The following is a 116782-nucleotide window of genomic DNA, read 5'->3' as shown; positions in this document are numbered from 1 at the left end:
CTATTACATCTTAGGTATATCTATTAAGCAAACACAATTTTAAATTGTTTTTTGAACTTTGATTATAAATTAAATTACTAAGCAATTTTTTAATATCCTAAAGTAAGTAAGTTAGTTCTTCAAATAACTGCTGAAAAGAATTAGATTCTAGAATATTATAAATTGATGATGTCTGCCTTTCGGTTTAGTTTATTATGGCTAAGAGCACTAAGGGCCTAACTGGAGGGATGTCTTCGTGAACAGTTTCTAAGGGAAACTGCCTCGTATACATGTTACAAATGAAGAAAACCACGAAAACGCCCATGCAAATGCGCGTAATTCTTTTAGTTTCATAAATATATCGCTATCTATGAATGTTTTATTTTGTCCTTTGAGAATAGAAATAATTAACAGAAAAGGATTTTATTGATTTTATTTAAACTGTGCCATTTCTAAGCCCTGTAATTTGGTCTCTACAATCGAAGAATTCTTTTAATGAAGAGAGAGTTTTTGATATATTATTTTGACATTGTTTTCTTTTGATACAACTAACTTTAGTATAGTGCCATTCTGTAGTAAAATTACTACAAATCGTTTCTGGATAAGGTGACCGCATTACAACCTAACCATAATAAAGTGTTTTTTTTTTCATCGCATAAGTTATTTCTCCCGCTTCTCTAGCGAGCCTTCGTGGTGTAACGGTAGCACGCTGAGCCGGTATTCCAGAGGTTCGTGGTTCGATCCCCGGCGAAGACGGTTTGCTAATTTTTCATCTTGCCTGCTTCCAAAAAATCCTAATGTCTCTACAATCGAAGAATTTATTTTAAGTGAAACGCGTCATCATGTCGTTTTTTGCTAAAGGGCGTAAACAAGATATGTGTGTTTTAGCAAAAATGACAATAGTTAATATTAAAGATGCCATTTTAACGAGTAAGGGATATAATGAAGAGTTCACTAAAGATTTATTTTTTCGCGTTATTGAGGAACGAAAAGAAATAGAGGAACGTGAATTTAACGAAAGAAAACAGCGTGAGGAACGCGAGCAAGTTCACCTGGATTCGAACCTAGGTCGGAATGACCAATGTTCAGCGACTTTACCGCTCGATCGCTGTTGATGACGACTATTGAATTTGGTTCTAGAACTTAAAAGAAATGTAAAATTTCTCCCAGGAATTAAAAATCCGGTAAATTCTTGTTCAGAAAGTTTTCCCGACTTTGTACTTCATAAAATTATGCAAATGATTTAGTTTCGTGTATGTTTAAATAAACCTGAGTTGAAAAATCATCAAGTATGATAAAAATCACAAGAAAACTCATGCAAGTAAGCAACCCTACCTTGAAGATGGCCTTCTTAAGCTCAACTATTTAGTTTTCATTGAGGTATTTCCTCTTTGGTTCACATAGCACATATTTTACTAATGGCATAAATCACTTACGACACAAAAAAAAATTAAAGCAATAAAATTCCCTTCATTAAATGCAACCTAATACGGAAAATTTCTTTAACCCGTCAGCACACGCGCTGGGGAAAAATCCACCACCCACGTAGTCTTTTCTTAGAAAATAAGAGAAGGTCGTACGTGAACTTTCTAGTACTTTATGTACCTTTCAAGATCAAGGTTAGGAAGTGGTCGTCCAAAGGAATTTTTCCCGTGTCCATGGGATTTTTGTGTTTTCGGGTAAGGCATGTGCAACGGGATTGTAGATACCCCGCGCGTGTACTAACGTTTCACTTCCAGGGAGACATTCATTGAGATGCGTGCGTACGAACGAGAACAGCAACGACTGCGGGTTCTTCTCGCTAGTGTTGAAACTGATAGCGAAATCGAAAATTCCGATTCTGAGTGCGATAATATTTCTGAAAGTACTCACGAAACTGTTTCTGATCAGTGATATGATGATCCCCATGATCTTCTTTGACATCATATAATTTTTATGTTTGAATAGATGGAACAATTTGAAGTAAAAAATTACCCTCGAAAAACGTTCGGACACGGCTGCACAGTATAGTGTCAAGAAAAGCTTTAGAAATTTGAAACATCCAACTGAGTGTTTATTGCAAATTATTGATGAATAAATAATGGAAGATTTGGTAAAATCAACAAACATTTACATTTCATCAATAAGAAACAAATTCTCTAGAGAACGTGATGCACAAGAGACAAACGTAGATGAATTAAAGGTGTTGTTTTTCCTATTATATTACGCTGGAGTGCTGAGAGCAGCACTCCAGCGTTTGCAAAAATATGTACTTGTTTGCAAAAATATGTTATCACACTATGCGAGGATTGTTCAATGTGAGGAGATTATTTGAATAATAAACTCAGGTAAGAGGGGGTGGGCGGAAAAACTATGTGTTATTTATATTTTTTAATATTCTTATTTATAATCTATTCTTTGATATGAATAATTGTATGACATTATATTCAGTTTTAAGGAAAAAAAGCTAGTAAGAATGCAGCCTTTTCATATTCCTCTAGTACTTTATCAAACCACTCTTTATAATAAACACTTATGTTTAAAAAATATGTATATATGAAAACGGATTTTTCTAATATAAAAAATCATATATATATCTTATACTCGTATAAGTTAGTAATTTTGCATAAATTTCGATTTTTATGGCATACTTTAGGTAACCAGTATGGAAATGTTTGTATAACTTAAAGTAAGATTATCTCGAATTAAAACTGGAAAAAAGGTTTAACAGAATTCAAAAAGCTATTAGTCATTTATCCATTCATTGAAAACAAAGAAAATGCTTTTATTTACACGTTGGGGGGTGTGAACTCCGAAAAACAAACACTGGGGTAAAATTTGTTCCGCTCGGGTACTAACGTAGCGCAGTGATGCGCGTGTGCTGAAGGGTTAAGAGGTCACCGTGTATAATGTACATGTGACGTACTAGTGTACACCGTAACGTGCACTTCCCTTATCATCCACTTGTGTTGTTGTTGATTTTGTTATTTATGCTCGTTTATCTGATAATAACAACAGCTCAAGCCCATCAAATTCCTCGTGGCAAGGAGCGCAAGATAGGCTTGTCGTTGGCAACAGCCTTGAGCATCCTGCAAGTGAAATTTTGATGGAGAGCACCCCGAGGGGGGACGGATCCGAGGGTGTTCTATCCCTCTCCCCTTTCACCAAACCACACGACATGTCGTACCGACACTATATATTTACAATCATCCATGCCTTCTCCGGGATTTGAACCCGGGCCCTTCGTCACGGCAGTCAGCGACGCTAACCACTATACCGGCTGGGCCGCATCGTGTACTTTTAATAAGACCTAATAGCTATACTTGCCAGACGCCCCGGCTTGACACGGTCAGTTCTGGTTTTCAGACAAAATCCCGGTGTCCCGGTCGGTTTACTTCACGTCCCGGTAAAAATTAAATTTCATTTTAGAGATGACCAAGAAAGTCTAAAAATAATTAATTATGAAGGATTATTTAGGATAATTACTTTGCCATTTATTTCTCTACTGTATCAAAAGTGAAAAACCATAGAAGATGAATGGTCTACTAATAAATATCACTTCTATAGTGAAGACTACAGAAGAGTGATTGTCTCGTTATTATGCTCGATGCGAGAAGCTCTCCGGGCGAGTCCAATATTGGTCACTAAATCAACATTCGGCGAGTAGTCCAATACTGGGCGAGTCCAATACTGGTCACTAAGGCAACGTTGGGCGAGTCCAATACTGGGCGAGTCCAATATTGGTCACTAAGGCAACGTTGGGCGAGTCTAATATTGGGCACACCGTAGCTAAAGCGCCAGAGGAGATTTCCTTCCAAACTACAGCGCTTCGTGTGCAATAACATTGGACTCGCCCATTGGACTCACCACTAGCCGCTTGCGATAGAGACAAAGAATAAAGGGATTCCCAATTCAAATTCTTGATAGAGATCAGGTACTTCACTCAGTTGTCAGTTCCTGTCAGCGGTGCCTGTTGTGTTAGAGAACTAGCGCTGTTTTATTTACGTTTTAAGTTTATATGTTCTCTATTAAAATGCCAAAACGGTCGTGTAAATTCACTGAGGATTTACAGAATGAATTCCCTTTTTTTTGAAGAAGGTATATTGCACGGGCACTGGTAATCAAGATCAAGACCACAGAGCTAAATGTTCACATTGCAATTCTGAGTTTTCGTTTGCCCACGGTGATCGACCCGATATAAAAGACCATTTTCAGTCGAGTAAACACAAAAGAGTTAAGCATGTGCTGATAGCTCATCAAACCTGACCAGTTTTTATTTTTAAGACTGCGAGTTCTAATGACAAAAACTTAGCAGAGAAATAGGCGACCATTGCTTACCACACAGCAAACCATAGCCTAAGATTTAATTCGAATTCTTGTCCATCAAAACTAATTTCTAAGTTTTTTTAACCTAAAATATCACTCGGAAAAACTAACTGTGAGGCAATAGTTTTAAATGTCATCAAGTCTTTTAACTCAAGATACAGTACCGTGAACTCATTCAACACGGGAATACTCGGTTTCTCTCAGTGATGTCCGCTCTTGAAAGAATTTTACAGATTTTTGAAGGTTTGAAAGCGTTTTCTTAAGACCAAGAAATGTGCCCATGAGCAATAAAAAAACTTGTTTACTGCTTTAACGGGCGAGCTCTACTTGTGGTTTGTCCACGGACAGATTGCACTGTTTAACAAGGCCATCCTGTTAATGGAAAAAGATAACACTACAGCGTTTGAGATTGCTGAAGCTCTCAAAAGAAATCTGATTCAACGACCCGCCCCCAATGGCTGACCCCTCAGCCGGCTTCGGCTTGACCAGAAATAAGAGTCATTTTATTATAGAGGCAACTAATAGGTGTACCACCTTTGCCTCCTATGAAGGGACGCATAATTACAACCGTACCTTCTCCTGGATTCGAACCCGGGCCCTTTAGTATCGCAGTCAGCTCCACTAACCACTATACTGTCTGGGCGCCATAGGGCGAAATTAGAGTCAATAAAATGCGTTCTTGTGTTTTCAGCTGTGGTGTTATTGGAAGTTATTCTTTCATGATGGGGTACCCAAACGTTTTTAAAATTCAGAAAAATGTGAAGGCATTCCTTATTCTATTGTTGATGCCACTGTAAGTTTTGATGCCAGAATGGCTGCATTATCTTTTTAATATTAGTATTTTTCTTCTTACAGAATTTCTCCATATGAAACTTGTTGTTCAAAGAGGAAGCTGGCTGCAGAACTCAACGGCCTCGGACTTGCTGAAAAAGCAATTTGCCAGGAACTCATACACCCTGGGAAAAATGCATAATCCTGACTACGGAGTGTTCAGAGATCGTGCGAGCTTCGCTGTTTGGATTTGTTTTCCATTGTGTTGTGTTTATGTTATTAGTAGTTTGAGATGGTAACTACTGGTTGCGCTGTGCCATACTGAGAAGAGCTGTATGAGTATTTTTGCGAAAAGCTCTAGATCTGTAAAGTATTTCTTTTGTGAAAATAAATTTTAGCAAGCTCTCATTGTTTCTGTGTGAAGTCAATCTGTTACGAACACGTATGCACGCAGCAACATTATTTAATTAATTATTCCAGATGATCAGATGTTACAAAACCATGGAAAAAGTTAAAATTTCATGTTTGCAACGTAGGAAAAGTGATAAAATAAGTAAAAATCAACTTTTACGAGTGATACTGTTAAAAACAATTAAGCGTTAATTTCGTTTGACGTTTGAATTTAACCTTGAATGACCTTCAGTATGACCGATTTGACCTTTAAATGACTTTCAATAACCTTCAAAAGGAAATTTTTGCTAGAAACCACCAAGATTAAATTCCACTATGTGCGTTATTTCACCTATATGACCTTGACTGACCTTATATTCGATTTATTTAACCTTCAAATGACTTTTAAAAGTCTTAAAAGTACGGAAACGTGCTCAGTGACCTTGAAAATCCGTTATTCAACCTTGAAGGGCTATTCTTGAGGGTGAATTTTGTTCACCTGAGTTTAGTTTGAGCTACTTAACCTTGAATGACCTTCAAGTTGACCGATTCGACCTTCAAATGACTTTCAAAAGTTCTTCAACATACAAACTTAATAGAATCTGATGGTAAATGACCTTGAAAGGTCCGTTATTTAACCTTGAAGGGCTATTCTTGAGGGTGAATTTTGTTCACCTGAGTTTAGTTTGAGCTACTTAACCTTGAATGACCTTCACGTTGACTGATTCGACCTTCAAAAGTTCTTCAACATACAAACTTAATAGAATCTGATGGTAAATGACCTTGAAAATCCGTTATTCAACCTTCAAAATGATTTTCTGCTAAAAATCACTAAGCTTCAATTTCAATAAGGGTGTCAGTTGAGTTATTTAACCTTGAATGCCCTTCAAGTTTACCGATTCGACCTTCAAATGACTTTCAAAAGTTCTTGAACATACAAACATAATAGAATCTGATGCTAAATGACCTTGAAAATCCGTTATTCAACCTTGAAAATGATTTTCTGCTAAAAATCACTAAGCTTCAATTTCATTAAGGGTGTCAGTTGAGTTATTTAACTTTGAATGACTTTGTATTCGCTTTATTTAACCTTGAAATGACTTTGAAAATTTTCAAATTTCAAGACGTGAGGATGAGTGACCTTAGAAATCATTTCAAAAGAGCTTTTCTATTAGAAAACTAAATTTCATTAATTAAATTCATGTTATTTAAACTATTTAACCTTCAATGATTTCACATTCGAGTTATTTGACCCTGATATGACTTTCAAAAGTTTCAAGTGCGAGCGTTATGATTTCCGAAGCCCACCAGCGACTGATTAAACACTGGTAGTTCGGTCTGGGGTTCGAGTCCCGGCGAACGGGCTGGCTGCATGGTTTTTCCCATATGTAACATGAATACGAGCTAGTTTCATATGTAACATGAATACGAACTAGTTTACCTTAAAAGACCACCATGAGGCATCCCTCCTTTTCCGTGTACTGTCTTCCGTGAGATTTTCTACAAGTGATTGCTCATGTATAAAGTCATACCACTCATAGTCGTATCACTTATATACCACTCCTAGAGTTAGTAAATAATATGAGTGATAAGATTTGAAAAAGGAATTAAATATTTTAAGTGTCTTTTGTAGCCTAGCAATTGGCAAAAGGCAAGCTGCTGAACGAGGCCCGATAGCACAGTGGCTAGCGCATCGTGCAGCTCCGGAGTTCGATCCCCAGGCTGGACAAGGTTGACTCAGCCTTTCAACTTGAGGGAATCATCTCTTGAGTGAGTCAATAAAATGAATACGAAGTTCGCCTGGATACTAGCAGTTTTGCTGAACTCTAGTAGTTCAAAGCAGTATTTCTTCGTAAGTGGATGATCGTGAGCGATTTACGAAAATCCTCTTTCCCTCAGTCTAATCTCTTCTCTTTATCTGAAGGTGAATTACGTAATTTATAAATCAAATTTCCTGTAGTTGTAGGGAAGTGTGGGTGCGTGCGTGCGTCTCTTTTAAATAATCATGCCAGATGAACAGGAAGAAATTTTCAGTTTATTGAAGCTTATAATACACAGTAAATATACACAGTAAATTAATAGCTGTAAATAGCTCCTCGGATACTAAGCGATTTCTGCTGAGCACACAAAAAGTAAATTCGAAAACGCAATTAAAGTAAACTAAATTAAAGTAACGAAAAGTAAATTCTAAAAGTCTCTGAACTGCAACTCTCAGAGCTGATTAATAACAACCATTATACATAAGGTGTAGCACAGGTTAACAATTTAATGGCTGTCGGATTCAGAATTAAAAGATCTATCATTCTAAACAATAAATAAATATTTATATGCATAACATGAGACCACAAATGGATTTCCACACAAAATGAAACAACAAATATAAGTAATTAACGTGTTTTAGACCAAAAAATATACAATATTATAGCAATAAACAAAAACAACAAATTTAAATATTTAGAGGAATTTTGTTGCCACCATTATGAAACGTTTTCATACAAGCTGCTAGCGTTCTGTAGAAGTTCTGTATCGAACTTTACTCGTAATCCTCTATAGAATGATTCACAGATTTGAATTCTTTAGAGTCGAATCGAAAATCAGTTCCAAAATTTTATAAAATGGTATTCTATAGAAATTTGTAAAGTTTTCAATGACCAAATGAAATGATTTTCAAAATCAAATGATTATAATCAAAGTCAATTTTCAGTTTCGGATATACAATATAGAATATATAAAATTAAAAATAAAAACCGTTTTATTCATTAAGTGTTGAACCATTTTTTGAATGGAAATTCTTGCTCTTTCTTTCCTCTCTAGCTTACTGCTGTTTAGTCACATTTCAAGGTCACTTTAATGTGACCAAAGTGTACAGTACATTTATGTTTCACTTTGCGCAATTTTTTGTAAAGTACGTTTTGGTTCCAATGTCGAGCACAAATCATTATAGGCATCGACCACTACAAAGTCGGGAAACGCTGATCACTTTATTATGGAGGCACCTAAAAGTTGATGCACTGTGGCCTCCTGTGAAAAAACGGACAACTAATTATTCTTTGCCTTCTCCGGGATTCGAACCTGGAATCTTCGGTACGGCAGCCAGAGTCACTAACCACACTACCGTCTGGATGGCTTTTTTAAGTATTGCTTATATAATACAAAAATTAAATTTGTTAAAGCAAAAAAATCAATTTAAATCACAAGATTAAATTTATGCTCTTAATTATAAATTTTTAATCCCTGAAATTAAGGTTTCGTACACGAAGTTAAAATAATAAAAAAATGGTTTCAAACTCAAAACTTAGTTTTAATTTATTTAAAGTGTATTTTTATCTGAGTAGTTTTTGAAATGAAAACAATATAGGAAAAAAAATCACAACTGTTCGGCAAATTTCTAATCTCCCCTTCACGTCACATATCATTTTAAAATTTAGATTAGAAAATTCTATTCAAAAGCTAAAACTTAATTTATTTTTTGAAATCTCCAAAAACATATTCTCGATTTTATAATGTTTTAAATCTTCTACAGGATGTTTTATAGAAAATTAAAATAAGGATACCTATTTAGAGATATTTAAAAATATGATCAAATTTTCTATAAAGAGCATCTGATATTTCTGGTAGAAGTTAATCAACTATTAGTTGTTTTAATAAGCATTTTATAACAAGGGTGGCCGAACTTTATATTAGTAAGAGCCGCATTTGGAATTTAGGGAATTTGGACAGCCGCAATTATATATTCTGAAAAGCCACAAATCCATATTTATATAATTTTAAAAGTAGTGAAACATTTTTATTGACAATTTGCCTTCGGCATGTAATGATGTGTCGAACACAACACGAAGTTTTGTAGTGTCTTTGTTTTCTACTTTTACACCCTGATGCAGTAAAAAATATTTTTTTCAGTTCTTAAATTCCTCCAATTCTTTCACGATATCTTTTCGTAAATGTTGAACTATCACAGTTTTGTGAAGCTTGTGGGACTTCAGATTCTTCTCGAATCTGGATCACAGTGACTGAAATCATTTCCCTGCTACTTCAGAATTATGCCGTAATTCACCTGCATGCTAGTTGCATGGCAAGGAAGCCGTATATTTGTTATCTTCCAAACTGAATCGCCCAACCGGTCATACATATGGGCACAGCCCCAGCCCACCTAGCCGACGTAGTCGGCCTTATGGTTCAAAAATAGGGCTTACCCCTCCAACAAAAAACGACAGGGCCAGCGAGCCGGCCGTGCCCCATCCATAATATGCTTAAATTCTTAAAAGTTCCAAAATTATCAACATGCCAGCAAAATTAAATCTTATTCTTTATCTAATGCAGCTCTAAGATACCAAGCCCGAGCCCCGAGTAACTAAAAAGTTAGTAAAATGAAACTAAACAAACTCAAAAATACAAGTCTGAACTGGTTGTCCAGCTTAATCTTTTTCCTTTTAAAAATCGCATTCAAACCAAACTATCAGAATAAAATTATAATTATAACTGGTTATAAACCAAAAATAATAAAGACGCCACATAATCAAACACACAGCTAAAACACAAAACTAAGAATTGTGTACTATAATCACTTTTATACCATAATTCCAATTCTTTCCTTATTAACAATATTCATTATATCTCTTGCAAACTTTTCTAAAATATTATATTTAATATCCTCTATTTTTCTTACATTGTATTGGTCCCTCACGCTCCAAGTTAAGCCACAGTATTCGACGAAGTGTTCTGCGTTACCTAGAGTATTACAATAAAGGCAATTTCATCGCCCAACCGGTATAGTGGTTATCGTCGCTGACTGCCGCGCCGAAGGCCCCGGGATCAAATCCCGGAGAAGGCATGGAGGTTTGCAAACGTACAGTGTCGGCGCCGTACGGCGGCACTTCAAATTTGCGGCGAGCCAAAATTCCTCTCGTGTGCTTTGGTGGAAAGGGAGAGGGGTGGAAGACCCTCAGGCCCGTCCCGCCCGAGGTGCTCTCCATCAAAATTGGGAGCGGACTTGACCTCAATCGCATTGTCACCAGTAAGGTGCTCAAAGCTATTGCCAATGACAGGCATATCTTGCGCTCCTTACTACAAGGAAGTTCGTGGGCTTAGATTGATGTTACTGTCAGACAAGTGAGTTACAGCAATAACAACATGGATTCTTGAAATTTTCTAAAGGTAACGTTGTGTTCTAAGCTGTATAAAAACTTATAACGTTCTTAGCTGTAGTCATATTTGTTAGAAATTCCGGAAACTTCGAATTAAGATAAACTCATGAATTCAAACTCGAATCAACTTCTAAATTCCTTTTAACTGCCGCCCAGATAGAAAAATGGTTAGTGATTCTGACTGCCGTACCGAAGGGCCGGGGTTCGAATCCCGGAGAAGGCGTGCATATAAATGGTCTGTCCCTCCATAAGAGGTAATGGTGGCCACCTATAAGTTGCCTCCGTAAATAAAATGGCCACCGCTTCATGTCTCAGTAGTGGCCAAACCTAAAATGGCTAGTGCCCGAAATAAAAAAAAAATATTTAATTTCGAGCAAATTCCGTTTGATATTAAGCGTTTCTAATGCGTTAAATATATAAATTAATGATTTTATTTAAAAAATTGTTTGATGGAATCAGTATACAATATTTCCATGCATTTATTTAATTATATTTAATTATTTTTTGTTTTTGAATAGCATTAAATTTCCTATCTAATAAGAAATAAATATTTATGTTTAATTAATCATTAATTAATCTTCATTTATTTCTCAAATGTTAAAATAATTAACTTTTAATTACGAAAAAATAATTACATTTCACATTGATTAGTTTATGTTTCCTAACAAGTTCGAAAAAGAACTGAAATAAACTAATTACTTCCTTTCGGACACTGATCAGTTTTAGTTTACCGTATATCCTATACATATTTTACTCGCATAAGAGCCACCCTGTGGATATCCCTTTTATATAAGATTCTATACGTTCGACTTTTAGAAAATATATAAGGCAGCCGATCCACTGGAACAGTTAGAATATCGGCCAGATGGCCTCGCTGACGGAATTAACTCCACACCGTGAATAGTTAATGAGTTCTATAGATAATTACAATTCTGGTAAAGGTATGACTGAGTTACAGGGATATCCCTGGTATAGTCAGCTATGTAATACATTAAGTGTAACTACGAACATTTAACATAATCACTGATATAAAAATATAAAATAATACATTAATGCAGCCAATATATGCAATTATTGAAGATCAAATTAGAGTACATGACAATAATTAAAAGATAATTGATACATATGCACTTAAGAGCCAAAATATTATGACCACCTTCTTAATAACGTGTTATGCGATCTTTGACCTGCAAAACAGCTGCAACTCGTTTTGGCATGCATATTACAAGTTCTTGGTAGATGACTGGAGACACTGTGTACCAAATATCTAAGTAGCGGTCAAGAAAAGTAGAGGTATTAACCCTTAAAGGGAGAGAAAGACTTTGTATGCAAAGGTGCAGGGACAGCTTAAATGTTTTTGTGTTTTTATGTGCTGTGTTATTCTTTTTAGTTTACTAACCTAATTATCTTTTTTTTTTTTTTTTTTTTTTTTTTTTTTGTTAAGCTCTGCTAAATTGATTTTGTTTTTTGTTTTTATTTGGACACGGCCGGCTCGCCGGCTCCTGTCGTTTGTTGTTGGAAGGGTTGCGCCTGCTTTTCTTCATAAGGTTCAACAAACCAGGCGGAAGGGCTGCGCCCGTATAAAACAAAAACAAAACAAAGTAGAGGTATTCTGATATAGTAGTGTTTGATCTTTGAGCTTCCAATGCATGATATCCCAAATGTGTTCTACGGGGTTAAGTTCCGGCTTTTTAGGGAGCCAGGACATTAAGGGGGCTCATACACCTTAAACCCCTTATGATCTTCGAATATGTGACAGTTGCAAGAATTGATATATTTTACCAATTTTAAAAGCAATTACTTCCAACGTTTTACAGCTGACTACATAATATAGCTGCTTTGGAAACTAGTAACCAGAAAGTTTGTGCAGCCACAAATATTTCTGTAATTTAATCCGCTTCGTGACAAAAAAAAACTTCGTCCTGTTTCCACCTTGCGCGCATGATATTTTAAAAATGGCTAATGGTACATACTTGAAATTTAATGAGTGAGCTAATAAGTGAGCTGTAAAACGTTGGAAGTAATTGCTTTTAAAATAAATAAGTTATCCCAATTCTTGCAATAGTCATATATTCGAAGATCTTATGAGTTTTAAGGTGTATGAGTCCCTTTAATTCATCCTTAGGCTCCTGGAACAACTCCAACACAGATCGACCCTTCTGATATGAGGCGTTAGCTTGCTAGAAGATTCAATTTCCAATTGTGAAGACAGACGCCGTGTAGAGGTGAAAATCAACGTTCATATAGTCCAAAGCTTTCATGGTCTGTTCTACCACAATTAAAGGCCCCAGAGCCGCCCTTTAGAACTTCCCGCAAAGCATAATACTGCCACCACCAGCCTGTGTATAATCTACTGTGTCTAAAGGGAGGAAGCAACTGTTCGTCTGGAAGATGGCATACCCTGACTAAGACCATCGACGTTATGAATGAGAAATCGTGATTCATCCAACCATACAACTGTATTCCACTTTTCCATGATCCAATCTCTATGTTTCTGGAACAATTGTAGGCGTAATCGACAGTGACGTTTAGTCAACAGAGGAACACGATGTGGGATGTTCTCTACACAGACCCATATCCAACAGCATCCACTGAACTGTATGTTCCGAAACACTCGCCATTTGGACCCGTAGTGTATTGGCGTATTAGTTGAGTTACCGTCTGCGCCGATTTTGTTGTACCAATCAAGACAGTTTCCGACGTCCTTTCTGCTTGATGGCGCGTGGACAACTAATACCTTCGCGTCTACTGCTGGTTTCAGTCTCATTTATCCCCTTTGCATAAATACTAACAACGGCAGATCGTGAACAACTTAGCTCAGGTTCGGAGATACTCTTTCCGAGTCTCTGGGCCATTACAAAATTCAGTTTGAAATGGCCTCTATCCAATTCGCTTTGATCAGCAGCCTTTCTCATCACTCGCAAACGTAAGTGCAAAAATAATTCCTTACTTTCCCCAACATCAATTAAACACCATTCCCACTTAATCACGTCTAAACGTCATCCAGAAGATTTCAATGAAAATTGTGGGGATGGTCATAATGTTTTGCCTCGTAAGTGTATATATATAATACTAAGTAAATAATCATACATAATCATGTAACTAATAATCATACATATTAAATAAAACAAATAACTCATGAGAAAGAAATAAGACAAAAGCAAATAAAAATAAATAGTACAGAACAAAAAATGGTAATTTAAATAAGCTGCGTTAAAAAACTCAAGTACATAATACATAATTCCTTACTTTCTCCAACATCAATTAAACACCATTCCCACTTAATCACGTCTAAACGTCATCCAGAAGATTTCAATGAAAATTGTGGGGATGGTCATAATGTTTTGCGTCGTAAGTGTATATATATAATACTAAGTAAATAATCATATATAATCATGTAACTAATAATCATACATATTAAATAAAACAAATAACTCATGAGAAAGAAATAAGACAAAAGCAAATAAAAATAAATAGTACAGAACAAAAAATGGTAATTTAAATAAGCTGCGTTAAAAAACTCAAGTACATAATAGGGGTTGCCCTGGCGACGAAGATGGCAGCTGAAGTTTACTCCAACCTGTTTCAGATATTATGTGCCATACTGACGCAGCTGCGTATGCATTTCCAAGCATACAGATTTTGTGAAGTAACTTCAGCCCTAGGCACAGATATACTTCTACGCTGGTCACCTTTTGCAGTATTTCGGCAAGCAAACGGATAATGATCAAGATCTGCTACCACCCCGCATGAGCACGGGCGGTTGGAGTTATCGGCAATTCGGAAAATTTCCCTAGTCGCCGGTTGTTGTAAGTTCCTTAAAGACGCAGGCACCTTTATGCAACTCGGCGATTGTTCCCCGCCAGTACGGAACCCATCGTAACGGTGTTCTGACATAATGATGTCGCTACCTCGACGACATCCAGGTTATAAGCTGAGCTTTACGATGGGGACTCCAAATAAAGATGCTCTAATTGTAAAGTACCAGCACACTTCGACTACAAATTATGAGGCGATACAAATTATGAGGCCCACTTATATATATGTTTAAGATGGTAATCCCGCCAGGATGATAATTACGGGATGATGGATGAAAGCTGCTTTCTCCACTTTAATGAAGCTGAGAAGGGCGCCGGCACTTTTATGCAAGTCGGTGATTATTCCTAAAGTAAAGATCTTGACGAAGGTCGCATTCTTTACCATAAGTAATGAGCTCTGCAAGGGTTCCGGCAATCCTTAGGACTTGATGAAAAACGGCTAACTTCCAAAACGTGCCAGGAGCCTGTAATCAAATCGGAGAGTATAGTATTATTACATTATATACATATGATAATATTATTAAACTATATACATATTATTACATTATTACATTAATATTTTATTATTGCATTATTGTATTACATTTGGGTTACAGTACTGTTACATTATATACATTTTATTACCGTGTTATTTTATTATATTCATATTATTGTATTATTACATTATATACATATTATTAAATTATATATTCGATTTCGCACTAAGTGAATTTAAGATTATATATATATATAATGTTTTCAGTTATTCCAACACATCGTGGGTGAATGGTGAGGTTTTTCCATTTCACGTTTTCGCAGATGGTTGACGAAGTTGGAATGATTGCATCACGGAGAAAAATGGCGACTCAGGACTTTTCACTTTTAACAGCATATCTCTATTTTATTTTAGAGCAGATGATTTTTTTTTCAGATGAAGTTATTCAAATAACACAGTAATTGAATTATTAGATACGACTGACTTTAATACGTTATAACGTTCTAACAAAGAAAGAGGAGCATAGCGGAGGCGTTAGCAGAACGATGGCGAGAAGGTATCTGGGTAGGAGAACTTATGACGCAGCATTTATATGAAAGGTTATGTAACAGAGTAGCTTCTTTAAAAATGTAGAAAAACTTATGACGCAGCATTTATATGAAGAGGTTATGTAATAGGCGCGAATGTTCTAGAAGGTACTGGTCTAGGGGAAGATCCTGAATTGCAGAAAATTAATTAAAGGTTGCTGGTTCGCAAAGAGCAAAGCCATCGGTATTTTTTTATATTTTACATCTCCCCTCCCCGTCAAAAAGAGAGGCCGGGGTGAGGAAAGCATTAGTACAGGAGTAAAGCAAAAGGATGAGAAAAGACATGAAAACATCCAGGACATAGCGTAAAGAGCAAAGCCATCGTATTTTTTTTATATTTTACATATATATATATATATATATATATGTGTGTGTATTAATTCATTAATATTTTATTATAGTATTATATTCGTGTTATTGTGTTGTTACATTATATAAATTTTATTATTGTATTATTATATTATATTCATACTGTTGTATTATTACATTAGCGTGTTATTGTATTGTCATATTATATAAATTTTATTACTGTACTTTTACATACATATTATTGTATCATTACATTATGGAATTATTATATTATCACACTGCACTGTAGAGACTTTAGGTAATTTTTTGAGGCCGCAGAGATTGAAAAATTAAGAACGCCTTCGCCGGGAATCGAACCACGGACCTCTGGAATACCGGCCCAACGTGTAGAACCACTACACCACGAAGGCACGCTAGGAAAGAGGGTGAAATACCTTATAGCATATATTTTTAGAACTACCTATGTTACTTAATCAGTTATCATGACTATAACTTCTCTTTTTCGCTTCTCACCAGAATGCAAATTAGCTGTTTGTGCATTTAAGCTGAGGATTTGAAATCTTGAGAGAGAGAGTATTTCTAGCATTTGCGTGTTACGAGGTTAGTTTTTCTGAAATTTAGCAGTTCGAGCCAGCTGTCATTTCGGTACTGAAAAGTAACAACTCATTTCTGTTGAGCAGACGAACACAGTCGCGTCAGGTAGCTATCCGAAATATATGAACCATTGTACAATGAAGACTATTCTACAAGGTCCGGCTATTAATTTCCAGGACTCATGGAATAACTCAGAAGAAAAAAAAGTTAAACACATAGCCATTTAATATGACTCAAAGTAATCCCCATCAGCCGTAATGCACGTCTGGGCTCGGCTGTACAAATTTCGGAAAGAAGTTTTAAAAGTCCTCTTTCGGAATGCTCTTTAATAGTGACGTTACAGTTTTCTTGATGGCTTCGACATCCTGAAATCTTGTTCCCTTCAGCGAATTTTTCAGCCTAGGAAACAGCAAAAAGTCTGCGGGTGCTAGGTCTGGAGAGTATGGTGAATGCTGCATTTCAACGACACCATGCTGGGCTAAGAATCGCCTCACAGGCAACGCAATGTGTGGGCGGGCATTGTCACGTAGCAGCAGCCAACTCCCATTTTGTTGTAAATGAGGCCTCACTCTACGAATTCGTTTTCGAAGTCGGTCAAGAACTTCTGTGTAGAACTGTCCATTGATAGTCGTGTTAGGAGGAAGAAATTCATGATGAATGAGTTCATCGCAATCGAAGAAAACGATTTACATGACCTTCATTTGGACTTTTCAAATCGAAATTTTTTCTACCGTGGTGAACTTGGAGACCGCCATTCGGAGCTTTGATGCTTGGTTTCAGTGTCATATTGATAACACCAAGACTCGTTTCCCGTGACTATCCTATCCAGGAACGCAGGGTCAGCATCAGCGTTGTCGATAAGTTCGCCACATGCGTCCAGTCTCAATTTGCTTTTGTTCGTCCCTTAAATGGTGAGGAACGAATCTGGAACAAATCTTGCGTTTGCCTGGGTCTTGCGTCAAAATTCGCCGTCCATGTCTTTTTGTCCATGTTCAGTCCATTGGCGAGTAGTCGAATAGTCAATCGAGGATCCCATTTCACCATATCCGCGAACTTTTTCAATTGCTTCCGGCGTGCGTACGGACCGCGGCCGACCTGTGTGTGGATCATCTTCGATGCTTTCGCACCCGTCCCGAAAGCGTTTAAACCATTCATAAGTTCTTGAGCGGGATACTTCAGGATACCACTTACTTCAGAATGGCGCCGATTGCACTACACATGCGCAAGAAAGCGCTCTTCAATATGCAATCATTTGGCCATCTTCCGACTTTTAGTTCTCCTACAGTTACGTCAGTCCTGGAAATAAATAGCCAGACTTTGTATGAACTTTTCCGAATTTGAAATTATATAAACACAACTTTATTTAAACGCAACACGGAAGAAGCAATTAAGATTTATCCTGACTCATCAGGTTTCTCAGAAGAAGTTTATCGGAAGGATTGAGGACTTTACCGAAACGGTAACTATTGGACTCACCAGCGGACGATAGGTAAAGCGCTGAACAATGGTAGTTCGAATCCCTGCGAACGGGCTGGTTGCATGGATGTTTTTCGTGGTTTTTCATTATGTGCAATGTGTGTACGAATAAGCTTCCCTTAGAAAGTCCTTCCCAAAGGCATTCTTCCTATTAGCGCCCGGGCCCACCAGCGGCCGAGCGGTAAAGTCGCTGAACACTGGTAGTTCGGTCCGAGGTTCGAATCCCGCAAACGGGCTGGCTGCATGGGTGTTTTCGTGGTTTTCTCCGTGTGTAACGTGTATACGAGCCAGTTTCCCTTAGAAAGCCCTCACCGAAGGCATTCCTTCCCTTAGGCAGATAGCCCTAGTGTGCTTTGCCATAATTAAATACACCACACCTATTAGTCTCGCCAAGATAAATTATTAAACCCTGATTACAAAAATTTTCGATATACAAAATTTAATAGAAAAAAGTAGAATTCTGTTATGTAAGCTTTATAAAAATACGCAGTACGATAAATAATATAAAAGTCTGTACTGGCATTTTCTAGGTACTATAAAGTACCTCAGACAGCAAATAATCTTTTTCTTATTTAAATAAGAAATGTGTTAGAATGGCTTATCACTCTTGTATTAAACATCAATAATTCACTTATGTTAAATAACAACATAGACATTAAAATAAAAAATAAAAAAAAGGTTTCTTTTTCTTTTTTTAAATTATAGCAAGCTGTTTCTGACAATGCGCAGTGAAATGACGGTATCGTACTCCAATCAGATTCCCCAACTTGTTAAAATAAATCAGTTCAAGGAAAGATGCAATTCAGATAATGTCATTTGCGGCAAACTCGCTGAACAATGGTAGTTCCGTCTGAGTTTCGTTTCTCCTAGAAAGTTCTCCACGAAAGCATCCTCTCCCTTAGGCATATAGCCCTCGAGGCTTTGCCATAATGACATAAACCAAACCAAACTTATATCATAAATTTAAGTTATAGCTGGTATTCTTTAGCACTTATTGTTATTATCTGGACAGAACGCCTTGCATCAAAGCTACTAGGAAATGGCGCAATGAAGTAGTAAATGGGTGGTAGGTGGTAGCACCTCTTTATCTACCGCCCTACCGATATAGTGGTTAGCGTCGCATACTGCCGTGCCGAAGGACCCGGGTTCGAATACCGGAGAAGGAATGGACGTTTGTAAATTACAGTGCCCGTGCGGCATGGGCGAGACGAAAGTCCTCTGGAGAGGTTGGGGAAGAGGGGTGGGAGACCCTCGGCCCCGCTCCTCTGGATGCTTTCCATCAAAAGTGGAGGCGGAACTAAGCTAAATCAAGGGAGCATTAGCAAACAACAACGAAGCTCTTTATCTTGCTCTAGCTTTTTTCTGACATTTTACTTCAAATAAATTTTTAAAACTTAAAGCGAAATTTTAAAACTATAATTTAAAATTTAAAAACTTGTCATCACTTTCTTGAATCAGATTAAAATGAAACTGTACTATAATAATGTATTTTTGTTAATTGTGTTTTATTCGGTTTGTTGTTTGGTACAACAATAATGTATTAATGTTGTTTAATAATAAAGGATTAATGTTGTTTAATAATAATGTATTAATGTTGTTCAGTGCAATAATAATGTAATTTTTCAAACTTAATATTTGTAGTTCTGTGCGAGACAAGTGTTTAAATTGATTTTTTAAGAAGCTAACAATGTAATTAATTACATAGGGTCTCTTCATAAAAAATCCCTCTACATCACTACATATAAAAGCTATAATAAACTATAATAAAACTACATATAGATCCATTTGCATTGCTTTCATTCCACCTAAAACTACGTCGTATTATCTTTTCTGTCAGAAGTGTGTGTCTAGGCGAAACGAAAGGGAAAGAAAAACATAATCTGATCAGATAACTTAAAACGTAATAAAAATCCTAGAGTTATTATTGCATAAATTATTATTATTACATGAATAGAATTTATTCACGTGAATAAAATTTTCCGCTTAGTGAGCAGTCTTGTGGAGAACAAAACGTGAAATTGCAAGACAGAATATAAAGGCATTTCAAATATAGAAACATTACAAATATGCATAGACTCCCGTATGGTTTGCTGGCAAGGTAGAAAGGTGGAAACTCTCAGACCACCCTCAGAACTGGGGTGGAAATAGAAGTCCAACCTCTTTAAGGCTCTGGCAACCATTCTTCCATGAAATACACGGACAAGACAATACCAACACTACCCTTTTACCATTTCATATCGCTTACTGGACCAATATCGCATCAGGTAGACATTCTCATTCAAGAAAACACTGCTCTACTTACTTTTCTTTTTTCCATAATATATCTCGTACTTTCTTTGGTGCCTTAGTACGGATTTTTTCTTTGGTGCCTTATTTTGTACGGATTTGTCTAGAACCTCTCCAACAGCTGTTTCACTTGCAGAATATTAACATTCCGTCTTTATTTTCTGACGACCCAGCTAGGCAGCATTTTCACTTGAAGCTTAGGCATACGTAGAATATGCTAGCGCTCACATATCGCTTTCATAAAACGTTGCCAAAACCTCAGCAGCAACTTTCTGGTCACTGCCCTGAAACAAAACTATTATGCATTGAACATATCCTGTCTTTCCTTCCTCACGACTCTATGCAAATAGATTTAAACGATAGAAGAGTCAACATCCAGTGTATCCGCATTGGTGTATTGTGTTGACATCAGAAACTGCCGTGGATAATCTGCATTGTTGCTCTGAACCCGAACCATCCCTCTGGGTAGTCTTCGTGAAAACTTACGTTGAAGTAGAAGACCAACCTCTTCGAGGCTCTAGCAACCATTCTTCTATGAAATTACATGAGCAAGACAACAATAACAACTATGCAAAGAACTGGTAGATAGCAAAGAACAAGATAAATGATTTCTAACTTTTTGTTTCCATGGAAACATCAGTTTTTGACAAAACTGGTTGCCTAGCTCATGCAAAAGTACCGTTTTCCAAATCAAACAAAACAGGAATGTTAATCCAAACTAAAGCAAAATGGATGCGATCAAAGCGTAAAATGCTCAGCACCACAAATTCTACTTCCACGTGGAAATGCTGTAGAAATATAGCATCATTAGCAAGTAAATATGGCATATTTCTTCTTCGCTGGTGTTTTTATTTAGATACTTATTTGCATAAAGAGTAGGAAAGGTAACCTAAAAGGAAGAAAATCGATTGTAAAGAACGGAACTAAAATTTCAACAAACAGACTAGAAGATTGAACGAAAGGAGAAACCCTCTTGCAGAATAACTAAATAAAATCAAGTCATTACTGCAAAAGAATTACTTTTCTAGAAATCCTAATTTAAGAAATTAACAGTAACAATTTCCCAGACGTTCTCATTATTTCGTTCGCCTCACACATATTTACTTCAATAGGAAGAAATAAAGACAAATAGCGTTAGTCTGGGATGAACCAACAAGAAGGAAGATAAAAATTGTTAAAATCATACGCCTTCGGAATATCAGCTGCAGTATAATGTTTAGCCCAAAGGGCTATTAATTTAGTTTTGGCATTTTGCATCGAAACCTTTAAATGTCCGATTCACTTTTCAAATTGTTGCCACTAGATTTTATCGCTCTGAGATACATTTAAAGAAATTAAATAATGAAGAATCTGCATAAAAGTATTGTTACGAAATGTCCAGGCGCGGTAAGATGGCTTCCCCGCAAAGCAGTTTTAGGTTTTCCATAAAATGGCAACGGAAGGCAGGGTTGCCACATTTGGCAAGAAATCGCCCATTTGGCGGTATACCATGGACGGTTGGAGAACCTTCTGGAACGAATTATTACCGGTTTAGCCCAGAATGTTCTCGAACACAAGCCGAAAGCTATATAAACCCTGCTGGTCCGCAGTCAGTGCGTGTGTGTGCCTCGTCTAGCGGGCTGATAGTCAGTCATTGAGAGAGTGTCTCGAAGTCTCGCGCCGAGTTGGTCGTCGAGTGCATCAAGAGAGTCTTTTAGTGTATCGCGAGTTAGTGCATCGTCGAGTTTTGTCTTAGACTGTGCTGAGTCGAGAGCTATACTCTTGTGTATCGTCGAGTGCATTGCGAGTTGTAGCGTGGAGAGTCTAGAGAGTACGTGGAGTTCCGAGAACGACCGAACAGAGTCGAACCATTTGCCGAACGGTCAGAAAACGTTGAATACTGCTTGTGCGTTCTGAGTTCGAGACCAGGTAAACGAGCTGGCTGTATCATTGGTTTTGGTAGGTTTTTCAGGGCCTAAAGTGTGAATAAGGCAGTTCCCTTAAAAACTTCCACGAAGGCATCCCTTCTGTTAGACTTCGTATGCTTTACTATTTTCATAAAACTTAACCTAACCTTCTTGTTCCTTAATATCACACAAAATAAATTTTTATACTCAATAACATTAATTACGCGTCCGATTCACATACAGTGCGAAAATAAAGTCAGTCAAATTACTGGATCCGTTATAACCCATCGTCGTAGTTCTAGTATTAAATATACTTTCAAGAGCATTGCACCGCTAAAGCAGAAATTTATGCAGGTACAAATCTGCCAGACTCTAAGATTACTATTATCTAGTATTACATATTTTTATCTTAATTACGGTACTGACATTAAGATTACTACTCCGTTTTATCTTAATTAGAGTTTCGGTACATGAAACCTTTCAAATCATAAATTTCACTTTATCTCTTTGAATAGTGCTTACATGTTTCTATTATAATTCAATATCCTCATAGAATGAAGTTGTTTAACGGCTTCATTATGCAAGTTCTTAGAAAATCTCTACAAAAATGAATAGAAAAATTAACGTGTTACCAGCGTAATATATATGATTAAGAAGTTAATCTTCAAAATGGTAAACTTCCAACTGCCGTTTAATTATTTCGTACAGTAATTTTGAATAGTATCACAAGCCTCGAAGGTTACGTAGTGAATTAAAGTCATTTTTTACTATCCTATATTACGTAGCATATGTTTTAGTGTCAATTGAAATTACATGGGAAAAATCTACTGTAAAATAAAGAAAGCTATCCATTCCTGGAATATATCATGAATGCATCCAAATTATATGTAAAGCAGCAATACAACTAATTAACTACATAACACTCAAGAGGAGTGGCTAGGAGACATATCATGAGATTTTTAAAATTCATCTTTCTTTGAAAGAATTGTCTTGGTTTTAATGATGATTGAATGACTTGAACTTAAGTTATAAGGTATTTCTACCGCCTTCCTGGCGTGCCTTCCTGGTGTAATGGTTCTGCACACTGGGCCGGTATTCCAGAGGTCCGTGGTTCGATTCCCGGTGAAGGCGTTGGTAATTTTTCATCTTGCGGGCCTCCAAAAACAATCCTGGGTGGAAACAAACTACAGTGGCGCTCGAACTAAACGGTCGTGGATGATGAGTCTCCACCACACCAAGGATTTGGCGATTGGATCCCCCTAAAAACAAACAGTCGCCCTTTTAAAATGGGGAGTATATAAGGTATTTCTCCCACTTTCCTAGCGTGCCTTCGTGGTGTAGTGTTTCTGCACGCTGGACGGGTATTCCAGAGGTCCGTGGTTCGATTCCCAGCGAAGGCGTTGGTAATTTTTCAATTCTCCTGCTTCCAAAAATATACCTAATGTCTCTACAGTGGCGCCCGAACTAAAAGGGTGTTGGCTGATGATTCTCCTCACCCAGGATTTGGCGATTGGGTCCTCTAAAAACCCCAGTCACCCTTTAAAAGGGGGAGTATATAAGGTATTTCTCCCGCCTTCCTAGCGTGCCTTCGTGGTGTAGTGGTTCTGCACGTTGGACCGGTATTCCAGAGGTCCGTGGTTCGATTCCCGGCGAAGGCGTTGCTAATTTTTCATCTTGTCGGCCTCCAAAAACAATCCTAATGTCTCTACAAAGTTATTATGTGATAATGTTGAAATTTCGGAAATGATTACATGAGCGAGTGACTAGGATGCTTAATAATTAGAATGTCTAGTTTGAAATGTTCAACTAAAATTACCGGTTACTATTTTGTCTGGGGCAACAGCAAATCTTGAATTGTTCTGCAATTTTCATAATTTATATTTCTTCATCCTGAGATATTTTATTTTGCATACAAAGTAATAAAATCTTACGTTTATGGATATGCTGACAAAAGGAGGCCTTTAAACATTAAACTGTATTGTTCTAAATCATTTTTTGGTTAAGTTCTTAAAAGCCAGAATTTGTATTTGAAAAAGATGTGGTACAGTGGATCATTTTCTTGTGGTTCAGTCTTCAAAAGTGTGTGTAAAAACGCATTTGTATTTGAAGCTCTGGTACTATTAAGTCATAGGGTACTTTTTTATAAAATCTTTCCTTGGGATTCTATAACATATCATAAAAAATGCCCAAAAAATGGTTTAAAACTTAGGAACACTAGTAATTACTAGTGTTCCAAGGAAATTCCTAATCCTAATTTCCTTCCTTTTTAATTATTCAATAATGGATGAAACTGAAGATAAAAAAATTTTAAACAAGCTACATACCATATAGCAATATTTTACTCCCCTTACATTCCTAAAAATCTTCGGAAATACGTCTAAATCTAAAAGAAATGATACGAATATTTAAAATAAAAGAGGCAGATGTAGGTGATAAAAATAATTCCAGTTCTCAAAAAAAAAAAAAAAAAAAAAAATTATTTAATTTAGATCGTTTTGGAAAGCATTTGCAATATATCTCATTCTACGAGCGTTTCATGCTTGTTTATCTGTATTGAAAAGTATTGCACTAATAGAAACAAAATGCTTTCACAAATTACTCTCCTTTACACAAACGCACTACAGATATTTTCTGATATGGAAAAGCCATTATGGATGCGGATGTCAGAAGTAAAATGCATCTGCCCTTCTGAAACCTGAGTATTTTTATTCTCACAGGTGTCACAAATTCATCCATTCAAGAAAAAGGAAGGTAAGTTAAAACTTTTTTTTTTTTTTCAAGAGAGTATTATATACAAGTCGATTTTATATGAAACTGTGAAAGATAAATAATGTGCGCGTAGAGTGATTGAAGATCAGAACCGTCAGAAACTGCTACACTTTTTATTTTAATAAAAATGCAAATATTCTAACTAATAAAAATATGATTTAAATTTTTACTCTGAGCTTGCATTCCTCTTTTATACTCAATACACGATTGTGCAATGTTAAGCCTGTAGAGTCATTAGGTTAATTGGAAGCATAAAAGATGAAAAATAGCAAACGCCTTCGCCGGGAATCGAATCACGGACCTCTGGAATACCGGCCCTGCGTGCAGAACCACTAGGCCACGAAGAACTCTAGGAAAGTGGGAGAAATACCTTATAAGCCTTATTAATGAAAGTTATTATATTAAACCTAAAGAGTCATTTAAACTGCCAAGTGAGAAATTAGGAGAGAACGGGTTAATGTTGCGCATGATACGCAAGTATTTTATTTCTAAACTTTATTTGGTGTCTATTAACTGATAATCTGAAAAATTAGAATAATCTGAAAGAGGCCTGTATACCATAAGAAGCGAGTTTTTTAGAAGACCCATACATTATTACTTTATGAAACAGTTCATTAACGTGTCATAAAAGTACAGTATATTTTCACTTTTTCTTAAGAATTAAATGGAATCATGGAAAATCACACAATGGAAAATCACACAGCAATGCGTGATGGGAAACGCTTTTATGGCGCAGTAGTGACAACACAAAACACCAAAGAGTAAGGACAGGAACAGTGTGACAAAAACATATTTTATTATGTTTATGTCTAGTAAAGCATACGCCAACAAATAAGAATATAAACAGACAACGATCGTCATTAAAGAAGGTGTTCGAAATTACGACCCAGGCCTCACATCTCCGGCGCGTGGAGCATCTGTAGCATGCATGTAATATACATGAAGCACGTTTCCTGCATCACGGTCCGAGGTCGTGATTTCGAACACATTCTAGGATGACGATTGACGTTCGTATTTCTTGGTTTCTGCTGTACTAAGAATAATAAGTATATATCCTCGCCCTGTTCTAGTCCTTCCTTTCTTGGGGTTTGTGTCGTAACTACTACGTCAGGAAAGCGTTTCCGACCATGCATTTTTTTGTGTTTTTCCATCGCCTTGGTGTAATCTATCCCTCCTGAAAATTTGTAACCGACTTGCTGAAACGCCTTGCATATTCTAATATGTCCCATCATAGCTCACTTTTGCTTTTCAGCATCAACTTTCTTTTTCTTTTTTTTTCCACGTCCTTTGAATCGCTTCACCTAGTTATCGTTACACTCACAATAATCGCTAGAAACTTATTCTGAAGAAATTCTGTAACTTCCGCAGCTGTATACTTCCATTTTTTCTCAGCATACGGATTTTAATCCATCGACATTAGAAATGACTGCAATGAATCTCTCGTCAATGACAGACGTCAGAAAAGCGTTTCCGGCCATGCATTTTTATGTGTTTTTCCATCGCCATGGTGTATTCTATCCCTCCTGAAAATCTTTCTTTGCAATGCCGAGTATCAATTTGGTCCAGCTATACATCAAAATCAGGCTGTCCTGATCGATATAGAAATGATTGCAATGAATCTCTCGTCATTGACAGAGCCTTCTTTGCAATGGCCGAGTATCCATTTGGTCCAGCTCTGCATCAATATCAGTGACAGAGCCATCTTTGCAATGCCGAGTATCCATTTTGCATCAATATCAGGCTAACCTGATCGATATCGAAATGATTGCAATAAATCTCTCGTCATTGACAGAGCCTTTTTTGCAATGGCCGAGTATCCATTTGGTCCAGCTATGCCTCAATATCAGGCTGTCCTAATCAATATAATGCTTAGCGACGTATTCAAATCCCGGAGAAGGCTTGGATGATTGCATGTGCATAATCTCTGCGTAGGCATTTTAAATGCTAGTGAGTTGAATGTCCTTATGAGAGATTTGGCGGGAGGGGAAGATTCGTCTTAGGGTTTGTTCTCCATCAAAACTGTAACTGAATTTCCCCTATCTCATGAGGAAGTAATTCGGTTGCTCCCTGCAATGCACTCTGGTCAAAGTTCTCAGTGACGAAACGGCCAAATCACCCATATGGGCATTGGCCACTCCCGCCGAATGCATTTAACTCTAAGTGTCCAATCATTTGGGATTACAACATATCAGTCTATCAATTTCATTCCAGGTTAGGTTAGGTTAGGTTAAGTTATTTAATTTCGGCAAAGCCTCGAGGGCTATCTGCCTAAGGGGAGGGATGCCTTCGTGGAGGACTTTCTAAGGAAAACTCAGAAATTCGAACCTCATACCGAACTACCAGTGTTCAGCTACTTTACCGCTCGGCCGCTGGTGGGCCAATTTCATTCCAAGTCTTGTTAATGAAATATACAATGTTAAGTCTGAAGAGTCATTTGAACTGCCAGATGAGAAACTTAGGGAAATAGGGTTTGCTTATGATATGCATGAGATTTACTTCTTAACTTTCTTTCTTATCTATGAATTGATAATTTGAAATATGGTACACATCTTCCTCAGATTCATACACGGTACAAACAAAATTCTGAATTTCTTATACTAGTATTTATTTGAGAATTTATGTAACTCGTGTACCATTAAAAGGGTGCTTAATGTTCTTTCTCGCAAAACGCATTATCAACAATTATCCGTGTGAAAGGCCAGCCTATATAAGGGGAAAAAAGTATTGTTACGAGTAGAAGTTACAATTATTATCGAATATTTTGTGACGTACTTTACCCCCACCTTTCCGCACGCCTTCGTGATGTAACCGTAGCACACTCGGCGCGTATTCGCGTCTCGGCGAGTACACTGCACATTTTTCATGTCATCTGCTTCAAAATAAGCTAATGACACTGCACCTTATTTAATGTGATATTTGAATACATTTGCGAAATGTAATGCTAATTATTTAGAAAGTGTAGCGATCTCACAGGACTATATTTCTTGAAAGGCGCGCCTCGGATGAAGACATAGGAGAACGGGTGGTGATGAGTCTCGAGAAGAGGAGAAAGCAGACAGGCGTCGCCAGATTACACTTACTACTTATTTAACCAAGATTTTTACTTTTACTTTTTATTTTTACTATTTCGTATCGTGTGTTTTAAAATCAAAGTTCGTGGTCAACACCAAGTGCTTACTCTCACTCACTAGCCCTAGTGAGCCACATGACTTCATTTTCTCCTTTTTCCTATTCATTTCATAATTATATCGCAAGTTTAGATGATTTTCAAGTGTTTCAAAAGACATAGGTCTCTTAAATTCACAGAGAGATGTTGCATTTACTATGTTCGAACTTATTTCCAAAAACTACAAAAAACTTCATTTCTCGAACTCCGACTCCCCGACCCATTGCCGGACACTGATCACGTGTTTCTACTCTTCTAGGCTCATCCAGAAGCTTAGACTTTCATTTCGCCTCTCGCCGCCATTGATATAATCACCCATGATATGCCATGATATGCAATTTAGCAAAACTTATTTTATGCGTTCTCTCATTTATTGATCTCGCCTTCGGGCGCGGTGTACACCTCTTAAATTTTTAACTTTATGGCCTATGGTATAATGATAATATACTGATAAGAGCTCATAGTAGATAAAGCCAGCAGTAAAGATACAGTGGATGGACAAAAATATGGAAACACCTTGTGAAATGCATGTTTGAAAAGAAAGATTGATTTTAATGAAATATGTAGGTGGCGCTGGTATTTTTGACTACTGACGCCACCTATACAACTTCGTAAATGTGCTAAACAGTTCAGTTGTTGTCGGAGTACTGTTATGTGAGGTTGTCATTGCATTATGTCAGAGTTAACAGACTTCGAACGTGGGCAAATTGTTGGAACACGTATGGTAGGTGCTTCTGTAAGCAAGGTAGCCGAGGAGTTTAGTGTTTCAAGAGGTACTGTATCGAAGATTTATTCCGCATATTTGAAAAGCGGAAAAACATCATCTGCTAAATCACAGCGCGGACGAAAGTGTGTCCTGAGTGATCGTGACAGACGATCATTAAGGGCAATTGTGACGAAAAATAAGAAGACCACAGCTGCAAAAGTTACTGCTGAAATGAATGTTGTGTTACCGAACCCTGTGAGTACCAAAACAATTAGAAGGGAGCTTCATGAACAGGGAATTGCTGGCCGTGCTGCAATTGAGAAGCCACTCATTAGTGATGCTAATGCCCGTAACAGGAAAAGGTGGTGTTTAAGTCATAAAGCCTGGACTATAGAGCAGTGGAAGCGAGTAATATGGTCTGACGAGTCTTCTTTCACATTGTTTCCCACTTCTGGCCGAGTTTACTTCTGGAGAACGCCATCTCAAGCCTATAATACAGACTGCTTGTTGCCAAGAGTGAAACATGGCGGGGGTTCTGTTATGGTTTGGGCAGCCATATCGTGGTTCTCTGCTAGCCCCATGATAACTATGTCAGGGCACATGACTGCCAAGACTTATGTGAACATTTTGGCCGATCAAGTTCATCCCATGATACAAACTTTGTTCCCCGATGGTGATGGTGTCTTCCAAGACGACAAAGCCCCTGTTCACACAACTCACATTGTCCAGGACTGGTTTTCTGAGCACGAGGATGAGTTGTCCCATCTCCCCTGGCCACCACAGTCACCAGACCTGAATATTATCGAACCTTTGTGGTCTAGATTGGAACGGAAAGTGCGTTCTCGTTATCCACCGCCAACATTATCTGAACTTGCCACCGTTTTGCAGGAAGAATGGTATAATATTCCCTTGGCAAACATACAGGAACTGTATTTATCCATTCCGAGAAGACTGCAAGCTGTTTTGGATGCCAACGGGTTTCCTACACCATATTAAGCAAAGAAACATGTTTTTTTAAAGGTGTTTCCATATTTTTGTCCAACCCCTGTATGATCCAAGATTACACTTACTCTGGATTTGATGCTGTGAGGTACGCGGTTAAACGATCTCGTAAGTTTCGATTTAGAAATGCTGAAATGTTTACCTACACGCTTAAGAAATTTGTATCAAATAAATTCTAACTTGAATATGAAAAAGTTGCTTCTTATTTTATAAAGCCTTCTGATATAGTATATTTAGTACTAGAAACCCACCAAAGAAAGTAATATTCGTTGATAATTCTCAATTTTTATCGATACACCTGATGCTCCCTACTCTGCAGCAAAGAAATGTATTTACGTATTAACGCAATTAACTTGGAGCAATCTGGCAATTTTTAGAGATGCAAAGATAAAAGTTACTTATCCGATGCAAGTTGAGTCTTTTCGTGATTTTTTTATGAAACTTTACAAACTATATCTATAATTTAAAAGTCTGCAAATTTTATCAACGTATCAAACGTAAACAGGTACTTTTCCGTTTCGCCGGCGCAAATCTCGCCAAGCAGACTTTATTGGCGACAGCATACAGTATACACATAAAAAATGTTAACAAATGTTAGTTCTAAGAATTTTTAATTTTGAAGGCATAAATATTTTAATATCGTTTAAAATTTTGTAAAAAGCCAATAACTAAACACAATAAATTTGTAAAATAACATTAGTTTAAGAATTTACTATAGTTTTCATAGTTCAACAACCTGATTCGCCCGTTCGTACCCGTCGTGACCCCAAGTTATCTTATCTCACATAAACTACGCTACAAAAATCTAATTCTCTCAGTAATTATCTACATTAATTTCCAGTTAAATCTTAATTTGGAGTACAAGTTGAAATGCAAGAATTACTTCAATTCGTACGAATAGCTTATGTAAAACTGCAGTGCTTTATTTCACTAGCGCATTCTCATTAGAATGGATAAATTTAACCCTTTACTTTCCCTTTTCTATATTTTCGCTTTCGGGTGAGCGGTGTGATGACATCTTAATTGACTTAATGACCACGAATGGTCTTATGGCATAAAATTGAACTATCTGGTAAAAATTCTATGTAATTGTATGCCAGTATTGAAAGAAACAATCAATCTGATAAGAAACGGCTGCGACTTGTTTTGAAAATGAGGTGTAAAAGGTTACCAGCGAGGATATTCCGTTTGGCATCAGTTGTACCATTGTTGGCGACTTTATTGCCTGCGCCGGCAAAACGGAAAAGTACCCGAAAACACACACATTTTAGTTATTACATAAGAATTATTTGATGCAAAAAAAAAAAACAGTAAGTAAATAAACACTTACGTTCTTCGTGAAATCGTTCTGCAATATTTTGCTCTGTTCCTTTCCCCGTGTACAAAGAGTTCTGTTTTCACTTAAAAAAAATCTGAGAATTGCACAAACTCCGCATCGTGCACATCTTCGACATTGCTAACAGGATTCTTATCAAATGCATCTTCTTGTTTCCTTTAGGAATTTCGCAGCAAAATTCTGTATTCCTGCTCGCTGTTTCTTTCATTGTTGACGAACTCCTAAAATGACAATTTTAACATTAAATTTAAGGCACAAAATACCCCGAGTTTCGATAAAAATCTTTAGAATTTGGAACATAGCAAAAAGAACGCATACAAAAATAGCGACGCTATTTGACTAAAAAGATTGTTATGGATATGGCTGCCTGAAGACTTTATGCGCATGGTTGCCAGAATTCAAACATTCCGATAATTTTGCTATTTCTACTAAAGTATTTGCTATAATACGTAGGAACCCAAGCACATCATTACGTTTAACAAACTTTAGTTCTTATTTATGCTTTATTCATTGTTTTACTTCCTGAAATACGTTATAAAAACGCAACTGAGTTTAAAATAATCGTTTGAAAAATTGTGCTATAGTCTTACAGCGGTAATATTGTATTCGTCACTATTATCATGCATGTATCTGGATTCAAATGGGGTTCGATTCCAGGAAAACGGGCTAGCTGAGTTTGAGTTTTTATGGTTTTCTCCAGGTGTAACCTGTATAAGAGCCATTTTACAGTAGAAAATCCTCCACGAAGGCATCCCTTTCCTTAGGCAGATAACCCTATCATGCCTTGTCATAATCTCAATATACCATCAAACGAATTCGAAAACTATTTTCTTTCCGAGATTACAATAAAACAGTTGTTACTTTAACAAAAAGTAGAAATTCAATGAAATTAATTTACGCAATTCATTTGCCAATATTGAAAATATTACTTTCTTGCTTGAAATCACAGCATTTTTTAATCAGTTTCATCAAAAGCAGTTTTCTGTAATTTTCAAAAGTAATCATTTTAAAATTATTTTTTAATTAAGGTTAAGAATGCAATTTAAGACATTTAATAAATACAGATCATAACAGTAACTACCATACAGATGATCGATTTCTTTCTTCTTTTGATCGATTTCTTTCTATCGAAAATCGACTGCTCTTTTCCGGGAATCACTCATCTTGCTGGATTGATGTGGTAATCATTCTAACACAAGGACACACTTGAGAGAAATGCCGCAGTTCCTTACAGGTAATCATATCTAATTTGTAGTCAACTGAAGCTCGTGAATCAATAAAACAGAATATACAAGGTGTTTCCGAATTCGACCGACAGATTCAGTGGGGGGATAATACGTATCAAGACATGAAAAATTGTCGTAGATATTAGTCAGTTTATACATATATACGTTTAGTGGGAGCAAACCAAGTTTAGCGGGAAGAATCGCAAAAATAGGTGTGAAGCTGAATGAACAAAAAAGGTTCAATATTCAGTATTATGTACACTTATTTTACGTAAAGCAGGATTAGAATGCTTAGCAGGTCACCGTCAGAAAGAAGACGAGCTTTATAGGAATTGTTCGGAGTTGCGCCTGCGAAGGTCAGTATATAAGGTATTTCTCCCACTTTCCTAGCGTCCTTCGTGGTGTAGTGGTTCTGCACGCTGGGCCGGTATTTCAGAGGTCCGTGGTTCGATTCCCAGCGAAGGCATTTGCTATTTTTCATCTTGTCTGCTTTCAAAAAAATACCTAATGTCTCTACAAGTGCAAAACAGACACCGACGAACAAAGGATTGCCGGACACGTTGAAAGACTGCATTCTGAGTCTTTCCTCTCTATTCATTTTAAAGTTTCTCAGTTTTTATCTGGTTACCGTAAATTTGAAAGTAATGGTAACTTTGTTTGTTCTTAGATTAAAACGAAACAAAACAATTTATGTGAATGTTCAAAAAAAGTGCCTCAGGATGTGGAACATTTGATTTTCTCATGCTCTACGCTTGATGGCCCTAGATTATGCTTGCAGAACGATTTGAAAATGTTCGGTGTGGTGTAGTGGTGTATTTAATTATGGCAAAGCACACTAGGGCTACCTGCCTAAGGGGAGGAATGCCTTCGTGGAGGACTTTCTAAGGGAAACTGGTTCGTATACATGTTACACATGGGGATAACCACGAAAACACCCATGCAGCCAGCCCGTTCGCGGGATTCGAACCTCGGATCGAACTACCAGTGTTCAGCGACTTTACCGCTCGGCCGCTGGTAGGGAAAATGTTCGGAGTGACTTGGCCAGTGAACTTATCTGTTTCCGTGAAGTCCAAACTCCTATTCTCTGTTTTTGTTCGTTTTATTTATGCACGTAACTTTTAATGTCCTAGTTAACTTACTTCTGTAAGCCTCGTGTTGTACATATGGGGTGCACGGGGAGTCTGTATGTTTTCAAATAAAAAAAAAAAACGTATCAGCAATATCTGCTGAAGCAAGGATGATCCCCGCGTTCTTAGATCCTCTGTCGTATCCACAGGTGTCTGATAAACAACCGATTACAGGTGTCCTAGAAGAAGAAATTCAAGAGAATGAGATCCGTGCCACTTGGAATCGGTTGATTATCAGACGCCTGTAGATACACTTGAGGATCTGAAAGCACGAGACGTAGTTGCTTACACTGGAATATAGTGGAATTGTTAATTAAAATAAATAAATACGCTGGATTTCATAACTTGAATTTAATAAATACATTGGAATTCTTTATTAAAATGTAAAAGACACCGGGTACATCGCCAAGTCCAGTGCAATGACCTTCGCAGACGCACCTTCGAACCATTCCCATACACCTATCTCATCTTCTGCTTTCTGACTTTGATGCACTATAACGTTGCTTTACATCAAATAAATGTTTTTATACTTATTAGTGGTCAGTTTTGTTCCACTGGAGGTCACATCTTTCATAACTATTCTTGAGATTTTCTCCCACTAAATGTGGTTCGAGGCAACATGTTCTATGGTTATTTTCATACACTTGCTGCCTACTGTTATCCCCCTGAATATTTCGGTCGAATTCGGAAACACACTGTATATATAAAGTATCAACAATATAAAGAAAACTATCCCCTAGGAAATTCGAAGTGAAATTTAGAAAGCAAATCTGCACTAATTCGGAATTCAAACAACAAAAATCAGCGTTATATTTTCAAAATTTTCACAGGACTGTTTTCGATAGTTTTACCGAACCACCATCCTCAGTTGCAAAACCGCAAATGAACAAGATAAGAAATAATGATTAGATAAGATAAAAAAATCTGGACAAGAATAAGCAAGTGGCGCCATCTGTTGGTGAAACCAGAACTAAAACATAATTTCTTTAAAGGCCGAAGGCAAAGATGGATTGGAATTAGGATCGTTAACTAGAACAGAAAGATTTTTTTTGAATGTGAAATGCCTCTAGAAAATCCAGTTCTCCAATGGAAGATGTTTTTTGAATAATTTTGGCAGCAGAAAAATTGAAAGTGTGATTTTCGAACCAACAATGTTGGGCAACAGAAGACTTCTGTGTTTCCTTTTTCTAACATATGCCTCATGTTCCTTGACGCGAAATTTTAAGGCTCTCTTAGTTTGGCCAATGTAAATTAAACCACACTGGCAAGGAATCCTATAAATACCCCAGGAATTCATATCCGGAATGGGGTCCTTGAGTATGTAACTCGGAATTTTATTGATGGGAGAATAATCCCTACGTATCTATCTAATCATTATTTCCTATCTTGTTCATTTGCGGTTTTGCAGCTGAGGATGGCGGTTCGGTAAAACCATCGAAACTAGTCCTGTGAAAATTTTGAAAATATAACGCTGATTTTTGTTGTTTGACTTCTGAATTAGGATTTGTTCGGCGTGTTATTGTGTCTTAAATCTGCACTATTGTGGTAATAAATGATTGGCCATTTAGAAAAGCAAATGTGCATTACTGCGGCAATAATTACGAATACACTGGAATTGCTAATTAAAATGTAAAAGAAAAGAATAAAATAAGAAATTTATTGCTGATTGCATAGAAGAAACCCTACTTATCAAAGAGAATCGGAACCTCTCCATACAACCCTGAATCAAGGAAAGAGCAATTCGTCATATCTGAACAAATCCCTTTTCAATTTTATATTTCTATTAAATTTTAGAATATCCGTTTTACATCCTATCCATTCAGATATGCGAGAAAACTCATCGACGCACGGAGACCCTATTAATTAAAAATAAATTAAAAATAAACTTAAAAAATTGAATAGAGATCTAAAACTGAAAAGGGTATTTATTGTTCATACATGCGAGTTGATGAACCGTGCTTTCGTTGAGTTATTCAACGGTTATCTGGAGAGTTTCCAATTCCCATTGATACGCAGGGAACTTTCTATGGAATCAGCAATAATTATCAAATTTCATTCGTCTCTTTTATATTTTCGTTGGCAATTCCAGTGCACTTATTTACAAATTCCAATTATTTATTCCAACAAAAGTGCACATTTGCTTTCTAAATTTCACTTTCCTAGCAGATAATTTCCTTTATATTCTGCATTGGTTTATTAAACTAAATATTATCTTTCCAGCAATAGCGTAGGATTTTAATTTTTACCTCTATTGAATAAATTTTTAAAATTCACTAATTGTAAAGTTTTTCTGGGCCCAAAGAGGCAATTTGCCCAGAAAGGCTATTAGTTTCGTTTTGGCATTTTACAATGGTTCGCTGTAAACGGCGTTTCACTTTTCAAATGGTTGCCACCAAATATTATCGGCCTGTATTATATTCAAAGAAATTAAATAATGAAGAATCTGCATAAATGTATGCACGTTTCTCGCATTCTGATAAAAGAACGGTACCTAGAGCCATCAAAATTTGAATATGAATAGTACAGTGACTACCAATAAGTATTTGGACACCTATGCAAATGACGATATCTCCGATCCTAAGGTACGTCACGGACTCCGCCGGTATATATCGTGTAGGAAACAGCATCGGCTTTAGTCGCATGCAAAATGTTTCGCAATTCGGAGATCTCTGATTTAGAGAAAGGTATAATTATCGGGTATCACAAATGTGGCCGATCCTTAAGGGACATATCTAGCGATCTGAAGTACCCAAAATCGACAGTGGCCTATGTGATTAAGAAGTGGAAGGTGAGCGGTGATTGTCGGAATGTGCCCCGAGTCGGCAGACCAACGAAACTGGGAGATAGGGACCGACGAGTGCTGTCCAGAGAAATTCGGAAGAACCGCACCCAACCGATAGCCCTCATCCGCGAGGAGTTTCAACAGGCATCCGGGAGTATTGTTTCAATGAATACCATCCGTAAGGAAGCACATCTGCTTGGTTTTCATGGTCGTGCTGCTGCCCATAAGCCTTTGATCACAAAGTCCAACCGTGCAGCTCTGTTAATGTGGTGCAAAGCACATCGAAATTGGACCCTAGATCAGTGGAAACGGGTTCTTTGGAGTGACGAATCAAGGTTCACCCTTTACCGTTCGGATGGCAGGGTCTGGGTCTGGCGTCTATCTGGAGAACGTCTCCTGCCAGAATGCATTGTGCCAACATTCAAGTTCGGCGAAGGTGGAATTATGGTCTTGGGTGTTTCTCCTGGTATGGGCTGGGACCCTCGGTCCCCATTCATGGTAAGCTCAACTCCGATGCCTACTGCACTATTTTGGATGACAATGTGCTTCATCCGTTGTGGCAGTTTTACGGGTTGGACCCCTGTTACTTTCAGGACGACAATGCCAGTTGTCATGTTTCGACGTTAACCAAGGCTTGGTATGGTGTCAATGGAGTTCATCGAATGAACTGGCCTGCCCAGAGTCCACACCTGAACCCTATCGAGAACCTCTGGGACGAGTTGCATCGCCGAATTCAGGGGTGCACTACCAGTGCGAAATCGGTGAAGGAACTTCTATGTCTTCTGCAAGCCGAGTGGAAGAAAATATCATTAGATGTCATACAAAGACTTGTGGAAAGTATGCCCCGGAGGGTCCACGGTGTAATTACCTCTCGTGGAGGCTCTACCAACTATTGTTTTTGAATAAAGTTAGTTTTTCTTTTCTATCACAGGTGTCCAAATACTTGTTGGTAGTCAATGTAGAATATGGGCATGTAGAAGACCGAATTTGAATTTAAAATTTGTTTTGTTATCAATTTTCATGTTTTGGAACACTTAACGAATATTTTATTAACAAATTAAACGATTTGAAAGCGAGCAATGGCAACACTGTACGGGAAAAAAAATTATCTACAGCGCGTCAGACTGTGTATCGTAAATTCTAAAGGTATGCTGTTTTTAAATTATTTTGTGACATTACTGTTGAATTAAATTTTGTGGTTTAAGTGCGAAGTGTGTGATTATGGAAAAGACTCGAGGGCTATCTGCCTAAGAGGAGGGATGCCTTCGTGGAGGACTTTCTAAGGGAAACTGGCTTGTATGTACGTTACACATGGGGAAAACCACGAAAACGCCCATGCAGCCAGCACGTTCGCGGGATTCGAATCTCGGACCGAACTACCAGTGTTCAGCGACTTTACCGCTCGGCCGCTGGTGGGCGTTTAAGTGCGAAGAACATGATATTTAATAAATAAAAGTAGCGCACAAAAAACGTTAAGAAAGCCCACGGGTGTAATATAAAATCTGAAAACTTCCAGATTTTTATTTTAGCTTTCTTGTTTTTCTTTCCTATATATGTTTCTGTATTTCCCTAATATTAACATTTAATTATTTTTCTAGTTTTAAATTAGGAAATTTAAGCGATAGATACAACATTGGCCATATAACAAACAATTAAAACTTAAAATAACATAGTTGAATATAACCTTACAAATCTCCTTATCCTACAGGTGTCTTCCCTTACATGACAAATGCTGTAATTAGTGAATACACTATGCGACTTAATGTGCAAAGACTGTCCTAGAATTTATATCTAGAATTCGTTCCTCAGTTTGTCATTATCTGATAACATTTCTCGGAATTCGAATGCTGGCATTACTAGACTATTAAATTAACAACCCGGTAAGAAAACTGAGACTTTTTCGCTTACCTAACATGCTGCATTTCTGACTAAATTTATTAGTAGAAACAAATTTCCAAAGCCAATTTCACATTTCATACGTGACTATTTCTGTTTAAAACCCTTGCTTTCAGAACTCCTGTTATTCCTAAACTAATGTAGTCTATCGTCCGATAATGAACATGACGAAGCTTATTTTCCACCAGTTTACTTTCTGTCACGAGATGAAAGCTAACGTGGAAGATATTTCTGAACATTTAAATTGCAGCTTTTCTTAAGTACAGATAAGTTAAATTCTCATATTTAACAACGCACCGAATTAACTGTCTAAAATTATCTTCACGAAACTATGGCAATACACACTTGCGTAAAATATGTATCTTGTGTGTACTGTAGTGGCCCAGTTATTGGATGAGAAATAATTATTTTTTATTTCATATATTTATTCATGTGTTTAATTACTTTATAAAATTAACTTTAATATTTTGTTAATATTCATATTTATATTTCTTTTATGCTGAATGGCAATAAGTAGTTCATATTTATATTTAAATTTATTTATGCTGAATGGCAACTAGTTCTAGTTCTGATTCATGATTGCTAGGTTTTGGTTTAAAAACGTTGCTCGTAGCGTCGCATTTCGATAGCTAGAAAATAAAATGCAATAACTTAGCTATTTGTTTATAATTATCGCTGTTCCTAGTCATAAATTAATTTTAAACATTAGTAGCCAAGGCTACATCGTGGTGACCCTGATTAATTTTCGAAATGTCAACAAATGACTCTTCTGAAACTGCTATGAAAGATACGATGCAGTCACCGGAGCTTCATAAGGTGAGTATAAAAATACATCCTTCTTGGACTGATAAACCGGAAATAGGGTTTTTTCAAGTTGAAGCTCAGTTCAAAATTAGTAATATCGTTTCAGAAGAAACGAAATTTAATTATTTAGTTTCACAGCTTGAACCTAAGTTCGTCGAAAATATTTGGGACATTGTAACGAACGATAGTGCCACAAAATATTCGGATGCTAAAATTAGGTTATTACTTTTATTCAAAGAAAGTGAAAATGTACGGATTAAACGTTTGATTACTGGTATCGAACTTGGAGACATGAAACCAAGCCAACTTTTGCAGAAGTTGAGATCAGTTGCTACTACAGATGTGTCTGAAAATCTAATCAAAACTTTATGGCTGGAGAAGCTACCTGAATAAAAAATATATTATTAGTCAGTGATGAAGATGTAACCAAGTTAGCGTCTATGGCAGATAAAATTAGTGATATGAATCGGAAACCAGAAGTATTTAGTACTAATGCTCCTTCCGTTCCCGCAAATGATTTGTTGCAAAGAATTACCTTTCTTGAACAAAAAATTGAGCAAATAACCATTCGCTCACGACGCAGGGACTCGGATTTACGTAATTCACGTTCACGATCTCGAAGCCGATCTCGTAAACGATATGACCCTACTGGCAAATTTTGTTTCTGTCACTTTCGATTTGGAGCAAAATGTATTCCAGAGAAATGCCAGCCTCCGTGTGCTTGGGTAAAAAACGATTCCAAAAACCAGGAAAACTCGAATCTGCAGTAGGTTCAGCGGCAAACGCTGCTGCAGAAAATATGAAGGATTGTCGCAAATTTCGTTTATTCGTTCGTGACCGAAGATCAAATTTGCACTTTCTTATTGACAGCGGAGCTGACGTAAGCATAATTCCTGCTACTTCACAGAATAAATGTAAAACTGAATACAAACTGTATGCAGCTAATGGCACAGATATTTCCACTTATGGCATAAAAACGCTAACTCTTGATTTGGGATTACGTCGTGATTTTCAGTTTCCATTCATAATTGCTGATGTCACAAAAGGTATTTTAGGAGCTGACTTTCTTCACAAATATAAATTGCTTATCGATATAAATAAGAAAAAATTAATTGATGGCGTAACACAGCTTTGCGTCCAGTGTGATGCCGCTGCTATTTCCAGTGATTACTCAGTAATAACATTAAATAAATCCATAAAAATTTTCGATTTACTGTCGAAATATCCCGAAATTTCTAAACCTAACCTTTTTCCTACACAAATTAAACATGGTGTTACACATTTTATTACGACTGGTGGTCAACCCGTTTATTCAAAGGCACGACAGCTCGATCCAAAACGCTTAGCTATAGCTAAAGAGGAATTTAAATTTATGCTTGACAATGGAATAATTCGTCCATCAAACTCCCAGTGGTCAAGCCCCTTGCACCTTGTTACGAAAAAGGATGGTTCATACCGTCCTTGCGGAGACTACCGACGATTGAATGCGCAGACGATACCTGATCGATACCCAATTCCTCGCATTGAAGATTTTCATCATATTTTAAGAGGTACAAATATTTTTTCTAAAATTGATTTATTCAAAGCTTATTTTCAAATTCCCATTGCAGAAGAAGACAAATGTAAGTAGTGTAGTGGCCCAGTTATTGCATGAGAAATAATTATTTTTTATTTCATATATTTGTTCATGTGTTTAATTATTTTATAAAATTAACTTTAATATTTTGTTAGTATTCATATTTATATTTCTTTTATGCTGAATGGCAATAAGTAGTTCATATTCATATTTAAATTTCTTTATGCTGAATGGCAACTAGTTCTAGTTCTGATTCATGATTGCTAGGTTTTGGTTTAAAAACGTTGCTCGTAGCGTCGCATTTCGATAGCTGGAAAATAAAATGCAATAACTCAGCTATTTGTTTATAATTCATGCTGTTCCTAGACATAAATTAATTTTAAACATTAGTAGCCAAGGTTACAATACTACACTTTTATTGTTCATTTTTCCCCTTATATGTGTAAATATAGGGGCGACTTTGCGTCGAATCACTCTGAATATCCGTTTCTCTTTCCAAACTGTTGCCATCAAATATACTTGTATTATATTTGAAGAAATTAAATAATGAATAATCTGCATCAATGTATGTATGTTTCTCGCATTGTGATAAAACAACGGTAGCTAGATCCATCCAATTTTGAATGACGTAATTCTACTGCAAATATGGGTATCGGGAAGCCAAAATTTGAAGTTTGGAATGTGTTTTATTTTCTTCATATTTTGTGAAACTTTAACGAATTTTTGATTACCAAACTCAAGGACTTCAAAGCGATCAATAGCAACGTTGTACAGAAAAAAAAAAAAAATAATAATTTATCTCCAGCGCATGAGACTGCATATCGGAAATTCCAAAGATATGCTCAATTTAAAATTATTCTGTGATATTTCTCTTGAACTGAACTTTAAGTGCGAAGAACATGCTATTTAATAAATAAAGGTAATACACAACACACAAAATGTTAACAAAACGCCCCTTCGGACATAATTCAATGAACACATCAGAGACCAAATAAACACATCAGAGAAATTTTCTTCTAGGTGTTCAATAAATCATATTTTATTTACGACTAGCTTTTTCTTCCCGAGGGAAGTAAAGGCTAACTGCATATAATGAAGAAACTTTGCCTACCATCTAAATGCTACTGTATACATAAAACGGAAATGAAACTATTTGACATCAAATGATTTTTCCATGGAGTTCGAAACTGCGCAGTGTTGCTTTTTAAAAGGGGCACTCAATTCTGAGTTATTTACCACTGAGCTTCAAAGGTATCGTTTATAAAACATGTAACTAGTTGCTGTGAAACTATTACAGATATTGTTATTAGATGCTTATTATTTTATGAACATAAATGATATAGTTCGCAGATTTCATCTGGTACGTTCACTAACCTTCCATGAGGAGCTATGCAAAATTAAATTGTATTTTAATATTTAACAGCCATAAATAATGTTTAAAACATTTGATTAAATTTGTAGATCGCTAAAATCTGTGCGATTTGTAAAATCGCTAAAATCTGTGCAACCGTCTACCAAAGTAGCACTGGCAGGGGCGTAGCTAGAGGGGGGCATCTGTCCCCGGGCGCAGAATCCAAGGGGCGCCGAACTGATGTTACGACATTTTAGAATTAAATGTTTTCCATCCTTGGCAAGCAGTAGGGGGGCGAAATCTTCAGTTGTCCCTGGGCGCTGAAAACCCTAGCTACGACTCTGAGCACCGGAGCTTTCAATAAATGTAGATATTTTTTTAATTATATGGGGAGAATATATCTTACCTTGACGTCTGTGAACACACTTCGTAATATGGCTGAAGAATTTAGTGTCTTGAGGAATACGTAAACTAGTCCAGCTGACATTAAACATTTAATGAAAATTATTGACGACTTTTACAGACTATGAAAATGGACAACAGGAGCACGAATATTTACAGAAAAGTTGTCACAATAAAAAAAATAAAAAACAAAATTTCTTGCGTCTTTAGAACGTGGTAAACATCTTTTAACATCTTGCACCTCTTTTGTTGTCATGGCGGCCTCGTATGCGTATTATTTACAAAAGCAATTCTATCAGAAAGCTGGTAGCGCCATCTGTCGGTCGTGAAAGATGACATCTCACAAATGCGTATCTAATATGTACTTTACGAAATAGAAGTTTGCTAAAATAAGATGCAGAGTTTTATGAAGACACTCTGCGTGTTTTGTCTCAAAGCTAGAAATGGAAAGACACTGAAAAATAAATTTTAGCCTTTCATACGTAACTATTCTGCAGATTAAAGTATTTATTATGTTTTATACCATTAAAAAATAAAAATTCTGTATCTTTACATGTAAAGTTAGAGGAGATATTTATGACCATACACACACAGACCTTTTTTTTTGTTTTGTTTGTTTCCGGCATTTTACTGAAGTTGACCATGATATTTGAGAACGAATTTAAAGAACAGCTACCAAACAGAAATCGTTCGGTTTTGGAATTAATGATTTCTGTTCTGCTTTTAAGGCATGACTAATTCATTAATCTGAAGTATTCGAAATGCTACTTGCATTAGACGCAAGCTAGTGGAGAACTTTCTAAAGAAACTGGTTAGTACTGGTTAGCAAGTGAAACCAACGACGATCCTATGCAGCAAGCCCCTTTCGTCGTCGTAAATCGACGTCAGAACAAACTAATACACTGAAGTGTTATAACACAGATCGATATGAGGTTGTTCAGAGTATACAATGCGTATGTACACTGAAGCAAAAAATAAATAAATAAATAAAAAATAAAATGGGATAGCTCTATATCTCCCGTTCTACTGGGCCAAATGACGAAATTCAAATTGCATTTTTCATGTCTTGGAGCCTCGGCTTAGGATATGTATTAGATTTATATATAGCATTATTCTAATGTAAGTATTTTGACACATAATCGGACTTTTTCTGATATGACATGCCAATTTTTTTTTCCATAGCTCAATTCTGCGACTCAAATTATGCCTAAATATTAAATTCTGTAAAATGTAGCGAGAAATTTAGGGAGAAATTCAAAAATTTATCTTGGCGCATTTTTTAGTTTGCGCCAATAATTCACTTGGCGAACTTCTTAATTTAGAGCAACCTATTTTCCTATCCTTTTCTTTATTGCACACGAACGAAAAAAGTCATCGTTCATACTTTCAAATAATTTCAACAAAGTGCGTAAACCGCATTTGGCGCTATTATCGCTTATAACATGTATGCCAAATTTCAAAACGCATCAATATGTAAATTCATGTATATCTTAGAAACTTTGAATAAAATACTCTAATTCTTTGCACGTATGCCTAGAAATACATTTACTTTAAGATTGATATTAAAAACTTTATAGGTTATAATACAAAAATGTTTTCGAAAAATTTATGATAAATATTTAAAAATACAAATTTAAAAAATAACTCATAAAAATGTCATGAATTATATTTGGATTAAGCCTAAACTTCGAATTAAGGAAGAAGGAATCAAGTAAGTTTCATAAAAAAGAGATATTAATAAACATATATCAAATTCAATTAACATTGCAGAGTTAAAATTTAGGAGCTAATTTTTTAGAAACTACTCGTGCAATTTTACAAAACTTGGCACTTTGGCGTAATATGAGTCGCAGAATCGAAATGTGGAAAAAAATTGGTACGTTATTTCAGAAAAAGTCACATTTTGTATCAAAATACCTATGTTAGAATGATGCTATATATAAATCTAATACATATCCTAAGTCATTCTTTCGAGACATGAAAATGCAAGTTGAATTTCGCATTCGGACCAGTAGAATGGGTGATATAGAGCTTTATTTGGGGAGGGGGGGGCGCGCGGTGTATATAATTGGTTATATTCACCAGTCACCGATATCTGTGGAAACTTCAGTGTTTTTAACCCATAGAATGGCAGATGTTTATGATTAAAGCTACATTCGTTCTGATCTAATATTGAGAGCTTTTGAAATTGACCACAAGATTCCGGAAGTAAAAGTGAAATTTGGGTATTTTTACACATAATTATTTGATGAAAATACAATAATTACCACAGTTTGAGCAAAGGATTGACAAAACTTCGAGTGGACATGATCAGCTTCACCTAGCAAGAATCGCTTCAGGAAATAAGAGTGTAGCGTTACATCAAATGTTAACTGGGACTCAATACTGGAGTCTCAATAAACATCAGAGTGAGGAGAGTCAACGTTTTGCTTCCTTCTATTGGCCAATCAGATTAATTCCCCCGATTAATTTGGAGCACAAATCTACGCAGCTATTTTGGGATCGGAATTTCAAGTACCGGGTTCTTCTTCCCTGCAAACAATTAGCTGGTCTGGCCAATCGCATTGCTATGCTTTGGAGCAGATGGAATGATTTCCACTTGGAGATTCATCGATTCACTAAATTCATCGATTTCACTTGCCAACAGGAAAGTGTACATATTTTGATGGTTTCAAAAGGGTATAGTGTTTGTTAAGCTAGCATTCAGTGGATCACATAGTAACATTTTGTACGCATTTTCCTTGATGGTTTAACCTACCTATACTCTAAATTCATTGTGTTGGATTTAACTACTTAAAGGGCAATCTGCCTGCCACAAAGGTTTAGCTACTCCAAATTATGGTTAAAAAAAACCTCAGCTAAATCTGAACTCTTGCCATGTTGCCCGTGTTATCAGTTCTCAAACTTATCGAGTATACCTGATAGTTGTTTCTTATTCAGATAATGATTTTTGAAATAATTAGACCAAAGGGCGTTAACCCAGAAGGACTATTAATTTCGTTTTAGCATTTTGCGTTGGTTCACTATAAGTGTCGCTTCAAATTGTTACCACCTAATATTAGAGCCCTGTGTTATATTTAATCGGCGCGGACGTTATGTGAAAAATTGCGAACGAAGAAATAAAAAGGATAAACAGAAATGCCGTAGCGATGAAAACCTTATTTGGGTGGTGTATACAAGGCAAATTTTCTTCATCAGGCTTTTTAATCCATGATGCATGTTTAAACGTAAGTGTAGAAGAGAAACTTTTAAAAAGCTTCGAATCGTTTTGGGATATTTAATCTATAGGAATTAAAAATATTTCCGACGAAGAACAAAATGAAATGGCCTTACAAATATTTAACAATTCGATTACACAAAAAGGATCAGATATGGAGGAGGAAGCTGTACAAATATATCATAAAGCCAATGATATAATAAAAAGGGCATCAATGACTCTGACCAAATGGAATTCAAATTCGAATACTTTAAAGAACCAATACAAATCAAGTAAAAACTTCGTTAGCTTTAAATTGCCTGACTGTGATTTCCCCTCAAATATTCTTGGACTTCATTGGGATACAATTAAGGATACCTTCTGTTTTAATGCTCAAGACGTTATTGATTTCATCCAGTCAAATGACCAAACAAAATGTTGTATTTTCAAAGCCGCTTCAAAAATCTTTGATCCTTTTGGGTTATTATAAGTGCTATTTGGACTTTTATTCATTTAGTTTGTTTGTGATATAACTTATTCTTATTTCGTGGTATATTTTGTGAAACACGAGAAGATAGAATTAAAGTTAACAAAAAAAAAAAAAAAGAAAAAAAAGAAAAAAAAAGAAAGAAAGGAAAGCTTTCAGATTTTATATTATACCCAAAAGGTTTTTTTTTCACGTTTTGTGTGTTTCCTTTACATATTAATTATCATGTTCTTCGCACTTAAAACACATAAAATTCGATTCGACAGCAATACCACAAAATATTTTAACACATCAAAACAGCATATCTTTAGAATTTCCGATACACAGTCTCACGCGCTGGAGATAATTTTTTTTTTTTTTTCCCCCGCACAGTGCTACCATTGCTTGCTTTGAAATCGTAGAGTTCTGTTAATCAGAAATTCGTTAAAGTTCAACAAAATTTTAAATAGATAATAAAAAAAATTCAAAATTCAAATTTTGGGCCCATGTTCGGTTGGAGGACTATGCTAATCCTAAAGTATTATCTTTGCAAATTTCATAGTTCTGCTTAATTATTATAATCTAATACTATCAAGAATAATTTTCTACCCGAATTTTTACATTTATCTAGCTTTCAACCAAAAAATTAGTATAATTTGTTTTAGTGTTATTTGTTGTGTAACACCTCCCTTTACGTAAAAAGAATCTGATTTGTTTATTTCATTATTCAAGCATTTTCACTTAAAAAATTTTCAGCCTGTATTTTGTTTGGGAGTGAAATAGAACTTAATATTTAGAGCTGGAAATGAACTTTGTAATGACAAAAGGCTACAAAAACGGACGCAATGGTATTTTGCCCTCATTCACTTCTTATTGAAAACTCGTATTGTCGCTACACCAAATATTTATGTATTTTCAAAATTTCACTAAATATTACGTAGAATATTTAGTGTTACCAAGGGTTTGAAAGTGTTACCATTGTTACCCTTGGTTAACAACGTACCAAGGGTACACTGCAACGAAAATTTGACATCTACCCCTTAGGGAGAAGTTCCCTTTGTCGGTCACTTTTCATTCGAACCCCGTTTATTACGCCAATGTATGAGCCTTATGTTTTATCATTTTTCAAGGGACCTATGACTAAAGTTGCCCTCTGTTGGTTATTTTCAATTTATCTCGAGTGTTACGGAGAGAGTGAGCTATTTCGGTTGATACATGTACTTTCAGGAAGCATTGTATATTCTTCAAATGTTTGCTGGTATGCAACATTCTCTAAAATCACATTATAAATAAGAGCATAATGCTTTTAAATGTATTTCTATGTCACTGAAAATTTCGAAGCTTGCGTTAATTTTTATTAAAACTAATTTTGGATTGATTCGATCGCATTTCGAGCACAAGAAGGAAAACTTTTTCGCTTAACACTTTCCGGCACGCTACCTTTTAAAGTTGGAGTTTTGATTAAAAAAAAAAAAGGGTAGGCTGTCTAACTAGCCCTAGAGGAGTACACAAGTAAAATTTTGTGAAGATAACACTTATCTTTTAATTCCGTTTGCATGCCCAAAGTGGAGACACTGATTAAATAACAGCTTCAAAAAAAGTGCTGAAACGAGCATTGTTGTCAATGAACTGACCGATGAGATGCGGAGAAACAAAGAATACAGACTCTCACCTGTCCTAGATTATCGGTGAGCCCGCTCTGGGCACACCTAGGGTTCACCGTTTCATTTTAGGCGAGATTTCAAGGTAAAAATTTAAAACTAATATAGAATAAGGAGATTAACATACTGCAAAAAAAAAAAAAAAAATAAAAATAACATAGAAATTACTTTTGAAACAATTCCTTTTATACCCTAAAGAAGATCTGGAAGATTTCTTTGAAAATGAGGGACTTTAAAAACTAAACATGGCTGAAATATATGGACTGGTTTGTGTTGAGCTGCCATAAGTGCCATATGTGTTGAGCTGCTATAAATAAGGAACGCTCAGAGTAACCTATAAATAATTTTTCATTCAATTTTCTGTGCGTACAGAAGGAAATTTTTAGGTGTGTCCAGACTGGACACACTGTGCCGCAAAGGGTTAAACAACAATATTCATATCAATACAACCAGGACATGATAAAAAATTACTACAGCATACTGAAATAACATAATAAAAAATCGCTACAGTATACTGAAATAACATAATAAAAAAATCACTACAGTATACTAAAATAACATGATAAGAAATTTGAAATCAATCAGCACTCAATGTAGAAGAATGGTGAGTGGTACGCAATAAACTTACTTAATATTTTATGTTAAATTTGCAGGCATGACGATAACTAAATATTGCTTTTCATTGCTGTCAAAGCTATTAAAAAGGGTTAAGATATTTAAAAAAATAATATTAAGATATTAAAGATAAACAAAGGCTTAATATAAATTAATTATTATAAAAGCTAAATGTAAATTAATAAAAAGGCTAATTAAAAACAATCTTGACAAATTAAATATTTAAATTGCTCACAAATATACGTTTCCCATTTGAACATTTTAATCAACACTGTGTTAGTTAAATACAAATGCATTTTCCGAAGGTGTCACTGATATTTATCACTGAACCAACTGAGAGAACATTTAGAACTCTTTTGTAATTTGCATCAAAACAGATAAATTCAAAGTGTGCAATTTTGCCGTAAAAGTTTTAGATTAAAATATTAAAAAATTCAAACCGAAAAAGTTCACAATTTTTTTTAATTATAGCATGTTTTTTACTTTATGTGTTTTTTAAATATGTTAATTTAAAAAGGTCAAAATTCAAGTGAGTAAATTTCCACAATTTAAAAATTATAGTATGCATATTTGTCCTAAATATTTTATCTTAAAATTCTTAAAGTTAAATGGTTAAAATTAGGTAATTTTCATTTTGAATATTCTAGTAGCCTCTTTTGCCCTTTTTTGATTCTTAAATATTCATTTCACATTTTATTTGTTTATTTTTGTTTAAAAAAACCTGAATTTCAGCTTTAAAAATACTATTTAAAAACTACCAATTTATATATATATATATATATATATATATATATATATATATATATACATATATATATATATTTGTTTTAAAATGCTAATATGAGCCAAAAAGTTATATATGCTTCAGAGAAATAAATACATATTTATATAAATTTCACAGTTTAAAAACCTTGAAAGTTCTGCAATTAGATAGAAAAAGGATAACTTATTTATTACATAATAGTGAAAGGTGAATGGTTTACAAACATGCAATTTAAATCAGAATCTCTCGAAAAGTCCATATCCATCATGAAATTTGTAATTGTAATACAATTTCAGAAAATTAAAGAAAAGTCGTTTAACAAATAATTCATACTTTAAAATACAGGATTTACAAACTTATTAATTCACAGTAAGGGGAACGAAGACCATAAAAAATAACGTTTTATTCCTATCTAATAATACCTATAGCAAATGGTTCACTATATGCTGCTGCAATAATAATCACAAACAATTTTTGTAATTAAATAGTAACCATAACAATACGAGATACTACGAAATCGTAGCACCCATATAATGCCATCTAGTCCAACTGTGCACAAAAATAGGAAAAACTAAAGCAAGTCAGAATTTTTCCTTGCTGTAGTATTTCGTGACCCAAAGTGGGCCTCCATTTATATCCATTTACAGTAAGATTTACATTTCCATACATTGGTCAAACATTAACATTCAAGCATATATTACTGCAAACTGTCAAAACAGCAGAGTGTGCTATGAAGGATTTCAACAAGGGTGTGTTTCTTCATTACATATATACAAAAAATATCTCGCTACACAAGTAATAATAATATTATTGCAAATAATAATGATTTAGTATCACAAGAATAACAGTCTTTTTTGGGAGAACAATTTACTACAATATCCAAGTAATAAACTACATTAAACAACATGGTCTCGCAGAACAGATCTAATTCATTAATTTTAATTAGTTTCGCTAGCAAAGCTTTTATAAGTAGAACTGAGTAAGTTATATTCTCGTGTACTTTTAGGTCAATTAATGTCAAAATTATAATTTATAAGTATAATATGGGCATACTATACATATAAATACATATATAATATATATATATAAAGTAATTAAAAGTAAATTAAAAAGCCTAAAACTTGCGCTAGAGCTGCAAAGTAATAAACCAATAAATTATAATAAGAAATCTTCCCATATACCATCTCCAAGGACACAAAATACTATTCTAAAAAAACTTTTTTGGTTTTAAATTTTATGGTTTTAAATTTATATTTCTTGGAGATGGTATATGGAAAGATTTCTTATTATAAATTATATATATATATATATATATATATAATTGTTATTCATGATTTAATTCAAGTCCCCGTTAAACATTTTTAACAATTTACATTCAAGTTACTTTAAAACAATTTTAGAAATTGAACTTACTAACTATGGATTCACTCTTTTAAGATAATTCTACTAAAATTAATTGTAGGAGATAATATAATCAATATTTCTTTAGTAAATATATATATATATATACAATCCCTTTGTTTTCAAATTATTTTCAATCTACAGCTAAGTAATGATCATTTTCGAAGCAGCTGTGTGATGCCATTTTTAATAAGCAAACTATAACTGATGATTGTATTCTACAAAACATAGAATTTGCCATTAATAAAATAAATAAACTTCGACACACTTCAATCTGTGAAAATAAATAGTTTTCCACACACTTCAATCTGTGTATTGCTTCGTTTTGAATAATTTTTGTAATAACAAATTTTAAAAAGTAGGAAAGAATCGTAATAGAGGATTCTTGGAATATTCCTATAAAATCCCAAGTATTCTGGAATCGTACTTTCTCCTCTTATACATAAACAACTGCACATCAACAGAAAATTTCGCGATTAGTACTGTATTTAAAAAATGAGTTTGGACGTTGTAATAAATTTTACTCTTCGCCATTTAACGCATTTTGATTAATTCTATTCAAAAGGTGCTCACAAATTTTTCTCCTTTGCCACTTTTTGGCTTTCTATGAATTATAAGCAAACTTCTGAATTTCATTTATACCCTCTCCCAAAACATAATTTTTTTTACACTGTTGCACTTCACTTCGTGAATTTGTAATACATTTTCTGGCATTGGTATGGAGACTGCACAGAAATCACCTCTTCTTCTAATATGCACATTTCACAAAGTTTTTTTGCAAAAATATTTCTTTTTTCCCCTTAACCACAGAAGTTTTACAGAAGTTTTTGGCGCCTTTTATGTGTTCCTTTATACTTTCTACCATGTGTTGGTCTTCAGAAAAAGATGGCGACAGAAAAAAAAAGCTGGAATGATGGATAAGAAGCCATTGCTAAGTGGACTAACGGGAGCACCCGATTTGGTAAGATCACGCCTCATCATCATAATACGATCGATCACATGTATGACGCCATTGACAGTTTGAACACCTGGGCGGACAATACGAGCTGGACGACCTTCCCATTCCAACAACAGTTCACCTAAATTCAAAAGATAGTTAAATATTTAGTCCATATTTAAATAAATATTTATTCATTCATTTAAACACAAAAAACATAACATTATTAAGGGAACATTGTTACATAACGGAACATTGTTATTTAAATATTAGCTTTGCTTATGGCAGAAAATTAAGATATTGATTAAACACAAAGAACAAAACGCTATTAACAGAACACTGTTAGCAGAACATTGTTACATGACGGAGCATTGTTAACATTGTTATTTATTATTTCCTTATGAAGATTAAGATATTAGCTGAATTGACAGAAAACTTGGAATATCATTAGGCTTACCAGACATCCTCTTTTGACCGGAACTGGCCTCGTCTGATGATGTGGTACTTGCGTCCCAGCCAGTTATTCATATTTTCCCACTTACGTATTTTAATTTTAAAAGTTCGACATACACACAAATGACATTAATACAAGCCTATGAGTGCTCACAACATTTTAGGATGAATTCTTTCTGGAACTGAAGCATGGGAAAATTGTTTTGATGGAGCAGAACCTTTTATTTGGATATACAGCAGTGAATGAACATGGTCTGCAACAGAAGCTTTGGGTGAAAGTATAAATGAAATGAAGTTCTCTCAAATAATGCAATAAGCATGGATCCTCTTTTTGATGAAGTCAATGACTGTAAAAGCTTTATTGCCAGCTCGTTGGAAAATCTGCACTGGGACAATGCAGGAAAATAAATACAGTCAAAAGTCGTTAATTTGGACACCCATAATCTGGAATCCGAACCTCAAAGCTAAAAACTTTCTGCGCATGCGTCGCTTGCGCGTAACACCTTTACGACTGCGCATATGTGTGTGCGCAAGCACAGAATATGTTTACGCATGTGCGTTTAATGTATAACGGACGGTATAAGCTAAAATTATCTAATTATCTATTTCAGTTAATGTTGATGATTGCGTTGTTCCTTAATCTTCGAAATGGATCCGGCTTATTATTTTTTGCAGACTCTTAGAGCAATTTTACAAAAGTAAGCTTGAACTTTTGATTATGTCAAATAGAATTTCTGATATATATTTACTAATATGTAAAGGAGCATCAAAGCGAAAGTACGTTTCGAGGTCCATTAAACATAAAAATGGATAAAGGCATATCCTTTGTTTATCTAAACGTTAACCTTTTTTTATCTAAACTTTGTTTATCTTCAACGCAGCAGCGCGCAATGAATTGGAAGTTGATCTGTCAGTACTATCCTTATCTTCAGGGCAGATGTTTTTATTTTATTTGGCTTATAATTCCTTACTAAATGTAGTAGATGTTTTTATTTTATTTGGCTTATAATTCCTTACTAAATGGCTTATAATTCCTTACTAAATGTTTCACCTCGATGTACTCCGTCTTTGATATGATTTAAATCAAATTCCTTGTCATTATAATTCGCTTCCAATAGCGAAGAAAGTGACACAGAGGTTATTGAAAACGAAAAAATTTCGATTGACAAATTAGTCGGTATTCTCGACACAGCAATTATAGGACTTGAACAGCGGAACTTTGCAACTGAACAAGAAATTATGTCTAGTTATAGAATTAAAGAGAAAGTATTATCATATAAAAAACAAAGCAACTTAAACAACTTACATTGAAATAAATGTTTAATAAAGTAAACAAATAAATATTAAGCTTTTTTTTTGTAAATTTTGATACCCTTTAGATCATAATTGTTCTTTATTTCATAAATTATGGTTTCATATTTTTAATTTTATAATTTCTGCATGCCATCTTACAAGATTTATACTGATGATCTATAATCCAGAAAAATAGATAATCCCGAATCGCCGAAGTCCCGACGGGAAAAAAAAAAAAAAAAGGACATTTCATTGCCTATCTGATTCAAATTGCATAAAAACACTTTCAGCATGGCACCAGGCGAAACAGAATTCTCATTAATGAATATAATAATAGCTGAATGAAGCTTTACTAACAGGGTTGCCACTCAAACAGGAGAATGAAATTCCCTGACTTTTCCAGGTTTTTCAGGTGTGTTTCAAGAAAATTCCAGTCTATACATGTAATGTCCGTTGGCTGTGCTAAGAGGTAAATTAATTATTTTGATACCCTTTAGATCATAATTGTTCTTTATTTCATAAATTATGGTTTCATATTTTTAATTTTATAATTTCTGCATGCCATCTTACAAGATTTATACTGATGATCTATAATCCAGAAAAATAGATAATCCCGAATCGCCGAAGTCCCGACGGGAAAAAAAAAAAAAAAAAGGACATTTCATTGCCTATCTGATTCAAATTGCATAAAAACACTTTCAGCATGGCACCAGGCGAAACAGAATTCTCATTAATGAATATAATAATAGCTGAATGAAGCTTTACTAACAGGATTGCCACTCAAACAGGAGAATGAAATTCCCTGACTTTTCCAGGTTTTTCAGGTGTGTTTCAAGAAAATTCCAGTCTATACATGTAATGTCCGTTGGCTGTGCTAAGAGGTAAATTAATTATAATCCAGAATAATAGATAATCCCGAATCTATAATCCAGAAAAATAGATAATCCCGAATCGCCGAAGTCCCGACGGGAAAAAAAAAAAAAAAAAAGGACATTTCATTGCCTATCTGATTCAAATTGCATAAAAACACTTTCAGCATGGCACCAGGCGAAACAGAATTCTCATTAATGAATATAATAATAGCTGAATGAAGCTTTACTAACAGGGTTGCCACTCAAACAGGAGAATGAAATTCCCTGACTTTTCCAGGTTTTTCAGGTGTGTTTCAAGAAAATTCCAGTCTATACATGTAATGTCCGTTGGCTGTGCTAAGAGGTAAATTAATTATATTATTACTTGTATTGTGCATCAAATTCACTTATTTATTAAATAAATCCCAGAGGACATTTATTCTTAATTATTCTTGGTATACTTTGTTTGATAATTTTGTTTACTTTTCCACTTAAGAAACTTTCTAAAATTTAAGATATATACTGTTGTGTGCGTACGGGTTCGTTATGAAATGAATGCTCAAGTCCGATGAAAAATGAACAAAAATTTATTATTATCACAACAAAAATGCTTAAATTTTCTCAAATTATCATGCAGTATTACAATATCTCACAGTAGTTATCTTTTAACTACTCAAATGTCCAATAGAACGTAATTCAAAACAGCTAAAGAAAGCTAATCCGCGAATTCGCTACAATCAACAAGAGCAGTTTTCTAAACAACAACAAACTAAGCAACTACTACGAACTGAGATGTTTTCCTCCTTTTATAAGATTTTAAAATCACGCACTAGAATTTTCCGGTACTTTCTCGAAATCAAAAAGAGATATTTATTTATTTAATGCACATGCTCTTGTATTTTCAATTTTCCGGCTTAGCTTTCTTTTAATATTCGTCACGCGCTGCACTGTGCGAGAAATAAAACCATTTAATTTATAATTGAACTAACATTAGCTTTTTAAATACCAAATTCGTAACACTGCCCCCTTCCCAAGGACTGCACGTCCCGGGCAGTACAATCCCTGGACAGGAAGCTAAACTTACAACTGTGGCATAAATGCATTAATAAGCATTACATTACAATAATAAACAACATGAACAATAAATGCAATAAATAAAACAAATCAAATGCTTAATGCAAATCAAATACTAAATACAAATCAAATCAAATACACATTTAAAAACAAAATGGACCATGGTCTCATACTATTTACAATTATTTACATTATGTACTATGGCCATAGGTGCGAGCTAACCTGTCATAATGAACAACTTTAGGTTTAGAGTTCGAAGACTTACGGATCCGAACCACGTCGTCATTCAGTCTGTTCAGCACTGTATATGGACCAACCGAAGGTGACTGTAATTTAGGACTAAGTCCTTTTCGTTGAATCGGCTTCCACAACCACACCTTATCTCCTTTGTTGGATCTATGTCTAGTAGCTCTCCTGTTGTATCTGGACTTCCCTTTCCCTGTCGCCAGGCTCACTCGCTTTCGTACGGAACGGTGCGTCACTTCAAAACGGGCCTGGACATCTTGGATGTATTCCTCAGGCGATGAAGGCGCATCCGTATGGCGATCAAACAGGCGGTCACAAGGCAGACGAAGGTCACTACCGAAGAGCATTTGTGATGGAGAACAGTTGGTAGTCTTGCGTTTCTTTTCGACCCTAGTATGATTTCGGCAGCTTCCCGAGCTGGGTCTTTCGGACAAGGCGTCGGCATTTCCAGGTGAGGACCCCTTCTAAGGATGGATAGTCATGTCTTTACATTCTGAAAGCAGTTTATCGTTTCTGAAGTCTAAGGAAAAATTGTGTTTCCTTAAAAAGTCCAGTCCGAGTATGCATGGATCTGTAATATCCACCACATATGCCGTGTGATGGTAGGCGGCACTTCCAAACGTAATGTTCACGTTTAACTTCCCAGCTATGTCGATCTTGTCACCACACGCAGTCTGAAGGGTAACAGAGGATGGCGTCCAAATAAGTTTATCTTTAAACTGTTGAGCTAAATCTCTCCGAATGATGGTAACATTAGCTCCTGTTTCAATGATCATATTGCAAGGAACTCCATCGACATGGCCATTGATGGACAGTCCGTTACTGTTGCCACTCACTGTAGAAATCTTGAGCGCTTTAAAACAAGGTTTTTCATTCCATGGCAACCTCTGTTCCTCGATATGGTCATTCATTTGTTTCCTCCGTTGTCGCTGGGAAATGGTCTCAATTTTCGTGCTTCGGGGTATTCTGCAGTTCCTTCGCACGTGGCCTTCTGCTCCACAGTTCCAGCACTTTGGTTTCTTGTCAGTCCTTTTCCTTCCCGTGACATTTAATTGTATGTTTAAATCGTATGCCTTATTTTCCGTGCTCTAGAGTGTTCTGCAGTTCCTTCGTAGGTGGCATTCAACACCGCAATTCCAGCACTTTAGCATCGGTTTCTTTTCACCACTATTCCATCTTAAAGCATTCACTGGTCTTGTCAACTCATCCGTTTTATTATCCGTGCCCTGGGTGTTCTGCAATGCCGTCGTAGGTGACCTTCAGAACGACATCTCCAACACCTTACAGCCACTTTGTTCTCACTGCTACTCCGCATCAAAGCATCGACTTGTCTGGATAAATCATCTAAACGAGCCATCAATTGATCCCCTGGCTCGTGGACTCGCACAGCTCTGACTGGGTAGCGATCTCTACGAGTTGCTTGCTGGGCTGCCTCCAAATTCACGGCGTACAACAGAGCGCTTTTTATGTCCTTTACATCTGCCATTCGAAGAGCTTTCTGTATTTCAGCATCTCGGATGCCGTCGATAAAGTATTGTAAGGACAGGATTTCCCTTGTTTCTGTCGGGCATTCCGAAAAGGCGAGATGGGACAGCCTTTCAACATCCGCGGCGAGCTCCTGAAGTGTTTCGGTAAGCTTCTGTTGACGGGATTTTAATTGGAGCCTGCTGTAGTCTTTTAAACATTTCTCCCCGAAGCGCAGCTCCAAGGCGCCGGACAGAGCTTCGAAATCTAACCTTTTGTTTTCGGGAAGAGTCTGAAGTATATCCGCTGCGTCGGCTTTTAAAGAAGCGGCGAGATGACAGGCCTTAGCTTGGGAATCCCATCCATTCGCATCCGCAACGATAGAAAATTGTGTTTTATACACCTGCCAGGAGGTCTTCGCATCATATGTAGATAACTTCAGAGAGGGACGAGCAGGCATAGGTAGAAATTTAAAGCCATCACTATTGTTCCCTGCCGTCGCTACGAATTTCTTTAAAATATCCACTTCTTTGGCTACTGCAGAAACCCTATCATCAATTTGTTTCTCGATTTGGTGTTGGACGGCACAAACTCTTCCTTCAATTCATTCCTCCATAGCAGAAACTCTCTCTTCTATTTGTTCTTTAACGGAGGAGACTCTTTCTTCAATTTCTCCAACCTTACTTTCGACAGAGTCTATTCTACCTTCTATAGCCTCGAATTTGTTTTCTATTACGCAGGTAATTTCTCTTTTCATTTCCTCTTGACCTGCTTTCATCTCGCCTTTACTAGATTTCATCTCGTCTTTAACGGATTCCTGTCCCGCTTTCATTTCTTCCTGTCCCGCTTCAATCTTTTCCTGATTAGATTTCATCTCCTCTTTCATTTCTTCTTGACCTGTTTTCATTTCCTCTTTAAATGCAGCAAAGGCTGATATCAGCTGTCTTAACTGCTTTTCCATCGCTCTTGTGATTGGCATTCAAATCCCACTTCTGATACCAAAAATTGTTGTGTGCATACGGGTTCGTTATGAAATGAATGCACAAGTCCGATGAAAAATGGACAAAAATTTATTATTATCACAACAAAAATGCTTAAATTTTCTCAAATTATCATGCAGTATTACAATATCTCACAGTAGTTATCTTTTAACTACTCAAATGTCCAATAGAACGTAATTCAAAACAGCTAAAGAAAGCTAATCCGCGAATTCGCTACAATCAACAAGAGCAGTTTTCTAAACAACAACAAACTAAGCAACTACTACGAACTGAGATGTTTTCCTCCTTTTATAAGATTTTAAAATCACGCGCTAGAATTTTCCGGTACTTTCTCGAAATCAAAAAGAGATATTTATTTATTTAATGCACGCGCTCTTGTATTTTCAATTTTCCGGCTTAGCTTTCTTTTAATATTCGTCACGCGCTGCACTGCGCGAGAAATAAAACCATTTAATTTATAATTGAACTAAGATTAGCTTTTTAAATACCAAATTCATAACAATACATTGGATAACAATTGTATGTTTTATTTAATTATTACTCATGATCATCACCAGTTCAACACGAGCCTAATCTGGTCCTAATAAATCACAAAGCAATGCTAAATAGTTAGGTTAGATTTTAGATAAATTTAATTTGTGTGAGTTGTCTTCGTAAAAGGCACCTTAACACTTGAAAACACAAGTATAATTATAATAGAAGTTGTTTTCTCCACTGAAGATTGAGATTAGAATCTGCCCAATCTGGAATAAAATAAGGCTTTTTTCGCAGACATTCTGTAGCTAAACGAAAGAAAGAAATCTATTTAATGTTTTTTTTTTTTAATAAATTGAGGTATTTTATATTTATTTCGCAGCATACATTAGGAAAAAAATATGTTAATTAAATTTCGTGATGGTATATCATCATACTGCTAGAATTAATTTCAGGATTATGCCACAGAAAATTTCCTGAAATTTGGAAATATTATTTACTAATAATAAATAAATTTAGAGCATTAGCAACATTAAATGATATGAATAACATAAACATAATTACTTAAAAATTGAATTAGAATAATCAACGATATTTTAGCGAATATAGTTATATTACATCATTAGACTGATTACTATTTTTTATTTTTAATAATCAACGATATTTTAGCGAATATAGTTATATTACATCATTAGACTGATTACTATTTTTTTATTTTACTGCAAAATGACAAGGTATTTATTAAAAAGAAAAAAAAAAAAAAGGTTTAAAAAGATTTTGAGGTATAATTCTAGTATACGGCCTTGACACGTTTTTGAAAATTGTCGCCAAGACCAAAATGACCCATTTACTGCTCATCATCATTTCGCCAAATCCCGTTGTACCATACATCTAACCAAAGAAGTACCTAGAAGGCTATCGTTCTTGTCAAAAGTAACGTAAGATACTATGAAAATGCCAAAGAACAACGATAACGATATGTAAAAAACTGCAGTCACCTCTATGTTTTTTTAAATTTTACTCAGGCGCTAATGTAATATCTTGCCACTTTTCTATTCAGATACTTTAGCCTTCTAAAGTGAAATGCGAATCATTTTATATCATATTTACATAAAATTAGGTATTGTTACGGATTTTGCATTTATTTAGTTTGCTATTTTTAATAGAATTGTTATTAAAAGTGTTTTATATTCCCATGCAATGCATCACGAGAGTTATTTGAAGAGAAAGCTGCGCCGGAAAAATTAAATACACGAGGCACGTGCATCTAACATTTTAACAATCGATATTTCATAATTGTACTCTTTTAATATCCAAAGAAGTCGAGAAAATAGGAGAAGGTTCTCGTGCGTGATTTGAAAAGCTTATAAAAAGCTGGAAGAAAACATCTCAATTCAGTTGTTTACTTTTTGCTGTTAATGATTGTAGCGAAATCGGATTAGCTTTCTCTGTTTTGAATTAAGTTATGTTGAATGTTTTAGTAGTTCAAAAGATAACTACTGTGAAATATTGGGATGCTGTACAAATATCTCTAAGAAAATTTAAGCATTTTGGTTTCTTATTCATTGTGATAAAAATTAATTGTATTCATTTTTCATCGGACTTGTGCATTCAATTCATTACGAACCCGTACGCTAGCAACAATATTTATCAAATTTACATAAAAGTTTTGTATAGTAAAATATAAAGAATTACCTCGTTTCGATTGCGTTGATCAAAATTCCTTTTTATGCAATGATACTTTGGCTTCAATCATTTTCATTAAACTGTATGTTACTAAATAGGAATTTAATTTTCAAGCGATAATTCTCTTTCTAACAATGCTAGATTCCTCCTTCAGTTGGGAGCTGAATGAAATTCTCGCAATAATTTCATTGTCTCTAGAATTTAAAATTCTTGCTCGTTAGCATTACAAATGATATTGCGAAAATGAGCAACATTTGTCAAAGTTAGCTATTCTAAAATGATCCTAAATGTAACTTTCAGTTAACAGATTTAAAGCTGTGTTTCCCAAACATTTATGTTTACAGCCTGCTTTTAGAAACGCAAAGAAACGCATTTTTACAGAAAATATATAAGCATATAAAACAGCAATAATGAGGTTGGATTACTTGTATATTAATGAAATTAGCAGTAATTGCACTGTAATTTTAGCTAAATCAATAATAAAACATAAATAAGGACGTGTGTTTCCGGTCATCCGTAAAGCTTTTTGTTGCCAATTCTGCAAAGCATAAGATAATATTTATTTTTCAAATGTAATCATTTAGCGCAGGGGTATAAAAGAAGTCTGTTGCAAATCGCAATATATTTGTCACCCAACTTTAGCAAACAAGTTATATAAAAGAAATGCATTGCCACTAGCCAAATTAAATATTTACGCTGACCACGCAGCAGATTTTTCTCATTCAACAAAGTGCAGGAATTTTAATTTTCCCTTCAAATTAATTCTTATATTTTTCACAAACTAAGCCGAAAAAAGCCGAAATTCATATAAATTATCTGAACCTATGAAATAACGCTAACCGAATTTATTAGAATAATCTGTACATATAAAAATCTGTGCACGTTTTTCTTTGTTGTGTAATTTGTACAAATGTACACTTTTATTCCGATCTGGGTGAAATTGTGCGCTCTTGACCATCAAAATAAGAAGAAAGCCACCGTCTACACATAAGATTTGGAAAACTCACCATACCGCGTCACCATACTATTGCTCTCACATCACCTGTCTCAGGTTCGCGTTGCCATAGTTGCGCTCCCGCTATGAGTGAACGCCATACCTATTAAGCAAGTTCTAGTTGCTTTTTTACAAAAATAGGTATTCACATTTCTACACAGCCTTAATTTTTAAGTGACACCACTAATATTAACACGTCGCCAGTGTTGGATTCCCGCTGCCAGTTCCTATTAAAACATTTATCAGAACTACTATTTCGCCTAATTGATTTGGCACACATGTGAGTGCTCTGAGTAGAACAATGAGTTTACTTTAAACTATGTTCTCTGAAATTGTAGAAGATATGACACAAGATAGGAAGGGTATAATTACCCTTTATATTCTTCAGTTTACTGCTATTCCGGCATTTCGGGATACAAACTAAACTCCTAAAAAAATTGCAAAAAAAATTGCCCCAACTGGGGTGGGAAAAATTGCTCAAACTGGGGTGGAAAAAATTGCCCCAACTGGGGTGGGAAAAAATTTGCCCCAACTGAGGTGGGAAAAAATTGCCCCAACTGGGGTGGGGAAAAATTGCCCCGACTGGGGTGTGGGGTGGGAAAAAAATTGCCCCAACTGGGATGGAAAAAAATTTGCCCAAACTGGGTGGAAAAAAATTGCCCCAACTGGGTGCAAAAAAAATTGCCCGAACTGGGTGGAAAAAAATTGCCCCAACTGGGTGCAAAAAAAATTGCCCATTCGCGATTATGGTGAAGAGTCGCTAATCTTAAAAATAGTTTAATCCTAATGAAGCATCAAAGTAAGCACACGGATATAAAATGTACAATAATTTTAAAAACTCTTTAAATTTATGTTATTTCAGTTTTTCATGTCATCCAATATTTCGACGAGAATAGAAATAGGAATTTTTAAAAAATTAAGGATCTTCGATAACAATTATATGGTTGCTCTGTACAAGCATTAGTTTCTTTTGAAGCAGAATTGAAAATGCTTTTAATCTTCTAAGCAATTTTGAGACTGGGCTCAAAAATACATCCAGAATTAAATGATTTCCTTTCGAATCTTTGCATTAGGTTTTCGTCAGCCAACTTCTATGAAAATCAGGCGATTGACCAAGTCAACAAACGGAGCATGTTAACAATGCACATATCAGTTGCTAAACATACTTTGTTCCTGGAAAAGTGGGCGACGAAAAGTAGATGTATTTAATAAATAAAGGTAAACAAAACATTAAATAACATCCATTTGGACGTAATTTTTTTTAAAAATCTGAAACCTTTCAGATTTTTCGAAATTTCAGTCGCTCCCTTAGACTTCTCCAAAATTTACTGTAGGCGGAATGTTCACATTCATAATCACTGAATTCTCTGAATATAAAGCATTTTGAACAAAAGCAAGCGGATAATTAGTTAACTGGTGGGTATATCCCAGTTGCACTCAGTCTTTTCTACCATGTAACCTTTCACCACTACTATAAAATCATTTTAGTCCTCCCTCCTCTCCAAAACTCGAAAAATACAATATGCATTTATTTAAATTTAGATTACTTTTTATGTGTTTTATAAATTAAGCAAGGAACATAAAAAAAAATTCTGAAAACTTTCAGATTTTATATTGTGCCTAAAGGGACAATTTTGTTTTTCATTTGCAGATACATGCGCGTTTCGAGAGCATTTGGACTAACGCATCTTTGGGTTAAAGGCATTAAAACTCATCATAACTTTTAAATTTCCGATAGACAGTCTCGTGCGCTGTAGATTACAATATTTTATTCCGTACGGTGTGTTGCCACCGCTCACTTTGGAATCGTTGAGTTGCAATTCGTTAAAATTTAAAAAATATGAAGCAGATAATTAAAGAAATGTGAAATTCAAGAATAGGGCTTCCAGGTGCCCATATTCGGATGGTAGACTATGTTATTCGAAATCTCATGGCTCTAGGTATCTTTTTCTACAGTGCGAGAAATATATATATATACATCCATGCAGATTCTTTGTTATTTAATTTCTTTAAATATAATACAGGGTGATAATATTTGGTGGCAACAGTTTAAAAAATGATACAATCGTTGATAGTTACTCGACGCAAAATGCCGTTTTGAGACTAATGTCCCTTCTGGGCTAACCTAGCCCTTGGATCTACTAATAATTGGCAGTCTTACAATAATTGTAAGACTCTAGCTAAATTAAAGTTCCTTTTGCTGGATAGATCCATACCTGAACTGCGAAGTGGCTGTTCGCTAAGATTAACAGTATTAATAACAGTGCGTACGAAGGGTGAAAAGGCTCTTTTATTCAACTCAATAAAGGATTCACCATTGGCATTCCTAGTGCTTAAGAAACTTAGGCAATACTTTTGGCTGTAATTTTTCAATACAGAATTATAAAATTAAAACTAAGCCTAGGCTAAATAATAAGGCAAGACTACACAGTGGTAATTAACGCGAATTGGCTTTTAACCCTACCACCGACATACACAAACCGGGAATTAATATACACATTTGTAAAATAGCCAACTTGAAATATCAGCGAAACAATGTGGCCAAATGGCAGAAAACACTTTGCTTGAAGTGTCTCAGACGCCAGCTTAAATGGCATCTTTCTACCCTATTTCGCATAATGCGCAAAACTGAAATATAATTCTGGCAGGAAATTACAGAAAATAGAAAAGGTAAATAACTAAACAAAACTGGTTATTTCAAAATCAAATAAGTTCATACAGGCTGATTTCATTGTCCCTAGTTGAGAACCCCTGCTATAATCTGAAAAACGGTAAAAAATAAAACCCATTGTTAGCCCTTCTAAGAGCTGCGGCAACTTTAATAGCCGTCTCGGATTGCTTTAGAAAAATGATTCTTTTAAATTTTTAGTTCAAAGGGGCTTTTTGTCCCTGAGGGACTATTGTTTTCGTTTTGCATTGAAACACTATAAATGGCTGTATCACTTTTTAAACTGTTGCCACCAAATATTATTGCCCTGAATTATATTTGAAGAAATTTAATAATGAAGAATTTGCATTAATGTATGTATGTTTCTTGCATTGTGATAAAACAACAGTACCTAGAACCATGCGAATAGGGGCATCTGAAAGCCCAAATTTCAAATTTGGAATTTGTTTTATTATCGATTTCATATTTTGTAAAGCCCACCAGCGGTCGAGAGGTAAAGTCGCTGAACACTGGTAGTTTGGTCCGAGGTTCGAATCCCACGAACAGGGAGGCTGCATGGGCGTTTTCGTGGTTTTCCCCCATGTGTAACGTGTATACGAGTCAGTTTCCCTTAGAAAGTCCTCCAGGAAGGCATCCCTCCCTTTAGGCAGATAGCTCTCATGTGCTTTGCCATAATTGAATAATCCTAATCCAATCCAAAAAAGAAAACTACAAAAATCCGTTTTTAAATTATTGCGAAAAATCCAAGAAACGTTTTATCAAAGAACGTTTCTTCTTGGATTTTTCGCAATAACTTTAAAAACAAATTTTCGTAGTTTTTTTTTTTGGGGGGGGGGCTTAAAATAGCTAATCCATGAATTAATTTACTTGCGCCAAAAAATATTTTCTTTTCCTTTAGAGTTTAAAGAAATTTTAAACGATATTCATTTTATGAACTCTTGATAACGTGACCTTCGAACTTCGATACCGGTTTCAAGCTTTGGCGACAGATATATCGCGCATGTGTAGCTGTTTCCCTCTATTATGGAATGGAGCCACGTCTGTTGCAGAGAGGTTTTCCTTCTTTACAATACATATTCTTTGATTCTAACCTCCATGGTAGCGATTTAACCCATTTTGTTTTATACGAGAACAGGTACTTTCTTTAGTTCATGCATTGCACATGCGATTCTCTCGATTCTTGAGGTTGCTGGAAACCAAAAATTGTGGGAAACTTGCTTTGCCTTTCTAAAAGACAATCAAATTGGAGCTGCGAAAATTGGCTCTATGCCAGCTGCCCGAATGACGCTCACATGATACACAATTCGCCAAAAAAGTTATCTCTTCCGAGGTCGGCACAAAAATCGCTTATTTTGGTCAATTTTCGAATTCCCTGACTTTTTCCAGTTTTCCCGGTAACATGGCAACCCTGTACTAAGCTTCTAAATTAAATATGAACTAAATTGTAGTGAATTTTTTGATACCACTAAAAATAGCAAAGAATTTTCAAAGAAAGCTCACACCAGGAAAACCACTAAAAATAGCAAAGAATTTTCAAAGAAAGCTCACACCAGGAAGTCTCCAATGTTCTAAAGTTTACCAAATGTTTCTGAAATATTAGCATGTAAAAGTATAAAGTTAGTCTGAAGTCATGTCATGTCAAGAAGTATCATTATGACCAAAACAGAACAATGTAACTCATAACTCTGTAAAGAAAAACGGCTCTGTATGCCCATGTAAAAAAATAAAAATTTAAAAAAAAATATTTTTTTTTTTTTTTTTTTTTTTAAATTTAATACAAATAAATATCCGGAGGTCTGGCTTTAATCTGTGTAAGGCAGTCTCACTATCAGGTCACTATCAGGCCTTCAATTATGACAAAGTTCGTGAGGGCTATATTAGCCTAAAGGATGCCTTCGTGGAGGACTTTCTAAGAGAACTGGATCATATACATGTTAAACATGGTGAAAACCACGAAAAGACCCATTCAGCCAGCCCGTTCGCCTGGAATCAAACCCAGGTCAGATCTACCAGTGTTTAGCGTCTTTATTGCTCCGCTGCTGATGGGCTGTAGCATAAAGGAATCTGTTATATTCTCACTCCAAAGTTGACTGGCTAGGCTACCTACTGACTAATATATCCTTCAGTTGGGACCTAATGCCTGCTAACTGGACCCCAGTCACTTTAGCCACATTAAGTTGTAGGGAAGCCTAAATACATTTTATTAATTTCTCTTTCTGAGTATTATGTCTGAATTGATTTTGTATCGGTTTGCACAAGTGTGTTTTTATTAAATTTAAAATTTTAACAGGGGCTAGACAATGCCATCTGTTTTCATTTGTTAATAAGAGAAGCGATATTTAACGTTTATCATCTGAGGTATGAAAGAAGTAAAATATCCATGGGCAGAAGAAGAAAGGCTAAAGCATTAAATTTCATATTAAAGCATAAAATTAAAATAAATGAATTTGGGATTTCATTGAGATGGTTCTAACTGGTAAATTCAATAACAAAATTTCTTACATTATAAATAAAGCTAGTCTTTATGGAAACTATCTCTACAGTATTGCTTAAACTGACGAAGCTTTTAACTTGACATAAAATGTTTTTAGAACAAGAACTTCTTTGGATCTATAATACTTGGTATTAAAATAGTTAATGTTAGTAGAATTATAAATAAAATTGTTTTACTTTCCGTGCAGAACAGCTCGTAACAAATATTAAAAGAAAGCTAAACTGGAAAATTTAAAATACAAGAACACGTGCATTTAACATTTAATAAATAAATATCTCTTTTTGATTTCGAAAAAGTGCTAGAAAATTCTCGCGTGTGGATTTATAAAGCTTATAAAACGGAAGAAAACCTCTCAATTCAGCTAGTTGCTCCAGTACATTACCTGCTCTTTCTCACTCTTCTCTTTCATCCTACCACCCTTATTCTTCTCAGATTTGCCATTGCCAATGATTCTTCATCCTCTTTTTTACTCAGCCGTGATTTCTCCCAACACTCAACCATCTCGGAACGAGGATCTCATGTTGCACCATGAACTCGCCTGCCATATAGGCTTTCCTCCTCTCCTCCCTTCCCTCCTTTCTGGTTTCCCTCAGCCTTGCTCATCATTACTCTTCTGATGTGGAGGTGGATGGTTTGTTTACCATAGGGACTCTGAAATGTTTCCTCACTGGCATTGGCATTGGCAATTCAGTTAGTTAGTTAGTTGTTGTTATAAAAGTTTGTTTAGAAAACTGCTCTTGTTGACTGTAACGACTTCGCGGATTAGTTTTGAATTAAGTTCTGTTGAATGTTTGAGTAGTTAAAAGATAAATACTGTGAGATATTGTAATATTGTGCAAATATCTAGGGAAATTCAAGCACTTTGTTTTATTTTTTGTGATAATAATAAATTTTGTTAATTTTTCACTGGACTTGTGCATTTAATTCTTAACCCGTATATACGCAACAATATGTTTGAGATTTAACGAACAACTCTTTAAATGGGAATCCTTTAAGAGAATTTAAGCCTAAAATCCTTATATTGATATCATTAATTTTAAATTAATTGCTCAGCTTTAGAGCCTTTTAAGTTATGAACTTCTTATCTTCGTAGCTTAAAAGTTTAGCTGCTGATAAATTGAAGCGCATAATTAATTTTGCACCTTTTTTCATGAAACATCTGTAATAATTTCTGATTTTTTTATTATTCCAATGGGGTTTTGTACTGAAGGACTATTGTTTTTGTTTTGCGATTTTGCATTGAAAACTTTAAAAGACTGTATCACTTTTTAAATCGTTGCCACCAAATACTATCGTCCTGCATTATATTTGAAGAAATTGAATAATGAAGAATCTGCATAAATGCATGTATGTTTCTCGCATTGTGATAAAACAACGGTACCTAGAGAGAAACAACGGTACCAATTTTCTAGGTACTAGAAAATTTGAATAACGTAATCTTCCATAGAATATGCGCATGTGAATGCCCTAATTTGAAATCTGTTTTATTATTGATTTCAGATATTGTAACACTTCAACAAATTTTTGATTAAAAAATTAAACGATTTTGAAGCGAGCAGTGGCAACACTGTACGAAAAAAACATTCTTATCTCCAGTGCACAAGACTCTGTATCGGAAATTCTAAAGACATGCTTATTTTAAAATTAATTTGCAACATTGCTCAGAAACAGGCTGATTTATTTACCTCTTTCGTTGCACCAACACCCTGATAACGATGTAGCGAAAGATGTTAATTTCTTTTTTCATTTTTGGTTTGGGTATTTTTGCCCCTTCCATAGAATTTGCCACTGTGGTTCTGGTTTTTATTTTTTGCACCTGATTTATTCCGAATTGAATGTAGGATAGATTTTAAATGTAAGGGGCTTTAACCCTGAAGGACCATTGTTTTCATTTTGGCATTTTACATTGAATCACTTTTCAAATTGTTGCCACCAAATACATTATAAAATTGGTGCCAAAATTAAATAATTGCCCTCCATTATATTTAAAGAAATTAAATAATGAAGAATCTGCATAAATGCATGTACGCTTCTCGCATTGTGACAAAATAATGCTATCTACAGCCATCCGGTTTTGAATAAATGAATCCTACTACGAATATGGGCATCTGAAAGCCCAAATTTGGAATTTGTTTTATGATCGATTTAATATTTTGTAAAACTTTAACAAACTTTGATTAACAAACTCAATGATTTAAAAACCAGCGATGGCAACACTCTTGCCGGGGGGACCTTTTTATCTCCAGTGCTGTAAATAGCTTTTTATCTCCAGCGCTGTAGAATTGGATGGCTGTAGATAGCGTTGTTTTATCACAATGTGTATCGGAAATTCTAAAGATATGCTCATTTTAAAATTATTTTGCGACATTGCTGTTGAACTGAATTTTATGGTTTAAGTGCAAAGAACATGTTATGTAATGAATAAAGGTAACACACAAAACGTTAAAAAAATGCCCCTTTGGACGTAATTTTAAAATTGAAACCTTTCAGATTTTTTTTAATTTAAAAATATTTTCTTGTTCATGTATAATTATATTTTCTGTTTTAAAAGAAAAACTATAAGACTTTTTCTAATGTTTATTAGCTCATCGCTGGATATGATGTCTAACCAGCTTGTATTGGAAAGAAAAGCAAAATAAAAGCGGCTTTTTTACAGTTTGCCATTGCTGTATTAACCCACGAAACACAACAGCTAATATATTGTTACGAAATGTACAGGCGCGGTAAGATGGCTTCCCTGCAAAGAAGTTTTAGAGTTGCCATAAAATAGCAAGGAAGGCAGAATTGCCACATTTGACAAGAAATCGCCCATTTAGCAACAAAATTGGTGATATGCCTTGGACGGATTGAGAACCTTCTGGAACGAATTCTTACAGGTTTAGCCCAGAAAAATCTCGAACACAAGCCAAAAGCTATATAAACCCTGCTGTCTGCAGTCAGTTAGTGTGTCTCATCTAGTTAGTCCATGTGGAGACGATCGATTTCACAGCAGGCCAGCGAGTGCGGAGTGGGTCGTCGAGTGCATCGATGAGTATCTTGGTGTACCACGGTTAGTGCATCGTTGAGAGAGTGTGTTAAGCTCCAGTAACGACTGAACCTAAGAGTCAGGAGCTGTACTCTGTGTGTCGTCGAGTGCATCGCGAGTTGTAGCGTGGAGAGTCTCGAGAGTACGTGAAGTTCCGAGAATGACCAAGCAGAGTCATGAGCTTTGCAGCGAAGCTGTCTCCACCGTTATTGCATGACAGTGTGAAGGCTGTGTCGCTGAATGTTCCAGTGTGTTTAGAATATACTTGGACAACTGTAAAAGTGTTTTGGAGCTGTCCTGATTTAATTAATATTGGTAAATAAAATGTGTTTCGATACTTCACCAAGTGTCGTCGTTATTCACTCCAAATTTATGAACCCCATAAAAACATGAAGGAAGAAAATACCGTAAGAATTAGTGTCAGAAAAAAATGTAACAATATTAATGAGAACAACAACCAGAAAATCTTGCTAAAAGGGGGAATTAAAGATTATGAATAAATAAATCTTCTCAAGACCTGTCTTGTATGACCCAATATGAAAATTATCAGCACTCTTGAGAATCTATATAAACATCAGTATTGAATGTTCTTTTTATAATGTCCACTTCCGAAAAATACTATAATCTGAAAGTGTATTGGTTGTTTCGGAGAGTATTCAGTAGATCTGCCAGATTATAGAAGTGTTTGTTCAATATCGACATGCGATAGAAGTTAAGACGATTAAATAAAATATTTTCTGAAAGGAGAAACAAAGTTCGATACAGACCAAACACCAAAAAAGATCATGATTAGGGCTATTTGTTTAAAAAAAAAGATCATTTGTCGAAAATAAAGACATTATTTTGAGAAGCTTTTATTCAAACTGTGTAACGAAAAATGAACGTTGTACAAAGCAAAATTTATACCTTTCTTAAAGAAAACAATGCATGAAAATGTATGAAATATGTGGAAGAATGGAATGAATGTGTTAAACGTCTGAATTATGTATTATTAAATTTATGGATATTCGAAATTAACTGGGAGGTAAATTGCGTATACTGCCGGTTTGTAATTTTGGTACCCTACATAATGCCCAAGGAAATGTACGAAATATTAATCATTTCTACACTGTTGGCCATTTTTCGGCATCCTATAAAATGGCTAGGTATTCTATACAATGACGGCTTTTATACATTGCTGGTAGCATCCAATGTACAAAAGTATGTTGAATAATTGTCTGTATTTAATTAATAAATTTCTATACATTGCATCATTTCCTCGTATTCTAGTAAATGAAACGAAATAGAAAATCCATATCTTTAATCATTTATACGAGCGTTGCTATTTATATATCTGGCATAATAAAGAAAAAAAAAATGTTTATAATCGAAATTGGTTTTACTGTTTTTCAAAATATTCTCCATGAAGATCAATACAGTTTTGCATGTGATTTGAATGCATCAATAGCTACTTCGGGTGTTGCAAATCGCTGGCTACGTAATTTATTTTTGATATGCAGGAATAAAAAATGTCATTGGGTGCCGAATAAGGCCTGTATGGCGGGTGACTCATCAAAAATTCTTTTGTTTGAGCCAATGTGCAAGAGCTCGCACTGTCATAATAAAGAATGTTTCATCTCTTCTGCTTTTTTTGAATTTCTCTGATGACTTCTGGCAAACAAATCATTGTGAATTGACCATCATGCGTTGCTCTAATGGTCATGCCGAAGAAATAGGCAACCATTTGCTTTTTGTTGGATTTCGCACGTCTTGAAAGACCCATACAGTCGACTGCTGTTTTGTTTCACACTCACGTGCAGATGTTATACACAGCATCTGACACGCCTTGAACAAATCAGCATTTCCTTGCACCAATCGACACAATCCTTCTTTTGAGCGTTTCTCAGATTAGGTGGAATCCAACGCGAACAAATCTATTTCACGGCCATATATTTTCATCTAATATATTATTGATGTTTGTCATAGTAATCATGTCATACTAATGCCCAAAGATGCTTCAATCTCACATTATGTCTTATCAGATCACGCACAGCAACGATATTTTCTCGCAGAACAACCGATTTTGGTCGGCCCTCATGAAATTCCTCCTAGAGCGAACGGCGACCACGATTGAATTCGTTATACAGTACAAAGTCCTTAATCCAGACTCATCGGAACTTCGGCGATTCCGAATTAGGGGTTTTTCTGGATCATCAATTTAAATCTGGTAAGATGGCATCCAGAAATTATACAATTAAAAATATGAAACCGTAATTTATGAAACAAAGAATAACTATGATCTAAAGGGTATAAAATTTTACAAAAAATCAAAGCTAATAGTTATTTGTTTATGTTATTAAACATTTCTTTCAATGCGCGCATGCATAAAGCATACAAAAAAAAAAATGTTTGTGGCTGTGATGTCCGGATTATAATCATTCCGGATTATGGAGTTTGTACTGTAGCAGTGTTTTACAGTGCTGTAGAATAGTGCTTTATAGCTGTATGAAGAATTAAGTTCATCAAAGCTCTCTTGTCTTGATAATCCACGTCGAAAGTTATGAAAAATAATCACACGATAATGTACACGAGTCCATTCCATTTTTTTTGCCAGAGATGAATTTTCAATTTACTGTAAACAACACAAATTACGCAAAAATGGTAAAACATTCTGAAGAAATTATAGTTAAAAATATCAATCTTTCGATTGGAATCGTCTGCGCTTAACAATACTTACTATTGCCAAGGCCATAGCAACCTTCGTACAAAGAAACATTGAAAAATGCAAACTTGGAAACTTCAGTATGAATGGTACTTACGACAATCTCCTTCTCTTCTGAAGGAACTGCCAGACGGTGATGTCTATGATCATGAGAGGACTCTCAATGAGATGTACAGCACCATTCTTGACGGGGATGTTTGGTTTCAGTATCTTTGCCATCACCACTCCTTTCTTGTGCCTGTATTCACTGTGGGTGGTACTACTCTGAGCATATACTGGAAGTAAAAGGTGCAGATTAAATATAGATATAGGTAGATGTATAGGAGACAACAATTATTTACGAAATTGTGAAGCAGGTGTTGTTTCCATATACTACCTATCCCAAAACACTACCACCCCACTATGATCTCTAGAGCTCGCAAAAAATAAATCTTTCATTCATTCCACACTGCCAGCCCTAAAACAGCCAAGGACTCATTTAGAATACAATCCACGTACTTTATTGGTACATATTATCACGCAGATATATATTTAGCATTATCTACATGATATTATTACATTATAATCTGGCTGAAAATTTGCTTGCATTAATTTATATACTGAAATCTAACGTGAAATTTCAGCAGCATAAGTAACACAAAAGCCTACAATTTAACGGTTTGAAATCTTTGAAAGCACACACAGATTTGCATTTCTACAATGCGAAACTTGTAACTGAGAAACGCACACTAATTTTTTTTTAATTATGAGAATTCTTTAATCGCACAGATTTGTATATTAGAAAGAAAGAATATTATGGTGCTCAAAAGGGGGGCGAAGTGCAACAATTAGCTCCTATTTTTAGGTACCATGGCGGATAAGTCGGCAATTCTTGCGATAAATTGGAGGTATATAATGATGTGAAAAACTATAGTCTTTTCCAGTGCTCTGCCTCATAAATACAACTGGTTCACACGTCCAGCTACCAACTGGAAGATTCGCCGTTCGAATCCCACTCAGTTTATTTCTTATGTTTCTTGTTCTAAAATATTTCGTTGATGATATAACGCTAACAGCAGCGAATCATTCCACGAATTAATATAAAATTGCCAAAAATCATGAACCTTAATATTTCAGAACTCAAGGATAAATTAGCAAACAAAAGAACTTGGTAAAATGCATCCTGTAAGGTATATAATATACAGTAATTTAATTAAAATTCAGAAGGCTGCTGTCAAGATACAAGGAAAGTTCGATTTTATAAGATGAGGGGCACATTTCTGAAGTCGCACATTTGAGAACATGAAACGCGTGACTGATGGTTGGAGATATAGAAAAGTCTGTTTCTTTGAATTTCGTGATTCTGAACACGGTTTTGAAATGAATCAGAGAACTTATCATGGAGATCTAATCATAAAAAATAGTTTTTTTTTTTTTTTTTTTTTTTTTTTTTTTTTTTTTTTGTCTCAATGCAGTGGATTGTTGCCACATTATCAATATCTAAGTAAAAAGTATTTCTTCTAAGCCTTGGACATTTTTCTCAAATTCACATTTTAAATACCTTACGCCGCAGTACAAAAGAAAATTTCTACGCAGCTTCTCTTTGTGCAGTCATGCTAAATAGTTAATTGGCTGTATGTTTACAGAAAATCAATATTGGTTACATTAAGAATATCTAATTTTTTTTTTTTTTTTTTTTGACTCTGTTTTTGACTTGAATCAAATAAATTATCATGAAGATCTAATCATAAAAAATAGCCTGTTAATAATGTTTTTTGGCTTGGATGCAAATTAAATACAGTGGACTGTTGCCACGTTATCGATATGCAACTAAAAAGTATTTTGAAGTCTTGGACATTTTCCTCAAATTCATAATTTGAATATAGTGGCGTAGCTAGAGTGGGGCAAGGGGGGACATGTGTCCCCAGGCACAGCATCCAAGAGGCGCCAAATTGATGCTATGGAATTTTTTAATGAAATGTTTTCCATTCTTGGCACACAGAAAGGGGCACAAATTCTTCAGTTGTCCCTGGGTGCTGGAAACTCTAGCTATGCCCCTGTTTGAATACCTTACACTGCAGTATGAAAGAAAACTTCTACGCAGCTTTTCTTTTGCAGTCAGGCTAAATAGTTAATTGGCTATATTTTTACAGAAAATCGGTCGCGACCCCTTTTATCAACGAGATTCTTTCGCGACCCCCATAATATTTACGGAAATGTTCTGGGACCCCATAAGCATTGCGCAAATCCGACACACGCGTGTGTGAAACTGTCAATTTTTTCAGTTGTGCTGTATTATAATATTGCAGTTTTGGGTCATTAACTTCAATTTCTAATTTTAAGATATAGAACAATATGAAAATTTTAAACAAGTAACAGACGAAATGACAGCGTCACATGCAAAGTAAAATGAACGTTTCTGTTATAAAAAGAATGCATCAACACTTTTTTTTTTCCTTTGTCTGTATTGTCTTATCTTTACCTTTTTCAGATACATTGTGTAAAAATATTTGGTAATTTTAAGATTGTTATAAGTTAAAGAAATATCAAAACTGCTAAATTTTTTGGCGACCCACAGTTTAAGAAACGCTGCTCTAGACAGTATTCCATAACCCCAGATGGCAGCCAGGCTGATCCAAGGTACTGCCCCTGCGCGAGCAGAACAGCAGTGTGTTCAACACTGGGTCTCTAAGAGAAACATTGGAGCTACATTGTGGAGATATTCTTCTGTGAAGGTTAGGTATGATGAATGTCATTATGGCACGCTTTTGTCTTCTCCTCATATGTCACCATCTTGGAAATCTATTAATGTTTCTAAAGGCATTCAAATTAAAATCAATAAAAGTTTATTGATGTCTGAAAATTATTATGCAAGAGTTTTACTGTGCATGCTGTATGACTTCCAATGAACTTCAAACATACTGGCCTATGGCAAAGCGAGATATAATTTCTACATAGTGTTACGAATTTGGTATTTAAAAAGCTAATGTTAGTTCAATTATAAATTAAATGGTTTTATTTCTCGCGCAGTGCAGCGCGTGACGAATATTAAAAGAAAGCTAAGCCGGAAAAATTAAAAATACAAGAGCGCGTGCGTTAAATAAATAAATATCTCTTTTTGATTTCGAGAAAGTACTGGAAAATTCTAGCGCGTGATTTTAAAATCTTATAAAAGGAGGAAAACATCTCAGTTTGTAGTAGTTGCTTAGTTTGTTGTTGTTTAGAAAACTACTGTTGTTGATTGTAGCGAATTCGCGGATTAGCGTTCTTTAGCTGTTTTGAATTACGTTCTATTGGACATTTGAGTAGTTAAAAGAAAACTACTGTGAGATATTGTAATACTGCGTGATAATTTGAAAAAATTTAAGCATTTTTGTTGTGATAATAATAAATTTTTGTTCATTTTTCATCGGACTTGTGCATTCATTTCATAACGAACCCGTACGCACGCAACAATTTTTGGTGTCAGGAGTGGGGTTTGAATGCCAATAACAAGAGCGATGGAAGAGCAGTTAAGGCAATTGATAACAGCCTTTGCCTCGTTTAAAGAAGAAATGAAAGAAGAGATGAAAATAGCCAAGGAAAGATGGAAGGGGCCGTCAACTCTGTTAAGGACGAAATGAAAGCCGTTCAAGCTGGTCAAGAAAAGATTGAAGCAGGTCAAGAAGAAATGAAAAGAGAGATTACCTGCATAATAGAAAATAAATTTGAAGCTATGGAAGGCAGAATTGACACAGTTGAAAATAAAGTTGGACTAATTGAAGAAAGAGTTTCTTCGGTGAAAGAAGAAATAGAAGAAAGAGTTTCTTCTGTAAAAGAACATATAGAAGGGAGAGTTTCTGCTGTGGAGGAACGAATTGAAGGAAGAGTTTGTGCCGTCCAACACCAAATCGAACAACAAATTGATGAGAGAGTTTCTGAAGTTGCCAAAGAAATGGAAACGTTAAAGAAATTCGTAGCGACGGCAGGGAGCAAGAATGATGATTTTAAATTCTTACCGATGCCTGCTCGTCCACCTCTGAAGCTATCCACATATGATGGGAAGACATCCTAGCAAGTGTATAAGACCCAATTTTCTATAGTTGCGGATGCGAATGGATGGGATTCCCAAGCTAAGGCCTGTCATCTCGCCGCTTCTCTGCGAGCAGACGCAGCGGATATACTGCAGACGCTTCCCGAAAACCAAAGACTTGACTTCGAAGCTCTATCCGGCGCATTGGAGCTGCACTTTGGCGAGAAATGTTTAAAAGACTACAGCAGGCTCCAATTAAAATCTCGTCAACAGAAGCTCACCGAAACGCTTCAGGAGCTCGCCACGGATGTTGAAAGGCTGTCACATCACGCCTTTTCGGAGTGCCCGACAGAAACAAGGGAAATCCTGTCCCTGCAATATTTCATCGATGGCATCCAGGACCCTGAAATACAGAAAGCACTGCGAATGGCGGATGTTAAAGATCTGAAAAGCGCTTTAGTGTATGCCATGAAATTTGAGGCAGCCCAGCAAGCAACTCTTAGGGATAGCTACCCAGTCAGAGCTGTGCGAGTCCACGACCCAGGGGACCAACTGATGGCTCGTTTAGATGATTTATCCAGACAAGTCGATGCTTTGATACGGAGTAGCAGTGAGAACAAAGTGGCTGTAAGATGCTGGAGATGTGGTTCTGAAGGTCACCTACGACGGCATTGCAGAACACCCCAGGGCATGGATAATAAAACAGATGAGTTGACAAGACCAGTGAATGCTTTAAGACGGAATAGTGGTGAAACAAAACCGACCCTAAAGTGCTGGAATTGCGGTGTTGAAGGCCACCTACGAAGGAACTGCAGAACTCCCCAGAGCACGGAAAATAAGGCATACGATTTAAACAGACAATTAAATGCCACGGGAAGGAAAAGGACTGACAAGAAACCAAAGTGCTGGAACTGTGGAGCTGAAGGCCACGTACGAAAGAATTGCAGAACACCCCAGGGTACGAAAATTGAGACAATTTCTGAGCAACGACGCAGGAAACAAATTAATGACCATATCAAGGAACGGAGGTTGCCAGATAATGAAAAACCCTGTTTTAAAGCGCTTAAGATCTCTATAGTGAGTGGCAACAATAACGGACTGTCCATCAATGGGAATATCGATGGAGTTCCTTGCAATATGATCATTGACACAGGAGCTAATGTTACCATCATTAGGAAAGGTTTAGCTGAACAGTTTAAAGATAAACTTATTTGGACGCCATCCTGTGTTACCCTTCAGACTGCGTCTGGTGACAAGATCGACATAACTGGGAAGTTAAACGTAAACATCACGTTTGGAAGTGCCGCCTACCATCACACGGCATATGTGGCGGATATTACAGATCCATGCATACTCGGATTGGACTTTTTAAGGAAATACAATTTTTCCTTAGATTTCAAAAACAATAAGCTGCTTTCAGCATCTGATGGCATGACTATCCATCCTCAAAAGGGATCCTCGCCTGGAAATGTCGACGCCTTGTCCGAAAGATCGAGCTCGGGAAGCTGCCGAAATCATACCAGGGTCGAAAAGAAACTCAAGACTACCAGCTATTCTCCATCCCAGAAGCTCTTCGGTCGAGACCTTCGTCTGCCTTGTGACCGCCTGTTTAGTCGCCCTACAGATGCGCCTTCATCGCCTGAGGAACACATCCAAGATGCCCAGGCCCGGTTTGAGGGGATGCACCGTTCTGCACGAAAGCGAGTCAACTTGGCGACGGAGAAAATGAAGATCAGATGAGACACAAGAGCTACTAGACAGAGATCAAACAAAGGAGACAAGGTGTGGTTGTGGAACCCAATTCAACGAAAAGGACTGAGTCCTAAATTACAGTCACCTTCGGATGGTCCATATACAGTGCTGAACACGAATGACGTCGTGGTTCGGATCCGTGAGTCTTCGAACTCTTACGACAGGTTAGCTTATTACTATGGCCATAGTACGTAATGTAAATAATTGTAAATAGTATAAGACCATGGTCCATTTTGTTTTTAAATGTGTATTTGATTTGTATTTGATAGCATTTGATTTGTTTTATGTATTGCATTTATTGTTCATGTTGTTTATTATTATAATGTAATGCTTATTAATGCATTTATGCCACAGTTGTAAGTTTAGCTTCCTGTCCAGGGATTGTACTGCCCGGGACGTGCAGTCCTTGGGAAGGGGGCAGTGTTACGAATTTGGTATTTAAAAAGCTAATGTTAGTTCAATTATAAATTAAATGGTTTTATTTCTCGCGCAGTGCAGCGCGTGACGAATATTAAAAGAAAGCTAAGCCGGAAAAATTAAAAATACAAGAGCGCGTGCGTTAAATAAATAAATATCTCTTTTTGATTTCGAGAAAGTACTGGAAAAATCTAGCGCGTGATTTTAAAATCTTATAAAAGGAGGAAAACATCTCAGTTTGTAGTAGTTGCTTAGTTTGTTGTTGTTTAGAAAACTACTGTTGTTGATTGTAGCGAATTCGCGGATTAGCGTTCTTTAGCTGTTTTGAATTACGTTCTATTGGACATTTGAGTAGTTAAAAGAAAACTACTGTGAGATATTGTAATACTGCGTGATAATTTGAGAAAATTTAAGCATTTTTGTTGTGATAATAATAAATTTTTGTTCATTTTTCATCGGACATGTGCATTCATTTCATAACGAACCCGTACGCACGCAACAATATAATGAAAGAAAGAGTCTGTCTCTGTGTGTGTGTGTGTGTCTTTAGTTCGAGCTGCACGTATGCTAATAGACCCACGGCTACAAAATTTGGTACAAAGGTGCATCTAGACAAGAGCCAGTGCACCTCGAAGCGATTTTTTCGAAATTCAAATTCGAATTTTTTTTATTTTATGTTTTGTGACGAAAATCGCATCATTTTGAGACATAATGGGCTTTAGGAAAGCGAGATTTTACTCTACACACTCCATTTTCACATCGTCATGAAGCTATTTTACGAACCTAAAATAAATTTCGTGTTTCAATAAATCAATTAAATACGAATTTATTTAACAAAAACACATTTTTAACAGGATTTTTTCTAAAAAAGTTTATTTTAAAAAAATTACAGCTTATTTTTCTTTGATTTTTGGACATGTTAAGCTTTCATCTTTGCGACTGCTTTTACAAAAATAATTTTGGAAAAATGATAATATTTTGTCTTTTTAAAATTTTTTTAAATGAAGCTTCCGAGTACACTTCTCTAATCTCACATCCTTAAAAATGTGATTTTGGCAACAATTTTCCTGTCTTATTGTTGTTGATAGATTTTTGATGAAATCACATCATTTTGAGTAGTTTTATTCTTTTAGAAATATGGGTTTGGCAACAATTTTTCATCTTATTTCTTATGTCACTGTTTTTAAGAGATTGGAATATTTTATTGTTATATATACATATATGTCAAAAATCGTTAATTCGGACACCCATAATCCGGAATGATCTATAATCCGGACCTCAAAGCTAAAAACTTTCTGCGCATGCGCCGCGTTGGCACATGCGCACAGGCGTTTTACGCATAAGCGTCCTTGACTACTGCGCATATGCGTGTGCGCAAGTGCAGAATACGTTTTCGCCTGCACGTTTAATGTATAACGGACGGTGTAAGCTAAAAATATCTAATTATCTATTTCAATTAATGTTAATGATTATGTTGTTCCTTAATCTTCGAATTGGATCCCGCTTATTATTTCTTGCAGACTGTAGGAGCAATTTTATAAAAGTAAACTTGAACTTTCGATTATGTCAAATAGAATTTCCGATGCTGGAACTTCCAAAGGATCTGCAAAACGAAAGTATGTTTCGATGTCCAACAAACAAAAAGTGGAATTGCTGCAAAAAATGGATAAAGACATGAAGAATGTGACAGAGAGGTTAGTGAAAACGAAAAAATTTCGACTGACAAGTTAGTCGGTATTCTCGGCACAGCAATTAACGGGACTTGAACAGCGGAACTTTGTAACTGAACAAGAAATTATGTCTGTTTATAGAATTAAAGAGAAAATATTATCACATAAAACGAAGCAACTTAAACAACTTACATTGAAAGAAATGTTTAATAAAGTAAACAAATAAATATTAAGCTTTTCTTTTTGTAAATTTTGATACCCTTTAGATCATAATTGTTCTTTATTTCATAAATTACGGTTTCATATTTTTAATTTTAGAATTTCTGCATGCCATCTTACCAGATTAAACTGATGATCTATAATCCGGAAAAATCGATAATCCGGAATCGCCGAAGTCCCGCCGAGTCCGGATTAACGACTTTTGATATATAATATTTTTTAGGTCTGTAGAGTAAAATTTTGCGTGGAATTTTATGTTTTTTTGAGTTGCTTTCATGTTATTTTTTGCTTATTTCATTGTTTGAAAAGTTGATATTGAAAAGTTTTGCGTGATTTTTTTTCTTCAACAGAAAGTTGGTTAATTTTTTATTAGGATAAATAATATTTGTATTAAGAGATATAGCTTATTTCATTGTGATTTTTTTTTTCTTAAAAATATAAGATATCATTAATTATACTTTGCTTTTCAGAATTTTTTGGTTTTTGTATTCTTCAATGTTATTTAACTCATTTCACTGTTTTTAAGATATTGAAAAGTGTTGAGTGATTTTTTTTTAGGGAAAAAATTTCTTAAGATTTTGCAAAGGGAAGTTGGTTAATTTATTTATTAGGATAATTAATATTTGTATTAAGGGATATTGCTTATTTCATTGTAATTTTGTTATACGTAATAACTTTATTTTATGAAGTTGTTCTGCAGAGTAAAATTTACGCAGTTTTTAAATTTAACATTTGGTCTTTCCTTCAGCCATTTTTCCGGTACATTTAAAAGCCAGACGAAGGCTGGCAGCGAAGCTGCTACTACAATAAATAAATGATTCCTCCGATAATGCAAATCAAGGAAATGGAAGTTAATGACAAGAATTAAATTCAGGCAAACTAAATCATATGAGGTGCCAAACAGAAAATACGAGTAATCCGTATAACCAATTTCTCCTCATTCTTACTTCAGAATTGAGTTCCCTTCTGCTGCAACAATGATAGTACTTGTGATGCCATCCATAGTAGTTCTCTCAATATTAACTATACAGATTTCCAATACATCATACTGCAGGATATGAAGATTCCATTAAGATGCTCTGATGTTAATTTCTAGCATCAAGATGCTCTTTTATTTGAATGTATGTTTTCTCCAAATCAAGTTTGAGAAAATTGGCAGATATAAAATTTTTGAAATAATTAAGGTTCATTCTTTTAAGTATACAGTAAAGTGGTTTCCTTAAATTGACATGAAGTCTAAGGCCTGACACAGATGCAGTGTTTGAGGATTAGATTTTGTGGTAAATTTTATTTCCAGGTTGTGCTTTAAGTTAAGCAATTAAGATATACACTCTAACATCCTCTTATGTTTCCTCTTCATATTATCTTTAAATTTCTGTATGTTTTAATTTTTGTAAGATGACAACATAGGATTGTTGCTCAGCAACAACTGGTAACTTGAATTGATGAAAAATAAATGAGTTGTGTTCTTTTTCTCAAGTCATTAATAATTCCACAAACAAAGGATAAACTATAATATGTAATAAATACAATAACATTTTTTCAATTCAAAAATATGCGTGCATGGTAAATATTTGTTTAATTTTTTAAGTTTATTTTATTTTTAACTATTTAATCTTTCAAGGTGCATTAACATGGAAAACAATATAAAATTAAAGCATAGCTTTATATTAGAAAAATCTTTGGATTATTTAAAAAATATTGTTAATATCTCTGTAAATGAAAGATATATGGTGTAACTAATAATTGATTTCACTAACAACATGTATATATGCAAGTTACCATTTCAAGCAGAATTTTTATCATATAAATATATTATCATCATACAACCAATGTGTTTGTGCGCAAGAATACAGAGGCTTTTTGCACATATTTTACACGATTTTGCTTTGCTATAAAAAAATGCCATCTGCTGGGAAGTTCTTTATTTCACTGGTTATATTTTTAAAGATATAAATAATCATCTACTACTTGGCAGTTTTATTCTTATGCAAAATGGCACTTTTAAAGAAGCAATGGATGGAAGGTTATACTTCAGATCTTTGCAAAGAAAATTATTCGTCTCTAATGCCTCCCCCCCCAAAAAAAAACTCTTTTCAATATCTAAAGATAAGTAATACTGCCAACACTACCAGGAAGTCGGTACTTCTTGCCAACACTAAATATATAGACTAAATACATAAAATGCGCTTACCTTACATAATCTTATTTAGCCGAAGTAATTCATTACGGTCAAGAGAACAGTCAGCATACGAGCTCTTGGACATCTTTTAGGCAACAAGGTGGGCGAGTCCTGCTGTATCCGACTTTCATGAATGCAGCATATTTCACAGTGGTGGTTGTTTACTGTGTTCTCACATGTGTAACCAACCACTGTTCAAGAAAGTATAAATGATCTAGTAGCTACACATTTGGGCAAAAAGTTACAGAAAGATGTGATATTAAAGTAGACTTATTAAAGTTTTTGTAGACATATTAATTAATTAGTTTTCATGCTATAGGGTCTTCTAAGAAAGCACCCCTTTTAAACATATCCTGAAACCTTGCAAAGAGCAGTCTTGGGTGATTTCATACGCCTGACAAGGTCAAAAATATTTTCTAGCCTTCTTATTCCTGTTACTAAAAAACTTGTCTTTCCTTTCCCTGCGCAACGTCACTGTACATTTTGGTTAATTTTGGTTATATTTCTCTCTAATCTTTGGGGGAGGGGTGAACATCTGGGCTAGGTCCATTCACAGTCTTTAAGTAGTAACTATGCTAGCACTTATATTGAAGTTTTAACTGCAGGCAAAGTAGCCTCACCTTTGTTTAGTTAGGCCTTGTCCAAATGTATAGTTAAATTTCAGTTATAAATCACCAGGAATGAACTGGATATCAGTAAGTATGTATGTTAATAATCAGGCAGAATGGTTAATTTACCAGCATGGTTAATTTACCAGCATGTTAAGGTTACCCTGTTAGCCATCAAGTTTAGTATTCATATTAATCATTGTGAAAATTTTCCAAATAAAATACAAATGAAAGTGAAAAAAAGCTGTCAACAAAACTGTTTCAGAAAAGTAAAATATGTTGCTGGAATACCATGGAGGTTTTTAGATACCAAAGACGAAATTTGGCTCACCTTGCCAACTTTCGTCTTTGGTATGAGGCGAACCTTTTGGTGATGTGAGATCATGAATCTAGGACCTATAAGATCATCATTTGAAGAAATAAATGAAAGTTTTGCTTGAATTATGCTCCCTTAAAAATGGAGAGATTTCTCTAAAAATTCATTACATACGTATAATAGTCACTGGGATAGAAAGGTGAAACCAGTTTTATTTAAAAACAAAAAAAAAAAAAATACAGTATGTGTGAGTATAAGTTTTTATGAATACTGTGCCATTTTATATGAAAATGTTTCATCTTATCATATTCTAAGTTCAAGCTTTTAGATTAAAGCATCAAAACACTTAGCCTGATTACGATGTTCTTTTAAAATTTGAGCTCTTCTATTTAGAGTAGCAAACTTACTACGTTAATGTTAGAATATTTCTATTATGAAATTTAAGCTCTTGTATTAGACTGGCAAATTTATTACGTTAATATTAGAATATTTCTACTATGAAATGAGATCTTGTATTAGAGTCTCAAATTTCTTACATTAATATTAGAATACTTCTATTATAAAATTTGAGCTCTTGTATTAGAGTGGCAAGTTTACTACATTAATATTAGAACATTTCTATAATGAAATTTGGGCTCTTGTATTAGAGCCCCAAATCAAGAATTTTGTTGTGTAAATCAAGTTAGAGGCTTGATTTTTTTTTTTTTTTTTTTTTTTTTTTAAATTTACTTTAGTGTAATTTATTAAGAGCAAGCTTCGTAGATTTTTGTTTCTCAAAAAGCACATACGTTTATTGCATTATGTATTTTAGAGGGAAAAAAATACGTTGTGTCATACTTTAATTTATAATTTAAAAAAAAAAAAAAAAAAAAGAACAAGTTGATTTGGAATTTTTCAATATCGACTAAAAGCCTTTTAAAATTAATTTTGAAACACTGTGACAATTTTCTTGGCATAATTACTGTGAGTGATCTCACAGACCGCTTTAAAGAAACGCGTAAAAATACATACTTTTATGACTTTTTAAGGAATGTTATAGACAATTTTAAGCCTTTTTAAGGAATGTTATAGACACTTTATGCCTAGTTATAGAATTCTAATTCATTTAAATCAATAAACATTCATTTAATCAATAATTTTAAACATAAATCATTAAATTTTACGCAGTTAAATCCATATAAAAAATGACTATTTTCTTCGTTTTGAGGAACAGAGCTGTAAAGAACTAAGATTTTATTAAACATGCATGAAAATATGTGATTTTATTAAGCATTACTGTCAATTAAACCATAGTTATGAAGGAATGAATTTAGTTATTAATAAATAATAGATTAGTATATCTTTGTTTACAAGGATGACTTACAAGTTGATACACAGTCAAAACACATATTTTGAGAGCACTTAAGACACACTGATTCCTTGCATTCTAAACATTTGGTATGCTGGTTTCCTCTTCTTACAAGGTGGGCACAGATAATTGGGGGGGGGGGAGATTTGATAAATCTATCCTCTTAATTTCCAAGGATTCTTCTAATTGTTATTTTCAGTTCCCTTGGCAAAAAAGAGAAAATTATCCCAACTCTCAGATGCAGATTAATAATTAGCTAATAAGAGCATAAAATTTTTTCTTTTCACTTTTGTAGTGTCAGCATATGACTAGAACATTATGCATGAACATAAATCCAAGTATTTTCGGGCTCTGCTCTAGAGCCTATTTTTGCAAGAGGTTTCTGATCAAGGAGGTGAATTATTGTGTTATGCTTTGGTGTTCGTACTGCCCAATTTAGTCATTTTTTGCACCATTTGAAGTGATTTTCCATAAAAATTATCACTTTGTTCACAGTCATTAGAAAAATTATGACATTCATCTGCAGAAAGCTCAGATTCACTTTTGCTTTCACTGTGAAGACTACATCATTCTTCAGAATCAGAGTATATTACATAAAAAATATTGTTGACAAGATATTCAATTTCTTTTTGCGTGAGATATACGGGACTTTTTCTTGTAAAATTTGAAGGCATATTTATCTCTTTTACGAAAAACAAGCATTCGATAAATAACATCTATAGTCCACTAAAACTCGTACACATCTGCTGTGAGGGGCCTCTCAGACAACTTAAAAAGTAAAAAACGTAGTAACTGAAACCATAATAAAGCTAGAAGTGTAAAACTTGATATGTGACCTTGTGGGATGGGTTTGAGAAGGTAGGAGGAAGGACAGGGACCATTCTCCGTTTTTAGGGGTGGAGAAGACGGTTAGAAAATCCTCAGCGGTCTCCGAAACCATTCACAGCAGTTGAAGGTTAATTTACGCGAAATTTTTTTTTCTGTTCACAAACTATTCTATTACTTTTGAAGGTTATAAATACCTATTTGTGTCTTTTAAAATTGGGAGGTTTTAGGGAGTTAAAAAAATTTTTTCCCAATTTAAAAGTTTCAGTAACTGAAAGAAAATTTTTTTGTTGTTGCTGCTATAAAATGATGCAGTATAAAGAACAAAATATTCTTATTCCCAGCACAGAAGATTATATAATTTGAGACAGATAATTGCTGGCACATATTAACAGAATGATTTGCTGAACAAAAAAATATTTTTGACATATTTTCTACTTTCAAAGATTACTCGAATAAATCAGTTAAGAACTATAGGTTTTATCCAGTGCTGCCATCTATTGCCGATTAATAAGACAAAAATATTACTATTATTATTTTACTTTTTTCTAGTTGCTGTGAAACAACAAAACTAATTTTGCTGTTGAACTGTATATGGCATAAGTATGAAGAAAATGAGGCTTAATAATAAAGATAAAAAGACAAAAAGAAATGTATTAGCAGAAATGAGTAGACCTGGTAGAATTCAAGGTCAGCAACAGCGTAAAAAAACTTACCATACCCACTAGGCGACCGTTAAAATCTAAGCCCTTTCAGATTTTTTTTTCTTTTCATTTGGGAAACAGTTAAAAAAGATGCGAAATACTTGTTGATTGGAACAGTTCTGCTGCCTGCCGCTAGGCCGGAGTCCTGGCTATTTCAAGATATCAAAACAGCCATATCTGGCTAGATCAGGTAAGACCAAGCACTGTGTCCACCCTCATACGATATTGTGAAATTTTAAATTTGAAATCCGAGATCAGAAATGTATGTTCTTTAAATAATTTAATGTTAATGACGAAATTTTTTTGAATATTTTGTATATAAAGTACTTACGAAAGGTAGTCTTGGAAGTTATATAGAAATTGTTTAGAGTGGAAACTTCCTGGCTTCAAATTAGTCATTTCCAAACACAGCAAATTTATAGCTCTGGATATTTTTGGAAACATCGCGTAAATTTCTATGTCACTTTAATAGCTGCTTAATGCTTTAATTTATTTGAATAAATTGCATTTTTAACCAGATATAAAAAAATAAACGAATTGAATAAAATTTATTTTTATTTGGTTAATTACTTTTTTGGTTGCATTTGTTTTTGTATACAATAGTAAATTTACTTGCGGTTACTAGGTTTAAGCGGATATCGAAAAATCCAAGAGTTTTCTCTTTCCCAGTTATTTTTAATACGCCTTACATTTCTTTAGAATTCCCATAAAAATGTCTTGCAAAGTAATTTTGTTCTCAAATACAAATCAGAAGAACTTTCAATTAGCCCAATTTGCTGAACTTTTAAACAAAAATAAAAAAACAAATGTTGTTACCCGAAGTTATGTGTAAACCTAAGTTAATATAATTACAAAATATCTAACAATGGATAGATATCCATGGATATCCAAAATATCTAATCATGATGTTTATTTTTATTTCATTTAATGATTTTAGTTCATATATATGCATTAATATGTGTATCATTATCGTTTATCATTCATTGCTCACATATTATGTGTAAACCTAGGTTAATAATAACAAAACCTCTGACCATGGATAGATTAGTGTTTAATGATTTCATTTAATGATTTTATAGTTAGTTCTATATTTTCATTTATCCTAGTTTAACAACTTTGTTCCTAGATAATCTTTTAAATACTAGCAGAGTAGAAAAGAAATTTTTTAATATTCACAATGCCACCAGTTTCTCACATTTCACATGTGTCAAAAGATAAAACATCAAGCATTGTTATCAGTGCAGGAATTAGAATACTGCAATAATTTTTTTTTTCCCCCAAAACAAAAAATCAACATTTTCTTAAGCATTAAATGAAGAAATTTTACAACTAATTAAAATGAATGGTTTACAAATTTTATAAAATTATTCTCTTTATATAAAAATTAAATATCAGTTAAGAGTTTTATATAGCTCCTGCACAATATTCAACAAAATTATTCCTTTTCATTCCAAATTTAATTCAAAAAGTACTTTTCCATTAGTTAAGAAACGCTCTTTTAAACCTTTATTATGCCCTAGCATTCATCCTCAAAAATATGAACAAAAACAATATGCATATAAAAATGTAGAAACGACTTGTTGAAAATAAACTATCGCGCTGCGCCGTATTTTTGGCATATGACAAGTGAAGTGCAATAGCGCTTCGCCGGACTCAAACGGTTAAGTTTTCAGACATTCAAATTTGAAAACTTTCGTTCCAGCTGCACTTAAAAATTAAATAATAATCTGAAGTATTGGACTAACATGCAAATAAACCAGGGGTTCCCTTATTTTTTCAACCGCTAGCGCACTTATAGGTTTAGTTGTTTTGTCACACCGCCCTAGTCATGTTCGACGAAGTGTTGTACAAGATTTGTGCTTTACAACCTGCTTATTCATAGCAAATAACAACACTTCATTAAATACGACTCTATGATACGTCTATGGGCACCACGGTGCACAATTTGGGAACCCCTGAAATTTACGATTTAAAAAGCAGAGGATGCTGGCTGATGATATATTACTGTAAATGGGAAGTTTATTTACACTGGTGTGAAAAAATTAAGGACCAAGTCGAAAAATTAGCATATCAGCTGAAAGAAGAGGCAGAGCGGACAGAAACACCAATCAGGAGATTAAGTAAGGTGATGTACGGTAGCACATGCGCAGATATGCAGGTAGATGTAATGGGAGAGTGTCTGAGTAGTATAAAGCATGTTGTCGGTGTAAGATCAGTATTTCTGGCAAAGAGATTGCACGCTATATAGCAGTTAAAATCACACCGAGTTGCTGCCTCAGCGAGAAATGGCGAATAATCAATCTGTTAGACGACGTCTGGATGCTTTACCCGAGGTCGAATCATTGGGAAGTTGGAGGAAGGCTGCAGTGTGACAAGTGTGGCTGCAGAGTTTGGAATTGCTCACAGCATCGTTTCACGACTTTGGAGACAATTTCAAACTACAGGAACAGCTATCCGGGGGTTTAGTAGTAGTCGTCCACGAGGAACCACACCCGCAGATGACCGGTATATTGCCTTACAGGCCAGAAGAATTAGGCGGCAGACAGTGGGAGAAATCGCTAGACACAGGCGACTGGACGACCGATATCGCGTTTTACCGTGGCCAGAAGACTGCACGGTGGTGGTCTGTTTGCACGACGCCCTGTACGGTGTGTACCTCTAACGCCTGCCCATCGGAGAAGGCGTTCTCTGTGGTGCCGGGAACACCGGAATTGGAGAGACAATTAATGGGGACGAGTACTCTTTACAGATGAGAGCAGATTCAGTCTGAGTAGCGATTCTCATCGCATACTCATCTGGGGAGAGCGGGGAAGCCGCAATAATCCCTCGAACATCATTGAAACGGACAGGTATGGAGGTGGCGGTGTTCTCGTTTGGGGAGGCATCATGCTTGGTAGTTGTACAGACAGACCTTCACATCTTCGACGCAGGTTGAGTCAACGGGACCCATTATTGTAACGAGATTCTTCTTCCATATGTGCGTCTTTTTAGAGGCACTATGGGTCTGCAGTTCCTTTTCATGGACAACAATGCACCATGTCATCGCACAGTAGCTGCCGAACAGCTCTTAGAGAGTGAGGATATTGAACGTATGGATTGGGCGGCACGATCTCCGGATCTCAATTCCATCGAGCATGTATGGGATTTTCTAGGCAGACGCTTGGCAGCTCGTACCTTACCACCAGTAACGATTCCGGAGCTTCGATTGGCGCTGCAAGACGAATGGGCAGCAATGCCTCAACAACTCATTGACACTCTCATTCTCAGCATGGACAGACGCTGTGAAACCTGCCTAGCAGTCAGGGGAGATTATATCTCCTATTAAAGACCGCATGTTTCTTGCTGGACACACATCACAGGGATGTTTCGGCCTTCAGTCGCATTGCACTCCATGCTACTTTTTCAATAAAGCTTCCTTTTATGCCTCTGATTTATCTTTTAGTAAGTGTTGCTTACATTACTCATGTCCTTACGTATTGGGGATCTTACGGTATTAAATGTGTTGATTTGGAAAGCTTTTGTACAAAGTTATATTGAAAAAACCGTCTCCTCCTTAATTTTTGCACACCAGTGTATATATGGCAAATCACGCTAGAGCCATCTGCCCAAGGGAAGGGATGCCTTTGTGGAGGAATTTCTTATTCAAAATGAATCATATTCACATCATATGCATTTATGAAGGCAAAAAAAGTAACTTTCATCCTCTCCTACAATTATTGTCATAAAATATTATAATTTTATAACTAGTTTTCTATAAATATTTTACATCAGATTCATATACTTTGCCAAAACTAAACTTAAATGGAGATAAATTATTACGATTTAAAAATATTATGACAAAATTATTTTTAAGCTTTAAGGAACGAATGTACGCTAGGGAGCACAATAGGTGCAATGAAGTGAAACTACACTTATGCCACATACTTATGCTTACTTGAAAGAATATCAAAACAGTGGAGTCTCCCCAATGATCACTGTTTGTGCTAGTCCACTTGGCAAGTGAACTAGCCAGTTCTTTCCTCTGCATCTCCATTTCTTTGCCTGTGCTTTCTCTCGGAAATTTTTAGCTTCATCAGGGAGCCGAGATTGATTTATGGTTTCTGTCCTTCAAACAAACCGTTGACCCTGCAACTTTTAAAAGCTGTGCACATGAGTAATATTTTTATATTCATACAATTTTGATAGTACCATACTTACTGAATAACATGAGAGATTCAAAAATATATTGCAAACGTATAATTACATTAACATGTTTGTTGTAATATTTATAATAACTTACTCATTAACACATTACCAACCGGTAGCCTATTAATCGGCTTTTCATCCCCAACACCTACCGATCAATCGCCTATTAATCGGCTTTTTTAGGCAAGGCCTGCCGATCGACAGCCTATTAATCAGCTTTTTTTCGCCAACACCTATCGACCGATAGCCTATTAATCGCTTTTTTCTCGAGACTACCTAAAAATAGCCTATCAATCTCGGTAGCCATTGTGATAAACAGATGCCATTTGCTATATCATCTGCATTTTATTATTGGTATTGAGGTACATTGCTCAGTTGCGTAAAGTGCATTGCTTCGTAAACTGCCACATTTTAACACCGTTTTTAAAAAAATTGCTGTTCACGTTGAGCGAAAAAAATGGTACTGGAGAGTTTTATTTAGACAATTTATTAGATTGTCTAGACAGTTATTTTGAACATGAAGAATCTGCGGCTGAGCGGCCGGTCGGACGTGCGTATGCTGTTGAACTGCTAGCGGTCCTTAAAGTGTAAACTTGTCAAATGTAATAAAATGTAATGCTGGGTGGGTTACATATACTCGATTTATTTTTAATGTATTAGAAACTCCAGCTTTATGCTTTGGTACTTGCCAGTGACAGGCAAAATCTTCTCCTTGCCATGATAAATTTCTGATAAGTGAATCAAACAGAATGGATAATTCACTGAAATACATTAGCAATTAAAATAAAGCAAAAATAATAATAATTACAAAAAGAAACTGCCACCTCAAAAAAAAATCAAAAATTGAGGATGCACTTAACAATAGATATGAACAAATTAATTTTTAAAAAATCTAAATTAACTGAGAATTAATTAAAAGACGAATGTTTAAACCAGGGGGATCCCACCCTTTTCGTCGCTAAGAGCACATTCTACAATATCTGTTGGATGGCAGGCACCATTTACTTTTTTTAAGGTGATTTCATAGTTGGATAGAGTTGCACATTAAAAAAAACAGAGAGAGAGATTGCTCACATTTTGCTTCGTGTTGAGCACAATTTGATACATGCACATAGGTTAATAATACATGCGCCCCCCCCCAAAAAAAGAGATTGATCGCATTTAGCTTTGTCCTGGTATCTATGTTGGATGTAATTTCTATTTCATGAAATATGAAAAAACGTTCATGTGGAATTTTTATAGAAACTGAAACATTTTTATTGTGATCGCACAGCGCCCATCCGTTAAATAGCCTGCAGGCATACGGTTTGGGAACTCCTGGTTTAAACAATGGATAATCAGCACTATAGTCATAAAATTTTTGTCATAAGAGATACATAATTAAAACAACTAAATGAAATTACAGTCCGTAACTTAAAAAATAACTTTAAAAAAATCAATGAAGACTGAATTTGCAATGACATCAGAGGTCATATCAACTTATGTAACTATGATATCATGTGCTACATTTACTATTCTATACTTGTCGACTTTACTATTCTTGTCTTGCTACTTTAGCTGAAAAATTTCTGCAAACACTGTTACAAGTATCAACTAGCGTTAATTTTCTAACTTGATTTCAAGACTAAGCTGTGAGTTTTTTACATATTCTTTTATGAAAACGATTTACAATGGACACATAACTGAGAGTTCAGTGTCATACTTCACATTAATGTCAAAATGTAGTTTTATTTCGATATAAGAAATAGATTGCAGTGTTGGTATACTGAAAATGTTTTAGGAATTTTCAATAATGGACATTATTTGTATTCCATATCAAGCTACTTATCAGTGAGAATAGAAAAAAGGTTTCCAGGATGCTTGTGAAACAACAGCATATGTACTCCATTTTGAATGTTTCATCAGTATATATTAATCCAAATTATTGCAGAATTTTCTAATTTAAAATAAAGTTTTTGGGTTTTTCTGTTACTGTATACGTTTAAAAATTCTCAAATGTTTTAATGCACTTCGGTGGGTCTATGTGTGAACATTTTTAATAGTGGCACTGATAATTTCCAGCTTAAAATTCATAAAGTATGTTCTTTTATTTATTTATTTTATTTGTTAAAAACTCCATGTTGGCCCAACGTTTTCATATTACCTTTATATTTTTTTCCCGCATACAGCCCATTAAATATATTTCAAATTATTCATTTATTCCTCTCCTTATTTATTCTGCAATCATGTTCGTTACCTGTTAACAGACACAGAGGTCGCTCAATCACACTGTTAAGGCACATGTTTCACTGTCTACAACTATTTTAAAATGATACTTGCAACTTCCCAGAGGCCTCCAAAATTGTGTGCCCTAGGTGAAATGAATTTCCATTCAATATTCTCGGGAGATAAATAATTGGCTAGAGTTTAATTTGGGGATTTTAATTATGTTATGAAGTCCTTTTACTTCTTTGTTGGCACCAACAAGATTTGTGGCACTGTCGCAATATAATGCTGTGCAGTCCATTCCACTAAATTAAAAAGAATCTGCTACATCTCCATCTGATCGGAGATTTCCCATTATTTGTCGACACACAAATTGTTTGTTTTTAAATCATACAATACAATGAAGTACAACTTCATGTCAAACAGATCGACCACTTAATGGTCAGAACTTTCCGCGCACGTGAATTTATAACGCGACTGCATCAACATGCAAAAAAATTTTTTGATAATGTTCAATAGCTATTAATAACACAAATTTGTGAATTTTAGATAATATTGTCAGATGTTTAGCAAAATAAGTAAGATTTGTCTTAGCTAAACAGCCTCTGAGAACTAAAATCAGAATCCAGGTAGGGATTCACACATTTTTTAACTTACTTTTAGATAAGACAGTTCTCGTGCCGTATTAATTGGTGGATGTCCTCTCCAAAGCAATCATTTTCTGTTTGTTGTATCAGGAATATTTGGCTATGCTGAACACTTAGCTGGTCGTGACAATCTTGCTAGGGGCATTTTCAAATAAACCTGAAAATATAACTACTAACACATAAAATAGTTATATATTTATCACTCAATTTCAGTAAATTATGTAAAAAATGATTCACTTTTATCTCAGATAGATACTGCATGAGTTGGATAGTCACTGCCCACCAGCAACGCTGGACAACACAATTTGTGATGCACTTAGCTTATCAGAATCCACACTCCGTGACAGGAGATCCGCTGGATTCTGATCCGATGCCACGGTTGAACAGATGAAAAGTTCTTGAATTGTGGCCACACTATGCTGAACAAACATCTTATCATCCATATGTTCCTTTTATATCCATTCGAGGGCTATCATTGAGTCTGTCCATAAGTAGACTTGAGTCACTGCTAATTTCAAGGTGATAAGGCCGTTTTTCACCAACCTGGACGATAGGACAGTGGCACATAGCTCAAGCCTCGAGAATCAATAGGCTCTTAAAAGGAGTAGCTCTTGATTTGCTCAAGATTAACCTTACCAATGTTCTCCCAGAAAAATCTACAGACTTGCAATAAACTGCTACTTCGAAACAACATTCATAAGCATCGAAAAAACAATGGATTTCAACATTTTTAGCTTGATCAATCACTACACGTCTGTCAATATTGATGTTGTTTATGCTCTCTAGTGTCAAAGAAATTGATGCCATTCCTAATTTTCTGCAGAAGGAAGTCCATAATTCGAATCAATTTTAAGACGGCACAGTTTCTGCATAAAAATCTTTGCTTTGGCTATAATTGGGCCAAAAAGACCAAAAGGGTAAAATAATCTAGCAACTGAAGATAAGACACATCACTTATGTATGTGATATGATACATCTCTTATGTATATGATAACACTACGCTCTACTTTGAAGGAAATGCGATCCTTTATTGGTTTCCATGACACACCCAAGGTTTTTGTTTCAAATGGATCAGAGAAACTGTCGATTTAGAGAAAGTTCAGAATGATTTGCACATCATTTGTATGCAATTGGCTTGCCTTCTTTTTGCAAAACCACTGTTGTAACTCTTTGGGCTCGTTTAACGTTGAAGCTGCGCAGCATCACCCATGGAGACTCGTACGGCAGGAAAATGTGATCCTGCTAGTTGATGGGCGAAATACAATCCCCAACATGATCCTTTGGCCTCTGCTTCTGCCTAAACGACAGGCACTTAGCTGTGACCGCTAGTGTCAACCGGCTAGTCATTAGTCTAACTGGTCAGCAGATTGAAGTCAATCTTTCGGAAGTTCTTGCGTTCACGAAAGCTGACTGGAGGACTTCAGTCTGCGTATAGGTCTGGCTAGCTCTAACACAGGATTCTGTGTTCCCTTGTTGAGCTCCATGTTTGCGTCCTTGTGGGTGGGGTGGTTGGACCTGAATCCTACCTACTTAGAATATGGAAACTTCAAATTCTTCCCCCAATCACATCGAAATGAAAAAATTTGGTTTCGCTAAGCGAATGTGCACTTTTACCATTGTTAACATGAATCGAAGTCGAAAGTTCTTAGTCATTGTAACGAAAATCGCTCTTTTCAACCGAGCTCCTCATAGCTTAGCGGAGAAGGCGCAGGACTCGAAACCTGAAAGTACCGGGTTCGAAACCCATCAACGGCAAGATGCCCGATAATTGGTTTTTATGTAAATATCCTTGTTGTTAATGTTATCTTATTTATGTAAATTTCCTTATTCTTCCAGAACATTCCAAGTCTGGAATGTTTCAGCACGTTCACCAGCTGTATATAAGTAGCTCTTCATTCAGTTCTAGTTAATAAAAAGTCTTGAGTTTAGACTTGTACTTGCCTGTTCATTTGTAGGATCCCCTCATCTACGCGACAGTTTGGTAGAGGCGCCGGGTATTTCTCAGTTACTACGGCAGTGTTACGCCGAAGCCTGCGGATTCGAGGACTTCCTCCTGAGTTTGGGCTCTTACAGGATTCGCGTAAAAGATCGAGAAAGATGGTTGATGAGAAGGAATCCGAGCAGAATTCTCCAGCAGCCAGTTCCGCTTCAAGTAATATCGCACCAATACCGATCCTGACGTACCAACTACCCAGAAGCCCGTGTATATTCAGCAGGGATAGCCAAGAAGACACTAATAGATGGCTCAAGGACTTTGATCGAATCGCCAACTATAACCACTGGGATGATCAAATGTGTCTGGCGAACGTCATTTTTTACCTTGGCGGAACCGCTCGACAGTGGTTCGATAATAATGAAGATACATTTACCAGTTGGACTGTTTTCAAGACTGCTCTTAAGAACACCTTTTTCCGAGCAGCTGATGTAAAGCGCCAAGCTGAACGAGTACTACTGACATGTGCTCAGCAAATCGATGAGACGTCTGAAGCATACATTCAAGATGTTCTCGCTCTCTGCCGGAAAGTAAAATCTTCTATGTCTGACAAAACCTTCTATGTCTGACGACGAAAAATTGGCCCACCTCATGAAAGGTATTGCTGAAGATTTTTACCAGGTCCTGTCATCCCAGGACTATGGCAGCGTCGATGCCTTCGTGAAACGCTGCCGTCACATAGAAAGCCTTCGATGAAGACGTATCGCCCGATCACGATTCCAGAGGCTGCCTAATGTCTCCGCGGTCTCGGCCGATGCGGACGCCAGTGAACTAAAGTCTATAGTGCGCACCATCGTCAGAGAAGAGCTTCAGAAGGTCCTTACGCAAGTTCAGGGCTACACGGAAATAGAACCCGTAGCACCGAATGACATAGCATCTGTGGTCCGGGAAGAGGTTATAGAGGCGCTGGCACCACTCACAGGAGCAGGGAGAAGCAAAAACACTACCCAATGTTCACTTCCAGTTAGGTCGCAACCAAGACGTGAAGCCAGCCAGAGAACTGCTCCACAACGTAGGACAGATCTGTGGAGGACTCACGATAATGTACCTCTCTGTTTTCATTGCGGTCGCCGAGGACATGTTCTGAGGTACTGTAGGGAAACACGCCAGATATTTGAAAATGCAAGAGCCGCAAAGACATCCAACCCTCGATGGGACAGGGACACTGAATCTACATACAGCTTCGACGACGAATATGCACAACCTAGTTCTTCCCGAATAAGGAGCAGTTCACCTTATCCGTGACGCTCTCTCAATCGTCGACAATCGCAGTCACCAGTACGCCGGTCCAGCCGTTCCCCACGCCGAACCAATGAAGAAAACTAGCTCAAGCGACCTGTACAGGAGGTGAGGCCGCAGTTGAAGAAAATCCTCCGACGTACAACACAGCCAAGTTGGAAAAGAATAACACTTTTATCACTGTGAACGGACAGTGTGTGAAAGCCCTTGTTGACTCGGGTGCCGATTATTCTGTCATATCTGAACAGTTACGTCGACAGCTAAATGCTCCTATGTTTGCTGAGAATGGACCTGTATTGAAAACTGCCTGTGGTAAAACTGTAGCTGCCTCGGGACGCTGTGTATTGAAAGTTGATTTGAATGGGACTAAGAAGCCGTTTGAATTCCTTGTGTTTCCTGAATGTAGTCATCAAATGATACTTGGATGGAATTTTTTCCGTGCCACCGATGCCGTTATCGATTGTGGAAATCAAGAACTTACACTTGCAGAAATCCTTCCACACATTGAATATTTAAATAAGTCACAGCTCTCCTTGTTTGCCGCAACCGATTATGTAATTGAAGCAAACACCGCAAAGCGAATACGTGCCTTGAATTCAGAGCTACAGGAAGCAGACGAAGCTATGATTGTTGGAAATAGAGTTCTTATGTGCGAAAAAGAACTATCGATACCAGCTTCAATTGTCACTATAGAGGATGGTTGTGGTAAATTATGGGTAACTAATTGTTCTCGACGAACCCAACTGATACCGAAAGGGATGAATGTCGGCTATTTAACGACCATAAAACCGACGCTATTTGCTCCCTCAGTGATCAGGCTCCAGCAGGTCCCAAGGGACATAGGTCCAGGAAAAGGTTATCTCAAGAAAACTTAAAAGAGATTTTTGATACTGATTTGTCCAATGCTGAGGAAGACGAGCTATTGAGTCTACTAGATGAATTTAGTGACATTTTTGACTTTAACAGTATTGTGAAAAAATCCCGATGCAATTCGGTGAAGCACAAGATTGATACAAGTGACAGTGCACCAATCAAACAAAGGCCATACCGTGTGTCAGCCACTGAGAGGCGTGTGATTGCAGACGAAGTGCAAAGAATGCTAAAAGAAGATGTGATACAACCATCAGATAGTCCATGGTCATCTCCAGTCGTGCTTGTGAAGAAGAAAAATGGTGAATGGCGTTTTTGTGTCGATTACAGAAAATTGAACAAGGTAACTAAAAAGGACGTCTATCCGTTACCTCGCATTGATGATGCTTTGGACTGCCTGGCTGGTGCAAAACTTTTCTCTATGATGGATCTGAAGTCAGGCTACTGGCAAATAGATGTTGATGATAAAAACAGAGAAAAGACAGCTTTTGTGATTCCAGATGGTCTCTATGAATTTAAAGTCATGCCGTTTGGATTATGCAATGCTCCAGCCACATTTGAACGGATGATGGACACGGTACTAAGAGGTCTCAAATGGAATATTTGTCTTTGCTACCTCGATGACATAATCGTGTACGCACCTAATTTCGAAGAACATCAAAAGCGTTTGAGGGAAATATTGAAATGTATCCAAAAAGCAGGACTGACGCTAAATTCCAAGAAATGTTCATTCAGCAAAAAGAAACTGACTATACTGGGACACTTAGTCGATCAACATGGGATATATTCCGATCCACAAAAGGTAGAGGCTGTAGCAAAGTTCCCTATTCCGAAAAATATCGCCGATGTCCAAAGTTTTCTGGGCTTGTGTTCCTACTACCGACGATTTATCCAAAATTTTGCAGATATCGCAAAGCCCCTACATGACTTGTTGAAGAAAGATGCAAAATTTTCTTGGAACGCGTTACAGATTGAATCTTTCGTAACGCTCAAAAGGCTGCTGACCACTGGCACTGTTTTGGGACATTTTATTCCAGACGCAGAAACCAGGATACATTCTGACACTAGCGGCTATGGTGTCGGTGCAGTACTGGTTCAGATCCAGGATGGCAAAGAAAGACCAATAGCCTATGCATCCAGGTCCCTTAGTGCAGCTGAAAGGAATTATTCCACCACCGAAAAAGAATGCCTTGCCGTCATCTGGGCAATTAGTAAATTCAGGCCATACCTCTACGGAAAACCACGGTAGTCACAGATCACCACTCTTTATGTTGGCTGGCCAATGTTAAGGATCCATCCGGAAGACTTGCACGGTGGGCTCTCAGGTTGCAGGAGTACGACATAAATATCGTCTACAAGAGCAGTCGGAAGCACTCCAATGCAGATTCACTATCGAGGAAGCCTCTTATAGAACCAATAATTGAGAACAATGAAGACATCCCTTTCTTTGCAGCAATCATAGATTACGGAAAAGAGCAGCAGAAGGACAAACAATTAAAATCCATCATTACAACTCTCAAGAGAGGTGACGCATATCAAAATTATCAAATAAAAAATGGTATACTGTACAAAAGAAGCTATGACCCTATGGGACAGCAGTGGCTCTTGGTGGTACCAAAGCAACTTCGTAGCGAGGTTCTAAGAAGTCTTCATGATGCTCCAACCGCTGGCCATCTCGGATTTGCCAAAACGCACGACCGAATAAGGAGGAAGTACCATTGGCCAGGGCTATATGGAAGCACACGGCGGTATGTATCACACTGCCGAGAATGCCAAAGACGGAAATCACCGCCGCAACGTCCACCAGGACAGCTTTATCCGATAAAACCTCCTGACACACCGTTTACAAAAATTGGAATAGATTTACTTGGACGCTTTCCTGTTACTCGAAATGGGAACCGGTGGATTATAGTTTGCACAGATTACCTTACCAGATTTGCAGTCACAAAGGCAATACCGACAGCTGAGGGCACTGAAATTGCCAAGTTTATAGTTGAAGAAATTGTACTGAAGCATGGTGCCCCCAAAGAAATTATAAGTGACTGAGGACGCAACTTCCTATCCAATGTTGTTAAAGAAGTAATTCATCTATGCAAGACGTCTCATCTGCTGACGACTGCTTACCACCCTCAAACCAATGGCTTAACTGAAAGATTCAATAAAACATTGGCAGACATGTTGTCCATGTATGTAGACATTGAACAGAAAAATTGGGATACTATTCTACCATTTGTAACCTATGCCTATAATTCAGCCAAACAAGACACAACGGGATTCAGCCCATTCTTTCTCATTTATGGCAGAGATATGACTCCTCTCGACGTAATTTTCCCATACAGTATCGAAGATCCCGAAGATAGTTATGCGCAACATCTGATCACTAGAGCTGAAGAAGCTAGACAGCTTGCAAAACTCCATATTCTTAAAGCGCAAACCACAGACAAGCGCCAATACAACGAGAGACATCGACCTGTCAGCTACAACATTGGAGACTTTGTCTGGGTCTTCACTCCAGTACGAAAGGTTGGGTTATCCGAAAAGCTTCTAAGACGTTACTTTGGACCGTATCGAATAACACGACAGCTCTCTGACGTGACGTACGAAGTAGAAAGTATGGAACAAAATAAGAAACGACGGAATTCAAAAGACATCGTTCACGTGTTGAGGTTGAAGCCCTATCTTGATCCGAAAGTACAACTGGACGATGAAAGAAAGCCCAATATTTCCAGGAGACCTGTTTCAAGAAGCCAGACCAGAACGCAGCGGGACGCTGCTTCTTCCTAAGAAAGGGATAATGTAGCGAAAATCGCTCTTTTCAAACGAGCTCCTCATAGCTTAGTGGAGAAGGCGCAGGACTCGAAACCTGAAAGTACCGGGTTCGAAACCCATCAACGGCAAGATGCCCGATAATTGGTTTTTATGTAAATATCCTTGTTGTTAATGTTATCTTATTTATGTAAATTTCCTTCTTATTCTTCCAGAACATTCCAAGTATGGAATGTTTCAGCATGTTCACCAGCTTTATATAAGTAGCTCTTCATTCAGTTCTACTTAATAAAAAGTCTTGAGTTTAGACTTGTACTTGCCTGTTCATTTGTAGGATCCCCTCATCTACGCGACAATTGGTCAACTAGGAAATCTATCACCATTCCTTGTCCACGAGTATATTTTGGCTGCAGCTGGAGGCACAAAATACATAAAAAAGCTCAGTTCAAGATATTTTGCTTATTTAAATGATATCTGATGCACAATCCTTCTCTCTTCCCAAAATCAGAAACATGGGCGACTCCACATAAGTGTTTGAACATAAGTCTTCTATTAATGTGTCCCCACATAAGTCTTTGAACTCAGCCTGAGGTGTTGTTTCAGAAATAGATGAGATATCTGTATCTGAGGAAGGAAGACCTGTTAGAAAAACTAGCTGAGCAAAATGTATCTGAAGTTAGTCGAATTATAATCCATAGGGATGGAACATAGTTAACGCAAAATATATCCTGACATGCTCATCTCCAGATCTACCAAAAGCCATAAAGGCAGGATACTTCAATTGTCCCATCAGACCTTACATTCTGAACCCACTATGCTGCTTTCAAGTGCCATTGGATTGGTCATCCAAAAGCCGCATGTGGTGGAAACTTGGCATGCGCTCGCTGCTCTGTAATCGGACGTGAAAGTTAGGACTAAACAGCCGATCCAAAATGCGTAAACTGTCTTGCCGACCGTCCGTCATACTCACGAAATGGCCTAAATGGAAAGAAAGAAATACAGCATATTAAAATTATTAAATAAAACCTCCTTATCCTGAGGCTAGAAAACTGTACAACACAGGTCAACCAAGAAAGACTTGTCTCTTATGTTGAAGCCACCAAATCTTATCAATCAATATGCACCCAAACTTTTCACAGTTTACAGAACACAAAAAAAAAAGCCTGAATCAAAAACAAATGAACAAAGAAAAAATTTTAAATAATTGCTTCTTATATATAGGTCCCTTATCCGTTCAATACTCGACTATGGATCAGCCATTTATGGGTCAGTAAGGTCTTTCGTGCTCGACAAACTTGATCCAGTACACCACCAAGCAATTGGGATCTATGCTTATGAGTTTAGAACTTCTTCAGTGAAAAGCAATCAGACTTCTCTGAGTTTAAGGAGCAAGCACCTTTGTCTTAAGTCCTATTTTAAACACAGATCCAGAATCCCATCCGTCTACACTTACTCAATGATTCATGCTCCCGTTTATAATTGGGCATGCCCAACAGTTATCCCATTGTTTGGTTTAAGAACACCAAAGTAAACAGTACAACATGACAACATAAATACACACAGCTGGAGAATATTTTTGAGATGCCACCATAGGAGGACTGGAAAATTCATTCTCTAGACAGCTTCCAACACTGGGATAAATCTAGCACAAGTTGTAACGAACTTATTTCTAACCAATTGTTTTTAGTTTTGCTTTCCTTTCCCTCCTGATGGAATGTAAATTTTTAAAGACATCATGTGCTAATCTAAGTGTGTTTCAGAAGCAGTATTTGAGCTGCGTTTCAAAAGTTCGAAAAGGAGTAGTAGCAGAGATAATTCCGAATTTGCAATTAGCTCTCTAGTCAGCGTTAGACACCTTTCAGTTCATACTGATATTCCTAGGCCGGGCTTTGTCATGTGCAGCCAATTTAGCGTTTAGTTTTAAGCTAAGGAGCCAATCGATAACCATCTTAATTTAATGTGCATTTCACATTTTTATTTTCTGTTAATTTCGTTAGCCACAAGTGGTGGTGAATTGTGAGCACCAAGTACATGCATCTGTTCAATTTAGTTGAAATATAAAGGTTATTTAAAACCTTCTTCTGCAGTATTTATTCTTCAAAGACATAGCGAGTATTCGCTACTTTGTCTTTTATACAGAGTTCACACTGTATACTTCCAAAAAGAACACACCAACTCAATAAAGTATGTTATTTACAGCCAGATCATTGTGAAACAGAGACACAAATACAGATGTTATTTACAGCCAGATCATTGTGAAACAGAGACACAAATACAGAAATGATATCCCTCTGTACAGATGGATTAAAAAGTTTGTCATGTTCTAACATTTATGTCAAAAGAACGTTGCAGGACTTTCGTTATCTATACAGATTCCTTGAGTGTCCTAACATCATTGAAAGAGCTTAAGTATAAATTCACATTGCAGTATTACCAGAATTCTGAAGCTTAATCAGACTAAAATATCGAGGATATCAGATTCTTTATTTCTGGATCCCTGACCAGGGTGTCATAAAAGCGAATGAACTTGCGGATATTACAGATAAAACTGCTAAATACAATATCCAATTCCCAGATTCCACTCATAGATATTAGTACGATGATGAATCTTTTTTAATAAATGGCAGAGAGGCATTGGGTAACCAAACGATTAACGAGCTGAGAAATGTTAAATCCACAATTGAATGCTGGCTGTATATGGCAAATAGAGGAGAACAAGTTATCTTGACCCGGTTGAGAATAGGTCATTGTGGACTGACTCAGGAATATCTGCTAAACGGCAAGAATCCCCATTGCACAAATTGTAATGAAAATCTGACAGTAGGCCATATTTTGTTATAATGTTGGAGTTTTAGTTATCTTTGCCAAAAACGTTTTAAATGTTTAAAATCAGATTTAAACAACTTAATGGGGGAAAACCATCATCGCAAGTTGTTCCAGTTTTTAAAGGAGACTGACTTTTATTATATACGACACCTAAAATAGACACCTTTATATATGACACCTAAAATGTATACTAATTGTGTTTTTACCACACCTAAATTGTATAGTAATTATACATATGAAACTTTTAACATACTTTGTATTCCCTGTTTTTACCATTTGTTTGGCGCAGATAACCTTGTAACGTTTTGTGCCAGAAACTGCAAGAAATCAATCTATCTCCTCTTTGTCTGTTCTGTTTGACAGATGATCTTTTTTATCGATGACTTTGGATGAGCCGTTAAGCTTCAAACGACTTCCTCACTTTCTAACTAAATTTGCCAGTATTATACAAAAAAATCATCAATGACTTTTATAAAGCCTCTGCCCATACGGCTCTAACATTTTAAACATTGCTTCAGTACACTGGTAAGTTTGCTTTGTTCATACATGAAAAAATTATTCCTATGTCTCATTTGCTAAACTGATAAGTATAAGCATTCATAATAATATTCGAATACTATAATTTTACTTATACTGTAATAAATAACATAACGTCATTTACGTAGTTTTATTACAATTTACAAAATTACTATATTATGAAGATTAGTTAAAATTTTAAAATTGTAATATTCTGAATGAAACCAAATGTTCTCATATTTAAACATGCTTTTAATTTAGCTTCATTTAAATAATACAAGAAATTTCTTTCTGGTACTTGTATTTTAATTTTGGATAACATCCAATCTGGAATAAAACAATGAAACTTTTAGAAAAAAAAAAGTAACTGTAGTGGAGGACACATCTTTAATTTAAAAAATGTGCAGATACGGAACTATACTCTCATTATAATAATTTGGAACACCATTTCACAGAAAATCATTGCTACCAGCAAATCCATACAATCAGCTCAATGCAACATATTTCAAGGAGCTGATTTCTTTAAAATCTTTAGAAAATTTTATTGCAGGATTCCGTCATGAAATTTTTCACATAAAAGAAGAAGAAACTTCTATAATATCTCCAACATATCAAAAGCGGAATCGCAGACCACAAATAAAAAAAATATTTTTGACAAGATTATTAAAGAATCCAAATCACTTTCACAACATGAAGACTTTATTTTTAATTCTTTTATTGTTATTTGTGACAATATATTAGAGGAACAATATAATAGCTCACTGAAATAACACAGAAAATTTTAAAATATTCTTTTAAATTTTTCGAGTTAAGAGCAAAAAGTCTGCATGGAAAAATTTTAATATTTATAACGGAAGTGTTATAGAATTTGATGAAGTACGACAATTTTTATGATTTTTAAAGAAAGATGAAGACATATTTAGTTCTGCCACAGAAGTATATCACACTCACCGAGAAATGTCATGAACTTTTCCCATCTAGATCCCATCTAGAAAGATCTAAACATGCCTTTTTTAAGTTCGTTATTTTATAAGTCAATCCGAGGTACTGAACAGTTTGTTAAAAGATGTAGTTTTATATTAAATATGCACAATATTCAGACGTTCTCAATAGCAAGCAAGTAGATATATGTCGGACCTTAGGAAAAGAATGAATTAAAAAATTAAATCTTTTAATAAAACACTGTATGGTTCAACAAAACAGACTATATTTATAAAAAGGCATTATAATGAGTCTTTGCAACAATCCCAAAAAGAGGTAATTACGAAACTAATAAGGAATTAGTTTTGTAGTAATTGAGCAAAAATGGTATGTTTAGTACGTCATCACAATACCATATAGTTACAACCTAAGATCGTATGTTTTTTCGAAAGAATGTGGTATGGAAAGATGCGAAAGCAATATCTTTGCATGAAATTACATGAAGGTAAAGAAAGGGAAATCAAAATCTTTGTGATGGTCGCAGAAGCATGGAATTTTGCGGACTTCTGGGCATATTAAAGATGACATAATGTTACGACTTCATTATTTTAACACTACTTTAACATTATTTTAACACTATTCTTAAGGCTATATAAGGCAACATTATGCACAATGAGATTGCTGTGTGACTACAACATCAGCATGTAACTTTTGATATGAGAAATCAATCAGAAAACATGATACTCCTCATATTTACTTCATAACTGGGTAACCTTCTAATGGAACGACAGTATTTGCCATGTCATCTGTATCAGCTTTCTCAATAACAAATGTGCAGAATTCAAACACATCACATTTACATGATATTAGGACTCAGAAGATTGCATTAAAAGGCTCTATTATTAATTAGTTTCTAGCAGTAAGATGCTCTTCTATATGAATATAGGTTTCTACTTAATTAAATTTGGGATTGAAAACAAACAGATTAAAAATTTTTAAATAATTAAGAGTCTTCTTTTAAATACATATATAGTAAGTTGTTCCCTTAAATTGAGAAAAGGATAGATGACACAGATGCAGTTCTTTTTGCAGTAAATTGTGTTTCCTGGTTTTGCTTTAAGCAATTAAGACAGACACTTTACTTATTTTTGCTACATTGTGTATTAGATAAAAAAAAACATATGATTAACACAATAAAATATTTCTAATTTGAATGAACAAACATACATTCAAAGTAATTAGTTATTAATTTTTGTTAAAAATTTTTAGATATTCAATCTTTCAAGGTGCATTTAAAAATTCAGTGCAATAAAAAATTATTTCTACTCTTAAGGCTGTATAAACAGTAGAAGTACAGTAGAAATCGGTAAAAGCATTTACTGCTCTCTATATAATCTGCGAAGATGATGTTACTTACCATCCTGATACCTTACTAAGTGTCTATTACTGGCCACAGTCTTGGACATCTTCTTATAGACAAATTAACTTCCAACTCCATCCCAGTTGTGAGAGAATCAACTTCTTGTAACAGCATACTTCTCCAAAAATGACTTCCTGAACTGATTACAGTACCGAATCATATCATGTATCTTAGAGTGGCCATTTGTTTTAGATCAGTGTTAACTCGATATGGTAGCTATAGGCTGCAAAGTAAACTTTCATACAGAAAGTTTCAAGCTTTATACAGGAGACCCGCATATTACATGCAAAGTGCCTCAAGATTTTATACATATATATGTAGATACAGTAGATGTGCAATATCCTAGTAAGGCCAATGAGAGATGCTTCTAGTTGCTAAGGTAGATTTAATAAGGCAGGTAATATTTTGGGTATTTAAAGTACATTATATTAATCAGTGGGTAACAGTTATTTTTGACAATACAACAATTTCAAACAATATAATGACAAAAAGAGATAGTAATATCTCTATTAAAAACTTTTTCAGATTAACCAGCAAGAAATCATTCAAGCTTACAGTGTTAGGGTGATATTTCTAATGAGGTAATTCGGAACTTATATTCATTGCATGTAGAAGCTTCTAGAACAGAACAGTTGCTTTAATATTTATTTCAAGTCAAAAAGTAGACTCCAACACTCATTATTTATGGTCTCAAAAAGTAGCTATTGACAGTCCTTATCTGATAGCTTCTTAGGATTTAAGTAATAGATGTGCTTCATTAGAAATTTGTAATACTGAGCATGAAAAGAGACCTTAGTGAAAATGCCAATGTATTTCTAATACAAGTCCAAATAAAACTGCTTCTTATCAATGTAAAGGAATGAATTATGTTTATTTAGTTAAAGAATGGGTACCATTAAAATATTTAAATTTAAGGAATTAGATGTAACATAGGGAAAGATAACATAAAATATATATATATATATAATCCATGCTTTTTAAAAATATATATAATCTGTGGTACTTAACATACTTGCATTAGTTTTTCTAAATTTAAGTAATACACTGCTACATGAGAACAGTATGTCAGTTTTGTTACAGCTGACTTAAATCCAGTTGTGATCTCAAATTCTTATAATTTAAAGCTTTACATGGCATGTTATTTTGGTGGAAAAAATAAGAAGTATTGTTTCCCACAGCAATCATTCAAGCACTTGATAGAATAATAAACCATCACAGTTGTTCTGTTCTTCTGCATACTGGTAATGAATGCAGCTTTATTTCGGAGTCTTGTACACTGAAGTTACCACTGAAAAGAAGTTATGCTCTATCTACTGTTTATTCAGATGTGCTTTTCCACCCATGATTCCAAAATTTCATTCTGCAAGAGAGTGTTATGTTACCTCTCCTCTTCCACCGAGACGTACGGATCATAATATTCTGCCATCTGCAGATTCTGTTGTTAGCTGATTCTGAATATAGTGAGAAAAATTGACATTATTATTGGCAGTTATAATGGATTTGCCTTTCGTTGGCAGGTGTAATTGTACTTTCTGGAAGAATTGGAAACTTATTTCGCGATAATGAAACCGCAATTGCATTACACAACTTTTGGACTGAGTTAAAAACTCATCGTAAAGCTTCCGTTTTGAGATTCTGCTGAAAATATGAGAGAATATAAGAGAAATGGCAATTTCACTCTTAATTGCCATTGGGCACAAATTTAAGTGAAATCCTAGTTTCTAAAAAGGTTATAAAGAATACATGTCTGAATATGAAAAATTGAATCTATGAGTCTAGTTAACTTAATACACAGGTTTACCTGAAAATGCATATTACATTCCTCAACATTCTGCATTTATACCAGATAGTGCTATGATTTTTCTAAGCCTAATAAAGTCTTTGAATTCCATATTATGTTTAGAACTACATAAAGAAGGTAGAAATTTCCAGAGAAATGCTTAGCACAACAAAAGCATGGGATCGATTAAACGTGGTAACTTATTTCATGCCTTCTTCATTTCTGCCAATGACAATTTGAAACAATTGCAGTGGATGCTGAAAAAGATTCGCTACGTATCAACAATACAAAGACATTATTTCTACGTGATGACTTTTCTTTAGAATGGAAAGCACTGAAAAGGCTTTTGATACTTGTAGGCAGTTATATTATATATTGGAAGCTAAGAAATTGGTGACTAAAGAAATTAAGGAAGAAATTAAGAAGTGGTTTAAACTAAGGAAATGGTGGCCTTTCTTTAAGCCAATATTTGTTGAACCAGGAAACTGGTTCTCTCAACATGCAAATTATGCCTAATAAATTGTCTAAATTGTTGAAATTATAATGTGATTCAACATTATTATATAATGGGATTAAGACAGTCTTGGCTGTTGAAGAAAACCTAATTAAGTGTAAAATTACAATCGGAGATTTTTTAACTTTCCAAATAGCCGTAAAAGCGATAAAGATTACATATCCACATCTTTGGATTTCCAATAGTGATTGTTATGATCTGGCTCCTAATAGTATTAATGAAAAATGGATTCAGTTTCAGTATATTAAAATTCCTAGATGCATTCACTCACAGACAATGCAGTTAACATACATTTTGTGATGCATCAGATTTTGCATACCAATAAGTGATTAATTATAACAGCAAGAACTTGATATTACAATAGCTGTGATGACTACAGTTATTCTTCTTTTTTTAGATTAGAACTGAATGCTATCAAAGTTTGTTGGTTCCATCCAAAATATTCCGAGTTACTGCAAATTTCAAATCTTTGCATGGGAAGATTCTAAAGTTGTACTAATAAGGTTATCATCACCTTTTCACCGATGGAAAACATGTTAACTGAAGTACAGAAATCTCGGGAGTTTTACTGAGGTCTCGTCAGAATTACATTCCATCAAAATTATACCCAGCAGGCCCTGCTTCCTGAGGAATCTGTTCCAAAAGATCAAAATAAACTGACTGTGGTGGTTAAAAGAGACACCTTCAATTTGACTGAATCACTGAGGATCATTGACTGAAAAGAAGACTAATACCATACTTTCATGACATAGTTTAAAAACTGAAACTTAAAATTAGCACAGCTCCCTTATCGAAAAGACACAAAAGTGTTTGCCAAATTTCAAGGGTGAACCTTTTTCCATTACTCTTTGGAATGTAGAAAAGCATCAAGGCATTATTTAGCATTGTGAGTATAGTAAGTGCATTTTAAAGATGGAATACAATTATTAAGTTACAAGAAACCTTTGAAAATTATTTTGTTGGTGGCATCAAATAATTTTTTGAAGATGGCCTCCTACAAGTGGTAGGTTGTATTCAGCATACTAGAATAAATTATAATGCTAAGCATTAATTTATTATTCCATCTCCTAATAGACTGGATGAACTCTTGATTGAGCTGAATGAAATTACATAACTTACATACGCAAGCTGTATAGTGGTAAATTCCATTTTAAAACACAACTGTTGGATCAATGGAGCAAAGAAAATTATTAAAAGATTTTAAAGCAAAATGCAAAGTTTGTAAAGTGTAAAAATAAATTTTAACTTGCCAGAATTTAAAATATAATTAGAAGGGGCACTTGCTAACTGTAGTATTAATTATGTGGGCCCAGTAACTTAAAATTTAACTAAGGACATGGTAAATGAAAAATACTAACAACTATGCTGCATTATTCGTTTGCATGGCAACAACAGCTAGCTAACAACAGCTCACCAAGAAGCTGTCTCAGATTTAACAATTGACTGTTGCACTCAAGAGGTTTGCTGGAAGCCAAGGCATACCTGACACATTTCCTGTGATACGGAAGTAACTTTATTGAAGCAAAGAGAAAACTGAGTGAACTTTGAAAGAATTATGAGAAACTACTACAAGTGTTCCTGAATGTGACTATATCAGGCCTCACCTTCATTCCATGAGGTTTCTGTTGCAGAAAATGTAAAAGATGAAGAAGAGAGATGGCACAGTGAATGCTTGCATATGCTGAAATCCAGATGAGAATGGTCAATCCTGGAAAATGGTGATATTATTCTGCTAAAAGGTGACATTTTCCCAGCTACAAGGCCATTAAGAAGAATAGTAGAGATATATCCAGCACAACATGGACTTGTTCTTGTAAGCTCAAGTTTTATTTCAAGCAAGTTAATTAAGAATCCACTTCTTCAGGACAGGTGTGATGGCTGTGTGCCACATGGGATCTGTACATCTGCAGCATATTACAAGTGATGAAGATGGCTCATTACTGTTACAAATAGCCAAGTCATCATAGCAGTGCTGCTGTATTCTCCAGACTGATTTACGTTTTCGGTCATGCAATGCTGCTGACTGTCCCTTTTTTTCCTCTTTACATTGTGTTAATAAATGTTCTTTTTTATTTTATAGCATTTCGTAACCTGGTTTATATTTCAAAAATTCTACATCCATCATAATTATTACATTCAGATACCAAAACATTTGCAATAAACTCTCAAGATAATTGGTAAACTGGTGATTGGTAAACAAGATATGTAGATAATTGGACATCATCAGCTATCATGAATATTTATATATTCAGTGAAGAGATGCTGTTGAAAAGGTGAAACAAATTATGAATTTTTGTATTTCTTTTATGACAGCAGCAAAATAAATTTTTACATTTTTATTTAATTTATAATTATATATTTCAAAATATCAACTATTTAATAGACAAATCTTTTCAGTTAAGTTTATTAAGCAGTTTAAAATGATCGTCGTCTCAGAATCTCATATTTATGCTTAACTGACAGTTTTAACTGTTCGCTGCAGAATAATTTTTTCCATATTGTGACATGGCTATAAGCTTCCTAAAATTATGTGTTTATTTTTGAATTAAAATTATTTTAATTCAAAAAAGAATTAAAATTTGTTGAAAGACTATTCATTATTAAAGTCTCTCAACAATAAAATTCGAAAACTTGTCTCAAGACAGTACTAACAATATTTTATTCTACTAGATATGCAGTCCTCTGTCCATAAGGTTGCCTTTGATGTATTAATTTTATTGTCATTTTGATTATTTAAAAATGTCATTAGTATTTCATATACAAAATAACATACGCGTTGAAGCATAGTTCATTTCAATAAGTATCAATTTTTAAATATTCAATTATACTCTGCCTATTTTCTATTCTTATTACTGAATTAATAATATTTATCTCTCCTATATATTTCAGCCTTCTGCTCAAAATGTATAAATTTATGCAAATATGATACATTTCGGTATAATTAAAATATGAAACCCAAAATATGTTCCATTTTTAGCAGCTATATTATTAATTCTGACATTAAATGGCAAGTAATGCATTTCTACACAGTACATAACGCATATTTCAGAGTATAACATGCACTTTTGCCAAAAATATGATGGAAATTTACGAGTGCACGCCGGATATAAAAATAATAAATTAAAAATATGGAAAAAAATCCGCATACATAAGTTACATTTTTGTGTATACTTATGCTATTTTAAAAGAAATGACATACCTTTCAAATTTAAAATGTTTTCATTATTGGATAGCATAAAATGTTCAACATGCTGGTATTCCGTTATATCCTCAGGCATATCATCGATTTCTGTTTATCTTCACCGTCACTGTAAATCTGGTACATATAGAAAAATCACTGGGTCCATCCTTCACCAACACCAAACATCCTTGCTGCAGCACAATTTCCATTTTCTTTCACAAACTGAATGACTTTGCATTTGAAACCAGCACTGTGTTTTTTGCAGGAACCATATTTATTACTAAAATTAACACAAGATCAACTGTATTTCAACTAAAACCTTCGATGTTCACTTGAAAATCACGGCTTCAAATGACTACAGAAAGAGAAAACATCTGAAATCTAATTCCACGACTTCTTTCATGTTGGAAGTGCATTCTTACTCCAGATTATATCCACCTTCTCTCGAAACCCTACCATAGCATTCTTTTGGACATTTGCATTGAATCCATCCTCTTTGCAGGAATATTTACTCCCTCAAGCATTTAACCCACACTCATATTGTTCCTCCTATGACTTGTCAATGCAGTATATAATTGTTCGAAAGACACATTATACAGTGATACACCCAAAAATTTAAAATTGCAGAGTAAGATTATAGATGCACATTATACACTGGTGGGCGTCACAAGCCGAAAAATAAGGTAATTAATACAGTAATCTTTGACTTAAATCACCAACCATATAGAACAAATATTTTTTATTTATAATTTAGAAAAAGTTATCTTAAAAGTTTAGTTTACCCATTTATATTTTAACTATATAATTTTTCAGCGGACATTTAAATATTTTCAACATTATAAATTTCAAACATAGCTTTTTATTAGAAAATGTGTTATTCCTCCGAAAGCCAGAAACAAAAACACATAATAACTAAAGTTATTAAATATATAACTGTTGCATTGCCTTGAGGATGAAATATTCATATCAGAACATTTATTCATATATATTAGAACAGAACTGCATATCAGGTCTATGCATAGAAAAATAAGTTGTTCAAAAATGTCTGCTAAAACCATAGACTTCATTTTCCTTTTGCAAAATAAACACTATCACTCATATTAAGTATGGCGTGGGGGGATACATTAAAAAATAAAATAAGAAGAAAAGACTAAAAATAAAAATAGAAACAGTTTAAGGCTATCTATACAATTTCCCGAGATTTTATACAAAGAATATAAAAGCTTTCACTTAAGAATCTGTGATTTTAGAACCTCTTCCTATCATAGAAATACTGATATAACGGCATGTTCTGTGATCTTGAACTATTATGGACTTCATATTCACATGTACTGTAAATAGTTTTGATGGTTACTGAACAGTAAGGACAAAGCTAATCATAATAAAGTAACTTGCTATAGTACACAGACAGTAGTTCAGCAAAATGAAAATGATGAATGCAGAAAAAAATGTAAAAAGTGGGGTAAGTCTCATAAGCATAAATATAAAACGCAATTTAAAAGCAGAAATTCTCACAGTACTCTTCTTTCAAATAGTTCAAATATAGATTTAAAGCGAAAAAGTCGCACTTTTCATTCACTTCATCGCAACAGAGATATTAAGCTATACATTAAAAAAAATTACATAAGAAGGGTTTGGAATGAACACAACTATTATTTAATAATTAAAATAATTTAAGATTTAATTCTTAAATATCTCATGATTATTCATGCCTCACAAGCTATGTGTAAGCCTGGGTAAATGATAACACGCATGAAACATCAAGCCTAGTTTTGAGTATTTGGTGCAAAAATTAGAAAACTGCTTTAAATTAAATTTATTCTAAAACAAAAATCAACTTTTCTACTAGCAAGTGAATGGATGCAATCCTTCCATAAAATTATTTGTAAAGACATTTTAACTTACCAAAATGAATGTTTTAGAAATTTTATAAATTATTCTCTCTATTTAAGTTAAAAACTTTTTTATTTCAATAACACCTGCACAATGTTCAATGAAATTATTCCTTCTCCTCGCAAATTCAATTCAAAGAATGCCTTTTCATTAGTTAAGCAAAAATGCATGTTTTTAAATCTTTATTAAGGCTTATCATTTGTCCCCCAAAATGTTAAATAAAAACAATATGCACATGGAAAGGTAGAAATGACATGGAAAGGTAGAAATGATTTCTTTAAGACTAAACTAATAAATTATTCACATGAAATGATTTATCTGGTATCTCAGCAATATACTTACACAATTAAAATATATATGAACTAAAAATTAATTCTCTACATCTTAATTCTCTAAACTAAAGGGTATTTTTATATTTCAGACATTCAAGTTTTAAAACTTTCATTCTCGCTCCTCATGAATATTAGACAAAATATCCAATAAGAACATGCAAATAAATTATTTAAAAACGACAGGATACAGTCCTTCTACAATTAATTTGTTTTTTCATCTAAATTTGTTTGACTTGTCCTTTCCTTGATACATGATATTGACTGATGAAATGTTATTAAAAGGACTGCCTTCATGGAGAAATTTCCAATGAAAAATGGATCAAATTCACATTACATATCTATGAAGGGAAAAAAAGTGATTCCCCTCCTTTCTAACATTTTTTTTTTTTTTTTAAATAAAATATCATTTTATGACCAGTTTTTCACAAAAATTTATTTTACAACAGACATGCATATCTTTACCCAAACTAAACCATTTTAAAAAACTTGAATAAAATTATTTTTAAGCATTATTTTTCCCCCTCTCCTGTAGTGAAAATTGCATTTCAACAATTTTATTGTATGAATCGTGCTGATTTTTAAAAAAACACATGAAAGATGTTTAGGAACGAAGGAAGAAAATTACTTCATGTCTCCCTTTCACCAGGTGCATTATCCTCTGAAGAGAGATTGATGCACTTGCATACTACTCCTCAAAGATTATCTTTGCCTCCTTACAAAATACTCATTTATAATTAAAATAATATATTTTTATTATTTAATATATAAATTTATATATTATTTAATATATAAAATAATATATATTTATTATTTAATATATTATTAATATTAAAAAATATATTTTATTACAAAGTATATGCAGAATGTTTCAAAGCATAATTTGTTTTACAGCTAAATGTTAAGGTATGTAAGAATAAAAAATTATATTTTTCCTTAACACTTAGCTGTGAACTCTACAGATTTTACAGCTAAATGAAGTATTTCAGAATGAATGACAAAAGAAAAGTTTTAAAAAATTCAACATGGTCTTATATTTTAAAGAAAAAATGGAAAAAAAAAAAAAGGGTTCTTTATAGTTGTGCCTGTGCTTTGATTTATCCTGCATAAAAATTCATGGGGGTTTTAACAGAAAACAATTAATTATAGGTTGAAACACTATTATTAAAATCCTCTTAAGACTTCATTTTTTAGCCTAAGATGCTTTTTTTTTTTTTTTTTTTTTTTTTTTTTTTTTTTTTTTTTTAAATACAAGACCTCAAATACTTCTTGAATGCTAAAAATTAGTCCAGCTATAAAATGCAAAACTGTCATTGCTCATTTGAAATTTTCAGAGAAATATAGCATTTAATGCTATGTAAATTTAAGTTTCACAAATGTATAATTAAAACAAAAAATATCAAAGATATTTCTTATGAAATATGAAATAGATGCAAAGTTTTTCTACGTAAAAAGATGCTACGTAATTCTTAGTAATACATGCATTTCCATAGTAACACATGGTACCACAGTTTGGTTTGCATATTAACAGACAATTTTGCCAGCCTCCTTAATTTTTTTTCCACATATATAAAATAAAATGTTGAGGTAATAAATTGAATTCATATTAACAGTTACTGAATATTAGATATTAATGACAAATTTTCAAGACAGAAGCAATTCTATGAATAGGAAAAAAATAATCTATTGAGAAGAATGTTCCCAGCCTTCCTGCTTTTTTTTTAATAAAATTCTTCGAAATATGAAAAACACTTTATTTTGTTAAATAATGTTTACAGATTTAGAAAATAAACACATATTAATAACTTCTGATTAATATTAGGAATTAACGTTCTCAAAAGAGAAATTTATAATTACAAATCTTTTTTTTCCACAAGAAATGCTTCGTCTTTCTATCTTTTTTTTTTTTTTATAACAGTAGGTATGACAATAGTAGTAAGACTGTTTGTCTATACAATATAGTTTTGACAATATAGTATGACTGTATAAACAGTAGGTATGACTGTTTAATACAAGATATCTTGCATTAAATATATTGAACAACATAAAGCAATTAATAAAATTCATAATAAATCTAATAATAGCTCTTCGAAAACTGACTGTAATTGTCAAAAACAATCAATTTTAAAATCTTAAAAATACGTCTTCTGACATACTTTTTTTTTAATTTTATTTATTTATTTATTTACCTTTTTTTTTTTTTTTTTTTTTTTTTTTTTTTTTTTTTGACACAGAAAACAAAAAAATTCAGATATCAAATTCAAAAATATCTTCTTTTAACAACTAATTAACATTAGATATTAATTGGAAAACTTCAAGGAGGAGGCAAAAAATATAAATGTAAGAAATATAAAGTATTGAAAAGATTTTTCTCCTTTTTCAAATTATTTGTAAAATAATGTTTCCAAATTAAAAAAATAAAACGTTTCATGGCACAATTCTGAAATATTGAAATGACAAAGCATTATGTTGTTATTTAGGTGTTCTAAATTACAAATGAAGTTGCAATTTTGCAAGCAGAAAAACATCGTCAGATATAGCAACAAATATCAATAATAAAGACAACATATATCTTGGAGAATGCAAATTTGGCAAATAATATCTCACAGTTAAATTCTGGCATCATAAATGATTTTTTTTTTTTAAGTGACAAATTTCATCTTTACTTCCCTGATTTCTTAGTTTTCTAAATTAAAATAATTATATAAATAAAAGAACTATATATAATACCATATAATATAAATTTTAAAAAAGGGTAAAAGATTTTTAAAAAGTTATTTTAAATATGAATGTTCAGAGCATTAAATGTTTATCAACAGCAGAAAAAGTTAATAAAAATTAATTTCAATATTTAAATTGAAAATTGTGATGAATTTGTCACAAGCGTCAGTTATTTAACACAATACAAAAAGATAATAGATGCAAAAACTCATTGCCATCATGTATATGTATCAATAAGTATTAAACAAATACTATGGGAGCTCGAAATACATACAGTTTCTCCCACTTAAATACTATGGAATCTCGAAATACAGTTTCTCCTGCTTTAATGTTAGAAATACATTGTGAGTATTTCTGTCAGCAGGAGCAAGGAAACATACATTTGAACAATGCAGACTGCAAGTCCTGAGTTAAATAACAAATAAGTGTTCTCTTTCATAATAAGTGTCCTTGCCTTTCAGATAGTTAACATAGAAAGGAACTGCTACGAAAACACACACAGTGAACTTACAAACTTAGGCAAATCACAGCTTCAGTGATACTTCGCAGATATTCAGAGTGTTCCTTATGGAGTCTGGGAGTAAAAAGTACCTGATTTGCTTCCTCTGTTGGGGGGGTATGAAAAATTAATACAGATAGGCACTTCTTGCCTGTTTGCTCTGGAACTGTCCGGGCGAATCATTATTATGGAAAATGTCAACACCTTTACAGTTTTTTCTCGAAACAATACGCCAAGTCCAAGTGAACACAATTTTACAGTCTCTAAAATTTTGCACAGAAAGTCCTAAATTGTAGAGACCTTAAAATCGAAATTTTGGTCAAATTCATTGTTTTCAAATTGTTTGACAAGTTTGGCTCGATTTTCGGGTGTCGTTTCAATAAGTCCAAAACTTTAGGCTTTCAGTTGAAGCTGGAATTTTCCCGGCTATGGCTGAGATGGAAAGGACATTTTGTAAAAGTGACCATATTTGTCTGAGATCCATTTTATGAAGGTACTCTGCATCTTCTGGGAACTTGCAGATATAAGATAAGCAGTAGAGACATCCAGAAGCCTAGAGTGCATCCAGTTTGCATATGCCCAAAGCGCTGACACCTGAAACAGCTGCTGGTTGGTTGCT

General features: G+C 35.0%; 2 protein-coding genes and 1 long non-coding RNA gene across 7 annotated transcripts; 1 reads left to right on the top strand and 2 right to left on the bottom strand.

Annotated features, from left to right (window-relative positions):
• Positions 1-7460: 7460 nt before the first annotated feature.
• Positions 7461-31543, bottom strand: LOC146994862 (uncharacterized). Its single transcript, XR_015043279.1, has 2 exons — positions 30994-31543; positions 7461-14871 (listed from the first exon to the last, which is right to left on the bottom strand). It is a non-coding gene; the product is annotated as an uncharacterized LOC146994862 (long non-coding RNA).
• Positions 31544-47816: 16273 nt separating this feature from the next.
• Positions 47817-99809, bottom strand: LOC146994860 (fasciclin-1-like). Of its 5 annotated transcripts, XR_015043277.1 has the most exons (5): positions 92706-99809; positions 89593-89789; positions 81870-82048; positions 71724-71901; positions 47817-51344 (listed from the first exon to the last, which is right to left on the bottom strand). XR_015043277.1 is itself a non-coding variant. In XM_085824592.1 (4 exons), the coding sequence occupies exons 2-4, from the start codon at positions 89689-89691 to the stop codon at positions 51341-51343; spliced, it is 291 nt and encodes a 96-aa protein (XP_085680718.1). In that variant the 5' UTR covers positions 89692-89783; positions 92706-94508; the 3' UTR covers positions 47817-51340. The 5 variants fall into 5 exon arrangements, 2 of the variants coding, with proteins under 2 accessions (XP_085680718.1, XP_085680717.1); XR_015043276.1 differs by lacking the exon at positions 81870-82048 and having other exon boundaries at positions 92706-94501; XM_085824592.1 differs by lacking the exon at positions 81870-82048 and having other exon boundaries at positions 89583-89783; positions 92706-94508.
• On the top strand, positions 76173-81148 carry LOC146994861 (uncharacterized). The gene is made up of 2 exons (XM_085826071.1): positions 76173-77533; positions 80424-81148. Exon 1 carries the CDS (start codon positions 76173-76175, stop codon positions 77355-77357), a length of 1185 nt encoding a protein of 394 aa, XP_085682197.1. The 3' UTR covers positions 77358-77533; positions 80424-81148.
• Positions 99810-116782: the final 16973 nt, after the last annotated feature.

Source organism: Stegodyphus dumicola, chromosome 10 (assembly GCF_044657685.1).
Source record: "Stegodyphus dumicola isolate Sdum_Otavi_A_Nest chromosome 10, ASM4465768v1".
Classification (NCBI taxonomy): domain Eukaryota; kingdom Metazoa; phylum Arthropoda; class Arachnida; order Araneae; family Eresidae; genus Stegodyphus; species Stegodyphus dumicola.
This window is presented reverse-complemented; position numbering and strand designations above follow the sequence as displayed.

Bases quoted from the DNA above. Each gene is read 5' to 3' on its own strand.
- LOC146994861 (XM_085826071.1), top strand. From the start codon at position 76,173: ATGGCTCGTTTAGATGATTTATCCAGACAAGTCGATGCTTTGATACGG.
- LOC146994860 (XM_085824592.1), bottom strand. From the start codon at position 89,691: ATGGAGATGCAGAGGAAAGAACTGGCTAGTTCACTTGCCAAGTGGACT. The intron at 71,902-89,582 runs GTATGTGGCATA...TTTTACTTCCAG, and splicing joins ATTCTTTCAAGTAAGCATAA to TATATGCTCAGAGTAGTACC.